This window comes from Stenella coeruleoalba (assembly GCF_951394435.1).
Source record: "Stenella coeruleoalba genome assembly, chromosome: 14".
NCBI classification, from domain to species: Eukaryota; Metazoa; Chordata; class Mammalia; order Artiodactyla; family Delphinidae; genus Stenella; species Stenella coeruleoalba.
This window is the reverse complement of record NC_137160.1, coordinates 66,653,164-66,776,265: the sequence shown is the minus strand read 5'-3', so window position 1 is coordinate 66,776,265 and position 123,102 is coordinate 66,653,164. Positions and strand designations below refer to the sequence as shown.

Here is a 123,102-nt window from a genome sequence, read left to right as displayed (position 1 = left end):
CCGCCTCCCAGAGGAATCTCAAGCCCTGGGCACTACCTCCCAAGACTAGAACTGTTACCCAATATGCCTCCTAAATCTCTGGGTTCCAGCAGTCTTCTTTCAGCTGTCCACATGCCATGCCCGGCAGGGTATACTCAGAACAGCACACCCATCACAGAGCTGGCAGGTGGCAGGGCCTGGATCTCGCCTCTGGCCTGCCTGATCTGTGAGGCTGGGCTCTTTCTCCTGGGTCAGGCCGTTGCCTGACAGTCACCACTACAACACAAAGCAGTCAGTGTCAAGGCCAAGACAGAGGGGCTACTGGTTGGCAGAGGTCATGCTGGGTTGGGTGGATCAGGGAGAAGTTCCTGGAAACATCCCTGGATCAGGCTTTGAAGGCCAGGGAGGATCTGGCAGGAGGAAACAGGAGAGGGAAGCAGCTCTGAAGAGGCAGGAGGGCAGAAGTACATCTGAGGAGCAGCTTGGAGCTTCTGTGACTGAAATTAAAGTGTGCAGTGGGGAGAAGTGGCAGTCAAGGCCACAAGGGATGCTGGGATGAGCTCGGGGTGGGCCTTGAATGCAAGTCAGTAAGGTTGGGCTGACTCCTGAAGGAACTAGGGAGTCATTGCAGATTCTTGAGTAGGGGAGCAACATACCTAACAGGGAGGGAGAATTGCCAGACCAGGATTGGGGGGATAGAGAAAAGGTGGGGATGTGGAGGGGGGAGTTCTCTTAGTAACCAGCCTGGAGGAGTTTAATTATAGATAATAAATATATAATAAATAAATAAATATATAATCCAGATTTTGATTCTAGGATTTATTTGATCAGATTAGCCGCTCCATAGTGGGCTGGAGATAGGTAAGTTTCAGTGGCCAAAGGAGAAGCAGGCAGCCCCAGGGCCTGGGAAGGGCAGACTGGAGGAAGGGTACTTCATTTAGGCCTTTATAGTGGGTAAATCCAGATTTCTTGGGAGAGGGGGCTTGTTTGGGGCTGGGGACTGTTTCCTGTTGGGTGAATGTTTTCCTTGTGCTTTCCTGGGAAGCCTCTTTAGGCAGTTCCCAGGCTAGTCCAAACCCCAGCCCGTGGGCACCTGGGAGCATTTGGCCTAGAAGCCCGAGACTTGGGTTCAAGTCACAACTGCAGGCACTCTCACATGACTGCCTCCCTCCCTCAGATTCCTCAAGAAGTCACCTGACCTACCTACCTTAGGGGGTCACCGTGGTCTTAAATGACAAGCTAGGTCTGAAAGTGTCTTGTAGACTGTAAAGTGCTGAACCAACCTAAGCAGTTGTTCTATTTTCCTTTGAGTAGGTCCTTCACTGAAAAGAACATCTTGCCCCTGGAAGGGTCTAAAAGAAAGATCTCAGCCAGGCATGCAAGGAAGTTGGCTGTGCCCTGCCCTGAGCCAAAGCTGATGAGTCTGTAACCAGGGCAGGACTGCTAGGACTGCCTGAAAATGCTTCACAGGGGTGGAGCGGGGGCCTCTCAGGCACCAGGCTGGACCCAAGACCCTCACTCTGTGCCTGGCTGCAGACCTCCATGGTGGAGGCCTCGCCAGGTGCAGAGCGAAGTCCTCCCAAGTGTCTTTAATGGGCCTGCTGTAGCCTGCCTCTGCCTTCTAACCCAGAGAGCCAGGGGCGGTCTGCTTTCCACTCTCCTAGAGTGCAGAGTACAGAGGTGGCAGGGGTTTTGCTCTGGGAGGTGTGATGCTCACAGGCTCCTAGGCCTCGCTCTGCATGAATTCCAGGCAGTAAGAGGAGGGCGCGACTCAGCACCTTCCATGGGCCAGGCACCCCGCGAAGCTCTCCACATCTGTCACGCCACTAACAACTTTAGGCAGGCCATGGCCTCTTTGGGCCTGTTTCCACGGCTGTTAAGTGAGGTGAGCTGCTTGATCCCTGAATGATCTATGTTTGAGTCTCTTTCCCAGGGCTCCCCCAGGACCTAGCTCTGTGCCTATGGGAGTGTTTCTTACATTCATTCATTCATTCGGCATTCATTTATTGAACAGCCCCTGAGTGCAGGATGCTGTGGTGGGGGGAGGGGCTTGTGGGGATTCAGGGGTGAGTAAACAGGGTCCTGTGCCCAAGGACCTCATGGTCTAGCCGGGCAGATGCTCCTAAGCAGGGCCACATCAAGGTCCTGCTGGTCCTCCTGGCGCAATCCTTCTCTCCCCTCCTCTCTGGTTGTAGCCATGCTTCCTACCTACCACCAGAACTTTGCTCGTGCCTTTGTGCCAGCATGGAATGAATGAATCTCCTTTCCATTTCCTTCCCATCCCAGATTTTTAGGGCCCAGTCCAATTTTGTTCCCTCCATGAAGCCTTCTAGGATTATTCCAACCCAAAGCAAATTTTCCCCCCTTAAGCTCCCAGGTACTTGCCGGCTCTCTTTGGGACATTTATCTCGTCCTTGTATTCTAGTCGATGGTGCCTGTGTCTTACCTTTGGGAGTGCAGGATGGCATCCGACTCATTTCGGGATCCCCAGAACAGCACCTAGGGCCTGGCACGCAGTAGGAGGAAAGAATGGCCAAGGCATGTGACCAGCTGCTACCCTGGAGGTAGGATTAGAGTAGGGGAGGGGGGAACCCAGACAGAGAGGGAGGGCTGGTGAGCTCAGAAAGTAGGAAATGGCTTCATTGTATGGGGAAGGGGCATGGCAGGACAGTCAGATGGCATCTGTCCCGCAAATCAGACTTGCAGCTAGCTACGTGGGAACCCACAGCTCTGGCCCCTGGCTGTGAGTTGGGGGGGGAAGCAGATAAGCTGATAGAAGGCCCGCTTTAATTGGGCCATCGCTTTCACTGTGGCTTCCTCCACGTCCACCCTGCATCTCCACCCCGAGGCTGAAGCCTGGCCAGGCAGGCAGCAAAGGGAAGCTCTGCAGAGCGGACAAAGGAGTGGTCACATAGGGGAACCCTGTGCTAGGCACTGCCCTGAGTGCAGGGCAAGCTATGTACATTAGCTTGCTTTATCCTCTCATGCTGACTCAGGGTCCAGATCATCCAAATCCATTTAGGGAATGAAGAAGCTTGGATTCAGAGAGGTGAAGTTGCTCCCTGAAGTCTCATATAAACAAGGGGAAGATTAGGATTCAAACCCAGGTCTTCTGATTCCCAGAGAGGAAGCAACCCTCCATGCCAGCTGAGGGTGCCAGCACCTTATGAGCCTCTCAGAGAGCTGCGAAGGTCAGAAGCGGAGGACAGGGCTCTGGGTGGGGAGATGGGGTCTGGGCTTCCTTACCCCCCCTCAGCCTGCCTGCCCCGAAGGGGGAGGGGAAAGGCTGTTAACACTGAAAGGCCCCAAGCTGGGTTTGCAGCAGTGGTCCAAAATCCATGGCAGGACAGGAGGAGGGCAGAAGCCCCAGAGAGAAAAGGCCAAGGCCACTGTCCTGGAGGCAGGGCGATGGCTAGACTTAGGGGTCCCCTGGTCCCCTATAGAGGCATCAGTCAAGCTTCCTCTCGTATTGGAGGGAGAGGTCCTGCACCGTGGGGACCTGATCTTAGAAGAGCTCAATAGATAGCAGCTAGTTGGGGACAGTAAGGCCTAGAGAGTTCAGGTGTCTCCTCCAAGGTCACAGTGTAAGCTAAGGGTAAATTGGGGACTGGAACACAGACTTCCTGTCCTTCTCATGTCTACGGGCCTCGGACCGGGTGGGCACTCCTGCTCGCCTCCTGCTCAGGTCTCCGCTTCAGGAGGGCGGAGGGTACCCGCGTCAGACGCTCCTGCGCCCAGAGCATCTCTCCCTACTCCGCCCCTTGGGATCCTTTAAGAGGCGGGGCTTGGCTGCCAACCGCGGCCCCGGCAAAAGGCTGGGACTTTACTCCCGCGGCGGAGAACGAGTCCGTGCTCTGTCTGCTGCCGCAACCGCCGCGCCCAGAGCCTGGGCCACGATGAGCGGCAGAGTCGGCGATCTGAGCCCCAGGCAGAAGGAGGCACTGGCCAAGGTGAGCCCTCACCCCGTCCCGGCCCGGCCCCGCCCCGGGCGATGGCCCCCATCCTCTGGCGGCAGCGGGCTGGGAAGGGGCTGGATGGGGGGCGAGCGCGGGTCCGCGGCGAGCGGCGGAAGGAGCGGCAGCCACCGCACCGAGCGGTCCGCGGTCGCCCCCTCCCTCGCTCCCCTCCGTCCGCCGAGGGGACCCCGGGGAAGTTTGGTCGTCCCAGCCCCAGCCGCGAGCGAGCCCTTGGCGCTGCCACCTGGGAAGAAGTGGTTGCTTGGAAGCCCACGGAGGCAGCTGAGGGCACAAAGGCAAAGTTCATTCTCGGGACTGGCAGCCGGGCCCTGGGGGCAGGGGCAGGGGCAGGGCCCTAGGTTTCCTCCCATTTCCGGGAGGTTTTCCTCTTGCAGGGGCAGTGGCACGATGGAAAGGGCCGGAGGGCTTCTTAGGAGACTTGGATGGCTCCTGCTCTGGCACCAAGTCTCTCTGCGACCTTGGGCAAAACCGGTCCTTCTCTGTTCGCTCCTTGAGGAAAGGAATTGAGGAGGTTGGACCAGATGATGTGGAAAGGAGCAGCTTCAAGTGCGAAGCCTAGGATCCTACCGGTGACTGACTGGGTTGGGGCTAGTTTGAGTTGAGACCAGCTCCCCACCCCGTCCTGCAACCCAGGCCCCTCCCTCAACCCAGGCCCCTCCCGGGCTGGGGACTTGGGGCTGATGCTCTTCAAAAGGCAAGGAGGTAAGCCTAGCTTTGCCTTGGCGCCTGGGCAGAGGAGGGGGCAACAGTTCCAGAGCCGGACCCTCTCCCACCAGCTGGATCTCCCCTGCTGCCCTTGGGGAGAGAGGGAAGGTTGGCTGTGCTTGGAGCTGGAGCTGGTTGCGTCCAGTCTTAGGTCTGGAGCCTCCACAGCAGTTTTCCATTGCTGAGAAAGTGGTGGAGGGGGCGGGTGGCAGGTGTCTTCTGCCGTGGTAGTGGGGCAGAGGCTCCAGTCCCATGGAGGCCTTGCCCCAGGCTGGGCCTCCCCATCCCAGGGAGGCCGGGTAGGGAGGTTTCAGATTTTACTGCTGACCTGCAGGGGAAGTCAGGCAGAGAAGGGATTAGGTGGTGATTAAACTAGATATCAGGGGCTGGGTAGTGTCCTTGGTAAGGGGTGGCTTCATGCCAGTCTCCCTGCGGGTCTGGGAGCTGTTTGGGGGATGGGATGGTTTGAGTCCCTGGCTGACCTAGGCAAGGGGCAGAGGTGGCGGGTCCTCATTGATCCTCTCTGTGGCTGCCCTGTAGGTCACTGACTAGGGAAAGGTGAGTGGCTGGGAGCAGGAGGCTTGGGGACAGCACAGCACGTGGGGGCATGCTCACCTGCAGGGTAATGAGCAGTTGGAGGGGGCGTGGCCATCCTTGGGGTCACTGTCCAGCTCTCTTGTTTGGCACTCCCTACACTTTCCCCCTTCATGACTTCTGGCTGGAACTCTTCCCTCCACCTGGATTGCCCTCCTTCCTCCTCCTGCTGCCTTTGGAGTCCTTCAAGCCCAGCTCAAATGTCATTTTTTATATGAAGTAGTGTGAGACCACCCTCTTCCTGGCCCCAGTCAGCATCAAACTCTTCCTTCCCTCTGCTCCCTGGACACATTGCTCACCATTCCATTACTAAGGGGACAGGCCATGGTGGAAAGAGTGCAGGCTCTGGCCTGGGACAGACCGGGGTTTGCATCCCAGCTCTGCTGATTACTAGCTGTCGATCTTGGGCATGTTACTTGGCCTCTCTGAGCTCTAATTACTTCATCTGTAAAACGGGAGCAGTAATATCTCTAGAAGAATGAATAAGCACCGAGGTCGGTGCTGGGCACACGAGGAATGCTTGGTAAACTTACGCTTTTGCTGTGGCACACCCCAGAGTGTCTACTGTGGCGGTTAGCTGGGGGCTGTTCTGCCCAGCCATCACACTGGAGCGTGTAAGTGCGCACAGCCAGGCAGGGGCAGTGTCTTACTCCCTTCTCACCTCCTCCTGCTACTCAGCTCCCACCAGCATGACCGACAGAGTGTCCCACGCTGCTCAGGTGCTCAGCCAGTGTCTGCAGAGTTGACCCGTGTTGAGCAGGGGTCCAGCAAAAACCTCTATGGAGAGTCCCGGGCAGAGGGCGGTCAGGGTGGGACCTGCTACTCACCCAGCTGCCTCTCCCTACAGTTTCGGGAGAATGTCCAGGATGTGCTGCCCAGTCTGCCGAATCCAGATGACTATTTTCTCCTGCGCTGGCTCCGAGGTGAGGAAAAAGGGGCTGCGGGAGGCTGGGGCAGGGGCTTGGGCTAGGGAACAGAATAGCACCCTCTGGAAACCCTGCCCCAGGCAATCTCAGAATCTGGAGTATTCAACCTTCAGAACTAAAAGCGTTCTTGGCAATGATATAACCTCAACCCTCCTGTTGGATAGATAACGACACTGAGGCTCAGAGAGGTGAGGTAACTTGCCCCAAGTCGCACAGTGCTGAACTGCAGGCAGGGAGAGGACTAGAGCCAGGTCAGCTGACTCCCAGCCCGGTGCCCTTTCCATCCACTCGATGAATCTACTCTGCCGATGGATGTGGGGAAACAGGTTGAGGAAAAGCCAAGAAAGGCCCCAAGCTTGTGGGAAGTTGGAGGCAGAGCCAAGCTTAGAACCAGAGTCTTGGCCCGTGGGAGAGACTGGCCCTCTCTGTGGCAGCTTGAAGGAGGGGCAGAATGCACGGGGAACACGGTGGGTGGGGTTCAGCCTGACCTAGGTTAACAAAACTCCCCTCAAGCCATCATCTGGCTCCATGGCCCTGAGATCCATTCCAGCTCTGCCCTGGCCTGGCTCTGGTACCTGGTCCAGGGGTGAACATCTGTCTGAGGCTCCTCTCTGGGAGAGCTGGATGAGACAGGGTGCCCTGCCTATGGCAAGATGGGACATGACAGTGCTATGCCCGTGATGATGCAGTGTACACGTTTCTACTAGCATCAGGGTCAGACTCAACCCCATGTTGCAACTCCTGAAATCCTTCCGTTCTTTTCTTTCTCCTCCTCTCCTGTGATTCAAGTCATGTGCCACCCTCTCTGGTTCTTGTGACACACTTTTTTTTTGGCTTTGTAGAAACTTTATTGCCAGACATAGAAATAATAGAGAAAATTCCTCTGTGTTAGATTAGCAGAGATTAAATCGTGATAACAGAATCAGAGCCCAAAATATTAAAGTATAAGTCATGGCCAATTACTTATTTATAGACACAGACACACACATGTATACCCTGCGAGTCTTGGGACAGGGGAAGAGATGTATTTTCCTTTTCTGTCCAGAAACTGAATAGAGCTGGCACACTCTTGAGAGGCTGATAGCTAGCAGGCCCCCCAGAGCAGACCCTGTGTGCCTCTGAAAGTGCCACTTGCCCTTTTCCCCCTAAAAAGCTGTGAACTCCCCCCACCCCACCCACTCAGAGAGGGTGGAGAGGCAGCAAAGAGGCGGCGGTGGAGTCAGTCCAGAGCTGGAGGACATTTTGGCCCAGCCTTTGCTGAAGGGCTGTAGCTGGAAGGGGGCGGGTGGGGAGAGTGGGCAGACAGCGCTGCATTAAAGGGCCAGCTGCAAGATGATCAAACAAACTACCCAGCTACTGTGAGGTGGGGGAAGTGTGGTTTCAGAGAGCTGTTGAATTGAACAGCTTCGCAGCTCTTTTTTTATCTGAGAGAAGGCTGGCCTGGGGCCCTGGTTTCCCAGGCACCCCAACTCCCCAGTCCTGGGATAACCCCTCTCTTTGCAGGAATATAGAAGAGTGCAGTTATCCTCATTTGCCAGATGAGAAAACTGAGGCTCAGAGAGGAGAGGGCACTTAGCTGAGGGCACACAGCTAATGCAAAGCAGAATCAGGGCAGAAACCTAGGGCCCCTGATTCCCAGGCCATCGTCCTCTCCAGTAAGCCACAGCTGCCTCCTGAAACCAAGCTCTGCCTCTTCAAACCAAGAAAATATCTCCTCTGCACTTTATTTGTGCCTCACATTTCCCTGGGCAGGAGCTCAGGCCTGGTCAGACTCTACTGTGAATTTCAATTAGGGTTTTTGTCGCCTTGCTTTTCTTTTCTTTTCTGTTTTTGCCACGCTGCACAGCTTGCGGGATTTTAGTTCCCTGACCAGAGATTGAACCTGGGCCTTCAGCAGTGGAAGCTCGAAAGCTCGGTGTCCTAACCACTGGACCACCAGGGAATCCCCCCCCCCTTTTTTTTTTTTTAGAGAAACATTTTCTTTTTCTCCCTTTCATCTAAAGGAAACATTTGCAAGGCACATGCCAGCCGAATGTCTTTGTCTAATCTAGGTGTGAGTGAGCACTGGGTTCTTCCCTTTCTCGAGTGAGCACTGGGTTCCTCCCTTCCCCCGACATGGGCTTGGCTTTCTGCTGGGCCCCAGGCCCGAGAGCAGGCACACAGATCACTGCCTCCCCCCGAGTGGGCCTGAGCTCTGGGCACCCCAGCGAGGGGGCTCAGATGGCAAGATAAAACGAGGAGGTGGAGGAAACCTGTGAGCCTGGCAGAGCAGGTCTGAGTCTCTTTGTTTTCCAGGACAGGAAGAGATCAAATAAGAACCCAGGACAGCTTGCTCCCAGGCCGGCCTCTCTGGCAGTGCCCTAAGCCATGCTTTGAGCTGCCCCTGACCAGGGTGGCAGGAGCCCTGGAGAGGCATCAGGCCGGTACTGCCAGGGGCAATGGAAACTCCGAGAGGGCCCTAAAAGACCCTGGATTTTGGACCCCAGCAGCTAAAGGTTAACTGGAGAGCCTCCCTGAGATAAGGGGGCCCGAAGTTCACCACCACTCCTGTTCCCAAGGAAGATGACTCTCCTCACAGTTGGGCGTGTCCCTCCCATGGAGGAGTCCCACTTTCAGGTCCAGCTGGGCTACCCCAACATGATAGCATGGTGCCTTGCATCTTCCAAGTGTTTCTAGCTCACTGGATGATTTGGCCAGAGATGTGCAGTATCTTGTCCAAGGTCAAACAGGAAGAAGGTGGAAGGGCTGAGATGCAAACCCAGATTATATTCCTCTGAAAGCTGCCCCCTGCTGCTACAATGGCATGTGAAGGGTGACCATGAGAAGGAACTTCCCAAGAGGGAAGGCTGCTCATTTCTGCAAACGTGTGTCTAGCACACATGACAGGGTATGGCATTGGTCAAATCTCTTGTCGTATCCTTGAGTGCAGGTGAGTGGACTGCATTTCAGGGCAGCAGAGTCAGGGAATGTGCTCGGCCACTCCCGAAGAGCAGTGATTAAGGGGCTGGTGACAGTCCAGAGGGCAGCCTGTCTGGCCCAGGTTCCAGGGCTGTCAGCAGATCTGGATGTCAATCAGACCCATAGAGGACATACAGCTGGGAGGGACAGTTCATAGGTCAAATGGCAAAATTGGTCAGAATCTGGATCTCAGAAACTCTTTAAAAGATGAAATGCAGGGGCTTCCCTTGTGGCGCAGTGGTTAAGAATCCGCCTGCCAATGCAGGGGACATGGGTTCGAGCCCTAGTCTGGGAAGATCCCGCATGCCGTGGAGCAACTAAGCCCATGCGCCACAACTACTCAGCCTGCGCTCTAGAGCCCATGAGCCACAACTACTGAGCCCGTGTCCCACAACTACTGAAGCCCGTGTGCCTAGAGCCCATGCTCCACAACAAGAGAAGCCACCACAATGAGAAGCCTGCGCACCACAATGAAGAGTAGCCCCTGCTCACTGCAACCAGAGAAAAGCCTGCCTGCAGCAACGAAGACCCAACACAGCCAAAAATTAAAAAATTTAAAAAAAAAAGATGAAATGCAGCTGGCCATAACAAGATGAAATCTGAAAGGGATAGATCCAGAAAACCACCTCTCAACCTATGGGGTAGAGGATTCATAAGCAGCACAGGTGAAAAGGATTTGGGGGTTTCAGTTGACTGTAAGCTTCGCCTGAGTTAAGGGCCTGGCCTGTTGCCGAGAAAGTTCTTAGGCTTAATTGGAGAAGCGTAGGCAACACCTGTGCTCTGGACCACACACTTCAAGAGGGGCACTGGCAAACTGGAAAACATCCAAAGGGAAGTTGATGGACTTGAAACCAAGCTTTGAAGGATGGTTAAAGGATCCATGGACGGGCAGCATGATAGCAGGGAGCACTCAGGGTGGCAGCACAGAATTTGCGAGTATTGGAAAGGTGGTCACGTGGCTGAGGAAGCACCCCCGCCCCTCCTCTCTGAATGTCTCTGTAGAGGGTCCCTGCTCAGTACAATAGTGAGGGCTGTGTGCAAATGGCAGCTTGGATTGTTTGGGAGCAGATGGCCTTGGCGGGCAGGGAGGTCTTTGTGTTCAAGTTTGAGCAGGACAGCATGTCAGGGTTTGTACATGAAATTGAGTTGAGCCAGGTGAACTCTAATTCTGAAACTTTCTGGGAACCCTGGGAGGACGAGGGTCCTCTGTGTCCCCCTGGGGTATGCATGGGTCCTCTGAGGATATGGCAAGGTTGACTGGAGGCTCATCTCCCCTCCATCCTACTGGAATGTTCTGCCAGTCCTGCCCCAGATTATGCGGCAGCTGTATTCATCTTTGAACCGCAGGTCAAGCTCTCAGGACTGGATGTTAGACCGTGGAGGAGATTAACTTTGTGGAAGGAGAAGGGTAAATGATAAGGGGGCCCAGGGTTTGCTTTCCCTGACAGGAGATAAGACCCTTCACCTGATTGCATCCACTAGGGTAAAACTCTTTTGACCCTGAACTTGCAATGCTGCCCCCACCTGCCCTGAACCTTGACCTGCTTTCCCCACAAGCCCAGGGGCTGTGGTGCTCTAGAAGCAGTGAATGTCCTCACATTAGCTTCTATATGTGGGGTGATCTGAGAGTCAGCAGGCGTTTCCGCACAGGAGCAGGGAAATCTTCCCATCCTTGGCGCCCAGGCTGCTATCCTAACCCTGACCATGTTTCCCTGTTATAGCAAGAAGCTTTGACCTGCAGAAGTCTGAGGCCATGCTCCGGAAGGTGAGACCCATTTGGCTCCGAAGCCCACTGTTGCCTCCATTTCTGCCCATCAGAATCACGCCGTGCTTGGACTTCTGTCCACCCCCTCCCACCCCAATCACCGCCTGTGGCTTATGTGACATATCTGAGTATTAGCCGACCCGTACTGCCTTATCCTCCAGGACAAAGTGCATTCCCTTCCCTGGAAACAGAGCTTTCATAGTTCTGGGCCAGCCAAGAATTATAATCTGTTCTGCTGAGATCTCTGAAACAGGCACTTCCTTCTTTTCCATTCCTGCTGGTTGCCTTCTCGTGACTTACCTGTGGTCCGGTGGTCTGTTCGTGCTGTCACCCATTGCTAGATGCCTGTTAAGGACCACCCCCTCCCCGCCCTGCTTTTTTAAAGCCCTCGTGTGTTTGCAGCATGTGGAGGTCCGAAAGCAAAAGGACATTGACAACATCATGAGCTGGCAGCCTCCAGAGGTGAGAACAGATTATCCCGCCCCACACCACGTGAGGTCTGTTAGACCCATGATCTGTATCCTGGGTCTATGGGACTGGGACCCTCAGAGGAAAGGTCTGACAATGCCAAGTCATTGAATGAGTATCCATTGGCACCCAGGGGCGGATGAACCCAGAGGAAGGCCCTGGACACCGGGAAGGTATGGCTGCCCGGGGCCTGCTGACCAGGCACCCCCATCTCTGTCTGGGCCCAGGTGGTCCAACAGTATCTCTCAGGGGGCATGTGCGGCTACGACCTGGATGGCTGCCCCATCTGGTACGACATCATTGGACCTCTGGATGCCAAGGGTCTGCTCCTCTCAGCCACCAAACAGGACTTGGTCAAGACCAAGATGCGGGACTGCGAGCTGCTTTTGCGGGAGTGCGCCTGCCAGACCGAAAAGGTGAGGGGACCAGCACGGCTGAAGAGGAGTTACGCCCGGTGGAGGTGGTCACGCAGAAGTGTGGGTGTCACACGTGGCTTTAAGGGCAGCTTTAGGCCCTGACGTTTAGGTTTCATAGACCAGTGAAATTGCAAAGTTTTAGGGACTGATCTATGTCCCTAATTGTCATAATTAACCCACCAAACTATAGGGACGGCATTGTCTCAGAATAAAGGGCCGTCCTTTAATTGGGTAAAGTTTAGCTTCATAGAAAACATGCTACGTTATCATTACTTTTCTTCCTTTATCTGGGCACCAGAGGAATCCTTGTCAGGGACCACCCTATCCCTGGACAAGTATTTGGGTGCCGCTGGTGTCAGTGAGCTCAGATTCTGTGCTTCCCTAACTCTGAATTCAGACAAAGCTAAGGACAGCTAATTCTCTTACTGGAAAAAGACTGAAGAGCGAGGCGGAGCTGCCATGGTCCTTTCCCCTGCCCTCCTCCTCAGCAGTCGTAAAGATCCAGTGAGACCATGTGATACGTTTGGGGACATTTCAACAGTGTCATCCACATTCACTGAGAACCTAGTGTGCGCAGAGGCCCTGTGGGGCTGGGCACGCAGAGAAGCGTTAGAGATGCACCTTAAGGGCTTAGGTTGGATAGAGAGCATCTGTGCCTGCGAGATGAGTGGCTGCACGGGGTGCAGAGGACGAGGGGGGCCACCGGGTCAAACTGCAGAACAGGAGCGACTTCAGATGTAATCTAAGTTCACCCAGCTGTTTACGGGATGAGAACACGGAGATCTAAACGGGAAGGGTGACTTGTCTAGGCCGCAGTTCCGGCCTGGGGTAATTATCTCGATTCAGAAAACCCTAGGTACGGCCCTGCCGGATCTGGTTGCAGTATGGGTGCAGGGTACAATCAGCACTTTCCCTGAACCGGGGTGGGCTTCCGTGTGTGTGTTGTGTGGGGGGCAGCCTGATGTGACTTTCTGTTCCTCTGTCCCCTGCAGACGGGGAACAAGATAGAGACCATCACCCTGATTTATGACTGTGAGGGGCTTGGTCTCAAACATCTCTGGAAGCCAGCTGTGGAGGCCTATGGAGAGGTGAAGGCCAGGGCTCGGGGGTGGTGGAGGGTGAGAGGTGAGGGTCGGGGGGTGGGTTGGGGGGGTGGGTCCCTCTGCTAGGAGGCCCTGTGGGGTGGGGGAAGCCAGAGGAAGAAGGGCCTCCCTCCCTGGCACAGAGTTCTGAGCCCACTGGATTCTTTCCACAGTTTCTCTGCATGTTTGAGGAAAATTACCCTGAAACACTGAAGCGTCTTTTTGTCATTAAAGGTAAGTTGGCAACTACCTGTGATGAAGCCCAATGGGAAAGAGGGGCCAAAAATATTACTGGGACAGATTAAGGAGAGTGAAATAGAGTGAGCCGAAGTCAGGGGTGGAGGGTGGGGTCTTAGGACCTGTTCAGAAGACCGACCCATGATGTACGCAGACCACTTTGTAATTCACAAAGCTTTTAGTATTCGTTACCTCCTTCGAGCCACCGAGCCCCGTGAGAAAGGAAGACCATCCCCCCTGTACAGACAGGAAAGCCGAGCCTCACATAGGGCTGCCTGTGTGGGCTCCACAGCACCAGGGAGTGCATGGCCAGACACTGGGGGCTATGGTGGACACTGTTAGGGACAGAGTGGGGACTGCTCCTGGCCTCACATGGCCTGGTCTCTGTTCCAGCCCCCAAGCTGTTTCCTGTGGCCTATAACCTCATCAAACCCTTCCTGAGTGAGGACACTCGTAAGAAGATCATGGTCCTGGGGGGTGAGTAGCCCAGACCCTCCTCCACTCCACGGCATGGCTGCAGCCCCGCTGGGGATGGCATTAGAGAGCCAGAGCTGCCGGGGCGAAGGCTCCCTCTGCTGGTTTGGGAGCAGTGGGACCCAGGAGCAGGCTGGGCCCTAGCAAGGGGCTTCCTGTCTGTTTTCCTAAGAACTCTTTCTCTCAGACACTCCGGGGAAATTCAAAGATGAATGGAATGCAAGTCCTTGTCCTCAATAAGCTTGCAGTGAAACAGGAGACTTTTAAGAGAAAGCTAGGACACAAACTAGAAAAGGCATAGATGGACTTCCCTGGTGGCACAGTGGTTAAGAATCCACCTGCCAATGCAGGGGACACGGGTTCGAGCCCTGGTCCAGGAAGATCCCACATGCCATGGAGCAACTAAGCCCGTGCGCCACAACTACTGAGCCTGCGCTCTAGAGCCTGCGAGCCACAACTACTGAGCCCGCGTTCCACAACTACTGAAGCCCGCGTGCCTAGAGCCCATGCTCCGCAACAAGAGAAGCCACCGCAATGAGAAGCCCGCGCACTGCAATGAAGAGTAGCCTCTGCTCACCGCAACTAGAGAAAGCCCACGTGCAGCAAGAAAGACCCAATGCAGCCAAAAAATAAATAAAATTCCTTTAAAAAAAAAAAAAAGAAAAAAGAAAAGGCATAGATGCGGCAGAGAAGGGAGGTCACAGGAGCAGAGGTTGCTTTCAGTTGAGGGCAAGTACGCATGGATTCATTGGATGGGCACCTGCTGTGTGCCTGGCCCTGGACTAGGTAGGTGTCAAGGCCACAGAGGTAAGACAGAGTCCCTTGAAGAGCTTGTGGCCTCTCGGAGAAGGGAGACACAAACAGATGTATATCAGCGCAAGATGTTACGTGTAAAAGAGAGGAGGTGAAAAGCCCATGGGAACACTGAGCAGGGGCACTCATCCCGCCCAGCCTGGGGAGGGGGCGATGCCTCCCTCACCTGCGAGCTATGGAATGAGTAGGGTAGCCAGGTGAAGCAAGGCAGGAAGCTGTTGGGCAGAAATAAGAACAATGAGCAAAGACCTTACACACCATGGCACGGGCAGCTGAAGAGGGCACACGGCAGGGTGTGCGAGAGATGACGTGGAGAGGGAGCCAGGTGCCAGGAGCTGGGTCACAGAGAATCCAGGGCACTGTGTCGGGAAGCTGGGACACAACTCCACCGGCCACTGGGCACCAGAGAGGAGTTCCTGAGCCGGGGCAGGGGGTGGGGTACAGGACCTGATTCTCAGGACAGATACCAGTTTGTATACCGTGGCCACAGCCCACGTACCAGGTGTTGCAAGCCTGAGCCACGGCGGGGGCTGTAGGGACGGAGAGGAGAGGATGGATTTCAGACTTTCGTAGGAAGTGGAACAGCAGAACTCAATTGACTGGATGTAGGAAGGGAGGAAGAGAAATCTAGAATGGCTCCCTGGTATCTGGCATGAGTGACAGCATTGCAGTCATTCTGATGCAGTTAGTTCCACTGGGGAATAATACAGTCAGAAGGAAAGGCTTGAAGTTGAGTTCTAGGAGTCTGTGAGGTGTACACATGTTGGGGATGCCTGGGCCTGAAGCTTAGCAGCAAACTCCAGTCTGGAGATTTGGAGTTTTAGATAGAGACAGCAGCTAAAACCTTGAGAGGAGGTAAGACTGCCCACAGAACAGAGGCTGAAGCCTGGGGAATATCCAGGCTCAAGGGCATCAAGAGAAAGAGGAGCCCACCAGGGAGTGAAGAAGCGATTGCGAGGTTGGCGGGGAAGAGAGCAGACGGACACTGGATAGGCACGGCAGCAGGAGAACATCAGGGGACGAGGGGAAGCCAGCAAGGAAGACCCATGGGAATCAAGCCAGCCAGGGACAGGCAGGAGTCGAGTTTGGCTGGAGTGTGATGTGGGGTGGTGGGAGAAAAGCCTAGAAAGGGAGATTGGGACTGGCTCGTGGACGGCTTAATGCCACCTGTGGAGTTGAACTGGGGGTAGGGAATTCTGAAGGTTTCTGAATGTTCACCTTCAGGCACCACATTGAAAGTGGAGGTTTTCCAAATGTGTGCTGAGCCTGGGTGTGGTGCAAAGCAGTCTGGAAAGCACAGGACTTCTGGGTGCTGGTCCTGGCTCTAGTGCAACAAATTCTGTCCTTGTAGCCTCAGTTCCTCTCTGTGAGATGGGAAGAATCCTCCTGGCCTTATTCCAACCCTCCAGCTGAACTGGGTGAAGAAACAACGTCTGAGGAAAAGGCTCTAATGATTTTTGGCTTTTCTGTGGCTGCCACCCACCATGAGCATGAGCCAGTTCGGTTTCCTGGCAGCGGGGCTGCAGAGGAGGTTCAGTCAGTTCCCCCACCCACACCTGAAACCCTTTCAACCAAACCCGCCTCGGGCTGGGAAGGTACCGGATCTTCAATAGAGGAGGGGAGAAATTCACCCTGGGCTGGTCACTGGTACTCAGCACAGATTAAAGCACCCCTGGAGTTGCATGGTCTCAAGTCCCTAGAAATCTGAAGGCTGGGAGACCCTGGACCATCCCTGTGGGTTTACGGGCAGCACCAGCCACAGAGGATGCTCGGTGGTACCCTGTGACCTGGAGCTGCTCTCTGTATCTGGTCTCTGTCGTCAGCAGGGAAAGGTTTCCATCCAGTATCAAAATATTGTCTTTGGCTGATACTTGTTTAGGAATCTGGCACAGAAATGGATCTCAGCCTTGGTTGGACTTGAGGCAAACTCTCCTAGTCAGGAAAGGGCTTGGTTATTTAAAGAAAAAAAAAAAAAAACCAAATCACTGGTAGCCAAACAGCCTACAAAACAAGAGAATGAAACTGTGGCTGGGGTAAAGCCAAGGGAGCCCATTTAAGGGGTCGGTCTACAGTGATGCATTCATTCAATAAATCACGAGTGAGCACAGTAGGTGACAGTGGTCATGACCTCACGCTCAGTCTAACTAGGGCAGATCATGTTGACTGCCCTCCTGCCTGCCACATGCGCTGTTCCCTCTGCGTGGAATGCCCTCCCCTCCTTTCTTTGTTCCCTCCTGCTTGCACTTCAAATATTTGTATCCCCTCTTCCTGGGAGTGATAATACACTCTCATACAGGTACGGCATTTTACAGTTTACAACGAACACCCTCTCAAGTACTTAGTTCACTTCACTCCCACCATAACCTTGCAGGGCAGGAGGAACTAGGCTCAGAATGAAGTGATTTATTTGCCTCAGGTTGCTTCGCTGGCCAGAGGCAGTGGGGACAGGACCTCTGTCTCCTGCTTCCTGGTCCAGAACAGGGCAGTCATCTGGGTGACAGCTCCTCTTGAACCCCCTGAAGAGCTGTGCGCACGTCCTGTGCTTCCAATGCCCATGTTTTGTGTGCGGGGGCAGACAGGTTTTTTCTGCCTCTTTTGTGTAGACTGCCAGGGCTGTGATGAACTCCTGCCCTGGTGGTGATCCTTTTCTCTCCTTCCTTCCCTCTCCTGCCAGCAAACTGGAAGGAGGTTTTACTGAAATATGTCAGCCCTGACCAGCTGCCTGTGGAGTATGGGGGCACCATGACTGACCCTGATGGAGACCCCAAGTGTAAATCCAAGGTATGGGCTGCCAGGGGCCGGAGGTGACCAGAGACACCTGGCTCAAATGCACATTCCAGCTCACTCCGTGCTCTGCTTCTAGATCAACTATGGGGGTGACATCCCCAAGAAGTATTACGTGCGAGACCAGCTGAAACAGCAGTACGAACACAGTGTGCAGATTTCCCGGGGCTCCTCCCACCAAGTGGAGTATGAAATTCTCTTTCCAGGCTGCGTCCTCAGGTAGGGTTCTGGACCCTTCCAGGAGACCTGAGCCTTCTGGCCATAGGTGCTGGCGGTGGGCTGGGGTGGGAGAAGCCCTGGTGGCGGGACCCCAGAGAGGGAACATGCAGACGGAATCACGTCTAAGTGGGTGGGTGTCCCCTGCAGGTGGCAGTTCATGTCGGATGGTTCGGACATCGGTTTTGGGATTTTCCTGAAGACCAAAGTGGGGGAGCGGCAGAGGGCAGGGGAGATGACAGAGGTGCTTTCCAACCAGAGGTACAATGCCCACCTGGTCCCTGAGGATGGGACCCTCACCTGCAGCGATCCTGGCATCTGTAAGTCTCTCTGTCTTGGCTCGAAGCCCCTGCTCTAGCTGTTTGCCCGGGAGGTCCCTCTTTCTCCATGGATTTAAGTTCTCACACTGTTAGAACTAGAAGTGGAGCTCCATCAGTTTCAACCTCTCTTGCATAGGTGAGGAAACCTAGGCCTGGAGAGGTGAGATGACAGGCTCAAGGTGACCTGGTCCAGGTGTAACTGGGGCTGTGACTGCCATTAGACATTTCCTGGGGATGCGCCCTCCCCAGACATCAGAGAGGCAGAACACGTTACGTAGGTGTAGGGATCACAGGGTGAGCAGAGTGCTGACAAACCTAGCCTTGACTCTGCTGAACTTCACTCATCTCCAAGTTGATCAAAAAATGGCCACAGAACATGAACAGGAAGTTTACCCAAGAGGAATAAGAATGGCAAATAGACATTTGAAAAGGTGTTTAACCTCACTTAGCTTTGCAATATCGATTAAATTCCCTTTGACTCAGCAATTCTACCTCTGGAAATTTACTGTACAGAAATATTTACACAAAAACACAAAGATATAGGTACATGGATGTTCCTAGCAGTTTGGGAAACTGATAATAAACTAAATGGCCTTAAGAAGGTCTTGTTAAGTAAATTATGGTCCATCCATATAATGGAATACAGTATACGCATTAAAGAGAATAAACTGACATATAAGATGTCTGATACATGTTAAAAAAAAATAAAGCATGAGACTTAGCATATATGATGTATACTCACTTTGGCTAAAAAAGGTCAAAAGAATTCTGGGGTTGGCCGCTTTTACCTTCTGAGATGGCCCACACTCTGTCTGTGGAGTGTGTTTCTCTAAATAAATTCACTTCTTACCTACCAAAAAAAAAAAAAAAAGAATTCTGGGGACTCTGCTAATGCTAATGGTGGTAGGAAGCTTATAGAGGGCTTTCGTTTCTTTATACTGGCCCTGCAAATACAGTTTATGTTACAAAGAACATGTACTACATTTATAAGCAGAAAAATCACATACACACACACACAAAACCCCCATCAAATCTCCAGTTTCCTCTCTGTCTGAGCCAAGGGGCCAGGCATGGAAAATCAGTGACAGCAAGGGCTTTGTCATCAAGCTGAGATGGACTTGACCACTGACTAGTCCTTAGGCAAGTGACTTGGCCTCCTTGAGCTTCAGTTTCCTGATTGCTACAATGGGGATCAAATTCTCTACCTCATAGGGACACCTGATGATGAAATGCGATCAGGTCTGTGCAGCACTTAGCGTAATGCCTGCCACGCAGCACTCAGCGCACTGTGGCCACCATTATTATCATTAGGGGAAAACCTGGGGGAGAAGGGCCACTGGGGAGATAGTGCCAGAGATGGGAGAAGCCCTGCGCCCTGTTTTCATGGCAGCACTGCCAGAAGTCTGAACTAGCCCCACAGATGTCTTGGCCTCTGTACTTGTCCACACCATTGCCCCAACCTCAGATCCTGTGTCCTCCCCCACAGCCCAAGCAACCTCAGTCTCCACCGCCCCCTCCTCACATATACTCTGTGGTCTGGCTCCCCAGGGAGGAGAAGTATTCTTGTTAGTGAGCTGTCGGGTCCTGAGGGAGAAGGCGGTATACTGTGTGCTTCATCAAGAACAAGGCTTAGCACCAGCCCAGACACTGTCATCCTCAGAGCATAAAGCATTTTGTACATATAAGCTTGAATTTCTCTTTTAAAGGACAGGGAAGCTGAGGTATAGAGAGGGGATGTTATCTCTCCCACAGCGTAGCCTGCATAGACACCAAGAAACGGAGACAGGAGAGAATCCTAGGGTCCCGGTACAGGATCTCGTCGTGACCACAGACTACCCTAGAGATGATCATGTGACAGAGGAGAGAGTGGGGTCCCAGACCTGGGAAGTAATTTACCCAAACTCAGCAGAGCCCAAACCATTTTCCAGCGCTGCCCACTATCTGTCTGTAGTACCATGAACCCTTTAACATAATCAGGCTTAGGTTTGCAAATCCCAAATTATAGTTCCCCTTGGATACATTCCCAGATGGAATGTTTATCTGCTTGTGGGGCCTTGACTGGGAGATTCCACTTTTTTTTCTCCCAACTAATATTTCCTGAGGTCCTGAGTGTAGAGTACTCTTCTAGGAAAGAAAAAGATTCAGAAAAAAAGATCTGGAGCGTGCATTGTGGTCTAGAAGAGCTGAAGCACTGTAGGAAGGTTAAACAGCCCCTCTAGGCACCAGAAGACCCGGTTTCTGAGTCCAGCTTTGCCAGTAACTCTCCGAGTGTCTCTAATTAGATTTTGCTCTCTTTTTCCTTAAAATGAGGGGAGTAGGCTAGAGCAGATCTTAATCTGGGGTCTATGATTCTAAATCTTTAGTGATATAGATCTTTAAAGACAGTGATTCTAAATCTTTAAAGACCAAACACCTCCCTTTTATAATAAGTGGTGTCTAATGTCCCCTTTACTACTCTGAAATGAAATTCATAGATATTATAACCACCTACACACATAATTAAAAAGTCAATATACTCTCCTATCTGGAATATAAAAGAAATAAAAGGACACTAAGAATATATATGTTTTCTCAATACATAAATGAGAGGGCACAGTTACCCCCAGCTCCTCCTCTCTTCAGAATGGTGACTTTCCCATTGGGAACCACTGCCCCAGAGGGTCCATGATGGGCTCCATGGGATCTGAAATTGTATGCTTTCATCAGATTCTCAGGGGGGTCAGTTCCCCAACAAAAGTGAAGGAGCCCCAGCCTGGAGGATCTCTGGGGCCTCTACAAGTCTGTGAGTACATGATTAGTGTCAAAATGAACCACTTCCCTCGGGCCTGGGCGTCACAACAGCCCCTTCCTTGTTTCTGAGGGCAGAACATCATGCTAGGCAGAGTCATCTCAATCCTGATGCTTGGTCCAAGGAGCTCAAAGACCTCTTCTCTAGCATGACTGACTCTGGTTGCTAAGGCTCTGTCATCCAGGTCAGAGAGGAAGCTTCCCTCTTTCCAGAGGCACTACTGGTCCTGAAAGACCTCTGGCTCAGAGAGAAAATCAATGACTATTACTCACTTCACACCATGAAGAAAAGGGTGAATGGTGTGTCTGCCCTCAGTCTAAAACTATGCATTTTATCCAGGGGCAGAAAAGGGGAAAGGTTAAATCTCAGGATTAAATGTACAGGGTTTTTTTGGCTGGGAAAAGTTAGAGACCAGGATAGGGAAGGGGCAGAGCTAGTGTTTTTGTTTTCCCACTCTGTTCTTTGGAAGGGGTGTTTGACTGGAATGGAAAAACTTCTCAAAAAAAGAAGGGTTAGATTAAAAGCAGTCTGTTCCTTGGCCAAGGGTTGGAAGCCTTTTCTGCCAACTGCATGCCCATTTTCTCTCCCCAGAGGAAACCACTAACAGATCTTGTGTATTATCCTACCAAATATTTTCCATCCCTTTAGAAGCATTATGTGTTTCCATAATATACAGGACATGTGCCCACCCATATACATTCATAGGAATTATATATGTTATTCAGTGTATATGTGAAGGAATTTTGAAATTGTAAAACTTGTCAATGTAGGTAGACCAAGTAACAAAGCCAAAAAAAATTTTTTTACATATATTAACAAAAATGTTAGAAATGGTTTACAAATTGTTCTGCAACTTGCTTTTTTTAGCCTAAGGATATATTGTCACTAGTTTCCCCAGTCACTTCTATGAAGCTCACCTCTTTCTTTTTATACAGAATAGTATTTCAATAAAAACTTTTAAAGCAATTCTTCTTTGAACATTTTAGTTTTCCTCATCTTTTATTACTACAAATAGGGGTGTATTGAGCATCTTTGTCCATTTATCTTTCTGTGGGGTAAGTTTCTGGTTCAAAAGTTTGCATATTTTGGGCTTCCCTGGTGGCGCAGTGGTTGAGAATCTGCCTGCTAATGCAGGGGACACGGGTTCAAGCCCTGGTCTGGGAGGATCCCACATGCCGCGGAGCAACTAGGCCCGTGAGCCACAACTACTGAGCCTGCGCATCTGGAGCCTGTGCTCCGCAACAAGAGAGGCCACGATAGTGAGAGGCCCGCGCACCACGGATGAAGAGTGGCCCCCACTTGCCGCTAGCGAAAGCCCTCGCACAGAAACAAAGACCCAACACAGCAAAAATAAATAAATAAATTACAAAACTCCTACCCCCAACATCTTCTTTAAAAAAAAAAAAAAGTTTGCATATTTTACCTTTTGTCAGAAACTGAACAGGATTAGGCTTTCTAGGGCCCAAGTCAGGCAGCAATGCAGGCCAGAGGGAAATTCCAGCTCCATCCCTTCCTCACTGTGTGACACAGTGACTTTCTTTTTATATAACACAGTACTAATGCTGAACTCAAGAGTTATTGTGAATAATATATATAGATTGCCATACCAGTATTGAGTCACATAAATAGCTGTTGTTACCATTACTATTATTATTATTATAATAACTACTGCTGCAACTAATTCTACTCCCTCCTTTCAAGACCCAGTTCAAGCTCTAACTCCTTTAAAAAGCCTTTCACATGATTTCAGTCTACAGGGCCCCCTCGTTCCAAGCTGTTACAGACGTGACTGTCTCTGCCACTCATCTGGCACTTGGCATGTTCTTATATATTTTTCTCTTCATGAACATATTGTATCCCAGCTAGACTAGGTTTCAGAAGGTGAAGGACCATTGCTTATGCTACCTTCAGCCTCATTACCTACCACACTGCCTTGCTCAGTCAACCAAAATCAGTGTCCAAGCTCTTTGTCAGAATTGCCTGAATGTCTGTTTTTTCCCCTCCCCTCAGATGTCCTGCGGTTTGACAACACCTACAGCTTCATTCATGCAAAGAAGGTCAGTTTTACCGTGGAGGTCCTGCTTCCAGACAAAGCCTCAGAAGAGAAGATGAAACAGCTGGGGGCAGTCACCCCAAAGTAACGCCTCCTCCCACAGCAGGCCTGGCTCCCTCAGCATCTCCCTGTCAGTTTCTATCCCTTGTAGCAGTCATTTTCCCAGCACTCTGACGCCCAAAGAAACTGGGCTAGAAGAAAGACCTCGGGGCTGGATCTGGGGAGCCTTCATTTCAGAATTAGGAAGAGGGAGACTAGCTGAAGTGGGCCTCCTTGCCTCTCAAATTACTAAGGAGTCCCCAGGGGCTGGGCACCGTGACAGCATCTGTCTTATAAGCTGTGCCAACTTCACCTGTCCAGTGACAGATGAGACAGGGAGGGGGGAACCATGGGGTGGCAGGGAGGAAATTAGGAAAAAGGGGAGAAATTGAGACCTAACACTTCAGGGAAGCCAGCTGCAGGGGAGGAACTTGCTCCCAAATGAACATGTAAGTCTAGATCATAATGAGGAATAACAAGGTAGCCGGTTGCTAGAGTTATGGTGGGGGTCTGAGGCTCTTCTGAACTTTCTACCCAGGCTAGGATCTTTTAGCTTTTCCCAAGTCTTGGGAGAGGGCCCGAGTCAGCATAGGTCTTCCCTTTCAAGGGTAGACAGGCAGGCCTCTCCCTCGCCTCGAGGAATCCAGCAGTTCCTGGGTCCCACTGGCTGCCTCTTAAATTACTAATGATTGTCAGTGACTCAGCTTCCTGGGACAGTGAGCTTTGGTACCCAGCCACTGTCCTTCAGTGCAAACAAAGCACAGGGAAGTTACCTCCAGGGATCCCAGCTCCGTGAAGGGCCAGGGAGGCTGGCGGTGGGTGTGAGTCCTGAAGCTTCCACCCCTCAGAAACCCAGGCCCTGACCCATCCTGGGGAGATGGTCCGGCCAAGCTGAGGGAGCAGGAGTCAGGGGCAAGGCTGGAACTGACAGGAGGCCCCGAGGCCGCATGGCTCCCAGCCAGACCCCTCAGGAGGATATCCTGACCTTGGTTTACAGCGCTCTGTTAGGAAAAGTAACCAATGAATAAAGAACGTTCAGCGCGCAGGGCGTAGAAGTCAGCGCCTTCCGCCTCGCTCCTCACAGTTACTCACACACGCAAACTTCCGCCGTGGGGTGCCTGCTTCTCCCCTTCAATAAGCGGGGCGCATGCGCAGAAGCCATCTGCTAGTCTCCTTCCGTGCGCTGAAGGCGTCCTGACGGCCTGCTCGCCCCCTGATTGGCCCAGCCGGTGGGCCGTCTTCCGCCATTTTTGCTAAGGGCACTAAGGGTGCACCTGACCATCTTAACGGTCAGGACGGAGACCCCGCCCAACTCGGGCTTCTCAGAGCGCGCCAAATAGTGCGGGTCTGGCAAGCGCGCGCAGCGCCTGCGGTGGACCTGGATTGGGAGGGTCACGGAGAAGCGACGATCACGTGACTTTAGGGACCGTCTCCTAATTCCGCGCAGGCACTGCCAGTGTTTCTGGGGTTGAGGATCACTGAGTCGCGATCCCAGCTTCCTGCGAGATCACAGTTGACCTGGCTGCCCTACATGATCCTACAGTGATGAAGACTCCCAGGGCTGAAACCAGGGACCTCAACAGGGAGGCTGTGACCTTTATTTGATGATAATAAAGCTAATTCTTTAATGAGCGCCTCCTGGGTACCAGGCAACAGCCCTGTGTTTATCGCCTTATTGCAAGGATTCAAGGAATTAATACATTCAGAGCGCTTAGAAAGCCTGGTACAAGTGTACGCTCAGTAAATTTTGGCTACTCTTGTTTCTTACAGGCGTGGCTGACAGTTCATAGGCGGCACAACTAGCATTTGAACCCAGGACTGCCTGTCTTTAAAGGCTGGGCCTTTGCTCGCTGGTACCCCCAAAGGATTCACAGAGCTTTAGTGAAGTGCACTTATTCCTCACATGGGTAAACTGAGGTGCAGCAGGGGAAGAGTTTACTCTTTAGTAATCAATAACCCCACGTCCTCTCATTCTGTTCTCATTTCCCTGAAGTCTTGTACCCCAACCCCGTTTCCCTGGCCTCATTCGTTCATTCGTGGTCCTGCCCCGAAGAGGCTCGGTCCAGTTAGACTCCAGTGCTTGATAGATGAGCATGGGGTAGGGACTCCTAAGAGTCCAAGCATCCACATCACCAGGGTTCTCACCATTCGCTCCCCCAGCCTCATTTACTCAGCTCACCTTAGGAGCATGGGAACTGGAGCTGCACTGCCTGGAGTCAAATGCCAGCCTCACTACTCAGCAGTTATATGTCCTGGGAAAGTGATCTATTAATATTTTTCCTGTGTCTCTATTACTCATCGGTAAAATGGGGGGGGGGGCGGTGTCCCAGGCTGGTGGGAGGGTTTAAAGAAGTAATCCATTTAGAGTCTTTAGCCAATGGTCTGGCCGGTAGTAAACTCAATAAATGACGACTGTATAATTAATCTTCGAAACCGTCCCAGGACTGAACCAGTCCTGTTGCCCAATTAACAAATGAATAAAGTGAGGCACAGAGAAGTTACAGGCTCTTGCCCGAGGTCACAGAGCCAAGAAGTGTAGCATCCCGTATTTGAACCTCCGTCTCTTTGGTTCCAACACTACAGCTAGTGCTGGAAGAGGATCGCGCCAACCGCTCGACTCTAGAGAAAACGTGAAGAAAATTAAGCTGTAAAACTCAAACCTGGGAGAGGGGCTCCGGTGCGCGGGGGGAATTTGCAGACGCTCCCTGCTGGCGGGGACTACATGACCTATGCTTCAGTTGGGGACCTTCGGCTCAGCTCGTCCCGCCGCTAAGAACGGGAGTGCTGGTGGAAGCCGAGGCGGTAGTACACGCTGCAGCGACTGAGGCCAAGGAGGAAGCACCATGTCCGAGCCGCCCCCGCGGGGGGCCGAGCGCGACCTTTTCCGGGACACGTGGGTGCGGTACCTGGGTGAGCGCGGGGCAGGGGGACAGCGACCCCTACACCACGTGTCTGGGGTTGCCAGACGCCGGTCAGGGACCTGGAGAAGGTGGGAGGATCTTAGTTCTCATTCAGCCAGGGAAGAGACTGGGCTCAGAGAGGGTTCTGAACTTGCTCAAGGTCACACAGCTCTGGTATTCCCAGCCCTGCCCTCGGGGTTTCTGCTGGTCAGACTCCCAGGTGGAAGCCGCAGCTCAGGTAGGAGGATGGAACCAGGTGATCGGATCGCCTTCTGTGGCATGCCTGGCACAGGCCTGTGAAGTCAGGGCATCTGGACTCTCATCTTGGCTCCTCCCTGGCTCTGAGCCTGTTTCCTCCTCAGCAAAAAGGGATGAACGCAGGGTCTCGCTCATTGGGTGGTAATATTAAGGGTAGAATGAGATAAAGTACATAAAGGCCTGGCATATGGTGAGCCCCTGGTCAGTGGGGCTGCCTTTAGTCTCTCTGCCTGTTCGGCCATCAGCTCAGATGCTTCTAGAACCCAGGCTGTGAAGGCAAGTGAGTGATGAGAATGGTGTCTGCGCTCAGCTCTTCCACGAGGGGAGAGTTGGGGTGGGCATCATGAGTGCCATTTTATAGGCTGGGAAACTGAGGCTCAAAGGGGTAAAATTACTTGTCTAAGGTCACCCAGCTACTGCTCAGCAGAATGACATAAGAACCAGCTCACTAAAGTGCTCCCTTGTGGAACAACCCAAAGGCTCAGGAATTAAATATCCCCTCCCCACCAGGCTACGCCAATGAGGTGGGGGAGGCCTTCCGCTCCCTGGTGCCTGTATCTGTCGTGTGGCTGAGCTACGGTGTGTCCAGCTCCTACGTGCTGGCTGATGCCATTGACAAGGGCAAGAAAGCGAGAGACGTGAGTGTTAACCTGCCCCTCAACCCCCCACCCCCGTCCACTCCCCTTGTGGTCAGTCCACAGCCTTGCATGTGGTTAAGTCCCTCTGGGACAGTCCGGTCCCCACAACCTGGCCTGGTGGACTCCATACCCCGGTACCGTTTGTAGCATAGTGCACCCTGTCCCCGGCGCAGGTGACGTAATCTATATCCTAGTGCTGGATATGAGTGAGTCCACCCTCAGCCCTGAATTGGTGGAGTCCAGAACCCAACACTAGCGTGGCTCTGTCCCCAACCCCCTTCACTTCCCTCTCCCTGGTCCAGCCTCATGCCCCTTGTCCACAGGGTTTCCCGCCTCTGCCTCTGCTGGATTAAATGTCTCTTGTGCCTGCCAGGTGCCAAGCCCTGAGGCAGGCCGCAGCACCAGGGTGACCGTGGCCATGGTGGACACCTTCGTGTGGCAGGCTTTGGCCTCTGTGGCCATCCCAGGCTTCACTATCAACCGTGTGTGTGCTGCCTCTCTCTATATCCTGGGCACTGCTACCCGCTGGCCTCTGGCTGTCCGCAGGTGGACCACCACCGCACTGGGACTACTGGCCATCCCCATCATCATCCACCCCATCGACAGGTGGGTGCTTCTCCCAGCCCCAGGGATCATCCACCCTACAGGCGGGGATAACCTTTGAGAGGTATGGGGGTGTATCCACTTTTCACAGAACAGTTGTAGCGGAGGCAGGGCTGGCACTTGGGGCTCCTGAGGTAGAAAGGACAGTCTAGGCCCTTGTCATATGATCTGGCAGGTACTCTGGCCATAAAGGTAGGAGGTGCTATGAGAGTATGGGACGCAGGACAAGTAAATTCCCAGAAAAAAAACTCAGTGTTAGAAAACCACCAGAGGTAGGCAGGAACAGGTGCACCCTGGAAGGGTTGGGTTTTGAGAACTTTTGGTGACAGAAGCCCAACTGAAACTGGGTTAAGTAAAATAGGAATTGATTGTTTCACATAACCGAAAAGTCCAAAGCTATGCTACCTGGAGGCATGGCTGGATCCAAGCACTCAACTGATGTTATTAGGGGTCTGGGTCTCTCTGCTGGCCTTCTCCCCGCCCCACCCCGTGTTGGCTTCAGTCACTTTTCCTTCATGGGAACAGAGATGGCTCCCAGCAGCTCCCAGCTCCCCTCCCCCCAGCTTAGCAAGCCCCATAGGAAGCTTCTTTTTTTTAATTTTTTTTTTTTTTTTTTTTTTTTTTTTTTTGCGGTACGCGGGCCTCTCACTGTTGTGGCCTCTCCCATTGCGGAGCACAGGCTCCGGATGCGCAGGCTCAGCGGCCATGGCTCACAGGCCCAGCCACTCCGCGGCATGTGGGATCTTCCCGGACCGGGGCACGAACCCATGTCCCCTGCATCGGCAGGCGGACTCTTAGCCACTGCGCCACCAGGGAAGCCCTTTTAATTTTTTTTGATGTGGACCATTTTTAAAGTCTTTATTGAATTTGTTACAATATTGCTTCTGTTTTATGTTTTTTATGTTTTAGTCTTTGGCCGCGAGGCATGTGGGATCTTAGCTCCCCCACCAGGGATCAAACCTTCATCCCCTGCGTTGGAAGGTGAAGTCTTAATCATTGGACTGCTGGGGAAGTCCCCCCATAGGAAGCTTCTTAATAGTGACAGCAAAACTCCCAAGGAAGGCTGTCATTGGTCCATACTGGACTGGGTGCCCATCCCTGAGCCAGCTTCCCTTTTCCGACCGGCCCGGCTTGGGTCACGTGCCTTCCCTTAGAACCAGAGATGGGGCCAACCCAACTAGATGAACATAGAGTGGGAGAAGGAGTCTTTCTCCTCAGGAACATAGCTGACCTTGAGGTCCTGTGTGAGTCTTTTACCCTCTCTGTGCCTCAGTTTTCCCAACTGAATAAAGAGAGGGTGATGGCTGACACCAGGATGGCACTTGTGTCCTGCATCCAGGAGTCCCTTTCTTAGCCCTGACCTCCTACCTCCCATTCCCCCATTAGCACCCCTTGGTTGCCTGCTCATGACCCTCCATTGCCCCACAGGTCAGTGGACTTCCTCCTGGACTCCAGCCTGCGCAAGCTCTACCCCTCTGTGGAGAAGCCCAGTTCCTCCTGACCCCACCCCAGTACCTGGCCTGTGGGTTGGCCCACTCCCTGCTCTGTTCCAACTCCCTCCTCCTGCCAGGGGTTGCGGATGCCTGGCTCTCTGGGACCCGAGGCCCTGGCACCTGAATGGGTTTAAGCTGGACGGAAACTGAGAGACAAAGACCTCAGAGCAGCAGCTACGGTGACTCACAGACAGGATCTGAACCCCATCTGCTTCCATGGAATCTGTGATACTGAGTTGGACTGGACTGTGAGTGGGCCCAGCCCTGTCTTTTGGCAGGACAATAACATACTCCCATGGAGCGTAAGGAGACTAAGGCCCAGACAAGGCAAGGAATATGGCCAAGATCACTTGGCAAGCTGGGGACTTACAGGATTCCCAACGGCTCAGCCAGGTCACCCCATGGCAGTGTGGCTGACGGAGGAGCAGCAGGCACTTGGAGAAATGCAGAACACTAGTGGGGACCCTGAGGACTGATTCTCTGGCAGCCCCTTCCTGATGCAGGGGCTACTGGGGTCTAGCTGGAAGGCAGCACAGCCCCCGGTCCAATAAATCCTCAAGAAGTTGAGTTTTCTCCTTTTCTGTTGGGGATGAGCAGGGATGTGGTGATGGGGAGCAGGGCTGGGGGCCCTCAGAGCCAGAGGCCGATGTCTCTGGCAATGCATCACTCACAGTGGCTAGCACTGGGCCTGTCTGGTACCTCCCCACCCATCAATGCCCCCCTGCAGATGCCTGGGGTTCCACCGTGGTGCTGCCAGTCTCCTTTGGGGTAGGCATTGCCCTCTTTCTGCAAGCCTCCTAAAATAACACTGCTGGGAGGGGAGCCTGCTGGGCAGATACCACCTGAGCCTGACTACAGCTCACTCTTCCCTTAGTTCACCCCCTCAAGGTAGCCTCTGTCTCCCTAGAGCTGGCTTGGGAGCCTCCTCTGGGCTTCCTCCATGACTGTGCTGATAGCCTGTAGCGATCTTGGCCTCCCCCTCTGTGAGCTCCTATGGCCAGGGCCTGCATCTATCCTGGAAGCTGCAGCCCCAACTCTCCCCTAGGTCCCTGCGCATATCAGCCATGTGGCTTTGAGCCAGCGGGAATTTCAGTGGCCTCTTGGTGAAGTAGGGCTAAGATAGACTCCCCCATCCAGCTTGTGAGAGCTGAAGTGGGAGGTCCAAAGCAGCTGGCACAGAATGGGTAGTTGCCTCCCCCAGGCAGCACAATCCTGCTTCTGCACTGAACCCTCCAGGGTAGGGTTGCCAGACATAGCAAATAAAATAACAGGGTGAGCGATTAAATTTTGTTTGATTTAAACAACAAGCAATACTTGAGTATAAGTATGTCCCTAATATTGCATGGAACATATATGCACTGAAAAGTTCTTCATTGTTTATCTGAAATTGAAATTGAACTGGGCATCCTGTATTTTATCTGCAACTCTACTCTGGGGGGCCATGCATGGAGCTGGAATGCCTCCCCCAAACACCCCAGCCCTGTAGAGGTGGGAAACACTCTCTCCAGCCTGTCTCTTTCCTGGGCAGGGGATGAGGGACAGTTTTTAGTGACTAGGCTAACTCGTATTATCCCATTTGATGGGTGGGAAACAGGTGCAGAGAGGTGAATGGACTGGAGGTGGCAGAGCCGGGTGTAATAGGAAATTGCTTTCCTGGGGCCTGAGAGGATGAGGCAGACCGCTGCTGGGATTGGGTGGGGGGAGATGTCTTTTCCCACACCGGGGGCCTGGTGGCCTTTGACTTGGGGCATGCTGGGAGTTGGGTCCCCCAGTGGCCAGCTTCATGCAATGCTCAGGACCACCACAAGGAGGCAGCACCTCCAAACGTGCCCACCTTGGCAGGTTCAAACCACCTCCAGGTCATTGAGAAGAATATGTGTTATTGAACCGCTCCTAGTGGGCCAGGTTCCATGCTAAGCGCTTCCTGTTTTGAGGCTCATTTACTCTTCTTTTTTTCTTTTTTTAACACATTTATTTCTTTTTGGCTGTGTTGGGTCTTCGTTGCAGCGCGCAGGCTTTTTTCTAGTTGTGGCAAGCAGGGGCTACTCTTCGTTGTGGTGGCTTTTCTTTGTTGCAGAGCACGGACTCTAGGTGCGTGCGCTTCAGTAGCTGTGGCACATGGGCTCAGTAGTTGTGGCTCGCGGGCTCTAGACCACAGGCTCAGTTGTTGTGGTGCACGGGCTTAGTTGCTCTGCGGCAATGTGGGATCTTCCCAGACCAGGGCTTGAACCCGTGTCCCCTCCACTGGCAGGTGGATTCTTAACCACTGCGCCACCAGGGAAGTCCTCATTTACTCTTTACAACCGCACTGTGGTTGGGTCCCTGTTTCCTGGAGTTGGAGTCACTCCAACCCCCACCTCCCCTGTCCCCCCCGCAGCCCAGTACTGCTTCCTTGCCTACTGCCTTCCAGCCTATGGCTCTCTACAGGGTCAGAGGCAGAGCTGATTCACAGGCTGTGTGACCTTGGGCAAGTTACCCGACCTCTCTGAGCCTTGCTTCCTCACTGTACAGTTGTCCGTAATAACCCTCTGAAGCTGCTGTGAGGGTTACAGGAGAAATGCTTGCAAAGCAGTTGGCCATAGTGGGGCTCACAGTTATTTAACCACTGTTATGACTGTGGCAAGAGACATCCATTTCAAGGGCAAATAACTGGTAATTGTGCCATCAGATGACTAATCTAGAGAGAAAGTATGCCAATTTTATGGTTCAGGCATTCCAATCCTAAGAATTTATTCAGAGGAAATAATTGGATGATGATTCGAAGACGTGCATCTGAGGGTGATCATGGTTTTATTTTTATAAGCGAGAAAGTCTTGGGCACTCCTTAAAGGTCCAGTGAGTAAAGGAACATGCTTCTGATCTGATTCTGCTGCTGGCTGAATCTCCCCAAGTCCCTCCTCTGTTCTGATACCTTCCTTGACTCCTGACAGCCCCCAGGATCCAGTTTGAACACCTCAGCCTGGCTTTCAGAGCCTCTGGGCCTACGCAGTCTCATCCCTCACCGTGACGCATCCTGCACCTCTGTTTTGCCTCCCCTGACTCCTGCACATCCAGCCTCTCCACCTTTGCTCAGGCCATGCCACCTGCCAGGAATGCCCTCCCCGCCCCCATTTCCCTCTGTTCTCAGCCTTCAAGGTCCATCTCTAACGGTACCTGCTCCTTGAACCCTCCCTGGCTCCTGCCCCCCAGACAGAATCATCATCATGCTCCTCCCTCCTCTTGAACAAGAATCATCAGATGACACCCACAGAGAACGTGGATGGAGCTCTTACTATGTGCCAGACACTGTGCGAAGCACTGCGTTACAGAAACTCCATAACGGCCTGTGCGGTAGGTGCCACCATTATCATCCTACAGATGAGAAAGTCAAGTCCACTGTGCGGTGAGCCTTCTGCCAGCCTTATTAAATCCCACGTGAGTGAGGAGGGCTTCAGAACCTTTTCTAAAATCAGAAGGCATTGCAGGTGGGTGGGGGGCCCTGGTGGGGGAACGTGGAAGTGCTGGGCTTGGCCTAGCTCAGCCGTGCCCTAGGCTCACGTGTGGGCTCCAGGTGAGGCTTGTTCCTTCTCCAGCCTTCTGTGGGCCAATTTAAGGAGGCTTGTGGGGAGTAGGCAATGTTTCTTCTCATTATGGCTGTCCCCAGGGCGCTTCTGCGTGTTGCTCGGGTCTTGCTTCTCGGTAAGGTCTGGGCAATGGGTCTACCTTGGGAGCTGGAGTGGCGGGTGGCGGGTGGGGGCCCTCCCCCTGCCCTTCCCGTCCCTGAGCTGAGCTGAGCCTCCCTCTGCCAGCTGTGTACCTGGGGAGCCCCTGCGAGGACAACTCATCCCCCCATGCCTGCTCTGCGCCACCACAGGAGCTGGACTTGGCATCCTGGAGATACTGGGAGGAGGGGACTTCCCTCCTGATGGCCTCTCTGTCAGGTGCCCTCCAACACTCAGCCCTACCTCCCAATGGCCCCTGACCTGGGACTCCCTTGCTGCCTCCCCCACTGAGAGCCCAGGACACCAGAGCCCCGTGTTACCTCCTCCTCCTCCCTGACCTTCACCCTGTGTCTGGGGAGCCAGGCTGAGCAGGAACCTCCAGAGTCCAGGGTCCTCCTTAAGGGTTGAGCTGTCCAGCCAGGCCAAAATCAGGGGTAAGGGCCCATCCCCACCCTGCACCCCTGGCCTCTAGGACAGAGCTGGCATGCAGTAGATACTCAACAAACACTACACAACTGCCTTAAATTCTTCTCCTTTCTAAAAAACCTTTCAACTCCTTTCTGGTCCTTGGTCTGCTCTAGGCCCTCTGGGACAAGATAATCCTTCTTCGAAGCAGCATGGCAAGGTGGTCAGGAGCCCAAATGGTAAAAAGAATTAACTGGGGACAATTCAGGGATGAGTCTGCTTACACACAGGCCAGCTGCTCACACTGACACAAAGCAAGCAGTTACTGGTAGGGACGGGGTAAAGATAAACTCAGCTTTTATTTTAGTACCATTGGTATCATCCAAATCTTGCCATATAACTTCAATCTTTAAATAGTTCTGGAAGAGCCCTTCGTTGGGAGTTTGAATCTAAGTTCTGCAGCTGATAGCTGCATGTAACTATGGGCAGATGGTAGCAGGACTTCCCAGCCTGTTTCCACATCTGTAAAACAGGGGCAGTTGTGCGGTTCATATGGGGGTATGTGGAATAGCCCCTAATGGCAGCTAGAAGGATGCTCAGTGCTGGTCAAGCTTATTTGAGTAGCTTCCCTTCAGTCCTCCCATTCCCATTCCCTCCCCCTAGGGGAACTTGCTCAGGGCTTGCCCTCCAGTCTGACTGTGGGGACCCACTGAACCCCCTTGACCTGTGGTGCCTCTTCATTAGCAACTCCCCAGCGCAGGCTGCTCCTTGGGCAGTAGGCAAACAGCTCGGCTGCAGCTGGCCCATCGTGAACCCTGCCTGGCCCCCTGAAGGACGCCTCCCTCAGCCTTCAACACACAGCTCCTGCAGGTGGCCCTCCAGGTACTGCATGGTGAGTCTTGTCCTGGTGCCTACGGAGCGGATGGAGAGTGAACCCCTGAGGGCTGCCCAAGGAGGGCAGAATGTGGGCCATGTGTACCATTCCTGTACCTGGCCTCAGTCTTCCACCCCTGATGGGACAGATGTGCACCCATTTGGTAGATGAGGCTGGGGTAAGAACCAAAGTTCTCTCTGAGCTTCCATCACCCCATCTGTAAAATGGGCATAACACTTCTAGGACCATTCAGGAAAGAATGAAATAATGGCTGTGATTTACCAGGTATGCGGTAGGTGCTTGTTAGGGGGTAGCTGGCTAGGTACCAGCAATACCTCTTCCCTCAGGTGCCTCGCCACTTCCCTTATGTGGAAGGCTTGTGGTTGACCCTAGAAGCCTGCATCCAGCTGGTGCTAAACTGGGCCATGAAGTTCTACATGGACAAGTGTGTGAACCTGAACCACTCTCAGAGGACATACACCTTCGTCTTCAACCGGGGGTCTGTGGGGTTTTGAGGGGTGGGGAGGGAGATAGGGTCAGATAGCTCATCCCTATCCTGTGGTCTTGCTTAGCTGGGCCACTGGTGTAATCATGTGTAGAAGTCTGTTTTTTGCACTTGGTCGTTAGTAACCAACCATTTATGGTGCCTGGCCTGAACTTGCTGGGGCCTGAAGCTGCCCACCTGGGCTGTGAGTAGCTTGGCAGAGGACGGACTGTCCTTCCCAGCCGGGGAGCAGGCCGTTGAGTGGTTGCAGGGGCCTTAAGAGTCTTGTCACTCGTGGCTGACTTTGTAACTTCTGCCCTTTGCTCAGGCTAAATACATCTGTTCCCAGACTCCAGTAATGGGGTGGACATTCTTTAATGAGGCTTTAGGGAGCAAGAAGGTCCCACAGAGTAAGCCTCTCCATGGCTTCCCGGGAAATTTGTTACGGCCAGTCTCCGAGGTGATGGTCCCTTGGGATCCCTTGTCTGTCCCCCAGGTGCCTCTCAGTAGGCCCCGGTTCTGGCCCTCGGTCCCGGTAGAATAATGAGACATTGCAGTTCAGCGTGGAGGCCTTCATGCTCAACGATGACGTGGAAAAGGATGAGGTGAGCGTGATGCCCCAGGTCGAGGTGGATCTGGGGATTCTCTTCCTGTTACTCTGCTTCCCCTCCCAGGGCTATCTTGGGCAGAGTTGGGGGTCAGCCCAGGAAAGGAGTGCTGGATCCCCTGATAGGTTTTCCAGATTTAGCAAATCAAAATTTAGGCCTTGCAGTTAAACATGAATTTCAGATAAATAATGAATTTCTTAGTTTAAATATGTCCCAAATATTACATGAGATATATTTATACTAAATTTTTAAAGAATTAACCAAGCATCCTGTATTATCTGGCAACCCTCACCCTGAGAATGGCAGTGGGATAGGCATCCAGGGCTGGGACTTGGAGCCCACAGCCCTGGATTCAGCTGAGCTCTGACCAAAAGGCGAGGCCCTGGGAGTCTCGCATTTCCACGTGCAGGAGCAAGTCTGGGATCAAGCCTGGCCCAAGGATTGCACGGGGGGCTGGGAAGGCCCGCTCACCCGAGAGATTTTGATAGATGTGATTAGGACGGAGGAACCTGGGCACTGTCGCCTCTGTCCCAAAGGATGCTGGCAGCCTGGGGCAACTTGAAGCTTCCTTTCTTTACAGTAAGATACTTCCATCACGGGAGATACAGATGCACAAAAGACAATTACCGCTGCTTGGAGATTATCCCAAAATGACACTATAATTTCCTGTCTGTACGTCTCTTTATAAGAGTCATACACTACACTTTTTCGCTTCCTTTTAAGAGCTGTTCTCAATGTTACCTGTTAAATCATATATAGAACAGAAAATGAAAATCCTGAAGCCCTGAGAATCACCAATCCTTGGGCATATACTAAGTTAGTGTTTTATAAAATAGGTCTGCATATGCCATGATAGAATTTGTTTTCCTCCCACTGAATATCCCATTTCTCTGCATGGGAGAATACTTTTTTGACTAGTGGGTCAAAAATATCCTGGAGCTAGTGGGATCTTAGTTCTCTGACCAGGGATTGAACCCGTGTCCCCTGCAATGGAAATGCAGTCCTATCCACTGGACTGCCAGGGAATTCCCAGGAGAATACAGTTTTGTATTCTCCCATGAATGTTAACAGCTATGTAGAATTCCAGTCTGGTCGAGTTGTAACTTAACCAGTGCCCTATGGCAGAAACTACCCATGGGTTCCAATCTGCCCCTGTTCTAAGCCAGGGTTGCAATGAGGAAATGCCCATGGGTAAGGGAAAATCAGGAGAATTTTCTCCCCCTCTAAGGACCTATTATGGGCTGGGGCTGTGACAGTCACAGGCTGACCTGGCTTCTCCCTGCAGTGCCCAGTTGGATAAATGAGGCATAACGTAGTTCAACACAGGTGGTTGTGCTGGGGGGCATGGGAGCCCAAGAGGAGCCCTCTCACCTGGGGCTGGGGGCCTGGGTTCTTCCTTAAGTATATATCATCTGCTGGATGAGCATCTGGAGTTGGAAGAGACCCTTTGAGCCTGGCCAGAAATCCTGTTTTTACACCTCCTCCTCCTCCAGGTGAGTACTTCCTGTTTCAAGCTGTGGGAACCTGGGCAAACTCCTTTCCCATTTCTCTGAAATGGAAGTGTTGACCGCCATAATGCACAGGCCTTGGGTTCTGGAATCTGGGTAACTGGGAGAGATGAAAGACCTCAGCTAGCTCCGTACCTGGATGCTTCTCCCTCACCATGGGAAATCCTTATCCTGGAAATGTAGGTGGCCTCTACTTGACACAGGAAAACCAGGACAAGGACTGAGAGGACTGGTCCCACCACCATCCAGGTTCACAGATACTCGTTTGTGGTCCTGTCCCCTCTGCCCTGTCCCATCTCCAGCTTCCCTGCCTGCTCCTGGCTTTTCTTTTTTTACCTTGATGAGTAACTGTGGGCTCAGGGTCACTTCCAGCTGCCCCGCACGGCCTGCCCCACACCACTGGGCAGCCCTGAGGTGCTTCCCGGCCCCGTCCTTCCCAGCCTCCTGTAAGACGCTGAAGGACTTGCTGGCAGTGGTTCTGGCCGTCAGCTGCGTCACTCTGCTGTTGATGCCGATCCTGCTGTCCCTGAGGAAGGTGTTGGAGGCTTTCCAGCTGAGCTGCCCACTAGGCTGGCTGGGGAACACACTGAGGCGGGCCTGGACCAGGCCAGACACCGAGGAGAGGCAGCCGGTGGCCAGGGCAATGGAGAGACTGTCTTTGGAGGAGGAGACTGATGGAGTGTCCCAGACAACTGCTGAGGAAATCAGGGAGTCAGGGGGGCCCTTCAGAAGACCACTAAATCACCCTTTATATACACACAATAAAGATTTCTACTTCTCTAGTGCTCTGGTCTTAACTCCCTCTGGTACTTGTTTGTGTTTGTACCATGTGCCGGGGGGCAAAGCTGACCTTAACTGTGTGGATGTGAAAGTGGATTCTCTGGAGAGGCTGCGGCAGTGCTGGGTTCCAGGGGAAGAGGATGGGGTCTGGTGCCTAATTAGCATCAGGACAGAAGGTTGCCCTGGCCTGAGGTCTACAAGGTTAACTGGCCCAGACTTTCGGCCTCAGCTGCCTAATTTGAACCCCATCTTTTAAGGAAAACAGGCTGTGGTCACCATCTTTGCCTCCCAAGGGCAGCTGAGGTCTTTCCTTCCCTGTCTCTTCCCTGGCATTTCTGGGCTTTGGGAACTGGGACTTTACTTCCCTTCGTACACAGTGGGGAGCCTGCAGGCCTTGGTCTTCCTGCCACTATACTGGTTGCTGGCTGCTGCTGGAATGAGGGGGCCCATTAGCCAAGGCTAAGTGGGGTCTCTTTCCCTCCCCAGCCACCCCCTGGACACTCAAAACTGGAGCAAAGCATCCTGCCCCTGGGTGAGACTGGAGACCTGGAGGTTGGGAGCTGGAGGGCTGCTTCCCACTGACTGTGGCTACGGAGTAGGAGTGGGTTTGCTGTGGCTGGGCATCCACAGATACCAAGGGGCACTTTTTGATTCTTGGCTCCAGCCCTAGCCTAAGCTCTCTGCGCTGCCCCTGCCTCCTGGTAGCAAGTTCTCCCTCTGTTCAAAATGGGGTCTATAAACTGCAGTAGAGGAGCTTAGACAAATGCAGATAATCCAACACCACTGCTCACAGCTGCCTCAGCCTCAAGGGTGCAAAGGGTCCACCCCTTCATCCTCTGCCCCTGCTGCAGCCTGGGGGTGGGGTCTTTACCTCAGAGGGCAAGGGTGAGACCCCCTGTCCCTCCACGCTGTATCCCCGATGCTGAGCCATCCTCCCCCCATGACATCCTTGCCCCAACTGCAGGTGCTGCCACCATCTTCCAAGAGTATGAACCCATCCTCCTCTTCTCTGCCTCCCCACGTCCCTCTCCTCTCTCTCATTCCTTATTTCTAGGGTGGCCAGATAAAATATAGGACACTCAGTTAAATTTTAGTTTCAGATAAACAATACATTTTAAGTATGTCCCAAGTATTGCCTTTTTTCTTCTTCTAAATCTGACCTTTCTTCTTTTCCTCCTTCCTATCCACACCCCCACCCCAGCCCCCAGCTCAGAGTCGGCAGTCTTGTCCTGTTCTGGCAAGTTGCTGCAGTAACGAGAATTAGTGGTGGGAGGAGGGTGCCTTTAGCTCCAGTCCTATTTCTGCCACCCATGGGCTGAAGGAAACAAGGCCAGTGCATTTTGCGAGCTGTTTTTCATCTATAAAATGTGTCCATAAGTGCAGATGGAAAGTACTACCTGCTGTTGAACATGAGCTTGATTAGTCTAAGAGTCAGGCCTCCTGTTCTGCCCATGGGTAAGCTCACCGCAGTGGGCTCGGCCCTCAGCTCATTCCCAAGGAACTTCAAGTCCTTTGGTTCCCAACCATCCACAGTCTCTGTGTAATTCGACTCCTCCTGTCAAGAGATGTGTCAGGACCTGGGGCTCAAGCCAGCAGCTCCATGTCCCTGAGGCCATGTCCCTGGAGCGAGAACGTCCTGGGGCCCTGGTATCTCCTCTAGTCACCCAGGGTCTTGGTGGATGACAAGAGGCCATGCTTCTCAGAGACCATATGAACAGTGGACCAGATGCTGGGCTTTGAAGCACAAGCCCTGCCCCCTCTGCTGTGAGTTTCCTTGGAGGAGCTGCTTAATTAGCATTGTGGGTCTCCATTGTTCCAGCTGCCCAATGGGCATAACACCTCCTCTGCCCACAAACTGAGATTGGAGAGGGTGACATCCAAGACACTTCCACTGGACAATCTAGGACAAACAAGTCATTCCTTCTCTCCTTCTCTGTAAAAGTAGGGTCTTAGGAAGCAGTATTATAGGGCAATTAAGAGCAATGTCTTTGGAGTGAAAAAAAAAAACAGGTCTTGGATCTGCCACTTAAGAGGGCATGGGTTCGATCCCTGGTCAGGAAACTAAGATCCCGCAAGCTGTGTGGCACAGCCAAAAAAAAAGAAAAAGAAAAAAAAAGAGTTGTATGATGTTGGGTGAGTGACTTCACCTCTCTGAGCCTTGGTTTCCTTATGCATAGGTGACCATGATACGTGGCCTCAGGGTAGGCGTGTGAAATGGGCTAAACTCATAAAGCACTTGGCACTGTGTTTGGTACATAGAGAGCACTCAACGAATGACAGCTGTTTTTTTTTATTATCGCCAGGCAGCAGCTAGAGCCAGATGTGACTTCCTTTGCTTCTAGGAAAGTGCCTTTAATTGCTTAAAATATAAGCTGTGAGTTGCAAGGGAAGGCAGTGAGGGTGGTAGAGATGGGCTGGGGAAGCTGTGTGCTGAGTCAGACAAAGCCTTCTCTAGGCAGCTCCTACCTACCCAAGGGGGCAGCCACTGCCATAGGTCTGGGGGCTGGGTCACCTGGGTCTCCAAGAGAGTCCATCCCCTCCAGGGCGCTGTCCCTGTCCGAGGTGCTGAAATCTCCCCTAGTACTTCTTATTTGCACACCCATGAATCACTTGCTCCCTACCTCCATTCAACTTCACAAGTATATATTGAGCATATACTATATAAGGAGTAGCAGCAAAAAGAATTTAGATACACATCCAACCCAGGTTGCTGATAACTCATGGAGAAAAAATTCATGCACACAAATGCCTCAGAAGTGAGGACAAAGGCTAGGAGACTCGTTTTCCTATTTTTTGGGTTTCAGGGACATACACTTGTTCTTACCCTTGTTTCTTCCTTTTCTGCAACCTCGGCATTCTCCAAAGCTGTGCCTCTCGTACCTTTCCTGATCTGACCACAGCATATGCGTTTTCCCCAAGGCAGCTGTTTCTTTACTTACTAATGTCACAGAGTCAAGAGGACTACTGAGCAATTTCTGGGGGAAGAGTAGGATATATAGGCCGAAAGCAGTCAGGGGTCTCTTGGAAGTGAGGGAACTGCCCAGACAGGGGTGAGCTCCTTGTCTTATTTCTGCATGCCCTCATCCAGAAGCAGCACCTACACTGTGAAGCTGACCTTCTTGGTGTGGACAAAGCTATAGGTATTGTCAAAGCGCAGGACATCTAGGGGGATAGATGGACAGACAGGTAGTTTGGCCTGGCTTCACACACTCCCTGCGCCCTGGCCATGGGGGAGAACAGGCTGTGTTCCCACCTGTTGTGTTTGCCAAGCTGGACCAAGTTCCCCCAACTGCTGTTCCCTTCCCCACGGGAACTGCCATTCCTGAGCAGGGCCTGTAAACAGAAATTGACCTCCTCCTGGCATGTGCCCAGCCTGGCTTTAGTTGCACCAACTGGCAATGAGAACAACAGCCACTGCCTCCCATTGTGTCCACACCTGGACAGTCACATGATAGGTATGCGAGGGGGGCATTTCAGAACATCAGAGGCCTCCCAGGCCCCTTGATGAAGTGGGGTGCAGGGCGAGGCCTGTGCATGCCTTCTGCCTCATTACAGGCACCCGAGAGGTAGGAGTTGTAGCCTCTGCTTCACAGGTGAGCAAACCTGCGCTCAGTAAGACTTTTGCTCAGGGTTATGCAGCTACCACGAGGCTGAAGTGGGACCCTGGTACCACACTCAGCTGTGTGCCTCTGGACAAGCTGATTTACCTCTCAGAGGCCCAGCTTCCTCCTGGGGAATGTCACTGCCCTATTGTCCCTTGCCTGTGTCCTGCGGCCTGAGTGCTCTCAGCCCCTTCTGGCACACGATCGGTGCTCTCAAGTGTGAACCGAAAGAGTGACTGTATGGATGAATGGCACTGACCTAGGGTGTATGTTCCTTGGTGGAGGAGTGGTCACTACCCCTCTATTTCTTCCTATAAACCATGGCACAGGTGGCTCCAACCTTCCAGGGCTGGGGCCCAGCCAGGGCAGACTTACAGACGCCAGCTTCCGTGCAGGTGAGTCTCCCATCCTCAGGCACCAGGTGGGCGTTGTAGCGCTGGTTGAGCTGCACCTCCGTCATCAACCCAGCCCACTGCCACTCCCCCATCGTGGTCTTCAGGAAAACCCCGAAGCCAATGTCTTCACTGTCAGATGAGAACTGCCACCTGTGTTAGGGGAAGGAGGGGAACAGGTCACTGCTCAGGCTGAAGGGTCCCTGAGGGGCTAGGGCCCAGCCAGGGGTGGGTTGGTGGCCTGTTCCTTACCTGAGGACACAGCCTGGGAACAGGATCTCGTACTCCACCTGGTGCGAGGAGCCGCGGCTGATCTGCACCAAGTGCTCGTACTGAGTCTTCACCTGGTCCTGCACGTACATGGACTTGGGGATCTCCCCACCACATTTGATTTGCAGACACAGAGCAAGATGGGCTTGCTCCCCACCTCTTGCATTGTTCATGCTCTTTCTCCTGCCTGAGATATTTCCCCATCTCCTGGAAGTATCCTGCTCATCCTGTCCTCCCCTACCCATCCCCCCCATCCTGGGAAGCCTCCTGTGTCCCTCCATACTCAATCAGGGCCTCTTCTGGGAACTTCCCCTCCCAGCTCATCCCTCTGGGTCAAAATTTCCCCATTTCTTGTTTGCCTGCACAGTTGCTGAGGGCTCTGTCAGGGCAGGGCTGGGACTAACTCAATACTTGGCTCACAGGGGTTTCTCCATAGACATTTGTGGAATGAATGAGAGGGTGAGAAAGGAACCGAGCTCTACTCCTCTACCCTCCCCTGTTCTGGGGCTCTTCATACCTTAGTTAAATATTTGGGGTTCCCATCTGGGTTGGTCAGGGTCCCCCCAAACTGGGCAGGCAGTTCTTCAGGACTGATGAGTTTTAGCAAACCTTCCTTCCAGCTGTCTGTGGGGAGAGGGGTTGAAGGGGGACTATTGAGCATGGAGGGGACCCATCAGCCCCCCTCTTACCAGGAGGACCTGACCTTGGGGAGAAGCCCTACAGGAGCTAGGCTGCCAGGGCCCATTCCCTGGGCCCCCAGGCCTTAGGCTGCAGAAATGTCTTCCAGCATTGTGTTGCTATGGAAACATGTTTTCCCTGGCTGATGGGTTTGCACATTTTTGAGGGTCTCCCAGTCATAAGCAGTCACAATTAGAGTTGTCTAATTGTTTCAAGGAGCCTAATGAGGTCAAGGACCATGTCAGGGGCCACACTGTGTGCAAGTGGCATACACAAGTCAGACCTCTGGGTGGAGAGGGATAGCCCTGGGTCTTTGAAAGGACCTCCCCCTCTCTGCTGCTTAATCACCACAATCATAATGCCCATTATTGTTCTTCATGCCCTATGCAAAGCTCTAAGTGTTCTGGATCCTGGGGTGTCACCATGGCCCCAGACCTATAACCAATTCAAGTTATCCCCTGCTGTGGCCATGGGAGATACCAGTGGGATGAGAAGGAAGACCATAATGCCTGGCATCTCACAGCCAAATGCACAGAACCCTGTGCGCCACCAAATGGGGCAGAGGCCTGGATGTGGGTCTGGAGTGTGGCAGTTACCCACACTGCTCCAGGATTTGGGGGCTACCTTGTGATCCACCCAGCTCCCTACCCCAGTGGATCTAGGCAGAGGCAGAGACTCAGGTATCAGAAAGGGAGAGAAAACAGGCATTTGTTAGCTTCATCCCCATCCCCCTGGATCCTCAGATCTCCTGATTTGATGATCTGACCATTCTGATTATGAGATGTTATCCTCCAAGCTCAGGGTCACCGGCTGAGTTTAAGAACTATTTCTCTTCTCTATTTCTTTTTTTTTTTAATCATTAAAACATTTTTTTTGCCCACTTATAAAGGTAATACATGTAATTCTGAAAGTTTAGAAATATATTAAAAAAATTATAAACCACCTGATTTCTTGCTAACCACAAATTATTTTGTTGTATTTCCTTCTAGAAATATAGTTTTTATAAAAATAAGACCATACTATCCACACCACTTTATAATCTATTTTTCTTTTAACTTAATGACATTTCCCATGACATCAAATCACTTTTCATGGCTGCCCAATCATTCATCAAATGGATGCATTGTTACTTACTTATCCAGTCCGTCCTTATTGAGCATTCCTTCTCTGAATCACTTCTCCTCTTCCTGCTCTTCTTCCTCATCCTCTTCAGCCCAAATTGCCTTTAGAAGCACTGAGGCGATGAGTGTTGAAAAGAAACTGATGCCCATAGCCCAGAGGTTGACTAGCAACCAAACTGAAACTGAAAAGGAGAAAGATGTGGAGGTTTTAGTCACCAAAGAGGTATGGCAGGGAGTAAGACAGAAGTAACAGGATAGACTCTATAGTGTAAGACCCATTTCATCTTTGAGAAGGAGGAGCCTCTGACTTTAGGTGCTGTGTGGATCTCTGGAGGGGGTGATGGACCAAACTTACTCCAAAGTTCATACGTAGAGCTTAGGGGATGGAGCTGGAATTACTTATTTCCCAACATGATAATTTTCCTGTGAGTGTCCTCACTCAAGAAGGGCTTCATGAGGTTGTATCCCACAGGGAACAGTTTGGTGGCTGGAGAGATATAAGCAAGTATAATGGGGAAAAGATAATTCCACTGGGCCACTCTCTCCGTAACAGTCATAGCCAACAATGTGGAGGAATAATGAGTTACCTCGGCAAGTTCCAATGCCCTGCACCTGACAAACCATCCAACCAATCGGTCAACTAAAACAACAAGCAGCCAACTAACCAACCACCCAATCAATCATCCAATGAATCAAACAGCCAGCAAACCAGCCAAAAAATAGCCAATCAATTCACCTTCTCACCAACCCATCAGTCAGCCTACCAATCAAACAGCCAACCTACCAAATAGTCAAACAACCAATCAACATGTCAGCCAATCAGTAAACCAATCAGCTAATTAAACCACCAGCTAACTGCCCAACCAACCGCCTCTTCCAGTCAGTCAACCATTCAAACCAGCAATCAACCATCCAAGATACAGCCAAGCAACAAATCAGCCAACCAACTAACCAATCTGCCAACTAGCCACTCACCCACATAGGCAATCAAAATGCTAACTAGTCACTCAGTCTACCAAGCTAACAACTACCCAACCAGACAACCAGATATCCAACTAACCACCAGTCAACCAGCCAGCTAAACAACTGGCCAAATAGACAAAAACTAAGCAATGAATCAACCAGTCACCCATCAAACGTATATCCATCTTTCTATCCACCCACCCACCCACCCAACCACCACCCAAATACCTATTGAGTTTCCACCTGGCCCCAGGCCTGTGAGGGATACAACAGAAGTGGAGAATCAGAGGCCCTGCCTTCAACGAGCAGACAACCCAAGGAAAACAGGATGAATACACACAAGACAACTGGAGGCCCCAGAAAGCAGCTGACAGGAAAGGCCAGACTGGGCTGCACCAGCTGCCAGTGCCAGAGGCAGTTTGAGGAGGGAGAGATCAACATGGGTGGGAAAGGTGACGGGGGATTCCTGGAAGAACTGAGGTGGGAGCTGCCTCTTCTTGCAGTAAAGCCAACCACAGAAGTTACCATTTATGGAGAAGTTACTCTGTTTCAGGCACTCTGATCTGCATGCAGCCAAACAACCAATCTGCCTCACTGCTATCCAGGGAAAAAGGCACTAGTATTGTCCCCCGGGTGCAGATAAGGAATTGGAGGCACAGGGGAGTGAAGTCACCTGCCACACACCTTTCACAATGAGCATGAACTTCAGGGTCTCTGGGTAATTCTCTTCAAGGAGGCCAAAGAACTGTGGAACCAAGAGAGACCCCATGAGAGCCCACACCTCTTCTTCTCCTACCCCCATTCCCTTTGCAACCTCCCCTCTGGAGGATTCAGAGGGCTGTGGAGGATTTCCCTTCTTTCCATCACCTCCATGGCCCCTGGAGGAAATCTCACCCCAGACTATTGCAACCATAACCTGTTATTACATAACAATAATCATTTTTAGAGCAAATGTTATAACAATGGTAGTATATAATAATAATTTATATAATAGTAAATAAAACATTTACTGTTTATTAAACGCTATTTGCAAAGCACTTGTGTATACACTTTACATAACAACTCACTGAAATATCCCTACATCCCTTTGAAGTGCCATCAGTATCCCCATTTTGTAAGTGAGGAAAATAAAGCTTGGAGGGATAAAGCGACTCGCCTGAGTCACAGAGCTAGGGATGACAGGGCTGGGCGGGGTTTGTCTGAAGCTGGCCCCTATGGACTCAGTACAGTGTTGTCCCTGAGGCCTGTTCTGTGGGATCTTCCAGCCAACATATCTTTGGGTCCTGAGCTGCAGTGATGGGGCCCAGGAAGGCCACCACCTTTTACCAGATCCTGGCTCTGAGTTAGCAGCAAGGTCACAGCAGGCCAAGCTGGTCGTTAAAGCAAGCAGGGGTGCCCAGGGGCCTTTCCCCACCTCCTGGTACACTTCCACCAGGGGTTTCCAGAAGTGCTTCAGCCCCAGGCCTTCACAGTCAAATATCATCACGATGGTCTCAATCTTCCTCCCCAGCTGTGAGGATGAGAGCAAGGATCAGGGTGCAGGCTCAGGACTTGGGAGATGGTGACCCCAGCACATGACCCTTCAGGGCTTCTCCCACATTCCTACTTTGCCCTCAGATGAATGAGTGGACAAAACAGTGAATGCATTTACTACCCATCCATCCACCATCCACCCATCCACCCATCATGTCTATCCATCCACCCATTAATTGACCCACCCACTCATCAGTTCACCCATCCATCCCTTCATACTGCTGTTTATTCAGCCATTCATTCCTCCATTTGTCCAACTAATATTTATTAAGCAGCTATTTTGAGCCAGACACTGTAAGTATAGCATGTAGCTCAATAATCCAGAGTTCTTGTCCTTAAAGAGTTCACAGGCTGGTTGGGGAGACTGACAAGCAACCAGATCCCCATGGTCCTGAAGTGAGAGCTGGACAACATGGGAGCTGTGGGAACACATGTTAACCCAGATGGGGGCCTCAGAGAAAGTGACAGTTTGAGACCTGAAAGATAGACAGGAGAGAGCCAAGGGAAGTGTGGGAGGGAAGTGTGTGTGCTGGAGGTCGGGCTATCCAGACAGAGGAACAACAGGGGCAAAGACTCTGAGGGAATAACAGTAGGTAATAGCATTCTGAGAAATATGAATCAGGCCCTGTATGCCAGCCATATACTTGCATTATCTAATTTAATCTTTGCAAACATTATTATTGTCCCTGTTCTATAGGTGAGGAAACAGGCTCAGGGAGGTGAGGTAACTTTCCAAGGTGGCAAAGTTACCACCACCAAAGTTACCACTTTCCAAGGTGGAAAACCAGTACACCCATCTGGGAAGTGGCAGAGCTGGTGTTTGACCACAGAGCCCTCTGTGACAGCGCAGAGCACAGGTGTGTTCCTGGGACCAAGTCCCCTGGCAGCCTCACCCACTCTGTCTGCAGGTCACACTTGTGCAGGATGCCCTCACAGTCCCTCATCTTGGTGTTGAGCAGGTCCTGCTTGGTGACAGAGAAAAGCAGGCCCTTGGGGTCAAGCAGCCCGACGATGTCATACCACACAGGGCAGCCAACATGGTCACAGCCACACAGGGCCCCAGGCATGTACTTCTGGATCACCTGGGCATGGACAAACACACGAAACTTGGCATCATGCACCTCCCAGAGATACCCAGACCAGGCTGCCATGGCCTGAGCCAACACACACCGTGGTACAAGCACTGTCCCTCTACTAGAGGGTGGCTCTACTGTCCAGTTAAGAAAACTGAGGGGCTTGCAGGAGGAGGTCTTGCTCACAGCAGGTACATGGCCAAGGCAGGTCTCAGCTGCGCCTGCTTGAGGCCTCTGGGCTCCTTAGTTCTGCCCCCAATGTCTCCTGTGTCCCTTTCCATGGAAAGGAGTTGGGCTTAGTGATGAAGAATATGGATTCTGAAGGTCACAGACCTGGTTCAAAAACAGATGCTACTGCTTCCCTCGTGTGCATCCTTGAGCAAGTGATGCCACCTATCTGAGCCCCATTCCCTCTCCTCTGTTAGGGAAAGTCCCCAAGATCACACAGTGCCTGACTCAGAGCTTGTGCTCCACAAATGAAACTAGGACCACTGCTTTACTAAGATGTCGGTGGTGGGACTCTTCTCCCCAACTTCTTGGTGAGCTAAGTTTCTTTCCCACCTAGACAGGATGCTTTAACCAAGACCCTAGGGGTGAGGGCTCAGAGCCACGAGCTAACTCTGGTGTTGAAGAGCCTGGATTTGGAGGACAGACAAGCTTGAGCTCAAATCCCAGCTCCACCTTGGGGCTGTGGGACTTTGGGTGGGCTGCTTAACCATTGCTGGGCTTCAGTGTCCTCATGTGTACAATGGGGACAACAGTACCCATTTCATGGGGTTGTGAGGATTAAATGAGATCATGCAGATAAAGTCTTAACTTACGCTTGGACCTCATAAGCCCCCAGGAAATAGTCATAATTGTTATAGGAGAGGTGCCTGCACACTCATGGTCTTTGCTACCCTCCACTCACGGTCCCGATGATCCAGAGACTGCTTGGGTGGTAAGTCTATAAGAGACTGGGGGCTGTGCAGGTGTTGGCTCACCTCGGGGGGCTGCCAATCAGTATGTGGTCAATGTCCATGGTCTTCCGGAACTCCATGTACTGAAAGGGAGTTGAGTGGTAAGGTCTCACTGGGCTCCCAGCACCCCTGAGGAGGGGCTGGAGGTAGGGGCTGGAGGCAGGGATTGCCCCCACAAAGCCCCTCGCCAAATTTCCAGGGAGGGGATGGGTCTCACCTTGTGGAACATGGCCTCTGATTTCTGCAGGTCGAAATTCTGAGCTGTGAGACGATGGAAAGAAGGCATGGGGTGGGAAAGAGGTTGCCTTGCAGTCATCTTGCCCTGGTCCTGGGCAGTGAGGGGCTATGGAGGGCAGTGGGGGGCTATGGAGGGCACTGGGGGCCTGGGTGGGACCTCCCTTTCCTGTCCCCTCCCCTCTCCTGCACCTGAACATGTGAAGCAAGGTGGTATGGTAGGATCCTGAGAGCCCTGGGTCCTTCTGGAGCAGCTGGGACAAGGGCCCTCTCACTGCCCCCTCACCGTGACCTCCCCCACCTCTGCCCTCACCTCAGAGCCAGCGCAGAAGGAAATAGTCATCTGGGTTGGGCAGGGCAGGCAACACATCCTGGACATTTTCTCAGAACTGGGAAGAGACGTTGATTGAAGAGGTTTTCACACTGAGCCTTTGCCCCAGACTCAGTGATTGTTTTCATCTTGCCTCCTTCTCTTCCAGTGCAGTCTGGCCTACAGTGATGGAGGATGGGTGGGTGGATGGATGGGTAGGTGAATGGGAGGAAGGATACATGGGTGAGTAAATAGAAAGAAGAAAGAATGGATGGATGGATGGGAAAAAAGGAAGGACAAATCAATGAATAGTGGATGGACAGAAGGAGAGATGGGTGTGTGAGTAGACAGACAGGTGGGTGGGAGTAGAAGGATGGATGGAAGAAAAGATAAATGGGTGGATGGGTGGGTAAGTAGATCGGAGTATGAATGTATTCTTAGTTCTTTTCATGTGTTAGCCCACCAAGGCTTCTGTCTTTTTTTCCATCCCATTTTCTACAAAAACATTGTTAGTGATTATGCGTCCTCTTCCCCATTGACCGTGGGGATAACATACTCTGCTCCGTCTCTCAGCTCTTACAGACAGGTCATCTGTCAGGGTCCTGGGGAGGGAAAGGGAACAGAGTCAGAGAGCAGACCATCTTCAGCTCCCACCTAAGGGGAGGTGGGGAGGGGCACGTCAGGTAAAGGTCTCTGGGTCTGGCTCCTGGATGAGAAGTCAGGCTTGATCTGGCACCCACACTATTGCCCGGAAGTGGTGCTGTTCCCTCAACCTCTGCCCTGGACAGGGCTGATGTCACCAGGCACTGGGAGACCTGACCCTGAGTGAGGTGATGACAAAGAGACAATGTCAAGGACATGCTGAATCAAAAGAGTGGGGCAGTGTTCCGGCCACCACCCTCCCTCCTCCTCTCAGCCCTTTTCCCCTGGCTCTCACCTTGGCCAGGGTCTCTGCCTGCTTGGGGCTCAGGTCTCCGACTCGGCCACTCATGGTGCTGGGTGAGGCTGGACGAGTGGAGGCCACTGCAGGCAGAGGCCAAGTCTGGTCTGTGGTCCTGACCAAGCGGAGCCTTTTGCCCCCACTCCTGGGCGTGGCTCCAGGAGCCTCCTTCTTGGCCAGCTGTTGGGTTGCACATTACATAATTGGGATTAAGTGAGGTCCCGTGCTTGGCTCTGGGATAGTTTGGGGTGGGGGAGGCAGATGTACACGGGAGGGCGTGTCAGAGGTCCCCTGCCAGGTGGAAGAGGCTGGGAGGAAAAGAGGCTGGCTTCCCATGGCATGGGAGTCCAGGCTAGGTACCTGTAGAACCCCCCTCAGTGCTCCCCAGGCCTCCAGGGAAGGCAGGATTTCAGGGGGAGTGAGGACTGCTCCCTGCAGGCACCCCTTCTCTCCAACCCTCAGTCTCCCCATCTCACTAAGGAAGAGACCCCGCACCTACGGTTCTGCAAACGTCACCCTCGCCCAGCTGTGATGGCTAGGAGTCAGGGACTTAGTCTAGTAAACAGTTCATTCACTTTGTCGGGGTGGGAGGCTCATGTCTTTTTGCAACAAATGTCCATATTCAAGAGGAGACAGACTGGGGCAGAAAAATGGAACTCGAAAGGTGTCCTTGCTAAAGGTTTTTTTCCCCACAGGGCTGATGCTGCTTTTCCTGTCTTTCAAATTCTATCCTGTGGTGCTGGTCCCTCACCTTCAATACGGGGAAGGGTTGAGTTCCCCCAACCCTGCTGCCCTCCCTTCTCATCGCAGAGGTCATGGGGACACAAGGGTCCTTGTCCAGGACCTCGCATCCCCTGGGTCCTAAGGGAGAGGTGGGGCATGTTGATGCCCTTGGGGCGGTAAGGGTGCTTCTTGGGATTTTAAACATCTGATCAGTGAGGGGCGTCCACCACTTGTGCCAGGTGATGAGGGAAGCCCAGAAGGTTTCCCTGTCCTTTGAGATATATAGGCTGTCAAGGGTCATGCACGTCTAAGGGATTCTCCAGCTGTCAGAAGCTCCGAGAGGGCAGAGGCCACATTGTCAATGACTGTTTATAAGGAAACCAGGAGTGCATCTGCTTGAGATCACAGTACAGCCACATGGCCGCATCTTCCAGGCCTCGAGGGGGTCCACATGGGCTGAAAGTTTCCCCTGGTCTAGCCTCGAACCCAACAGCTGGGCTAACTCAAGCCCCTCTTCCCAGTGCTGTCCCAGGTCCCCTACCCCCAGGGCATTCCTGGTCCTCACCCCTGGGCTGTCTTGGGACCTCTTTACGCTGATGTGGGTTAGCGCTGACACCTCCTTGCTCTGGGCCTTGATAGAATTGGGTCCAGAAGGAGAAGGGGGGCTGTCTTTGCCGATCTCCCTCCATCCAGGGTGCCCGCCACGTGCACTCAGGAGCAGTTAGGTACCTCTCCACACCCCGGTCCCACCTCACTTCACATTCCAGCCTCTTTCTGCAAAGCCTGCAGCTGCCACCTACACCCACTTCCTGCCAGGTGGGCAGCATGCAGAGATTGGGCTCCTCCACTGCCCTCTCATTAGCCCCTAATCCTGCCTGTTTCTCACCAGTCACCTTTCTCGCCCTAATCCCTCTAACGTGAGGGGCCCCAGTTACCTCTGGGGATATCAGAGGCTGGGAAGGCAGGGCCAGGAATAGGAGTTGAGGTCCTCGCAGGAGTTCTGAGCCTTCAGAGATACCCCTAAGTGCTTCTCCTGACCCAGACCACAAACAGACACAGAGCACATACTGTGTGCCCACAGCATCATTATCGTTATCTTCATTATCATCAACATCATCATCATCATCAATAGTGCTATCTAATGGAACTTTCATTTATTTATTTATTTATTTTTGGCTGCATTGGGTCTTCATTGCTGCACAGGGGCTTTCTCTAGTTGTGGTGAGCAGGGGCTACTCTGTTGCGGTGCGTGGGCTTCTCATTGCGGTGGCTTCTCTCGTGGAGCACAGGCTCTAGGCACGCAAGCTTCAGTAGTTGTGGCATGCGGGCTCTAGAGCATAAGCTCAGTAGTTGTAGGGCATGGGCTTAGTTGCTCCGCGGCATGTGGGATCTTCCCAGACCAGGGCTCGAACCCATGTCCCCTGAATTGGCAGGTGAATTCTTAACCACTGCACCACCAGGGAAGCCCCTTTAATGGAACTTTCTGCAGTGATGGAAATGTTCTGTATCTGGGCTGTGTCCTATTGGACATCACTGGTAGCCAGTTGTCACATGTGAAATGTGGTTAGTGAGACTGAGGAACTCAAGTTTTAAATAAATTAAATTTTGATTAATTTTATAATAGATTGCCCCATGTGGCTTGTGGCTACCATATTAGCACAGATCTACTGCATTTATTGGAGGCTTACTACATGCCAGGCTCCACTCTAAGTGCATCACCTTGTGGGATTTCCTTGGTGGTTCAATGCTTAAGACTCCCCACTCCCAATGCAGGGGGCACGGGTTTGATCCCTGGTTGGGGAACTAAGATCCTGCATGCCACACAGCATAGCCAAAAAGAAAAGAAAACAATGGGATTTCCCTGGTGGTCCAGTGGTTAAGACTCTGCACTTCCACTGCAGGGGATGCAGGTTCAATCCCTAGTTGGGGAACTAAGATCCCACATGCCTCATGGTGAGGCCAAAAAAAAAAAAAGCATCACCTCATTTAAACCTCAGAGCCCCCCTGGGATTAGCTATCATTATTAAGCCCATTTTACAGACAAGCAAACTGAGGTAGAGAGAAGTTAAGTATCTTATCCAGAGCTAAGCCCATGCAATTAACCACTCTGCTGTCACACTGGAGGCCATCTCAGCTCTGGGGGCCTCCACCTTAATCAGGGAGAGGACCCAGGCACAGAAGTCACCCCAATAGGATGTAGGTGGCATTGAGCCAGACCTTGAAGAAAAGGAGGATGTCGATTAGTGGAGATTGGGGTAGAGGAAAAGGCATCCCAAGTGGAGGGGACGGCATGGGCCAAGGTGTGGAGGTGGGCAAGTGGAAAGCACAAGGAGGGCAGAGCTGAGGATGTTACAGTAAACAAGATGGATTGGGTCCCTGCCTGCACAGAACTCACAGTCTCCCATTTGTTGAGCATTTCCTCTGTGCTGAGAACATTACATTGGTATCAAACCATTTGGAAACAGGTAGGGGTATCTCCATTTTACAGTCAAAGATATGAAAGATCAGAGAGATAAAGAAACTTTTCTGAAGTCACACAGCCAGGAAATGGGAAGCCAGGATTTGAACCCAAGCCTGTCTGACTCTGGAACCTGTAGTGGAGCCACTGCCCAGATGTGCCTTCCCCCGGAGGGCTTAACACTGTGCCTAGAAGACAGTAAGTGCTCGATAAAAGGTCTAAGATCCATTGTGTGTTAGGAAGCCTGGATCCACCCACCTCCGACTGCAGGGTATTTTGAGGCCAGGACAATTCATTTCCCTCTCTTGAAACAAAGGCCTCGGCAGAGGAGAACCACCCCCGCCCCCACCCACCGTTTCGGTCTTCTCCAAGTCCTAGTTTGTCAGGCTCTCAGGGGACCATGTCTACAACCAGGACACCAGCAAACAACCTCAGGGGGATAGACGGGGCCACCCAGTCCACACCCAGGAACCCCTCCTTTCTGGGGGTTGGTTACTAGGAAATGTGAAATGCCGTCCTACCAGAACCAGCTGGGTGAGTACAGAGGGGGCCCCAGGGGTGAGGGAGCCTCACCATGGGGCAAACGTGGCTGGGACGAGGCAAGTGGGAGTGGGGTTCAGGGCACAGTGAGATGAGGTGGGGTGGCTGACAGGAGAGGGGAATTGCGGGGATGGGAGGCGGGGAGGGGTGCCTTGTCGGAGCCCCAGTGATGATCTCAGCTGCGCCCTGGGACCGTCTGCCTTCCCTCTTTTACCCTTGGGCAGTTTCATCTCCTTTTTAAATTAAAATATGGTATAATTCACATATCATAAGTTCACCATTCTTAAAGTGTACAATTCAGTGATTTTTAGTATATTTACAAAGTTGTGCAACCAACTCCACTGCTTAATTGCAGGACATTTTCATTACCCCCCGAAAACAGCTGTACCCTTTAGCAGTCATTCCCCATTTCCTGCACCCCTGCTCTTGCCTCTGGCAACTACTAAGCTATTTTCCATCTCTATAGATTTTCTTATTCTGGATATTTCATAGAAAGCGAATCACATGCGGTATGTGATCTTTTGTGACTGGCTTCTTTAACTTAGCATCATGTATACAAGGTTCATCCAGGTTGTAGCAGGTACCAGTTATGTCATTCCTTTTTATGGCTGAATAATATTCTTTTGCATAAATATACCACATTTTGTTTACCCATTCATCAGTGGATGGACATTTAGGTTATTTCCACTTTTTTGGCTATTATGAATAATGCTGCTATGAAAAGATTTTGTACAAGTTTTTTTTTTTTTTTTTTTTTTGCGGTACGCGGGCCTCTCACTGTTCCCGTCGCAGAGCACAGGCTCCGGATGTGCAGGCTCAGCAGCCATGGCTCACGGGCCCAGCCGCTCCGCGGCATGTGGGATCTTCCCGGACCAGGGCACGAACCCGTGTCCCCTGCAACGGCAGGCGGACTCTCAACCACTGCGCCACCAGGGAAGCCCTGTACAAGTTTTTGTAAAAACATGTTTTCACTTCTCTTGGGTGTATCTTTAGGAGTGGAATTACTGGCTCATATAGTAACTCTATGTTCAACCTTTTGAGAAACTGGCAAACTGTCTTCCAAAGTGGCTGCATCATTTCATATACTCCCTAACAATGTGTGAGGGCTCCTTTTCTGTTTTCTTATTTTGCTATTATAGCCTTCCTAGTGGGTGTCACGTGGTATCTCATTGTGGTTTTGAACTGCATTTCTCTAATGACTAAAGCTCTTGAGTATCTCTTCATGAGCTTATTGGCCATCTGTATATCTTCTGGGAGAAACATCTATTCAAAATTTTAAAATGTCTTTACCTAATTTTAAATTGGGTTGTCTTTTTATTGTTGACATGTAAGAATTCTCTATATATTCTGGATTTTAATCCCTTATCAGATATATAATTTGAAAATATCTTCTTCCATTCTGTGGGTTGTCTTTTCACTTTCTTCAGTGTCCTGTGACACACAAAAGTTCTAAATTTTGATGAAGGCTGACTTATCTACTTTTTCTTTTATTGCTTATGCTTTTGGTGTCATATCTAAAAAAGCACTGCCAAATCCAAGGTCACGTAGACTTGAAACCTCACACCTGGTCTCAGATTGGCTGAAACAGCACAACTCAGATCAGACTGGGACTTGAACTCAATCACACCTCAGATGGTATTCAAACCCAGCTAAAACTAAGATTGGGACTTGAACCCATGGGCTGGGACTCAAACCCACTTGTCTTTTAACTGAAATCACATGCCTGGTCTTAGGACTTAATGAAGCTCAGGTTCTCTTTGCCTCAGCGCATAAGGAATTCAGTGAGAGGCAACGCGATAGGTAAGAAGTAGGTTAATTGAGAGAGACACATGGAGAAAAAGGAACCCTCCTGCACTGTTGGTAGGAATATAAATTGATACAGCCACTATGGAGAACAGTACGGAGGTTCCTTAAAAAACTAAACATAGAATTACCATATGACCCAGCAATCCCACTACTGGGCATATACCCAGAGAAAACCGTAATTCAAAAAGAGACACACAGGTACTTCCCTGGTGGCACAGTGGTTAAGAATCTGCCTGCCAATGCAAGGGACACGGGTTCGAGCCCTGGTCCGGGAATATCCCACATGCCGTGGAGCAACTAAGCCCGTGAGCCACAACTACTGAGCCCATGTGCCACAACTACTGAAGCCCGTGAGCCTAAAGACCGTGCTCTACAACAAGAAAAGCCACTGCAATGAGAAGCCTGCGCATCACAACGAAGAGTAAACCCCGCTCGCCGCAACTAGAGAAAGCCTGCGTGCAGCAACAAAGACCCAACGCAGCCAAAATAAATAAATAAATTAGAAAAAAAAGAGACACACAGAGTGTGGACCATCTCAGAAGGTGAGACGCCCTGGGAGATACACATTCCATAGACAGAAAGGATTGAAAGTGGCCCCAATATATGCAGTGGTTAGTTTTTATGGTCTGGGAAATTTCATAGGCTAATGAGTGGGAGGATTTTTCCAATGATTTTGGAGAACGGCGGAGATTTCCAGGAATTGGGCCACCACCCACTTTTTGGCCTTGGAACTGTCATGGCGCCTGTGAGCATGTTGTTTGGCGTATGCTAATATTTACAATGAGCACATAATGAGGCTCAAGGTCAACTGGAAGTCGAATCTTCTGCCAGCTTGGGCCTAGTCAGTTCTAACCAGTTTACGTCGTATCCACAATGGCTAAATCATTCTTTTAAAGGTTGTGCCCTGATCCCTTCTTTCCTGTTTCAGATTTACCTCCATGTTTTCTTCTGAGAGTTTTACGTTTTAGCTCTTACATTTAGGTCTTTGGTTTTTTTTAACTTTTTTTAAAAATTGTGGTAAAATACTCCTAACATAAAATTTGACATTTTTAGGGGCTTCCCTGGTGGCGCGGTGGTTGGGAGTACGCCTGCTGATGCAGGGGACACGGGTTCGTGCCCCGGCCCGGGAGAATCTCACATGCCGCGGAGTGGCTGGGCCCGTGAGCCCTGGCCGCTGAGCCTCCGCGTCCGGAGCCTGTGCTCCGCAACGGGAGAGGCCACAACAGTGAGAGGCCCGCGGACCGCAAAAAACAAAAACAAAAAATTGACATTTTTAAAAGTACAGTTCAGTGCCATTAAGTAGATTCACATTGTTGTGCAACCATCACCACCATCCAGCTCCAGAACTTTTTCATCTTCCCAAACGGAAACTCTGTATCCATTAAACAGTAACTTCCCATTTCTCCCTCCCCACAAGCCCCTGGTGTCACCGGCAAAGCCCGTGAACAATTCTCGGGAAATAAAAATAGAATCTGGGTAATAAAATAAAGTCTAACCTTTCTTCTTCTTTTCCTCTGCTCTTACTCTCGTTTCACTCGCTCACAGGGGGCCGCCTGCAGAGGCCGTGCAGCCGGCACTTCAGACCAGAGTTCCTGGTGCAAAATGGCTGCACGGACACCTCAGCTCGGTGGGCCACGTGCAGAAGTGCTGAGAGAACACTCAATTCAAGATGGCGGCAGGGGGCCGTGCGCAGAGATGCTACGCCCAGCACGGCGGTCTGGAGCCGTGAGCAACACGCCTGCGCCAGACCCGTGAAAACCCCGCCCCCTTCCCACTGACGAGAGCCCTATACAGCAGCCCCGCTGAGGGCCTATTGGGGAGGGCCTGATGGAGAGTACTCTAGACCAAGCTCACACCTCTCCATTCTTTGATCAAAGAACGAAGCTTTCCTTTGCTTCACAACCAAACTCGGTCTCAATCTTTTGGCTCAAATGACACCAGGTAGAGGGACCCCTGTTGGGACCCGACTAGAAAGGGCCAGTAACACTGGCAACCACCATCCTACTTTCTGTCTCTATGAATTTGACTACTCTAGGTACTTCTTGTAAGTACAATCATGCAACATTTGTCCATTTGCATGTGGCTTATTTTGATTAGTCCATATCCATTCATTTGTTAATGGATACTTCGGTTGTTTCCATCTTTTAACTATTATGAATAAAACTGTTATGAACATTGGTATACAAATATCTGTTCAAGTCCCTGCTTTCAGTTCTTTTGGGTATATAGCCAAAAGTAGAATTTCTGGATCATAAGGTAATTCTATGTTCAATTTTTTTGTGGAACTATCATATTGTTTTACATAGTGGATGCACCATTTTACACTCCCTGTAGCCATGCACAAGGGTTCCAGTTTCTTCATGTCCTCACCAATGCTTACTATTTTCTGTTGTTTGATAATAGCCCTCCTCAGGGGTGTGAGGTGGTGTCTCATTGTGGGTTTGATTTGATTTCCCTGATAATTAGTAATGTTCAGCATCTTTTCATGTGCTGTTGCCCATTTGTATATCTTCTTTGGAGAAACATCTATTTAAGTCCTTTACCCATTTTTATTGTTTTTTTTTTATTTTTAAATTTATTTTTGGCTGCATTTGGTTTTCATCGCTGCCCGTGGGCTTTCTCTAGTTGCGGTGAGCGGGGGCTGCTCTTCCTTGCGGGCGCATGGGCTTCTTACTGAGGTGGCTTCTCTTGTTGCAGAGCACAAGCTCTAGGCACACGGGCTTCGGTAGTTGTGGCGTGGGCTCTAAGAGTGCAGGCTCAGTAGTTGTGGCGCACGGGCTTAGTTGCTCTGCAGCATGTGGGCTCTTCCCAGACCAGGGCTTGAACCCATGTCCCCTGCATTGGCAGGTGGATTCTTAACCACTGCACCACCAGGGAAGCCCTTTTTTTTTTTTTGGCCACACAGCACAGCACACAGGATCTCAGTTCCCTGACCAGGGATGGAACCTGTGCCCCCTGCAGTGGAAACGTGTAGTCTTAACCACTGGACTGTCAGGGAAGTCCCCTTTACTCATTTTTAAATGAGTTTTTGTTGCTGTTGTTGTTGTTATTATTGACTTGTAGGAGTCCTTTATATATTCTGGATTTTAATCTCATCAGATATACGATTTACAAATATTTTCTCTCATTTTGTGGGTTGCCTTTTCACTCTGTTGATAGGTCCTTTAAATCACAAAAGTCTTAAATTTTGATGAAGTCCAATTCATCTATTGCTTATTTTGTTATTGTTTCTTGTGTTTGGTGTCATTTTCAAGAAATCATTGCCAAATCCATTGTTATGAAGCTTTCCCCTTATGTTTTCTGCCAAGATGCCCTTGTTGCTTACCACAGGAATGGGTTGCTATGTTGATAGGAGCATGGGGGAGGATTATTAAGGAGGCTGCAAAGTGGAGAAGCTTGTACACTGTCCAGGGCTGGAGCTAGCACACCCTTTCTCACAATACCAGGGTGTACCCTAAGGGCATGCAGTGTTCCAAGTTCTTCATGCCAAACTGGTCTCTGATTTCATTGCCATTCTTGGGCAACATGGAGTGCCCAAGACTACTGTGGGGGAGGCTGAGTCTGGGGGTGATTGCAAACAAACTGCCAAGCAGCTGTAATTCCTCTCCCAACATTGAGAAAATAATTCTCTAATAGTTAAAAAATGTATGGTGCTGAAACACCGGCTTGTGTAACTGGGTTTGAATCTTGGCTTCCTCTCAAATGTGCTATGTGAGCTTGAGTCTCAGATTTCTCATCTGTAAATTGGGGCTAATAACATTCCCTTCTTATAAGGTTAATGGGATGGTTAGAAGAGGCCAATAAGGTACATCACCCACCACCTGGCACATGGTAAGCAATCAGTAGTGTTGACTTTTATGGTTATTATTGGGCTGCTCACCCAGCCTGCCTTCAACTCCAGGACAAGAGCACGACTAGGCGAGCCCATCCTTTCTGGTTACTGGACCTGTAAAATGGGGCTATAATTCCCATCTCCTTCAGGGTTGCATGTAAAGGGGCTGTGCAAACTGTGGAATGCTGTGCCATGGAACTCTGGTGAAGCCGTGACTGTCCCACAGTGGTGTCCTCTCCAACCTGGACTCTTGGAAGGTGAGCTGGACTGGGGTGGAAATTTGGGGGGCAGGAGAGCCTTTCCAACTGCATTGAAAAAACCCTTATAGGTCCCTCACCTGCATCCCCCCCCTCTCCCACCACCAGAAGATTGTGGGGCTTTCCATCCCAGAAGATGTGCTGGGACCGGGAGGCCCCGCCTCCGTTCCTCTGGACAGGTGAGGCCTGGGTATTTCCAACCACCTCATTCTGAGTAAGTTTTGATCTGTGGCCTCCTGCCAAGATTCTGCCATTCTTTCCTGACAAACAACACGGCTGTTTTGTATTGTGCCTTATAAAATGGTTTTATTAATAATTATCAAATGTGTACACACAGTTGTTCGCAAAGAAATCGTAAACATCAGAGAGCGCCACCCAAGAGCCCTTCCGGCACCCCTCCGGCCTCAAATACCCCACAGCCACCCTCACCCCATTCCTCAGTCTGGAAGACTCGTCCACACCTGGTCACCCTCCCACATCTCTCAGTTCTCCCTTCAAGGGTCCCTTCCTTGGACAAAGTACATCTGATTCCCCATCAGGCTTCTTTGCTGAGAGCTCCCCTAGAATTTGGCTTCTGCCCCTCCAAGCACATGTGGTGATGACACGTCCACTTGATAATCATTGGAGTCACTTCTGCCTCCCTCAATATAGGTGAGCTTCCTATTAGCGTCAGCCCAGTCTCCCCGAGGTCCCCAGGGCCTGCAGTACCTGGCGCTGGGCAGACACTCAATAACCGTTGATGAATGAATGGATAAACAAAGAAACAAGCTTCAGGTAAACAGCCCCTTTCTGGCTACTTCCTTTTTTTTAAATTTATTATTTTTTAAATTAAAAAAATTCTTTTTGGCCTTGCTGCGCAGCATGCAGGGTCATGTAGGGTCGTGGTTCCCCGACCAGGGATCGAACCCGGGCCCTTGGCAGTGAAAGCATGGTGTCCTAATCACTGGACGGCCAGGGAATTCCCCCCCACACACCTTTTTTTTTCTTAAAGTGTTAAGACACAGGGATGGAGGTTGCTGAAGACATGCTCCCTTTCTATCTCCCAAAGTGCCCCTCCCCCCTTGCCAGGTAGGAGATTCTGCTCTCACCTCTGCAGGTGACTGCTGCCCTGCCGGCTTAACAGAAGTGTGCTCTGCCAGCTCTGGGATTCAGTGTCGCTGGTGCCCACACCTGACCCCCTTATCACAGCCATATTTGTATAAATTCTCTGTGGTCAGAGCCTTGGGAAACCCCTGTGCAGAGGAGTCTTTGCTGCCTGCAAGAAAACCACATGAGGCAGTGCTGATGGTGGGAAGTTGGCTATGAGTGGTTAGAAAGGCAAGGGTCATTGTTCACATCTATGAACCCCTTGTCTTTACGTGGGGGGCATGAAGGTGGGAGTAAGGCACTGTGAGCCCCCATCATGACAACAGCTGGGAGCAGTGAAACCTGGCACAGGGTCCTCCCAGCCCCAGTTGGCCGTGCCCTCCATAGCCTGCCATGGGCAGTGGGAAGATGGCCCTGGGAAGCCAGGACCTCTGGGGGCTCTGGATATCCCTGCATCTGGGAGGCTGCACAGAGGGTGGCTGTGCAGTGCAACTGGGGTGACGGGAAAGCCTGCCACATCTGGGATGCAGGAGAGGACCTTGGACACAGAAATGTCATGTGATTTTTGCCTGACAGCCTCAGGCCATCTCTTTGGTGCTGGTATGCAGTTTTTTTCTTGCCAAACTATTCAAACACTGTTGGGCCAGGAGTGCCTCGTGGCGCTGGCTTATGGCATTTGGTTTTATTTAGTTTGCTTTTTATAGCAGCAGAACCTCTGCTCAGACTCTGTGCTCCATCACTCGTGGTGGATGGAGGGCTGGGGACCCAAGGACCTCACCTGGCTCACCGGAAGATCCCACCTTCCCAAGCCTCATCATGCTCTTGTCTAAAACAGGCTTTGGGAGATCGAGAAACCTCTTATTAACTGGAGAAGATGAGAGCACAGAATCTGAGAGTGGGAAAGGGACCAGAGCTGGGCTTCTTGCTGGTAAAGCACCTGGATAGTGGGGCTTGCGGAGGCTTCCGGTCCCTGGGAAGGGCCTGGGCAGCCAGGATGCTAATGCTTTGCAGCAAGGACCCCTTTTACACGTACGTCTGACCACTCACTCCCGGGGACATCACCTGGGTGGCCAGCACTCCACCCCGTGGGACAGTAGTACAGGTGCAGGGATCCAGAGCCGAGGGCCGAGCCACCCTGGGGTTGGGTCTTCAGAGGTGCTGGGGGCCAGTGGCCTGGCCCAGCCAGAGGGCAGGGAGCAGGATGAAGGGGGCAGGGCAGCAAAGCCTGGGCTCCCAGGCCCAGGCTGAGGGCTTCATTGCCACCTAGAGTCAACCACAGAGGCACAGACATCTCAGCGGCTTCCTCGGCTCACTTCCAGGCATGGGCTGCCCTGCTGGGTGCAGTGCGGCCAGCAGCGGTCCTGACTGTGGGCTGTGGTGTCCAGGAGGGCCAGCCATTGAGAAATGAAGCCTTCACTGGCCAGCTACTGAGTTGCATTTGGGGTGGGGGAGGAGGGGGGTTGGCAGCCAGCCTTCAGCTGTCCCCTTGGTGAGACACAAAGATGGAGGAAAAACCTGATGGTTCTCCAAGAAGCAAGTCAGAGTCCAGGATGAGCACCCTGGGAGGGCAGCTCCACCCTGCACCCCAGTATGTTCATTCCACCTCCCTCCAGCTTTGCTTCGGTCCCAGCCCCCATCAGAGCCGGAAAGAACCCAAGTTGAAGGTGGGCTGGATCACAGCAGGCTGGGGGTGGGGAGACACTGGGAATTCCCCGGAGACTCAGTCACACCCACTCAGCTCTGCGTAAGGCTGAGCGCGGCTCTTCCTCCTGATGGTTGTTCCTGCCGGCTCTCGCTCTCCGTTTCTGATTTTCCCTCCAAATGCAGTAGAACAGCCCTGGAGGGTTGATGCTCTGTCAGAACCGAGACTCTCAGCCCTGCCCGTCCTTCCACCCAGCTGTTTACAGCTGGCCCTGCCCATCCCTGCTGACCCCCTGCATGTGGAGAATGGGGCTTCCCTGCTCTTCAGGCCTGAGGCTGTGCTCCCTGCAGGCCCTGGCGCTCATGCGCATGTCCTCCAACCACGATGCCAGGTGTGGGTGACCCTGGGATGGGGGGGACCTTGTCAGGAGGGACACAAGGGCAGCTTCTGCAGGTAGGACCCTTCCTCAGTGGACACAAGCTTATCCTCAGGGTTCTCATCCTCATTTTCTGCGAACAGGGGATGGGGTGTCCGTCTGACTCCTCAGCGTGGCCTATGCACCAGGGTTCCCCTTCCTGCTCGGCCACAGAGCCAGGTTGGCCCACAAGGAGCTGAGATGGTGATGGCTGAGGTGGGTGGCTCTCTGCAGTCACCTCCAGCACCGCCCTTCCTGGGGGCGGCAGGCAGGGTCAGGGGACAGGGAGGGGTGCTAAGGGGTTGGAGAGCACAGGCACAGGGGCGCCCAGGGTCTTCATTGCAGTGGGGACTGTCTTGTTGCCTCGAGACTCTGAATCTTCTCCTCGGAGGCTTTGTCGGGGAGCAGCACCTCCACAGTGTAGCTGACCTTCCTGGCATGCATCAGGCTGTAGGTGTTGTCAAAGCGCAGGACGTCTGCAAGGACGGAGAAGTAAGCAAGCAAAGCGAGCCTGGCACATCTGCACGCCCAGTGCCCTTGGGAGTGGGCCGCCCAGAACTGTGGGTGGGGCTGGAGGGTCTGCCCCAGCCCATCACTCCCGGATATCTCCTTGGCCGATGCTTCTGCCAACCAAAGGAATAATGGTAACCACCAGCAGCGTGCATCAGCCCCGTCTACGGGCACTGCATCGGTGCTCACAGCTCCCTGAATCCTCAAAGCAATCCCACAGAAGGCACTACCACCCCCATTTTATGGATAAGGAAATGGGCTTAGAGGTTGGTAAGACTTATGATTCCAGAGCAAGGGAGGGGAGGGACTGGGATTCCCTTATCCTGATGTTCCCACCCAGAGGGGAGCCCTGCTTTCGCCAGAAGAGAGGGCTGAGTTCCATCAGCCTCATTCTCATCATGCCTTTTTTAGAGGCGTTTTGTTTGACACCAAGGTCCAACATGAATGCTGGGACGTAGTGACTCATCCAGATTTCTCTGTCTCCACCCTTCTAATTCTCCCTTTGCCACGAAGATGAACTAGATGTGGATGAACTAAAGCATTAGCAGAACTCACTCTCTTCTCCAGGGGAGATCAGCTTTGGGTTTCCCTTCTCCTAGCTCTGTTCCCCACAGAGGTGGGAGGTCAGCAGTGGTCCTGGGCAACGTCGCTTCTGCTAAAGCGGACCAAACTGCATCTGGCCTGGGAGGCCTGGGAATGGGGGAACAAAAACCTGGAAGAGTCATCTCCTCAGGATTCCCAAAGTGGGGTGGTCCACACATGTGGACAGGCTGGGAGCCCTGATGCTGAGCCCATGGCTGTTTTCCAGCTGTCTCTTACTTAGCCTGTTGAGTGCAGTGAGGAGACTTTCCAGGAGCTGAGTCCACGGCTGTGAACCGTGCTCTCCACCATGTGTCTCTGCCCTTGTATCCACACCTGGGGGCCACTCATAAGATCCAACACCTGAAACCAATGTCCCTGGTGCCTGTGGGATCTAGGAGCTAGCACAGACTCCCACACCCTCCCTGAGATCTGGAAATAGGAGCAAACAGAGAGGTCAGACTCGCAAGAGATGTCAGATCATTTCTCCGCCATGAGGAGGAAAATGACTCCAGCGAACCCTATAGATCTTACTGACGCCGGCCTGGAGGCAGGTGAGGCTCCCGTCCTCGGGCACCAGGTGGGTGTTGTAGCGCTGGCTGGGCAGAACCTCCATCATCTCCCCGGCCCGCTGCCGCTCCCCCATCTTGGTCTTCAGGAAAACCCCGAAGCCTATGTCCACCTCGTCCGATGCGAACTGCCACCTGTAGGGGACAGGGCCCCACTGACAACCACCTGCCTGGGCTCTGGGCCCCTCCCAACCATGCCCAGGTGTGGAGTGGCCGCCATCCCTACCTGAGCACACAGCCTGGGAACAGGATCTCGTTCTCCACCTGCAGGGAGGAGCCTCGGCCCACGGTCACCTGGTGCTTGTACTGCACCCTCACCTGGTCGCGCAGGTAGTAGCTCCTGGGCACCTCGCCCCCGTAGTTGATCTGTGGGCGAGGGTGAGTGAGAGGGCACTAGACCATGGCTGTCTCCCCTCCCTCCCCATCCTCTGGGCACCTGTACCTTGGTCAGGCACTTGGGGTTGCCATCGGTGTCAGTCATGTTCCCCCCAAACTCCACAGGCAGCTGGTCAGGGCTGGTGAACTTAGGCAGCTCTTGCTTCCAGCTGTCTGTGGGGGCGAAAGTGGGGTCCCATGTGGGATCGGGGAGGCTCGACTGAGGGCAGTTGGGCCAAGCCCAGGGCTGTCCGGTGCCATATGGCTCCCTCCCCCTATTTCCCACATCCTCCTGGTGCCCCCGGGGACGGACCCCTCCTGGCCCCTCTGCCCTCTGGCAGGTGGACTCATTGGCCTCAACGTTGATGCCATAATGGAGTGGGTCCTCCAGAGCAGTGGGTCTGGAGGAGTGGGTCCCCGAGCCTGGTGCCCTCGGATGCAGGAGCTGTCAGGTCTGCAGAGGGGCAGCCCCCAGCTCAGGCTCTGGGCTGCAGAGGAGGCCAGAGCTGCTCACTCATCTCCAGGAATCACCACCTTCCTGCGCATCTCCTCAGTTATGTACGGCTTGATCAGGTTGAAGGCCACTGGGAACAGCTTGGAAGCTGAGAAAGGCACTGTTTCAGGGTCTCCTGGGGTCTCAGTTCCCTGCCTTGTTGCCTCCACATCCCCTGCCCCCCACTCAGCATATCCCGGGCTGGTTCACTCACCTCTCACAACAATTATATTCCTCAAAATCTCAGGGTAATTTGCCTCGAGTGCTGTGAGAAACTGTGAGGCCAAACTCAGGTCAGTGCACAAGCTACAGGTGCCTAAATGCTGCCCCCTTAAGGCTCCCAAGGCCCCCCAGACACCCAGAACCCACCCAGACAAGAGAAGCCGCTGCTTTCCAGTTTGTTGGGTCCCAGTCACAGACCCTCCTGAAGCCACTAGTGCAAAATTCTTGACAGATTTCAAGGGGGTGACCCCACCTACTGCAGAGTAAGAAAATCCCCCTCAGGACTCTGGAAGGTTCCCCTCCATGTGGTTTAGACAATAGTTCAGCTTCAGAAACAAAAACTTTTAGCATAAGAAAGATTCAAAGTTGTAAGACATACCTTTTTTTTCTTAATTGGGATAGAATTTACATACCATAAAGTTTACCCTTTCAAAGTGTACAATTCAGTAGTTTTCAGTATATGCACAGAGGTGTGCAGCCATCACCGCTGTCTAGTTTCAGAATATTCTCATCACCCCAAAAGGAAGCCTGTACCTGTTAGCAGTCACCACCCCCACCCTTTCCCTCTCCCTGCAGCCCTGGTTAACCACCAGTCTGCTTTCTGTCTCTATGGATTTATCTATTCCGGGTATTTCCTATCAATGGAATCACACCATATGTGGCCTTTTGTGTCTGGCTTCCTCAATTTAGTATGTTTTGATGATTGTTAAACTTTTTTAAAGTTTAGGTTCTCTGCTATTCTGGGTTGAGCAGAAAGAAAAGAAAAGGCAGGCTGGCTGCCCCGGGGGGCCCAGGTCTTGTCAGGGCCTCCCGTCCCTCCTTAGGGCTCTCAGAGCAGACTTGCTTCCAGCCGCCTCCCAGACAAAGCAGCAAATGGGATGGGGGGAGGGGCTCAAGCCAAGGGCAGGGGGTGGGGCCGGTAGGGAGGAGCGGGGAGGGAGTATGAGAGGGAAGGGCATCGACAGGGACCCTGGCAGGTCTGGTGACCATGTCCAGCAGGTCACCTGTTGTTGTGACCTGCTGGACTTGAAATGGTGACATTGGGGTGATGAGTATGATTTAGCACAGCCCCAAGAGATTGTGGGTTTGAAAATATCCCTGCAAACAGCAAGTAAGGAGCTGCAAACCTGTGGGCGGAGCGAGGACCCCCCCATACACACTCCACATCAGCAAGCGAGGGACAGAGGCCCAGGAGGGCGGACACCCTGCCCGCCTTGGTGGGGTTCCCTCACCTCCTGGGCAAACTCCACTCCTGGCTTCCACAGATGCCTCTGGCTCAGCCCCTCAAAATCGAAAACAGCTATGATTTTCTCCACTTTCTTCCCCAGGTGCAAGGGAATGATGGGAAGTGAGACCCCCATGAGGGTCAGTGCCCCCCACACCCCACCAGAGGTGGGGCCGGGCTTGAGCCCAGGGCACTGGCCTGGCTTATCCCGGCTCCGCCTGGCGTGGAGGTTTCACGCCAGGAAGCCAGGTGCAGGGGGATGGGGCCGTCCCAAGGGGCGCCCTTCCCACATCTGTCCATGGGAAGGCAGGTCGCCATGCCTCAGTTTCCTCCTCTGTCCAGTGCGGCTGAAATACCTGTCTTTCTCCATCAAATGAGGCCACAGAGAGCAGCGTGGCCTGGTGCGTGGAGCTGGGCTTTGGGGCAGTGAGCCCCAGTGTGGACCACTTAGCGGGTTACTGGCCTCTGAACCCTGTGTACGCTCAGAGGTGCTGGGAGGAGCCGAGGAGACCAGGGAGGTAGGTTCTGGGTGCCCAGCGCTGGGGGCTGCCTTGGAGGCTGCCAGGCTGTGGCTGCCCCGGGGGCTGGGAGGGCCGCGTGGGACCCTTGCCTCCTTGCTCCGCTGCTCGCACACTCCCTCAGGGACAGCCCACAGCTCTGGGACTTGGCCCTGAGCAGCTCTTGTCTGGAGATGGAGAGGAGGAGGCCCTTGAGGTCCAGGCCTCTGATGATGTGGTACCACATGGGGCTGCCCTCGTTGTTGTGGCCACAGGTGCCGTTGGCGTTGTATAGCCTGACAACCTGGATGCACGAGAGAGAGGGCTGGGGAGGGGGTGTGGGTTTGAGGGAGACCTGGGTTCCGAGGCAGCTGGGGGGCCGGGGATCTCACCTCTGGAGGCTGCCATGCAAGGATGTTGTGCAGATCCTGTTGCTTCCGGAACTTCACCTGCTACAGAGACACGGGAGGAGCCGAAGACCCCCCCGAGCCAAAGGCCTCTGCAGGGACCCAGGGACACTTGGCCAGGCCCCTCTGCCTGCAACCACTGAGGGCCTGCCAGGGCATCTGGGGCTCCACGGGCACAGAACTGGGGATGTGGACAGGAGTGGGACAGAGGAGACGTGGGTCTGACATGGATGAGGAGGGAAAAAAATCTCAGAAAGGAACAGGTGAAGCCAACAGGTGCAGCTGCCTCTCCCTGCATCCTTCCACCTGCTTGCCACCCTCCATTCCCCACATGGTCTCCCAGGGAGTTCTGGGAGTCAGACTTCACCCCCTAGCTTCCAGTCCTCCTTAGTCAAAAACCTAGACTCCGATGGTGGCCTGCAGCCCCACCCCACTGCCACCACCATGGGCCTGCGCCACCCACGCAGCTGCATCTCTCCCCTTTCTCTCTACAACACAACCTCCTGTGCTCCTGGATTGCTCCAGCTTGCCTCCACCTCAGGGCTTTTGCACGGCTGTGCCCTCAGCCTCCGATCATCACCTGCCTGCCTCCTTTCAGGCATTCGTGACACAGCCAAAATGTCACCCTTCAGCAAGGAAGACCTCCCTGACCTCCCTCACTTCCTTCCATCCCACTGTCTTTGTTAAACTTTCCACTCTCAGGAAGCGTCTTGTTTACTTATTTATCTGGTTTCTTTTCTCTCTCTTTCTACCACTGCACTCTCCCCAGTGCCAGCACCAGCTAGACTCACCTTTGGGGCTCAATAAACAGTCATTGCATGAAAGAAAGAAAGAAAAAGAAAGGAAGGAAGGAAGGGAGGGAGAGAGAGAGGGAGGGAGCGAGGAAGGAGGGAAGACAGGAAGAAAGGAAGATCTCAGAAGACTTGGGGTAGGAAACAGGGCCGGTCAGGGAGGCGTTGCCCTCACCTTCCGCAGCATGTCATCGGATTTCTCCAGGTCAAAGCTCCGAGCTGCAACAAGGGGACAGGCTGTTGTTGTAGAATCCTGGGGGCCTGTTCCAGGTGTCTGAAGAAAGAGGCCCCACTCCACCCTCCCACCCGCTTTGCTCAGAGTGTTCCTTTCCTGACATGGGGAACCACAGTGTGGCTTGGGTAAGAGCTGAGGTACCCAGAGCCCCAGGAAGACTTGGGTATAGGCCCCCTGAGTTCCTGGGCTGATGGCAGTGGGTGTGCCCCTGGGCGGGCCTTGGTGATGGTGGTAAGCAGAGAAAGAAGCCACCACCCAGGAGGGAGATAGGAAGAGAAGGTGTCCAGAGAAACAGCACATTGAGTCCCTGTCACACCCACGGCCACTACCAAGGCCTTGGGGACCCCAGCTGTGCCCGCGGCCCTTTTTCTGATGCTCCGAAAAAGTTGTTAAGAGATCAGACCCTGGGACTTCCCTGGTGGCGCAGTCGTTAAGAATCTGCCTACCAATGCAGGGGACACGGGTTCGAGCCCTGGTCAGGGAAGATCCCACATGCCGTGGAACAACTAAGCCCGTGTGCCACAACTACTGAGCCTGTGCTCTAGAGCCTGCGAGCCACAACTACTGAGTCCGCATGCTACAACTACTGAAGCCCGCGCACCTAGAGCCCGTGCTCCGCAACAAGCGAAACCACTGCAATGAGAAGCCTGCGCGCCACAACAAATAGTAGCCCCTGCTCGCCACAACTAGAGAAAGCCCGCACGCAGCAATGAAGACCCAACGCAGCCAAAAATAAATAAATAAATAAATTTATTTAAAAAAATAATAAAAGTGCAAAAAAATCTCAGTGATCATTTTTATATTGATTACATGTTGCAGTGATACCAATTTGGCTCTGTCAGGTTAAATAAAATATATTATTGGGAATTCCCTGGTGGTCCGTTGGTTGGTACTCGGCACTTTCACTGCTATGGCCAGGATTCAATCTCTGGTTGGGGAACTAAGATCCCGCAAGCCGTGCTGCATGGCCAAAAACTAAATAAATAAAATATATGATCAAAATTGATTTTACTTGTTTCTTTTCCCTGTTCTCACGTGGCTACTAGAATATTTGAAATGACACATGTAGCTTGCATTTGTGGTTTGTGTTATGTTTCTATTGGACAGCGCCAGTGTGGACTCTGGCCACCAAGACCCTCAGAGTTGAGAAGCGACCCGGGAGTGCGGAGCTCAGAGGAACCTCAGGGGCCTTGGGGGCTACCTCTTCTGGGGCAGAAGGAGAAATTGAGGCAGGTGTAGGGCTCTCTCCCCCACCTCACCTGGGCTAGCATCCTCTCCTGCGATGGGCTCAGCTCACGCTCTTGCCCGCTCATTCTCCCTACAGTGGTGGGTATGGGGTCCAGCTGGCTGGTCCCGAGTGCAGGCCCCACTCTGTGGCTCCCTGCAGACCACCTGTCTTCTGCCTAGCTGGCAGCCCCGCCCATGCCTACCACTGCCCAGAAGCCCAGCCTCTTCCTGCCAGGCTTCTTGTCCCTACATGGCAAGGTCCATTCCTTGCTGGGTGCCTAAGGCACCAAACCTTGACCTGACTGGCCCAGATTCAAATCCTCATGTGTGAAATGAAGACAGCGATCTTTGCCCCACAGCATGTTGAAAGTGACACCGCCTGTTGTCACGCACACAGGGGCTGCTCTCTACCCTGCCTCTCAGTCCCCACCCTCTACTCCTGCAGTCCCATCAGATGCTTCCTTGAGCCAGGAAGGCCACCACTCACACCCAACAGAGGTCTGAAACCACTGTCATTGTGCCCCGACATGTCCCAGGCTCCAATTACCACCCCACGTGTCTGGAGCAACTGCCCATGATTCATCACAGCCTTTAGGGCATGTGGCATCGGGGGTGAGGAGAGACTTCCCAGACCCAGACCCAGCAGGTGGATGGATGTGCAACCCTGAGCTGGGCCACACCCAGCCTTCAGGTGAGGGGTGACAGGAGACTCCTGGCTACAGTCAGCTCCCCCACCCCTGGACAAGCAGAAAGCCAGAGCCCAAGACGAGGACACGTGGGATCATGCTGCATGAACGGGACCTGCACACAACAGGCACTTGTCTGAGATAAGCACTCCAGTGCAAGGAGCTTATTCGGGAGGTGATCCGGGGAAACACAAATAGGAGAGTGAGGAAGTGAGACAGAGGTGGGGAGGTGGCTGTACGGGGAAGTAATGAAGAAAATAAGGACAAGTCGATCCCAATGGGGATAATGGGAGACAGTGTGGAACGCTCACCTCAGAGTCCCGCCCAGGGTCTGAGGGTCTTTAGACACCTTTGCTTGAGGGCTGCTCCAGGGGCTGACGATCCTGCTGGCACCTGTGGCCCTGGAGGCTGGAGAAAGGCCTCGGGGGGTGGTGAGGTTGAGGGGATAAGGGCAGGGGACACGGGCAGGGCACCAGCAGCTTTGTGCCTGGGCTTTGTGCCTGCTTCTCGGACAAAGGCATCCCTGCTCTGTGAACCCCTTACTGTTCCTCCCGGAGCCTGGAAGATGGAAGTGGAGTGCCCGAGCCGTGCAGCAGTTGGGTGACAATCAGGACCGTCTGAACTTGGAGCTTACTCAGGACTCTGTCTCTCACATGCCGGCGCCAGGCAGAGCACACACCTGGGGCGCCTCGCTGAGCCCGAGATGCTCCCTCCTTAGCCTTGCACGGGAGTAACTGGAGTGGATCTGCCTCTCTTGTAGGGCGAGGTCTCCCTAGAACCCCACAGACCCATAGGCTAGAGCTTTAGCCACAAGGGGTAAGTGTGGGCCACCCTCCCCTGCTCCTTCCCTGGCTCAGGCCCCCATTCCTCTCCCTGGTTCCCCACCCCAGCACCTCCGAAGCCCACCTTTGAGTAGTCCTGCGCCTCCTCCAAAGCCTCCCTTGGCTCCTTGTCACTCTCAGGAGAAACTGCAAACTCCGTAGCCTAGAGCGCAAGATCATTTGCTGTCCTTGCTGAGCAGATTTCTCCTGCTCTCCTCCTTATTCCAGCCCCCTTGCCTCTCCACTATTACCTGTCCAGTTTTTCTTATGCTGTTCCCTCTCCCTGGAATGCCCTTCCTTGCAACACCCTGCATCCAATCCCTGCCTCCCTCAAGGCCTATAATCAAAGCCCTCCTCTTCTGCAAGGTCTTTTCTAATTGGTTTTATTTGCTGGGAAGTGAGTCCCAGTCCAGTGAATGCGGCGGGCACGGGGCTTGCACACAGTAGGCACTTGTCTGAGAAAAGCACTCCCACTGTGGCACGCTGTACACAGTAGGTACTCAATAAGAGTTTGCCAAAGATGTGATGTCCAGGGAAGCTGGGAGTGGCCACCTCTCCTTTTTCAGTTCTTATATGGCTCTCTGTGCTCGTGGGTGCCCAGGGCCACCCACTCTCCAGACTCCCTGCCTCTACCTGCCCGTGTCAAGACTTACCTGACCTGTGTCCCGCCCCAGTGTCATGTGAGCCTTCAGCTAATGAACTCATTCCAGCACTTGTGTGCCTTGGCTAATCTATTATCTTTCCCAGGGACACAGGCCCCAGTCAGTTAGGACAAGTATGAAGAAGGCCCTCAAGGGCGAAATAGCTCCCTTTCTCCCCTCTGCCCTATTTTCACTCTCTCTTTTTTACCTGTTCCCTCCCTCCCTCCTTTCTTCTTTTCTCTCTTCCTTCCTTTTTTCCTTTCTCCCTATTTCCTTTTTTTCTGTCCTCTTTTTTTTTTGGCCACACCACATGGCATGAGGGATCTTAGTTCCCCAACCAGGAGTGAGACCAGAGACCCCTACAGTGGAAGCACAGAGTCCTAATCACCGGACCACCAGGGAAGTCCCTTTCCTCTGTCTTTCAACATTTATTAAGAACTGACTGTGTGCCAGGCACTGGTCTGGGCACTGGAGGCCTATTGTTTCCATAAGACCCGGGCCGCATCCTGGAGGGCCTCTCAGACAAGCAAATCCACGGCTCTGGCCCTGGGCAAGCAGAGCTGAGATGGGGAGCCTGGTGGCCCTAAGCTAGCTTGGGGGCTGGGCTGTCAGGGAAGGACACCCAGAGGAAGAGGCAGAACTTGCTTTGAAAACACGTAGCAGTATTAGGCCTGCAAAAGTAAGGGGGCCTTATAGTAGAGGGAACAGCATGTGCGAAGCCCCAGAGGCATGCAGCTGCCTGGCTTTTCCTCAATGGAAAGGAGGATAGTGGAGGGCTTGGAGCAGAGGACAGCCTCTGGCTACAGGTGGAGGGTGGCTCCTAGGGGCGAGCCTGGGGGAGAGAGGAAAGGAGGGGTTCAGGTGAGGGGGAGATGCCTCACCCAGGAGAGTGTGTTAGTGTCCTGGGGCTGCTGTAACAAAGTACCACAAACTGGGTGGCTTAAAACAACAGTTTATTCTTTCACAGATCTGGAGGCTAGAAGTCTGAAATCAAGGTGTTGACAGTGTCATATTCCCTCAAACTCTGGATAGACTCCTTCATTGCCTCTTAGCTTCCGGAGGTGGCCATCACCCTTGGCGTTCCTTGGCTTGTTGCTATATCATGCCAACCTCTGCCTGTCTTCACATGGTGTTGTCCCTGTGTGTCTGTGCCTTCACATGGCATTTCCATCTCTTATCAGGACACCAGCCATATTGGATTAGGGCCCACTCCAATGACCTTGTCTTCACTTGATTATATGTACAAAGACCCTATATCCAGATAATGTCAGTCATAGGGGACTGAGGGTTAGGACGTCAATGCATCTTTTTAAGGGATACAGTTCAACCCATAACGGAGAGGGACATGTGGTTTCACTTAATTTCTCCCAGGGGGCAGCCTTGATCCCTGCCCTGGCTCTCACGTGTCCGGTCTACAGATGCCTGGTCACCATGGGCGCCCCCAGCTCCCACTGGCCAGGAAGGTCAGAACTAGGCAAGACCGAACTTGGTACCATGGCGCCTTCTGCTCAGGTGTAGCAAGAGCAGTCTGGTTCCTGAAGGCTACCCCTGCAGAGCCCCTTGGAGACCTCATACTTTTTCAGCCATGGGACAGCCCTCAGTCCTGAGGCTGAGGTGGCCAACTGGAATGGCGCTGAAGGTCTGGAGGCCGCAAGCACAAGCCTCGGCATCTGACTGACCTAGGTTTGCATCCTGCCTCTATGGCTGCTGGCTGGGTGACCCTGGGCTGGTTGCTCTGCCTCTCTGCATGTCAGTCACCTCCTTGGGGGAGCAAAGGGAATTGTGCATGTTCCCACATGGCACAGGGCTGAGCACAGAGTGGTTGCTCAGTACCTGGCAACTACTCATTATCAAAGTATTAATTACATTAATAAAGGAGTTAATAACTATAATGCTTTTAAAACAAACCAGGCAGATAGTAAATGCTGATGAAGTAATTTATGTTCTTAGCATCTACTAACTGCCAGAACTGTTCTCCTTGGATCTTGAAAGGACCTAAAAGGGCCAGTATTAATAATAATAAATAATGTAGTTATATATAATATTATTATGGGCATTTCTAGGCCCTTAGGGGTCCAAGGAAATAGAATTATGGGGTTCCACAAACTCAGGAAGCTATCATATTGCACTGAGTCACGTCTCTCTTTGATTAATAAAAGGAGGGAGAATTCTCTAATAAATGTGGGGTCAGTTACATCTTTTCCTGCAAATAGTCTTAGATGTTGTCAGTTTTATTTATTTATTTTTGCTTATTTTTCTCCCTATGAATTAAATAAAGACTCCAAGGCTGTGCTAATTTCTTGCCACAAGGAATATTATGAGGGTGTAGGCAGTGGTCCCAGAGGGTTGGTGGGGTCAAACCTGTCCCATACTGACCAACTGTCTTAGTTGCCCAGGACTGAGGCACTTCCTTCAATGTGGGAACTTTCAGTGCTAAAACCGGGACAGTTCTAGAAAAGTGAAACAGTTGGTCACCCTAACTCCTTCCTACCCTCCTTGGACCAGAAGCTTCCTCCCAGGAGGAAGATTGACTCAAGCCCAGGGAGGTTGAGTGATCTGGCTGACTGATCTGACTTTGAATTCTGACCCTGGCCCTAATTAGCTGTGTGACCTTGGGTAGGTCACTCAACCTCTCTGAGCTTTGATCTATAAAGCTAGGATGTTGTAGGTATTCAGATAAGTTATGTAAGCACTTGGCTTGGAACCTGGCACAAACAGGTCTCCAGTAACGAATCTCCTGGCTGTGGTTTCTGCCTTTCATATCTGGCTGCTGGCTACTGGTTAGAGACTTGAGGAAGGGCCTCTGTTCCCCGGGGAGGCTGACGGAAGCAGATGGTTAGAGCTGACACACCCCTGCCATGGTTGATCATACCCGACATGCCTTGGTTGCTCTCTGGACATGAGCTCCAGGAGGGTCTAAGCCAACTTGCTGACTGCTGTCTGCTCAGGGCCAGCTCAAGGCTGGGGCGCACTACAGACATCTAATGAATATAAAATGTTTTTTGGATTAATTAAACTGAACTCCAGGGTGGAAGGGGAAAACCCAGGACTTAGGTAGGGTTAGAGCACAAGCAGATGGTGAGGCAGCCTGGAGTGGTCAGTAGGGGAAAGGGGGCAGGCAGGGATGGGTGAACAGACATTGGCTATGGAAAGGGTTTGGGTTCCCAGAGAGATGGCTTAGTACTGGGTCTGGTACATCTTGCAACATGACCTCAAGCATTTCCTTCCTGCTCTCAGAATGTCAAATCCCACATGTGTAATATGGGATGGTAATTGTGCCTACCTCAAAGGATTATTGTGAGGACTAATGAGATTGCACGAGGAACCATTAGCCTGGGCCCTGGGCCTGCTGTTCACGGCTCCACCAAGTTCTCCCCACCTCCCTGTTACACACACACACACACACACACACACACACACACACACACACAATCTTCCAGGTCTTGGTAGCTCATGGGACCCCTTCAACCACACAGGGCTTCAGCATGTGACAGATACACACCAAACCCTGCCATACCACTGGGCTCTGCCCCACAGACACGCTCAGGTGCCCATCATGCTCCCTTGGGTTCCCCCAATCCCGACCAGTCATCCCACACACACCAGGGCCCCGCCAGTCAGCACCACTGAGGCTGATTAACAAAAACACATCAAATTCTTTTACTTCTGAAGTCTCCCCTTTAAGGGGAGCCAGAAAATAGAACATTCTTTTTTGGAGGGAAGGGGATTTAATTTAAAAAACGAAAAACGAAAAACCAAAAACTATAATTAGTCAAATACTGATCTCAGGCCCTGTGTGCAGTGGGCCCAGTCCTTGGCTGGTCGCACCCCTGCAGTAGCCCCGCCTCACCCCAGGGGCTGGGGTGGCACCAGGAGGGCCGTGGGGGGAGGCCAGCGGGCCCCTGCTCAGCCCTCCTCCACGGGCGGGCGTCACCACTGCAGGAAGTCCCGGATGAGCTTCCAGAGCTTGGTGACCCACAGGTTGACGCCCAGGTCCATCAGGTACTGGATCTCGGGTGTGAGCATGCGCCGACAGAGCTGCGCGTGCCGCCGCCCAATGCTCTTCTTGAGGTTGTAGCCCAGGATGGATTTGGTGCCCAGCGGCTGCCAGGGCTGCATGGCCGAGTCCTGGATGGCGGTCGCATCCACCGCGTGGCCGCCGTCTATGCAGATGCGGCGCATGCGCTCGTTGGCGCGCCTCAGGGCGGCCACCTCGCGGGCCATGCGCTCGCGCCCAAAGGCCTCCACCTTGCGCCAGAAGCTGGCGTTGAAGTGGCGGTAGAGGCGGGCGTCCAGCACGTTCCAGGCTGTGGCGCGCCGGTACAGCTCGCCGGAGAGGCGCGGCACTGCCGAGGCGCGGCGGGCATTGAGCTTGAAGTAGAGCACGTCCTCCAGCTCCCAGCACAGCAGGTCCTTGAGCAGCACTAGCGACTCGTCGAAATACTCCTGCAGGAGCACGAGGTGGAAGCGGCGCTCCACCTCCAGGATGTGCTCCTGCACCTGCGGGCTGCCGGGGTCCAGGTCGCTGTCGTAGCCCAGGTCGAAGAAGAGCAGGTTGTGGAGGTAGTGGGCGTTGTAGCCGTGGGGGTCGTAGTAGCGGTCTGGGTCCTGCAGGAACTTGGCCAGCTTGTCGCGGCCCGAGAGTTTCCACGTGAAGGGCACCACGGAGCCAAAGTAGTGGAAGGAGGACTCGAAGAGGCGGGCGGGGTCGCGGAGCACAGTGATGAAGGTGGCATTGGGCGGCACCAGGCCCCGGACCTCGTCGTAGTGGAAGCGCATGTGGTTGCAGATGATGTTGAAGCAGGCCCCGGGCCGGTAGTCCTGCACCAGGCTGCGTGCGAAAAAGGCCGGGTAGTCGAAGTCGTTCCGGCCGTTGGGGAAGGCGAACTTGAGCCCGTGCTTCTGGCCGAAGCGGAACAGGATGTTGAGCAGCGTGCTGCTGGCCGTCTTGTGCGTCTTCATGAACACGATGTCGCGCCTCGGCTGGCAGCCTGCCACCGAGCCGTTGGCCGGGGTCAGTGCCTCTGGCTCGCTCAGGGCCGGGGAGCAGGGTGCTGCGCCCTCGGGGGTCCTGCTTGGGATGGAGTGGTGGCAGAGCCTCAGGACTTAGCACCCTGGGCTCCGCTACCCCAGGTCTAGAGAGCGGGCTGCTGGGGGTGGGGTGTGTGGCAGGGGAGCCCAGGGACCAGATGGGCCTGCATTCAGGCTGCAAGGCCTAGGTCAGTTGTTTGGCTTCTCTGGCCTTAACTTTCCTCATCTGTGAAACGGGGACAATAAGCCTGTTCATGGTGTTGCTGTGAGGACAATAACACGTCTCATTCATGGCCACTGTTAAGTACATTTATCATGAATTAGCATTAGGTGGGACCACATGAAACTTTGCAGGCCGAAAATGGTCAGTTATTAGCAGTTTCCTCTAGTTCAACTTAATACCTCCAATTAAGGGCACAGGCTGTGCTGCGTCCTGGGCAGAACAGCCCTGTGGGGAGGTGGGGTGGACTCATGCTTAGGAGCCAGGCTTGGAGGCAGACAGACCCCAGTTTGAATCCAGGCCTGTGCCAGCTGTGTGCTCTTGGACAGGTCCTCCCCACCTCCTGGCCCCATTGGAGCCCACCGTGCAGATGGTGTTATTTGATTCTTATGCTCCATGTCAGGCTCTGTTACTATACCCACTTCACAGATGAGGACACTGAGGCCTAGGGTTCCACAGGGTGTTCTGCTCTCAGTGGGATTTCTGCCTGGCACAGCATGATGAAGGGCACAGGGTGGCCACCCAGGAGGTAACCGTGGTCACGGGGGCAGGAGCCAACCCTCCCCCACCCCCAGCCCTCAGCTGCCCAGCAGGGCCACTCACGTGGAGGCCAGGCCAGTGTGCAGCGGGGGGACGGCGTAGGAGTACAGCAGTAGCAGGAAGCTGGTGAAGAGTGCTCCCAGCACCAGCCCCTTGGCCATGGACTCCCAGCGCTTCTTCTGTGGCAGCGGCATCTCAGACACCTGTGGGGAGTACAGAGCAGGGAAAGCGTTAGGGGGCTGGCCGCAGGGAGCCCCCACCACCATCTCAGGCCTGGCTGGCTTGAGAGGCAGCCTTCAACATTGGGACCTGCCTTTGCCAGCTCTGTGGCCCCCCAGCAGGTCCAGACAGGGACAGGAAGACTCTGGGCTGCAGATGGACCCTCTGGGCAAAGCCAATGCAAAGAGAGGCTAGGGAGTGTGGCAGGGAGAAGGTTCTGCTGCCTGGTTCTGTTTTAACTTTTAAGCTGAGTGGTGGGTACGTGGGTGTTCATTAGTTTATTTTTTACACCTTTTGGGGCTTCATGATGAAATCATGTTGTAAGTAAAAAGGAAAAGACCCTTTCCCAGTGCTCTGTCCCCCCAGGCCTGGGGCCAGGTTTGTCTACAGGGAGGGACCTGGGCCCGAATCCCTCACCTTTCAGAAGGCCCAGCCAGCCCACCTGTCCCCCGTGCCACCCTTCCCAGCTTCCCAGTGAGGGGCCAAGGCTCCTCATCTCTCCTTACTGGCCCCCGTGCCCATGGGATCTGTAGGGGAGCCAGATGGAGAAACTGAGGCTCAGAGCGAGGAAGGAGAGGGCTCAGATCACACAGCCAGCCCGGCCTCTGCCCACATGCCCATCTTTTCTCCAACTGCCGGCAGGCAGGGTTAACCGGGTAAGTATGAATTTCAGATAAACAACGAATAGGGACTTCCCTGGTGGCGCAGTGGTTAACAATCCACCTGCCAATGCAGGGGACACGGGTTTGAGCCCTAGTCTGAGAAGATCCCACATGCCATGGAGCAACTAAGCCCGTGCACCACAACTACTGAGCCTGCGCTCTAGAGCCTGCAAGCCACAACTACTGAGCCCGTGTGCCACAACTACTGAAGCCTGCGTGCCTGGAGCCCGTGCTCCACAGCAAGAGAAGCCACCGCAATGAGAAGCCTGCACACCGCAATGAAGAGTAGCCCCTGCTCATGCGACTAGAGAAAGTCCATGTGCAGCAACAAAGACCCAAAGCAGCCAAAGATAAATAAAATTTAAAAAAAACCCCACAACAAATAAAACTTTTTTTAGTATACACGTGTCCCAAATATTGCCAGGGATATAGTTATACTAAAAATTATTCAATATGTCTCTGAATATCAAATTTAACTAGATGTCCTGGTTTTTTTGTTTGTTTTCAGTTTGGGGGGTAGTAGGTTTTAGGTCTAACTGTGGCAACCCTGTCGGCAGGGGGCTGAGGCCTGAGCTGTAATGGGGGCAGTTCAGGCTAAGCCATGGGGGGTCCAGGAGAGAGCTGGGACTTGGGAGCCTTCCCACTGCCCCTTAGCTACAAAGCCAAGGTCCAAAACTTTCCACTGCTGCTGTGGCGCATGCTGCACTAGGCCCTGGGCCCCAGAGGCCAAGAGAGATCACGCGTGCTGCCCCGTGATCACACGCATGGCACGTCACCACTGACCCTGCAGCCAGAGGTCAGCCAGTCAGCCTGGAGGAGGACCCTATGTAATTCCCCCTGGAAAAGTGACCGGAGGCACCCACAAACCTTTCCCAGAGAATGGGTACTCCAGGTCTGCCTGACTAGCCCCTGAGTTTTCCGCTTCTCATCTAGAAAGTTGTCCTCACAGGAAAGGACATGAAGAAGAAATTTGCAGAGGGAGGAACTATATAAGAGGGAATTTGGCTTCCCTGGTGACAATGACATATCTCTGTTCACTCTTAGGTGGGCAAGGTGGACAGGGTCAAGGGTGGATGAGAGTGTGAGAGAGTCTCCGGTACTCCTATCAAAGGAGGAAGGTACAAGCTCTTCCAATTCCAACTATTCTGCAAAAACACTTGGGCAAAGTCACCCATGCAAGGGTGTTCATGGCGGTTTGGTCAGAAAAAAGTTAGAAACAACCTCAGTGTCCATCAGCAGGGCACCTGTTCCACAAACCAAGGCCCCTTCCCAGATGGAGGCATCTGTACCCGCGTAACAAAAAAAAAAAAAAAAAAAAAAAAGGAAAAGAAAAGGAAACAAGGTGGAGCTGAGTGGACTTGCTTGAAAACACACCATGATCTACTAATGTGGAAAAAGAAAGTTCTGGAACACTATGCCCCCAAATCCATATAGGCAATAGGTAAATATACATAGGCCCAGAAAGAAACCACTGTAGGGGCATATTCTAAGTTTTAACAGTGGTATTCTCTGCGTAGCTGGGGGAGGGGTATAAAAGGTAATCGTTTTCTATATTATGCATTTCTGTAAGGGTTGCATTTTTTTTAAGGAGCATGTATTACTTTTAATCAGAAAAAGGCAATAACACGTATTTACTATATTTAAATAGTAGATAAAGCTTGCGAGGTGGGTAAAGTCAGCTGGCGAAGGTCTGGTCACGAAGAGGCCTCAGGAGAGGGGAGGAGCCAACCTGGAAGCCCCGGGCCTGTGTTTCAATCACAGGAACCCCTTGGAGCCTCAGTTTCTCATCTGTTAAGTGGGGAAGCTGGTAGTGCTGGCTTTTCCTGCTGGCAAAACGACTAGCGCATAGTTACCGCTCAAAGAGCGTGGGGACCTGCTCTGGGTTCCTGTCTTTGTCGCCCTCAGGGTAGTCTCCCCCTGAACAAAGAGTGGCTGCCCCCAACCCGACCAAGCACAGACCTGCCCCCTGCCTCAAGTGACCCCACCAGCCTCCTGTTCCTCAGGGGTCCCAGCAAATATCAGGACAGAGCCCTGGGCCAGGCCAGAGCCTCAGATGTGAGCCCCAACCCTGAGTGGGGCCCTGGGCTTCGGTTTCTCTGACTTTAAAATGGGGAGGGATTCGGATTGTTGCCCTCTAAAAAAACCCGGGGCCCACCCCTGCCCCAGGAGCCCCACTCACCAGGGCACTTTCTGGAACTCTGGGAGGCGGCTGGCAAGGCTCTGGGTGCAGGTCAGGCAGCAGGGGGCAGACCTGCCTCCCAGGACCACCAATCAGGCTCTGCCTGGCCCCGCCCAGGACCGCCCCCTCAACCCCCATCCCTGCTTCCCTCATTCATTTGTTCATTCCCCAACTTTGGCTTCCTCAAAACCAGCCGGGCCCTGCCCTGATAGGTGCTGGGCCCTGGGCCCTTTCCACCCTCTGATTTCACTTTTGAGCCCTGCTATGAGCCAGGCCCTGGGATGGGGTCTCCTCCAGAGCATCTCACTGACTCCATCCAGCTATCCTGGGAGGCAGATCCCACTGTCACATCTATTTTGCAGATGGGGAAACCGAGGCTCTGGGAGGTGATGTGACTTGCCCAGGGTAGCAAGGCAGCGGGCAGGGCTGGGATTCGAGTTCAGATCTGTTGGCCTGAAATGTGCATGTTCCTGTTTGTCCATGGCGGCCTCTGCCTGGCATGTCCCAGGCCCAGCCCAAGCCCGTGGGAAGGAGGGTGTGCACAGCTGGATGTTCCATCACAGAAGGCTGAGGCTTGCAGGCAGCTGACGGTCCCAGGTCTAAGTCCATGGGGTACCAAGGACAATCTCAGCCTGGCCCAAGCCTCACGGCCTGTAGCCTGGAAGACAGTGCAGCAAGGAGGCTGAGGCTCAGAAACGGCAGAGCCACCATCAAGGTCACACAGTGCAGCAGTAGCAAAGACAGGGCCAGAACCTGAGTCTCTTTCCTCTGCTATGGTGGTGACAGTCCCAGGCACTCAGGGCAGACCATCCCCCCTCCCTAGCTCACCCTATCTATTCCTCTCTTTCTGGGCTACCCTAGCCACATCACCCTCCGTCTGTGCCAATGGCTGGCTCCTGGCCAGGGCCAGCAATCCTCCTGTTTGGCTGGACCAGCACACTCCAGGGAACAAAGGAGAAACAGGACTCATCCCCCACAGCATGCACACGGGGAAACCGAGCCCGGGATGGTGAACCTTCTTGCCTAGAGCATCACCACCAGGCAGGCCTCAGTCCCAGGGTGTCCTGCTCCCCCCAGGGGCCTGTGCGCGAGACAGAGGAAGACACACTCACCTCCGGCCGTGTCTGGATGCCCCTTTCCTCTCCCTGACTGAGCCACATCTGACTCCCAGGCTGCCTCTGTGGTCACTGGGAAACAGGAACGCTCCAATGACACCCAGGAGTGTGCTGGCTGGCTCCCTCATGCTCTAGTGGGTGTGAATATTCATGAGTTCCCTCCCTGGGGAGAGCAGGTGGCATGTCCCTGTACCCTGCAGGTGCTGCCCTGGCCCTCTGCCCCCTGGGTGGTCCCCAAACCTCTCTGGACCTCAGCAGCCAGGCAGCTCCTTTATCCAATGGCTCAGCAAGGCCCCTGGCGTCCTTGGGCCAAGGACAAGCAGCCGCAGAGCCCGGCAGAGAGCCTGGGACCGGCTTGAAGGCCATGGGAGGGACAGGGAGGCAGGTGAGTTTGGGGAAGCTAATTTCTCCTCCAATCACATCTCATTTAAGTCTCACAGCTACCCTATGAGTCAAGTACCATTGTTAGCCACTCCCCAGGTAAAGATACCAAAGCTCAGAGAGGTGAAATCACCTGTCCAAGGTCACACAGTTAGCAAAGAGCAGACAGAACCAGAGTCAAAACAGGGACTTCCCAAACTCTAGCGCTTAAAGATGCCAAGACACAACCTGAGACCAAGATTTGCCTAAAATCTGTGAGAGCCCAGAGAGCAAGCAACTCAACCTGGAAGGCCTGCTGGAGGAAGAGTACCTGACCAGGGCTGGGAGGTACTGAGTCTGATGAGATTCCACCTCTCTGACCTCCAAATCCTTTATCAAAGAAGTACGGTACGGAATCCTGCCTGTCCTGCCTCCACCCTGTGTGAGGGATGGTGGCACAGGACACCCTGGACCAGCCTTGAGGAATCTGGGCTGATCAGAGATGCTGATCCTTCCCAAGGTCTCCCTAGGAAGAGGCAGTTCTTGGGGCCAGAGGCCCTCGGGCTCAGCCCAGGCACTGGAATCTCTCGCATCCTGTTCTTTGCTGGGTTCAGGTCTGTTCTCGCTCAGCCTTGCCCATGGACAGAGGGTGCCCAGAAAAGCCCCCCACATCCTTCCGTCAGCACTGATGCCCAGAGCTCCCACCATGGCCCATGCGTGGGGCTCTAGGAACCCAGGTATCACCATCAGTTTTTTAATTAATTAATTAATTAAATTTTTAACATCTTTATTGGAATGTAATTGCTTTAAAATGTTGTGATAGTTTCTGCTGTATAACAAGGTGAATCAGCTATACATATACATACATCCCCATATCTCCTCCCTCTTACATCTACCTCCCACCCTCCTTTTTTTTTTTAACATCTTTATTGGAGTATAATTGCTCCAATTGTATAAAAGTATAATTGCTTTACGATGGTTAGTTTCTGCTTTATAACAAAGTGAATCAGTTATACATATACATATGTTCCCATATCTCTTCCCACTTGCGTCTCCCTCCCTCCCACCCTCCCTACTGTGACGGTCATTTATCCCACATCGAGCACTTTCATAGGACGAGCAGCTGCCAGTCCCTCCCAAGGAGCAGCAGGCATCTGACAGTGTGCTCTGAATGCTCTTTCCCCCAAAGCCCCACCCAGCCGGGGAGCAGCCCAGCAAGCACCCACGAAACAGGGGAGGCCCAGAGTCCTGATCTCCCTGAGTGCTGAACCAGGTCCAGGGCATGGGATAGAGATGTTTTATCTTTTCTGGGCTGAGCTAGCTTGAAGACGGATGCATGGGAGAAAGTTGGGGCAGAGCTGGCATCAAATAGCAGACATGCTGGTTTATGAGCGTGGACTCTGGACCACAGCCCAGTTCTGTGCTCAGGACTTCCCATGCATCACGCACCCTCATAATCTTTGCAGAGAGCCCTTTAGATCCCCCACTTTGTTGTATATAAGGAAGCTGAGGCACAGGGAGGGGACGTGACAAGCCCAGTGTCACAGAGGGGTAAGAACCTCGTCCATGTAGGAGTGGAGTGAAAGCTTTTGAGCAAGAGGTGAGATCGTGGGAAGAGTGGGAAGCTAGTAAAGAAGAGCCATATAAATATTTTATTGACACACATATATATCTGTAACAGTAATATATAGTTTTGAAAAAATTAAACATTGAAAGTTTCATATTTCTAAATATTGTTTTTGTCATAGTAGATCAAGGCCAACAATAAGGAAAAATCTATTTGTTGCTTCTGCTCTTAATATTTCTATTTGGAATTTGATCACTTCCTTTCCTCTTTGATAACAACCCTACTCTAGTAGCCAATGCATGCATTGCATTGTATACATTTTATTCAATTAATTTGATTCAACTGATTTTCATACAGTTCTTTATTAGCTGACCTTTGGGGTTAGACTTACACAAGCACTAATGCTACAAAAACTTCATTTTAGAATGGCAAATGATCATCTAATAAGAGTTTTGCTAGGAAAATTATTTGAGGAATGCCAGAGGATGCCTAAGGAACATTCTGATCCAGTGACACTCAAAGTAAGAAGCGGAATATAAAATAAACTGGCAAAGATAGAGGGAAATTTCAGTGTAGCATAACATAGGCTTTTACTTTTTTATTATATATTCATTAACATCCAGAAAAACGAAGATGAAATTCTAAAGATGCAAATGCATACTAATGCTCTAATCCTATGTCAACACCAATTAATTTTGTATGCAATTTTTCTTCCAGAAATTTACATTTCCTCTCCCATAAAATTAGTCTAGAGGCTGGACAAGTTACTAGTAACTAGTTTTTCGATTATGATAAGTGACCATAGCCTAAAACTGGCTATAATACAGACATAACACTCTGAACAGCTTCCTATACACTACCAGTTGTAAGGCTTTGTACAGATATGCCTTACCATCTTACAGACATTCAGTTTTAAAATGTAAATGGTACAGGATATTGATAAACCAATTAGTGCTGATGCAAAGCAAATTCCTCTTTTATCTCAATTACAACATGATAATAGTTCAAGATAGTTTAAGTCTGAGACAAGGGCAACTCAATAAAACAACAGCATCTTGATACGGTAAAGAGGAAAATGTGACTCAATTACTGTTTTAAAAATATCTCAAGGGCTTCCCTGGCGGCGCAGTGGTTGAGAGTCCACCTGCCGATGCAGGGGACACGGGTTCGTGCCCCGGTCCGGGAATAACCCACATGCCGCGGAGCGGCTGGGCCCGTGAGCCATGGCCGCTGAGCCTGCGTGTCCGGAGCCTGTGCTCTGCAGCGGGAGAGGCCACAACAGTGAGAGGCCCGCGTAGCGCAAAAAAAAAATAATAAAAAAAAAATCTCAAGAACTTTGGCTCTTTTCATTGCTTTTATCAAAAGCTATGATATAAAACACTACTCTGATTTTTTACATATTTAGTAAGCAGTTTGGGGAAGTGTGAAGAAAACACCTCAATAAAAGCATTTTCTAAAGTAAGAAATGTTTGGGATTAGAAGATGCAAACTATTATATATAGAATGGATAAACAACAAGGTCCTACTGTATAGCACAGGGAACTATATTCAATATCCTGTAATAAACCATAATGGAAAAAGAATATGAAAGGAATATATATATATATATAACTGAATCACTTTGCTGTACACCAGAAACTCACACGACATTGTAAATCAACTATACTTCAATAAAATAAATTTAAAAAAGGAAAAGAAGAGCCACGTGAAGCCAAGCTTTCCAGAGTGGGAGCGTTGATTGCAGAACCTGCGCCTCCAGCCCTGCCAGAGGGGTCTCTTCCCCCAGTGTCAGTGACGTCGGCTCCGGCTGGTTCTGCCCCCACCGGAAAAAAATTGTTGTAATTATAAAAGCAGCACATGCTCAATGAAAAAAAGTTCAGACAATTACAGAAAAATATAAAGAGCTCCATCCCCAGAGGGCAGCACCCTTAAAGCTTCGGCAAAAGCCTCCTCACATTTTTTCTATCAATAGAGGCAATAGGAGGTGTCTCTGTTGGGGAGCACATTTTGTTTTTTTCACATGTCAATAGATTATGGACATCGTTTTGTGATCACAATGAGTTTTAAATTGATCTGTTCTGCAGGTATTTACTGAGCACCTGCACTGTGCCCAGCACTGGGGTGCCTGATGCCCGGTGCACGGAGCTCGGGCTCTCAGTGCTGGACGTGAGAGAGGAGCAAGCTGACAGCTGCAGATGCTGTGATAGAGGACACACTGGCAGGGCTTCCTGGAGCACAGAGAAAACACCTGATCCAGCCTGGAGGCGGGAGGAGCGTGGCCAGGGAGACTTGCTGGGGTAGGGGGCCCCAGCGGCAGAAGCTACAGTGTGTTTTCCAATTTCCAAAGGCAGTTAGTTCCCTTTCTCCCTGGGTACATGGCTAAACTACATTTCCCATTCTCCCTTGCAGTTCAGTGTCCTCACGTGACTGAATTCTGGCCAGTGGAATATGAGCAGAATGAGCAGATAAAGGGCCTCCAAAGACATCGGCTACAGAATATTCTGTGGAACCACTGCTCCTGTGAACCATTCCCTGACTGATGGGCATCCATGCTGTTTGTTCAGTGCGCACACATAGGAACAGGGCTCTGGCAGAGATGGTGGTGGAGTGAGGGTGTCTTAGGGCTGTTTCCTGTGGCTGGAAGGGAATCTTACGGGGACAATGGAGGAGACTTTAAGAATAGAGCAGAAAGACTCTCCCTACAGTGCTTAGAATGCATATTTGACAGCAACTGTTATAGCTCTAAAAGTGTCCGTCCTCAGACCCAGCACTTCTACCTGTGGAAATTTGTTCAAAGAAGAAAATCTAACAAGAGATCTGAGACGGAGCACAAAGATGTTCATTGTAGTATTATTTAGCGAAGGGGAAAAATAGAAACAACTTAAGTGTCCAACAAGAGGGGATGGTTAAAAATATGTGACATTCATTCAAATGGTCTAATATGTCCTCATTAAAATGATGCCCATAATATATAATGAAGTAAAAAAACACATATATACACACATATATGTACACACATACACGCATATAAATATATACTTACACACATATAATTTTGTTTTACAGAGAGTCTGTATTACTTTGGAAAAAATTAAAATAACGACGTTTCCATTTTGAAAAACTGCAGTCTGGCTGGAGGAGGAGGGAAACGTGGCTAGTCTGAACCATGCCCCACCTTGTTGTGTGACCATGGCAGGCATGCTGCCCTCTCTGAACCTCAGTGTCCTAAAATGGGGAAGAGACAGCAAGGGTCTGGGACCAAGAAGAAGCTGGAAAGTGTGAGCTGCACAGTTGAAGGTGCAGATGGAGAGGTTGGCCCTCCATCCAGGAGCGCTGGGGGACTGACTTGCAAGAATCTGGAAGCTTCCCCCCTCTGAGACCCTCTGGAGGGGGTGCTGGAGTAGAGATGGGGAGGATCTCCCGAGGGGCACTTCAGCTTTCAGGACCACCTCCAAACTTGTCAAGGAGCCCTGACAGCTTGCTCCTACTGCCCCCTTGGCTGGGGGAATGGCTGCAGCTGGGTACCAGGCCTGGCAGCTGATTAAGAAGGCAGTGTTCTTTGATGACTAGAAAACTTTTTGATCTTGCAGGGTCAATCACCTATTTCCACGGTTCCAAATGGCAACCACACAGACACGCTTAGTGTCACCTGCTAGCTCATGTGACGGCGGGGACACCGAGGCTCAGAACTACGAGCAAGCCCACAGGTCCTGCCTCGCTGCTTTGTCCAGGCAAAATCACCACCCCTCCTGATGGCAGATTTGAGTCGCCCCAAAGTAGCTCTAACTGAAGAGTGGCAAAACACATGTTAAGCAAGTAGTCAGTCCCTTCTTTATTAGCTTCAAAATCACTGAGAAGCCCTCAGGTGAGTATGTGAGAGTTGGTAGTATCATTCTCCTTACCTTCTAGCATGACTGAAATGTTTTTTAAAGGGATATCATGCACTTGTTTGCATAAAAATATGTAAAATATAAAGGTTTTTTAAAAGGTGCTGAGCACTTGCTATGCACAATGCCCTGGATCTTCCCGCCCGCCTCACTAATCCTGGAGAGGTCTGCCTATAAATCCCAGCTCCCCAGCTGGGCGACCTTGGGCAGGTGACCTCCCCTCTCTGAGCCTTGGTTTCCTAACAAATGGGGATACTTCAACCTTCTCACGGGTTTGCTGTGAGGATCAAACGGGGTGAGGCATAAGGAGCCCTCTGCACACACCTCGGGTTATTATCATGACCCTTCTAGATCCACCTGGCAGGAGAGGCAGGACCCGCCAGTACCATCTCCTGGAGGGCCACCCTCCCCATCCAAGCACCCATACTTCCCATGCTCCAGACCCAAGGTCCCTGACTCCCAGATTTCACATCTGAGAAAATCAAGGCACAGAGAGAGAAGGACTTGCCTAGGGTCCCATGGCAAGTCTGGGCACCACTGGGATCAGATCTGGGGGTGCCCAAGCTACACCCCATCTCTGCCCTGGGGCTGGCAGGTAGGAAAGCATGTTTCCTCTGGAACCCCACTTCCTCTGAACCATCACTCCTCATCTGGCTATTCCCCTGACCCCAGCCTGCTGACCCCCATGGGCGCTCTGCTCCATCCTGCCCTCCCTGTCTGGAGTAGGACAGGGTTCCTAAACAGGGATGGTCCATATTCCTTGCTCAGTCTGAGGGAAGCAAGAAGCCCTTCACAAGCCTGTTGCCATGCCTGGAATTCCAACATCTGTGTATCGTTCTCCCAGGTTAATCATTGCCTCTTTCACCAGGGTGACACAATTAGTCCCTTAAAGCCTAGAGGGAAGGACACACTCCTCCCTTGCTGGATTGGATCCATGCCCTCAAATATCAGACCCATGCGCATCAGACAAGGGGATGCACAGGAGGCAGGCGTGCTTCTTTGTCCACAGGGATTCCTTCAGGCAGGGCTCTGCCCAAGTGAGAAGCAGGGAGGAAGCAGTCCGAGGTGGCAGCTGGGAACAGGGCTCTGTTGTCTCTGCTCCCAGGGTAGCAGCCTGCCCACCCCCCGAGTGTCAGGCAGAGCTGGGAGCTAGGGAGGCAAGGGGGGAGGGGTCCTGAGCTGGGGGCTGGGGGCAGCCATGGAAGGTCTAAGAGGCTAGGACCCCAGAAGGGCAGACAGATCTTGAGCAACGCTGGGGTCCTGAAATGGGGACTCAGGCAAGCCACTGAATTTGGAGTCAGTTTAGCCACATTTGAACTATGTGACCTTGGGCAAGTCACCGAATCCCCCTGAAACTCAGTTTCCCCCCTTGGATAATAGGGTTAGTAACAATGCCTCCTCTGAGGGGCAAGGGACAATGCAGCAGCACATGGTCTGCTCCAGCTCAGGCCTGCCCATGGCCTTACCGTCTCTGGGCCTTATGTCACCCTCTTTGTAAAGGCAGAGGTTGGATTCTGGAACTGGACTGTCCTCCTGAGGATTTCCATGGCACCTGTCACCGGGGCAACCCAGGTGATCAGGTGTCAGGTCTGCCACCCTCTCTCCCTCCCTCCCACTGGTGTGGGTTACTGCAGCCAGATGTGTGCCCATCACCTCTCCTGCTCTAGGCAGGTGGGAGGGGGTCCCTGCTGGGAAGGAACCACAGCCTTGTTCTGTAATGTTACCAAAGCACCTTGGCTTGGCACCAACGGGGGCAGACCAAGATGGACCCCCTTTCTGAGCACTGGTCCAGGGAACAAGGGAACTGTTGGGTTACCTACGGGGCCATTCCTGGATACCAGAGTTTATCCCACTCCCACAAGCCTTTCCTTGGTGGCCTTGCCCCCTAAGCGGTAGAGGACAGGGCCTTCCCCAGGCAGAGGGGATCCATTATTTACGCTGATGCCCAGCCCCTGCTCTGACGGCCCCTCTTCTGGGGAGGGCTGGTGGGAAGAGGGAAGATCCCTGCCCCTCCTCCCCCAGGGCTCTGGCACCATGTCCAAGATTAATGATTAATGAACTCCCAGTTCCAGCCCAGCTCCAGCCCCACCCGCCCCAAGACCAAGGACTGGGTAAACCCTGGAAATGGGACCGTGGGGAAGAAACCAAGGGCCGGGCGAGCACCAACCTGCGCCACCCCCCTCCCCGCCCCCCCGCAGGCCCCAGCCTTCCCACCCTCTGTCAGCTAGGACAGGTGCGTGAGCCCCAAAGCGGTAGTGTAGCACTCCCTCACCACTCAGGTCTAGAGTCTGGCGTGCGCAGCCCCAGTTCGGGGCGTGGGCAGCGCGGGCTTGGACCCCAGGGGGTAGACTGAGGCAGGGCGCAATCTGGTGATGGGTGCTGGGCCCCCAGGACGTACCTTGTCCCCGTCCTTCTCGGCCTTGGCGTGCAGGCTCGGCCCCGGGCCGCGCCGCCCGGGCGCTTACTAAGGCGGCGGGGCGTACCCGCCGGATCCCCCTGCTCGGCCGGGCCTGGACCATGTTCCCGCCCCCGCCGCCGCCGCAACCTCTCCGGCCAGGTGCTGCCGCCAGCCTGGCCCGGCCCCCCCGGCGCCGCGGCCAATGGGCGCCCCGGGGCCCGGCCCCCTCCCCTCCCCTCTGCGCCTGCCCGGGTCGCACAGAAGCCGCATTCAGCGCGCCGGGGCGCAGCGTCGCGCCCCCGCCGCTGGCCCAACAAGGCGCGTTTGTCTCGGATGTGCCAACGGGGCCATTGTCCTGCCGCCGGACCCTGAGGCTCGGCTGAGCTCCCAGCTCCGTAGAGGATTCGAGGGTGCCTGGGAAACGGAGTGGCGTGGTGATGGTGAGGGCAGCCCCGCTCTGGGAAAAGGGAGGAGGCTACACTAGCTGCTTAACTTTATTCACTGGAAGATATGGCCTGTGGCTCTAAAGTCAGTGCAAACTGGGGACACATTTTTAGCATCTGAAATGTGGATGAGAGGAGTAGGGGTGGTCATACCACCGGGAGGTCTCAGCTGACGCCCCCCCTCCAAGGTGCCCATCACTGAGCACAGTGCCATCAGGATGCAGGTGCCGCATTCAGGATCTGACTCTTTCCAGTCCCAGGCTTCCCTCCTTCACCCCAGAGGAGCAGGCCCAAGGATGGGGATTAGTGCCTGCCTGGAGCTGAGAATGCTCAGCTCCAGCTGTGGGCAGTGCAAAACCAGCTGGCCACCCAGTGGGGCATAAGCCACGTCAGAGCCCCACTGCCCCTGCCATTACTGGGTGACTCCGGAATGGGGAAAATTCCACGTTAGCATGACTGCCACGGATTTTTCCGTATCTTTTTTTTTACCTATTTATTTTTGGCTGCGTTGGGTTTTCATTGCTGCGCGCAGGCTTTCTCTAGTTGCGGTGAGCAGGGGCTACTCTTCATTGCAGTGGGCGGACTTCTCACTGCGGTGGCTTCTAACGGAGCATGGCCTCTAGGCACGCGGGCTTCAGTAGTTGTGGTATGAGGGCTCAGTAGTTGTGGCTCGTGGGCTCTAGAGCGCAGGCTCAGTAGTTGTGGCGCACAGGCTCAGTTGCTCCACAGCATGTGGGATCTTACCGGACCAGGGCTCGAACCCGTGTCTCCTGCATTGGCAGGCAGATCCTTAACCACTGTGCCACCAGGGAAGTCCAGGATTTTTCCATATCTGATGGGCCCGCTCTCTGGCCTTGCCCTGGCACCCCTGCCGTGGCCCTGGGATGTACATGCACCCAGGCAGGACCAAGTTATCCCCTAGGGCTGCAGACTTTGGCTCCAGAGACCCTGACCCTGTCCCTGACTCTAGAAGACCACCCCCCCACACACACCATGAAGCATGTCAGAGTGGAACATAATCTCTCTCTGATACCCACAGCACACCCACGGTGAGGCCCAGTGAGACAGGAGCCCTAGGTTCTCCACTCCCTCAGCCAGAGAGCCTGCCCAAGCTCTTGCCTTCCCCCTGCACAGGGTGGGTCTGAAGACACTGCCCAAAAGAGTTCTATAGAGCCTGGGCACTTCTACAGAGTGAGGGGCAGAGGGCCAAGGCCCTCAAATGCCTAGATTTGGCAAAGGAGGAGCCCAGTTCCAAACCCATACTTCCCCATCCTGTGCCCTGCTCCTGAGAGCACTCAGCCCACAGGAGCACCCTGGGGGGGCATTCAGAATCTCCCTGCCTGACCTGGGAGGGGTTGAGTGGCCCTGGCTCTGCCATGAGGCACCGGCAGTCCAGGCAAGGGCATGTCCCCTTGGGCCTCTGCAAGGGCACTGCCAGGGTCAAGTGGGAAGCTATAAGGATGGCCCAGCCAGGGTTACAAGTCCAGCTGCTGGCAAAGCCACATTGGGGGTCATTGGCAGCTCTGCCCATAAGCCCACAAGGTAAAGCTAGGTACCCTCAACTCAGGCCCCATAGATCCTTCAGACACTGGCTTTTACCTCCCACGCTGACTCCAGCAGGAAGTGATGACAATCACGGTTGGTGTTTGCTGAGTACTTTACCTACCAGACACCTGACACTAGTGACTCTCTGAAACATTATCAGTGAACCCTTCACACATGCCTGGGAGGAAGGCTCCAGAATTTCTACGCTTAGCTTACACGTGAGGAAGCATGTTCACAGAGGAGAAGTCTCTGGGCTGGAATGTGCACCTACCTTCTGGCACCCTTGGACCCCAAGGGATCCACAGGCAGCCAGAAAGCTCTGAGCAGTGACCGGCTCCTCTCAGTGAATACTGAGGGCTGGCCAACCTGGAGCACTAGGTGGCCCTTCTCCAACCCCAGAAAGGCTCACGAACACAGAATTCAACTGGCTGCAGAACTCCAGCCATTTAATAACAAATGCTTCCCCACCCTACCCCCCATCAGAGCACTGGGAAAATCGTGGGTCCAACCGTACGTGTGGGGGAGGGGATGCAGAAAGCCAGGGTGAATGGGAACAGTCAGTGAGGGGCTGGTCGGGTCCCGCCCCCTGTGTCGCTTGACCCCCGGGAGCATTGCGGGGTCAAGGAGAGGCAGAGGCCTCTCTGCCCAGCCACCAGCAGGGAGCTCCATCCGAGCGAGGCTGGGGCTGTCCATGGGCCCAGCCAGAGATCTTGAGAGGAGGCCAGGGCCGGCAGAGGGAGGAGAAGGATGAAAACAGAAAAGACCCTGGTCTGTCACCAAGCCCAGGCCCTCTGGGTCCCTGTGCCAAGTCCAGCCTCCGGGAGCTGGCCTCACCCATGGCGAGGCTGCCGCCACTCACTCCGGCCTTGCCTTCTTGGCCTTCTTCTCAGACCTTACAGCCTTATCGTGGGCCTTCCGCTTTTCCACCAGTTTGTTGGCCTGTGAGGAAGAAGGGGAGGATTAAGCTGTGATGGGGGGAGGTCGGGGAAGGGGACTCCCCCTTCTGCCACTCAAGGCCACCCCTTAAAAGCAGAGCTTCCAGGAAAGCTAACAGGCAAATTACCAAGGGGAAAAAGCAAACCCCTCTGAAGAGCCTCAGGTGAGGAACCGTGCCTTCACCCCTGCCTTTATGACTCTGTGAAGTTATGGGCCCACAGCAAGTCAGGAGGATTGCAGGCTCCCAGAGCTGGAGGCAACTGCCCCACTGACCCCCTTCACCTGGGAAAGCTGGGGGCCATTCAAACCTTCACCAGGAGCTGCTAGGGTGGGGTCGACCTGGAACAGTCCTTCCCCGGGGCCATGTGGCACTATCTATTCCAAAACAGGTGGCCTTTCAACCTGGCAATTACACTCCTAAGATTTTACCCTGCAGAGACACTTGGAGGTAGGAAGAGAGGTGCTCAGGACTGTTCTCTGAGAACGACTATAAAAGGGAGACAACCTAATCCTGTCAGCAGGGAACAGGCCATGCACTGTATGATGCCACGGACAGTTCATGCTGTGGTTAAATAACAAACACACAGCAGAACAACCTACAGGCAGACCTCGGAGATATTGTGGGTTGGATTCCACCCACCACCCCAATAAAGCAAATACTGCAATAAAGGGAGTCACGTGAATTTTTTGGTTTCCCAGGGCATATAAAAGTTCTGTTTATGCTATGCTGTTGTCTGTTAAGTGGCAATAGCATTATGTCTAAAAACACCGTGCATATACGTTAATAAAAAATACGATACTGCTAAAAAAACCTAACCATCGTCTGAGCCTTCAGTGAATTATAGTCTTTTTGCAACAGTAACATCAAAGAACATTGATCACAAATCACCATGACAAATATAATAATAATGAAAAAGTCAGAAATATTGTGAGAATTACCATCACTGGTGACACAGAGACATGAAATGAGCAAATACTGGAAAAATGGTGCTAAACAGATGTGCTCAACACAGAGTTGCCACAAACCTTCCATCTGTAACAAACTCGTTATCTGTGAAGTGCAATAAAGCTAAGTGCCATAAAACCAGCTCTGCCTGTATGTGTAGCACAATGCCCCCCAAGTAACATCTGTGTTATCACATGCACAAAGAAACCTGGGGGGCTGTTACTACAGATCACCCCAAGGGCAAGACTGTGAGCCACTTCTGCGTCCATTACAAAGTTCTGGCATGCACAGAACTCTCTTAAAAATTTTTTTTCTTTTATATTGAGCATATGTGGCTCTGTGAATGAGAGGAAACAAAACAGAAGCTGAACCAAAACCTCCCACAGTCCCTCCAGCTTCACGCACTTCTGTGAAGTGCAGGCCCCGAGTCTGCTGCAGCAGCTCTGGCCCCCAATCCCAGCAGACTCAGAAACCACCGGGTGCAGGAAGGAGACTGACACCAAGATGCCCAAGGCAGGCAGACAACGTCAGAAAAATGCTAGAAAAGGGCCCAGAGACTGCCCGGGAGAGCCAGCCGGCCTCGAAGCTCAGCTATGCGGCCCCAGCTGGAGCCTCAGGAGGCGGGGAGACTCACCTCGCGGATTTTTCGCCTCTTGCCAAACATGATCTTGTTGTAAAGGTACTTCTCCCGCTTCTTCATCATCATGATGGCCAGGCGCTTGGCCTCACTGTCCTCCTCCTGGGCCAGCCGCTGCTTATCCTCCAGCTTCACTGTGCCCACCATCACCTTGGGCTTCTGGGGACACAGGGGGGACACTTGTGCTTGCAGGTTGACCCCCACCCTCTATCTCCAGCCCCCTGGCTCCCACCCTTCTGGCACCAAGGTGGCCAGTGGGGCTGCTTCCCAGGCCGAGAACCCAATCAACTCCCTGGTACCTTCCCCTCCAGCCTCGGCTCCTCCGGGGCCATCAGTCGGGCCTCTTCCTCCCTTTCCGAACCAGCCTCCTTGTCTTCTTCCTCCTCCTCTTCTTTTCCTCCCTCTTCATCACCATCACCTTCATCATCTTCCTCCTCATCCTCCTCTTCAGATTCATTCAAATTTCCTACAAACAGCCAAGGATTACGAACACCCGGGAGCCTGCTCTTCCCCTTGTGGCGTGAGAACTGGCGCCAGGCACCACCCTCTTTGGCACAGACGTTCCAAAGGCAGAGCAGGGCCATCCTGACCACAGGCCCTCTGGCACCTCCACCACAGGCCCAGCTGCCTTCAGAGCAAACTCCAGGCCCCCAACCCCTCAGCTCTGCTGCCTCGCGTGGAACTTCCAGACCATTCTGCTCAGTCACTCTGGACATCAAGGAACACTGGATTATAAGACACAAACGTTTCCTCCTCCTAAGCCACGTTACTCCGATGAGAGTTTAAAGGGCTTTGTACCCCTGCTGCCCTGTTCTCTGGAGCTTGCCACCTTTGTAGCCAAGAAGGGAAACAGCCAGGTGAAGCCCCTGGAGCCGAGGCCAGCCTGGAGGAGCCTGCCCACCCCGCCCTGCCCAGCTCCCTTTCACTCACCTGGGTGCTCTCCCCGCTGCAGGGCCAGCAACTTCTGCTTCTCAGGGGGCACATAATCGCCTTCCTTCTCTGACACGAAGGGCGAGAGGTGTGGAGGCAGCTGCACCCCGGGAAAGTAGTCTGCCACAGGGAGGAGGAGCCGGGCGTTCACGGAGTCAAACACCCACTGGGGCTGCACGTAGTACCTGCGCAGGGTGAGGGCAGAGAAAGCCGTGTTGCCACCCGAGACCCCACTGCATCTGCAGGGGCCTGGAGACAGACCTCCGCCCCCAGAAACCCAAACAGGCGGAGGAAGACGAGGGCCTTGGGGGCCTACCTGCCGATGACGGGGGTCTGTTGCCCAGGCCGGTCGACAATCTGGTGGGTGATGCCAGAGTCTGTGACGTCGTATGTGGCCCCAATGCACAGAGATTTGTCCCAGGACACGTTCCCTCCAAAACTCCTACAGGCACAGGGGGAGCCCATGAGGGTACTGAGGCATGAGGTGCCCACCCTGGAACCCACTGGCCCACAAGCTCACGCTCCTAGGACACACCTGTCCCCTCCCCACCCCAGGAACCCCCCCTTCAATTGGCCGACGCCTCCAGTGCTGGCCCAGGGGAGACCTTCTGCCCTAAGCTGGTGAGGAAGTGATGCCAGCTGCCCTCTAATGGGTGCTTTCCACGTGCTTGGGGTGTGCTGAGTTTTCCACACCCATTTTGTTGAATCCTCACAACAGCCCTAAGCAGCGGATACTGACGCCAGCCCATTGTTACCGATGGGCGTCCAGGGCTGCGCTGTCTACGGCAGGACCCAGCCCAGTATGGCAGAGCCAGTGCCGTCAGGCTCCCCACCTGATGACAAAGGCCAGGGCCTCCCGGGGCACCTCACGGTTCAGGAAGAACTTCAGGCCCTCAAAGAGCTTCTTGTGCTTTTCCTGAGCCTCCAGCTCCTTCCTGCAGTCCTCCTGCGCCACCATCTCCTGCCGAGAAAAGGGGCTGCTCACACTATCAGGCCTGCTTGCACCCCACTGGAGGCAGAGTCTGGAGACGAGCCCCTCCCCAGCTTCCTTCTAAACCCCTCAGTCCGCCCGCCTCCCCAACCCCCGCTTCCAGAAGGCAGCGCAGTCCTCACCCCGTCAGCAGGAAACTCATCCACCTCGGCTTCCTCCTCCTCCGCAGGCACCACCACACGGGCCAGACTGGCACTGAGAGAGGCCAGTTTCTGTGGGAAAGCAGCAGGGTTTCAGGGATGCTGCTTGCGGGTGGGGAGGGGTAGCGCTGGCAGTTCTTGGCCGGGTATCAGTGGGTTTGGGTTCTGAGGGTAAGCCCTGAGACCACCTGTCTAGCCATGACCGCCTCCACCCCCAGGCCAGGAACCACCCTTCTCGGGGATGCAGGGCCAACGCTGGAAGCCTCTCTCACCTCCATAGAGCTCTCGGAGTCCAAAGCATAGGTGTCCTCGCTGGCCTTCGCTTCTGCATGAGCCTGACCCTCGAGCTGGGAGGCAAGGGGAAGGTCAGAGGAAGAGGATGCCCCTAGCCCCCACCTCCACGTGGGGAGAGAGGCCGTGGCCTCTGCCCGGTGAGGAGAAGGTGCTGGGCTGGGCCGGGGCCTACCTTGGGAGGGTAGTGCAGGTTAAGCGACTGGTAGAGGCGGAAGTTGACGAACCCCAGCAGGGTAGTGTAGAACTCGGTGAAGGTGGCCATGACCCTGTAGTCCACGTCTGTTGGGTGCTGGGGACACAGAGACGCATCAGCAGTGTCAGTGCAAAGATGGCACTGACAACCCATGTGGGGTGGGGGCTCCAGGTGCCCAAGGACCAGGAGCTCCTCCAGGGTGGCCCCGCCTTCGGAGCTCTGCCCCAGGAGAAGAGGCTGTGTGGCATGGCCCTACCCAGGAGCATTCTGGGCACCAGTGAGGCTCTGGACAAGGGTCCCAAGGCTTATCCTGGAGGCCAGTGCCAGATCCCCGTGCCATAAAGGGGATGCTAGGAGTGAGAAGAGGGAAGCCTTTGTCACGAGGTTCCCGGGACAGGCTGGTGCCCCCGCTCCCTGCCCCAGCTCTCCCCTTCACCCTGCAAGGCAGACTTCTGTTCTTGCAGAGGCTGCTCACGCCTGCTCCCTTAGCCATCCCGTAATTTCCATTTACTGTCTTTTCTGGGGCCAGCCCATGAGCACCTGGGGGCCTGGCTGGGAAAGGTGGCCCTGGATCAGCCCATCTGCCTGGGTGGGGGTAGTGGGCGGGCGGCACTCAGCACCTACGAGCCCTGGCAGGAGCCTTCGGACAGATACTCAGAATTCAGCAACCCTGCCTTGGGCCCGAGCCGGAGACAAAGGCACAACCCGAGGACCCAGGACAGGCTGGGCAGCTGCCTGGCGCAGCCCCAGGGAGCTCCTGAGAAATGCTGCCTGCTTGGGGCAAAAACACAGAGCAAGCGGGGGACACGGGAGGGCTCGTCTTAAACCTTGAGGAGTTGATAAAACAAAACAGGGCAAGGACCTGAGACCCAAACCAAAGTGCCTCGACCCTTGAGCAGCACTGCCTGGCATACCAGAGAGGCCAGGCCAGCCTGGCCAACTTCTGAGACTTGGACAGGGGGATACGCCAAGCGATGATGAAATCAGTAATGATCACAGCATCCCTTCTGTGCCTGTGCGCCTGTGACGCTGAGCTGTTTCTACATCCTGCCAACAGGCAGTGACTGGGCTGTGGGGGTAAAGGGGCCAAGAGGTGCCCCACCTGTCCCCCACCGTTACCTCAGTCCTTCCATGAGCATCCAGCAGGGCCTTCGACGGGCCTGCGAACACATGAGCGGTGACTGCCCCACAGCACAGCAGCCCCCTGGGCCCCGCTACCTGCCTGGGTCCTGCTGCCAGGAGCCCAGCACTGGCTGCACAGGGGCCCCAACTATGACCCAGGGCTGGTCCCCCATCCTCTTGCTGAGAGGAAGCAGTGGCAGTGAGCTGGCCAGAGAGGAAGGAGGAAGGGGTGGCCTGTGCCCTCCCCCGTTCCTCCAGGGCCAGCTGTGTGGAGGCCGGCCTCCACAGGGCCCTATTCACCACTGGCAGTACAGACAAAGACCAGTCTGAGCAGTGAGGGGGTGGAACATCAGAGAGAAGGAAGGAGAGGGAGGGGCAGAGAGGAAGGAGGGAAGGCAGGGCAGAGAAGGCAGGAAGGACAGAGGAGAGGAGGGACAGAGAGGGGAAGAAGGAAGAGCACAGACTTGCACACACGCCTGCCCCCAGGGAGTGGGCACAGGGACTGCTGAGGGCCGAGCACCTCTCACCCACAAAGACCACAGGCTGCCACCAATTGTCACTGCTGCTCTGCACTCAGCGGGGGTTCCAGCCTGTGGCCCCCAGCCCAGAGTAATCAGCAGTGGCCCAGGGGACCCAGACCACCAGCCCCCGCTGCCTGGCCAGCAAACCTGCCATCCAGCTGAGTCTCCACTGAAGGCACCAGTTCTCACTCAAGGCACAAGCAGGAAGCAAGGCCAAATGCAGGCCCACAGCAGGATAAGTCAGGCGCCAAGCCTGAGACCCTGTGGGAGACTAGAGGCTAACAACCCCCATACGGAGGCCAAACCAAGATTTCTCTCGACGGATCCTGCCAAAAATTCTCACAGTCTTAAAAAGAAAGATGAGTAAGAAATAGTGCCAGTAATAAGTAGTACTCCTCTTGTGCTCATCCTCCCCAATCTCACACAGTCCCCAGTTCTGGGTGGGGCACAGGAGTGGGGGTGGCAGAGCGGGGTGAGCACCCAGCAGGTTGGAGGGCAGGGCCGTGTATACAGGCAGTGCTCGGCCCCGGTGGCCGCTCACTGTTGGTTCTGCAACCCCCGAGGGCCAAGCACCAGGCACTTTTAAAGCTTTTTTCCCTCAAATCCTCACAACAAGGCTTAGAAGGTGGAAGCACATTATTAACTGGGCACAGAGAGGTAAGGGAACACGTCCAAGGTCAACCAGCTAGAAGGTACTGGAGTCAGGCTGGCTCGGGCTCTTGTTACAATTCTGTACCACACCCCCCCACCCCCGCCACTGCCCTGTCTGGCACTCAGGAACCCAGCTGGTTCTGCAGGACAGGAAGAGCCCCCCCTTCACCCACACCATTATCTCTGTCTAGGAAGCAGAGAGGGAGCAACGGTCCCTGCACAACCCTTCCCTGTGGGCACACTCACATCGTGGGAGAAGGTGTAGGGCGTGATCCACACGATGGGCTGGCCCAGCACCTCGGCCTGGTAGTAAATGCCTTTGATGGACAGGAAGACCTGCGGTGGAGGGGGGACAGCGTGGTGAGGACATGGGGGTGCGGGGCGGGGGGCTGGGCCCCACTGGGTGGCCCCGGGCTCACCTTGCGCAGGGCACGGGCGGCGATGATGTAGTGCATGAACTCCACGGCCAGCCGGTGGCACAGCTGGATGGTGTGCACGTGGCACTTGCCGGTCCGTGGGAAGGTGGAGAAGAGGAAGCACATGGAGAGGGCGTCGTCCAGGTCCCGCAGGGCATCTATGAACGTGGGGTACCTGCGTGGCCAGGAGGGTGGCGCTCGTAGGGTCGCACAGCCTGGGCTCTGAGGGGCCCCTGAACTCGTTGCCCCACCCCAGGCCCTGCCACCGCCATCTCCTGAACAGGGAGCTGGGCAACGCCCTGGGGCCTGGCAGCGCCAATCTCCCCACAGCTTCCGGAGGAACACGGAACCAGGATGTGCCCACTTGGCTCTGAGGTCAGAAAAATATGAGTCAGGAGGGGCCAGCCAGGTCTTCAGACACAGAGCAAAACAGAAGAAAGGTCCGCAGGGACCTCTCAGAACAAGAGAGGCACTTGGTTTCCTGGTTCAGAGGCCAAAGACTCAATCAGCCCCCTCTTGTGCCTTGAAGTTTCCTCGCTCTGCACCTCACAGACAAACCCAACAACCCGGGCCTTTCCTAGAAACAGCACTGGCCATTTTTCTTAAGCAAGGGCTGAGGAGAAGGAGGTGACGCAGAATGGGACTGCCACCATACTGCCATCTGGTGTGCACATGAATCCAGACACTTGCTTTTTTCTTGAGCATTTTTTTTTTTCATTTGTTCCACAGGACAGCTGTGTCACACGCGTCATCTCTCTGTTAGAGGAGGACCTGCTCGGAGCAGGAGCAGTTCGCGGACTGCCCAGCTCGTGGCCACGGGCTGGGGTGAGAACACCTGCTGTCGAGCTCCCAGGCCAAGGCTGTTGCCCTGCTAGCCCATGGCTGGCCCGACTCAACGAAGCCAAGTCCACCCAGCCTGGAGCTAAGTGTTCCCAGGGCCAACAGCCACCAAGAGAAGGCAGACATTCAGTTAGCCCAGAGTTTCTGCACCTTACCACCACTGACATTGTGGGCCAGGTTGTCCCATGTCGTGGGGGCTGTCCTGTGCACTACAGGGTGCTGAGCAGCATTCCTGGCCTCTGCTAATTAAATACTAGTAGACCCCCTGCCATCCAAGTCAGGAGAAGCGGAAGTGCCTCCAGACATTGCCAAGTGTCCCCACTGATTTAGTCAACGAATGACGGGGACTGCTGAGAAGGATGGGCAAGAAACAGTTGAGATCAGAGGTGTCCAGTCACATCTTCCAGGACTGACCATGCACCCCACGCATACCCCCAGGACTCCGGCTCTCTCTCACCACAGGGCGTTTGCACTTGCTGTTTGCTCTGCCCGAACCATGCCTCTCCTGGCTGGCTCAACTGTCTCCCCCCAGAGACCTCCTTTGACAAGCCTGTAACTAACGTGCGTCCTCCAGCTCCCTTCCTGGAGAGCATCCCTCGTGGCAGTCGTGTGGACTTGCAACCATTAGAACAACTTGGCAGTTTGTTTTCTGGTCTGCCTCCTCCAACAGGACGCCAGCTCTGTGAGCAGGGTCTCGGCCCTGTTCCCCACTGTACCTCCAGCACCAGGTCAGAACCCCCGGCTCACCGCTCCTTGACGATGTGGTCGAGCTTGTAGTTGGGCTTGTTGTCCTTCAGCCGCTCCACCGTGTTCCACTCACTCTTCCCATAGGCCTTCCGCAGCTTCCGGACGAACACCTGGGAGAGAGGAGGAGACCGCTGATGTGGGGCCAACGGCTCCCGTACACCCCTTCCATGGAGGAGGGATGCTCGGGGCAGGAGGGCTCTCCGACCACAGCTGTCTGCCGGCATGATCTGCCCCCTCAGCCCGGGGTTTGCACAACAGCCACCTCCACGGAGCAGCGAACCTGACCCAGACTGACAACAGAGCCACCCCACTGCATCCCGCTGACAGATGAACAGGGATAAGCATTCAGACGGGCTGACTCCGCATGTTTACGTGAAAGTATAACGTTTTCAGCCCTATTTTCCAACTGAGAAGTGAGACAGACCAGGGCCAGGAGGCTGGGCCAGAAACACCAGGCCGCATGTGTGTGAAACGAGCCTCGGGCCCACATGTGGGGCTGGGCCACACGAGAAAATGCAGTTGAGGCCAATGGTGGCCCCAGAAAGTCCTCTAAACTGACCAACTGCCTCCCCCGAGCACTTCTTCAGAGGCTCAGAGGCCACCTGCGCTGAGACTGTAAACAGCAGCTCTGAGACAGCCAGTCCCACAAGGGGCCCAGTTCCAATGCAATGAGCTGGGGTGTCTGGAAAACCCAGCAGCAGGACAGGTCCAGCCGCCCACCTCGGCCAGCTCTGGCGAGAGGGCTACCAGCAGCTGTACCCCACAGCCTGGCCCTGCTGCTCGGCAAAGGCTACAGTAACAGCAGTCTACTTTCAATTATTTGCATTTGGTATAATTAAGTTTCTTCTTTCCCTGCAGTATTTAAGCATTTAATCGTTTCTATTTGAGGAATGAAAAGCTTGGTCTCCTGGGAACAATTCCAGAAAGAACCTGAATAGGAGTGGTTTATTTGGGCAGAAAACACACCAGAGAGCCCCTGAAAGACCACAATCTTTGCCTCAGAGGCAATACATTTACCCTTCTCCAAAAGAACCAGGGGAAAAGCATGACAGGTAATGCATTAATCATTGGTCAGGTTCTATGTAAATGATTTCCACACCTAAGATCTCAGTCAATCCCCCTGACACCCTTTTGAGGTAGAATTGCCTCACCCTATGTACAGGCTTGCTCAGAGAGATCAAACAATTTGCCCAAGGTCAGTGTTAGTGGGTCTGCATAGACCTGGGAAGGGCCCCATCCAGACCCTAGAGCCCAGGCCTCACCTTGTACTCCCGGAACTTGTTGACAATGGGTTCATGGAGGAGGAATCTGATGTCTTTGATAAGGTAAAAGGTTCGGGCTGCCGTGGAGCCCTTGTTGACCTTCTTCTTGTGTTTGGGTTCATGGGGATAAATGCCCTTCAGGATGCACAGCCGCCTGGAAGACAAAGGCCACTCCTTCTATCAGCAAACGTGCTGAGCACTGGGCACGCTGGGCCTGGAAAACTGCAGTGAACAGAGAACACAGGAGCCCTGCCCTTTGGAAAACTCACTTTCTAGTGCAGGAGTCCGACAGTGACAAGTTCCTGACAAACATAGTGCAGACAGTCCCAAGCACCAGAAAGGAAACAATCAGGATATTGACAGGGGCCAACTGGTAGGTACCTCTTTTAGCAAGGAGAGTCAGGAAAGGCCTTGCTGACAAATCAACATTTCAGCCACATGGAGGTATACCTCATTTTATTGAATTTCACTTTATTGCACTTTGCAGGTAATTGCATTTTCTTTTTTTTTTTTTAAACAAATTGAAGGTTTGTGAAACCCTGCATTGAGCAAGTCTATCGGCGCCATTTTTCCAACATTTGCTCACCTTCATGTCTCTGTGTCACATTTTTGGAATTCTCACAATATTTCCAAACTATTTCATCATTATTATATTTGTTATAGTGATCTGTGATCAGTGATCTTTGATGTTGCTATTGTAATCATTTTGGGGGCACCACGAATAGCACCCATACAAGATGGTGAACTTCTTCAATAAATGTCGTGTGTGTTCTGACTGCTCCACCCGACCTGCCATTCCCCAGTCTCTCTCCCTCTACTCAGGCCTCTCTACTCCCTGGGACACAATATTGATATGAGGTCAACAAATAACCCTACAGTGGCCTCTAAGTGTTCAAGTGAAAGGAAGAGTCCCACATCTCTCACTTTAAATCAAAAGCTAGAAATGATTAAGCTTAGTGAGGAAGGCATGGTGAAAGCCAAGACAGGTCGAAAGCTAGGTTTCTTGCACCGCAGCCAGCCAAGTTGTGAATGCAAAGGAAAAGCCCTTGAAGGAAATTAAAAGAGCTACTCCCGGGAACACATAAACGATAAGAAAGCAAAACAGCCTTATTGCTGATATAAAGTTTTAGTGGTCTGGACAGAAGATCAAACCAGCCACAACATTCCCTTAAGCCAAAGCTTAATCCAGAGCAAGACTCTAACTCTCTTCAATTCTATGAAGGCTGACAGAAGTAAGGAAGCTGCAGAATGAACTCTGAAGCTAGCAGAGGATGGTTCATGAGCTTTAAGGAAAGAAGCAATCTCCAGGACATGAAAGTACAAGGTGAGGCAGCAAGTGCTGATGTAGAAGCTGAAGCAAGTTATCCAGATCTAGCTAAGATAATGAACTAAACAACAGATTTTCGATGTTGATGAAACAGCCTTATATTAGAAGAAGATGCCTTCTAGCACTTTCCTAGCTAGAGAGAAGTCAATGCCTAGCTTCAAAATTTCAAAGGACAGGCTGACTCTCTTGTTATGGGATAACACAACTGGTGACTTTAAGGTGAAGCCAATGCTCATTCACCATTCTGAAAATCCTGGGACCCTTAAGAATTATGCTAAAATCTACTCTGCCTGTGCTCTATAAATGGAACAACAAAGCCTGGATAACAGCACATCTGTTTACAAAAAACAACGTCAGGGGCTTCCCTGGTGGTGCAGTGGTTAAGAATCCACCTGCCAATGCAGGGGACACGGGTTCGAGCCCTGGTCCAGGAAGATCCCACGTGCCGTGGAGCAACTAAGTCCATGCGCCATCAACTACTGAGCCTGCGCTCTAGAGCCCGTGAGCCACAACTACTGAAGCCCATGCACCTAGAGTCCGTGCTCCGCAACAAGAGAAGCCACCGCAATGAGACGCCCACACACTGCAATAAAGAGTAGCCCCTGCTCGCCGCAACTAGAGAAAGCATGAGCAGCAATGAAGACCCAAAGCAGCCAAAAATAAATAATAAATTTAAAAAAACAAAACAAAAAACATGGTCAATGACTATTTTAAGCCCACCCTGGAGACCTACTGCTCAGAAAAGTTTTTTGTTTTCTCAAAATATTACTGCTCATTGACAATGCACCTGGTCACCCAAGAGCTCTGATGGAGCTGTACAATGAGATTAATGTTGTTTTCATGCCTGCTAACAAAACATCCATTATGCAGCCAATGGATCAAGGACTAATTCTGACTTTCAGGTCTTATTAAGAAATACATTTCATAAGGCTATAGCCACCATAGACAATGATTCCTCTGATGGATCTGGGCAAAGTAAATTGAAAACCTCTGGAAAGGATTTACCCTTCTAGATGCCGTTAAGAATTTTCGTGATTCAGGAGAGATAAAAATATCAACATTAACAGGAGTTTGGAAGAAGTTGCTTCCAACCCTCATGGATGACTTTGAGGGGTTCAAGACTTCAGTGGAGGAAGTAACTGCAGATGTGGTGGAAACAGCAAGAGAACTAGAATTAGAAGTGGACCCTGAAGGTGTGACTGGATTGCTGCCATCTCATGATAAAACTTTAACAGATGAGGAGTGCTTCTTATAAATGAGTGAAGACAGCGGTTTCTTGAGATGGAATCTACTGTGGAAATTGCTGAAATGACAACAAAGGATTTAGAATATTATATAAATTTAGTTGACAAAACAGCAGCAGAGTCTGACAGGATCGACTCCAATTCTGACAGAAGTTCTACTGTGGGTAAAATGCTGTCAAACAGCACTGTGTGCTACAGAGAAATGATTCACGAAAGGAAGTCAATCAACGTGGCAAACCTCACTGTGGTCTTATTTTAAGAAACTGTCACAGGGCTTCCCTGGTGGTGCACTGGTTGAGAGTCCGCCTGCCGATGCAGGGGACACGGGTTCGTGCCCGGGTCCGGGAAGATCCCACATGCCGTGGAGCGGTTGGCCCGTGAGCCATGGCTGCTGAGCCTGTGCGTCCGGAGCCTGTGCTCCGCAACGGGAGGGGTCACAACAGCGAGAGGCCCGCGTACCGCAAAAAAAAAAAAAAAAAAAAAAAAGAAACTGTCACAGCCAGCCCAGCCTTCAGCAACCACCTCCTTGATCAGTCGGCAGCCGTCAACATCGAGGCAAGACCCTCCACCAGCAAAAAGCTTACCACTCACTGAATGCTCAGATAATGATTAGCATTTTTTAGCAATGAAGTATTTTAAATTAATGCATGTTCATTTCTTTTAGACATAAAACTACTGTACACTTAACAGACTACAGTAGAGTGTAAATGTAACTTTTATATGCACTGGGAAACCGCTTCATTGTGATATTCATTTTATTGCAATGGTGTGAAACTGAATCCACAATATCTCCAAGGTCTGCCTATAAAGGGCAGAGGGAAGAGAATCTTAAGAAGGACAGCGGCTGTAAGAGTGGGAAGTGCTGGGTGCGTTTGGAAGATGAAAAGTGAGCCAGGCAGCAGGACGCAGGCTGTGGAAGAGTCTGGACTGGACTCTCCAAGGAGCTGAGAACCACAAGCTGCAGGATCAGGGGTCACTACTGCCAGAAGGGAGAGGATGGGTGACAAAGACCCAGATAAGAGAGCAGCAGTGCATTGCACCATGGGCCCATTTTGATGACTCAGGGTGACACGACCCAGTTCTCCAGCCTCCCCGTGGACCACACCTGGCAAAGCACAGCTCACTAAAGCAAAGCCAGGCAAGAAAGAGAAGGAATAGCAGAATCCCAGACAGAGTTTGCAGCAGTGCAGTTAAGAGAGGGATGTGGCTGAGTTTTCACTGGCCAGGCACCCGAAGTCCCCCTCTCCTCTCCAACCTCACCTGAAGTCGGCCAGGCTCAGCTGCAGCTTCTTCCGGGCTTTGTTTCGGGTGATGTAGTTGGTAGCAGAGCCTCGTTCATACTTGGGGAGGATAAAATCAATTCTCCATTAGCAATGATTACAATGACGGAGAGCAACCTCTGGACATTGCTCATGCAAGAGGCGACTATTACTCTGGATAAATGGCCAAGAGGCTGTGGGGACGGAGCGCTCCTGCACTGTCCCTGCACTTGTCAGCACAGAGGAGGACACACACATCTGCACGATGCAGGACCACGAGGTTGCTGTGGATCAGGTGCTATGCCAAGCACTTAGTAGTGGCTGTAAGTACTGACCATTATGATTACTGATTTGCACACATTATTCATTTAATCCCCACAACACTGTGAGGTGGGTGCCATTAAAATTCTCATTTCACAAGGGAGGAAAACAGGCTCAGTAAAATAACCTGCCCAGGTCACATAGCTTTTTAAGAGCTGGGGCTGGATTCAGACCTAGGTCCAAGTCCAGAACCTGAGTGCCTCATCCACTAAGCCAGTGTTCTCAACTTCTTTTTCATTATAACCACCCCTCCACCACCAGAGGCCTTTTTAGACCTTTTCTCCCCTTTAATCACCCTCTCTCACAGCCCCATAAAATGTTAATACCACAGGTACACTGTAGATGTTTCTGTAATGTGGTCCTTCTGAGGGCTACACATCATTGTAATGTCTAAGATGTCCCCCAACCAATTTCTGTTCCCTTCGGCATGACACCATCCAGTTGAAAATGCACACTCTAAGCCACACAGCCTCTCTCCTTCCTCATTCATTCAACAGACAATCACAAGACCTCTACTATCTTCCAAGTGTTTAGCTAGATGCTAGGAGGTAATAAAGACAAAAGGCCTGGTCTCTACCTGCACCCAAAGAGCATGTTGTGTTGTGCAACCATCTGGACATCTGTGGTGCTAAGATGCTGCCTCACACTCACACGTCTGTATCCCTGATAGAGCAGCAGTGCACTGTACCAGCTCCCTGCAATGCTAACCAAGCACGTCCTTCCCAAACGAGGTCTTCCTCTGGATTAAGACAGCATAGGCCTCAATGGCCAGGTCCAGCTCTAAAGGGACAAACCTGTAGCCTTCTGAGGGGTATGTTTATGAATAATCCCACAGTCACGAAACATGCCCTTCATTCATTCTTCCCTTTAGAAATTGTCTACTGGGGATCAGGCCCGCGCCAAGTTCTGAGGGTACAAAGATGACTTTCAGACTGTCTTAGGGAAGTTGCTTTCATTCTTTCATTAAAATTGTTTTCTATTGCCCTACACTGTCACCATTCTTATTCTTTCAAACATTAAGGGGATAATTAAAGTCAACTGGGGTGACTTTACTCCCTGGATGTATGGCGGTGTATTCAGCATTTTGGGCTGTTAGATGCTATTGGCACCTAGGGAGTAAGAGGCCAGGAATGCTGCTAAACATCCCACAACTCACAGGACAACCCTCCCCACAACAGTTATCTGGCTCAAAATGTCAAAACGGTTGTGAAACCCTGCTTTGAAAACTGTCATGATTTGTTGGGACTTCCCTGGTGGTCCAGTAGTTAGGACTCCGAGCTTCCATTGAACGGGGCCCGGGTTCCATCCCGCAAGACGCTGGGCGTGGCCAAAACAAAACAAACAAACAACAACGACATAAACTGTCATGATTTGTTTACATATCTGCACCTGTACCTCAAAGTCAGGTTTTCAATGTTACATCTTTGTAGTTCCAATCACTAGCACTTAGCTCAATAGCTGGATTAAAAACAGATTGGTAGCAGGAACTTTCCAGCTGACAGAAACAATCGAGGCAACTACATCTTCCTCATCCTCATCCCCATCCCCTCTCTAATCTCTTCATGCCATCAAGATGATTCTCCATACGGCAACAAGAACAACTCCTTGAAAAACAGATATCACTCCCCCTTCAGTTGATTCTTACTGCTTTTTGAATAAAATCAGTCTCCTCACTGTGCCTGACAGGCCTTGCGTGACCTGGTCCCTGTCCAACCGCAACTTCACCAGATGCCACTCTCCTCTTGGTTTACTATACCCCAGCCAAGCTGATATCCTTTAATTCCTTGCACACAGCAAGCGTTTTCCACCCGAAGGCCTTGGCACTTAGTTTCCGCTGCCAGGCTTGTTTGTGATCGTTTTATTTGGTTATTTACTTTAGTGTCCAGCTTCCCCACTAGAAAGTGAGCTCCACGAATGCAGGGACCACAACTAGTTGATTATATCTCCCATCCCCAATGTCCAGGACAAAGCCTGATTCAGCAGAAAAGGGAGTCACAAGTTTTAGAGATGATGAGCTCGAAATAATGGTGAGCTCTACGTAATGTTCATCACTTTCAGTAAAGTTATCCTCCGGCTCGGCCTGTTTTGGGGTGCAGCTCTGCTTGGTAACCTCAACGCTCTTTCACAGCTCTACTCCAGGGTTCTTTCCCCTATTTTACAGAACAAGTACTGCCGTCCTCGCCCATCCTCGAACCCCTTCTGCCTGCTGTCTCCTGTCGCGTTGATCCCAGCCGCTTCTGCACCCACGAGGATCCAAGGCCGGAGAAAGGCGCAGTCCCCGGGCTCCATCGCTCCCGTCTCCTACCTCCTGAGGCACCCCCGTCCCCCCTGCCCCAGACCCGCCCCGGCCTCTCGCCCATCACCTTCTTCTTCTCCAGGCCTCCCATGGCTCCACGCAGAAGAATCTACAAGCACCGCGTAGACACCACCAGTTCCTCTCGCACTTGCTCTGCCTAGGGCCCCGAGGCCCCCGAGCCGCCGGCCTGCGCGTGCTGTCCAAGGAGGTGCCTGAGCGAGTCTACTGAAAGATGGAATTTTTCTCCTGGAGATTAAAACTAAATCCTCTGAAAAAAAATCACTAAGACATATCTTTTGGGCTCTTTCTCATCGGTGGCCTGTTACAGACATTTTTAATGTTTAAGCATGGGCGTATATTCAGGCATTTCTATAATCATCCTGATGACGAGCGTTTGACGTTATAAGCCCCGTTGCCTGTTGGGATGGAAGGGGGCGGAAGGCTTAGAGGCGACGCAGCGCCTTCTGGGATGCAGAGGGGAGAAGCACTCAGAGGTGTGGGAGTACGAGTTTCCCTTGTCTGAGAGGCCGCCTCGGCGGTAAGTGAAGCTGGGCGCGCTTCGCCGGTGGCTATTGGCTTTTACTTTTGTCCATTCGCTGTTACCGGAATAAACAGAGCAAAAGCAGACTTTTTTCTTCATAGGGGTGGAGAGACTCGAGAGGCCACTTATATTTTCTGAGCCTTAGCGGAGGGTTGAAAAATGACGAAAGACCAAGCAGAATTACAGAACTCGTGGTATATTTAAAATGCACATTTAAGACGTTTTGAGCTTTTAATATGTATACACAAATTTCGTAGTGTGTTCCTCAAAGAATAATTACAAATTTATACAAATATTCACACCAAGTGGTGTGGTCTGGGAAGCAGGTAAAATTTGTAAAATTTGATGTTTTCTTCTTTCAGGCCTCTAAACTCCATTTGGAGATTGCCTCAAATTTTTATTTATTTATTAATTATTTAAGTTATTTTTGACTGCTGCGGCACATGGGATCTTCACTGAGGCATGGGGGATCTTTCGTTGTAACTCACAGGCTCCCCGGTCGTGGTGCGTGGGCTTCTCGCTAGTTCCGGCATGAGGGTTTTTCTCTCTCTAGTTGTGGCGCTCTGGTTCCAGAGCGTGTAGGCTCTGTAGTTTGCGGTACATGGGCTCTAGATGAGGCGCGAGAGCTCCATAGTTGTGGCGCACCGGCTTAGTTGCCCCTCAGCGTGTGGGATCTTAGTTCCCCGACCAGGGATTGAACCTGTGTCCCCTGCATTGTAAGGTGGACTTTTTACCACTGGACCACCAGGGAAGTCACAAGATTGCCTCATTTTTTTTTTTTTTTTTTTTTTGGTACGCGGGCCTCTCACAGCTGTGGCCTCTCCCGTTGCTGAGCACAGGCTCCGGACGCGCAGGCTTAGCAGCCATGGCTCACGGGCCTAGCTGCTCCGTGGCACGTGGGATCTTCCCTGACCGGGGCACGAACCCGTGTCCCCTGCATTGGCAGGCGGACTCTCAACCACTGCGCCACCAGGGAAGACCCTGCCTCAAAATTTTGAATTTGAGGCCCTGTGAATGTGACCTGACCCAAAGTTGTAGTGATAGAACTCACCCTTTAAAGGTAAATACAGACATTAAACACTGGCTAGTGCTTGTTTTGAACAATGTGCATTTTATTATGTACTTTCAATTAAAGCTAAAGTAAAGTAAAAACCTAGTGATTCTACAAACAGCGAAAAATGATGAAATGAAAACCAGCTAGGGGAAGGTGAGCTGGCAGAACTTTGAATGAACTTGCCAGAGAGGTGTGAGGAAAACCAGGGTCATGTGGTGCTCCCAGCAGAAGACCAAGGAGTGTTCCAGAAGTGGGGCAGGAGAGAAGGAAGGATGGCAAAGATTGGTGCCACCATGAAAGTTATAAAAGGTGCAGAGGTGGTGGTCTCTATCACATCTCTGTTTAATTCATCAGTCTGGTGCCTGCAGAAACTGGATTGATTCTGGAGAATGACTATAGATTACTGTGCACTCAAGCAAGTAATAGCCCTGATCACAATTGATGCGCTTGAAATTGTTTCATTGCTAGAGCAGATTAATAAGGCTTGAGGTATATGGTTTGTTGCCATTGATTTAGCAAGTTCATTCTTTTACATTCCACTTAGAAAAGAGGATCAGGACTTCCCTGGCAGTCCAGTGGTTAAGACTCCACGCTTCCAATGCAGGGGGCCCGGGTTCGATCCCTGGTCTGGTAACTAAGATCCTGCATGCTGCGTGGTGCGGCCAAAAAATAAAGAGGATCAGAAACACTTCTCATTCTCATGGAACTGACAATAATATTCATTTAGTTTTACGTTGGGGCTATGTTAACTCTCCTGCCCTCTGTTATAATACTAGTCTGAAGAGATCTGGATCATCGGAACAGCCCACAGATGTGACACTGATCTGTTACACTGATATCATGCTGATCAGACAGGACATGTAGAGAGGGCTCTGAAGCAGGTCCTGGCTGCAGAGCAAACCGTGCCTCACTTGGACCATCGGATCCAGCAGACCCTATGGTGTTGGTGGAGTCAGCGGAGGGAAAGATTCAGTATAGAGCTTATGGCAAGCCCCAGTGGGAGAATCACAATGCAGAACTCTGGAATTCTTGGGCAAGGTCATGCCACCTACTGCAGAGAAGTGTACACCATTGAAGAAATACCTGCAGGCTTGTTACTGAGCCCTGGTATAAAACAGTTGGCCATTTGTCATCAAGTGACCAAGTTCAGAACTTCCAATTATGAGTTGGGTTATTTTGGACCCAGTGAGGAATAAAAGTAAATGGGCCCAGCAGAGGTCATTGTAAATATAATCAAGCCCTCCTGGGACCAGAGGGCACAAGTAAGCTGCATGAGCGAGTAGCCTAGGACCCCTATTGCACACAACAGTTGCTCCAAAATCCCTTCCCTGTTTGCCCCTAAGCCTGTATGGAGGTCCCACATGACTAGCTGAAAACGAGGAGGAAAAGACTCAAGCTTGGTTTATGGACAGGTTGGCTCAGTGCACAGGTGCAAAGCAAAAATAGACCACAGCTACATAGCAGCCACTTTCAGAGTTGGTCTTGAAAGACAGTGGAGATGGAAAATCTTCCCAATAGGTGGAGCTGCAAGCAGTCATCCGCTTTTTATGGAAGGAAAAGTGACCTAAGTTGAAAATACAGATAGGTTCCTGAGCAGTGGTCAGTGGTCTGGCTGTCTGGAAGGGGATCTGGAAGGAAAAGGACTAGAATGTAGAGATAAGATCTGAGGTAGAGGCATATGGCTGGATGAGAGAAAACACTGAGCCCCCAGTATGCCACTATTCCTTGAGGAGACCAACTGGCCACTTGACAATTCAGCTACAGTGGGCCTTTCTGTCCTGGAAATGTCACCAGTTTGTCCTGAGAGAGAGAGATACCTAACCTGGGCAAGGGTCTGCCTTGTCTGCCTGCAGACTCAGCCAGAGCCACTATTCAGCAGCCCATGGAATGCCTGACCTACAAGCATGGAATCCCACGTATCATAGCCTTCAACCAGGGACCTGTTTTACATGCAGGGAGGTGTAGGAGTAGGCCCATGGCCTTGGGATCCCATGGATCTGCACCATCCAGAGACATCCAGCATCACAGAATGCTGGAACAGCCTTCTACAAGCATAGCTGAGGTACCAGCTTGGAGGAAATACTCTGTGATAAGCCAACCCACTTACTCCCAATGACTCACTGGGAGAATATTGTGCTTCCCATTCCTGTAACTCTGAGCTCTGCAATGTTGGAGACCCTGGTCCTCAAAGAGGACATGCTTTTCCCAGGGGACACAGAAAGGGTTCCATTGAATTATAAGTTGTGGCTACCACATGGGTACTTTGACCTTCTTGTGCACAGGGACCAGCAGGTTTGAAGAATTTTTCGCACGGTTTGCTCTGCAGCCAGGACCTGTTTCAGAGCCCTCTCTACATGTCCTGTCTGATCAGCATGATATCAGTGTAACAGATCAGTGTCACATCTGTGGGCTGTTCCGATGATCCAGATCTCTTCAGACTAGTATTATAACAGAGGGCAGGAGAGTTAACATAGCCCCAACGTAAAACTAAATGAATATTATTGTCAGTTCCATGAGAATGAGAAGTGTTTCTGATCCTCTTTATTTTTTGGCCGCACCACGCAGCATGCGGGATCTTAGTTACCAACACTGAGAGGCCCGCGTACCACAACAACAACAAAAAGACACATGCACCCCAATGTTCACAATGGGGATGGGACAACATGTGCAGAACCCAGGTGAGCTGCTTGGGAGCCTCCTGGCACTCCATTGCCCACTGCAACTGAGAATGGACACATGAATTACCCCTGGCATGAAAAGAGTTAACATACCAAGGGTTCACGACCCTCAGCAATAAGGTTTGGGTTATGCTATCAAGACCTGCTGAGGTAAGAGCTGAGACTCAGGTGAGTTTAGGATGGATGGTGGAAGAAGATGAATACCAACTGCAGCCCTGAGTCACGGATCAACCAAAGCAATGGAGGTTATGGTTTATTCTAGTAGCATCCCTTTTCTTAGGTTCCACTCAGGAAGCGAGGCCCATGGAACTATCTCTGAACCTGTGTGGAGAAGTAAATGTATGTGGTGCAAGGGGTAGACTGTAGTGGCTTCAAAACATGTCTCTCAGGCCTCCTACTGTGGGGAGCACAATTGCCCAATCGCCCCAGCTGTGCTCTGAAACCCATCGAGTGCTAGTGCAAAGGCTGTGCTTCCCATGGGCTCCCAGCCAATGACTGAGCACAGCAAGGATACTGAGGGAGGCCTGGTCCTTGGAGTCACAGGACTCCTCTGTTGGGTGACTGTTTTGTGTCAGTCTCAGCCTATCATCGATAGTGATGCTATTGGCTAGGAGTGCCTGGGGGACCTGTACTACCAGTGGGAGCCCCCCACACCCCAGACGTTTCCCCAACTGGAGCCAGTGTCGTGGATGGACTAGTCCTTGTGATTGCAAGATACACCTCAGCAACAACCATTAGGGAACTTTGGGGGGAAAAGAAAAGGTTTATTACAAGTCCTGGAGGGTACCTGGCACGTCTGGGGCCACACAGCAAGGTCACAGGTAGAGAGAGAGAGAGCATGCACCTGGGGTTTTGCCTTTATTGGGGTTGAGGATGAGGTGCCTAGGGTTTCACAGGTTCACTCTTTATTGGCAAATTTAAAACAGAAGAGCCAGAATTAGGACACAGGAAGGGAAAAGTGGGGTCACTCAAGCAGTCAGTTATATAGGTTACCCAGGACTTTCTAAAAGGGGAATTTTGGGGAATTCCCTGGGGGTCTAGCAGTTAGGACTCTGCACTTTCACTGCCGAAGAGGCAGGTTCAATCCCTGGTCAGGGAACTAAGATCTCACAAGCCGCTGGGCTAAAAGAAAAAAGTGGGGGAGGGACTTCTTGGGTGGGGGCAGCCTGTCTCCTTATCTATTTGTTTAACTAGTAACTGTGTTCCACAAAATGTTTGAGGTGCGTGTCTTTGAAATGAATGCCTCAGCAATCGAAAGCTTAATGTCAGGCACTTAAAATTAAAAAAAAAAAAGCTTACTGTCAGGCACTTACACTACAGTAACTTTTTTTTTTTTAATTTATTTTTATTTTTGGCTGCATTGGGTCTTTGTTGCTGCGCTCGGGCTTTTCTGTAGTTGCGGTGAGCAGGCTTCTCATTGGGTGGCTTCTCTTGTTGCAGCCCACGGGCTCTAGGCACGTGGGCTTCAGTAGTTGTGGCTCGCAGGCTCTAGACCGCAGGCTCAGTAGTTGTGGCGCACAGGCTTAGTTGCTCCGCGGCACGTGGAATCTTCCCAGACCAGGGCTCGAACACATGTCCTCTGCATTGGCAGGCGGATTCTTAACCACTGAGCTGCCAGGGAAGCCCCACTACAGTAACTTTGATCCCAGGGCTTGCCGTAGGCCTTGCTGAAAGTTTCTTAAATTTCTACAGCATTAATTATTAGAGAAATGCAAATCAAAACTACAATGAGGTATCACCTTACACCGTTCAGAATGGCCATTATCAAAAAACCTAGAAACATAACTAATAAGAACCTGCTATATAAAAAATAAATAAAATAAAATTCAAAAACAAAAAAAATCTAGAAACAATAAATGCCGGAAAGGGTGTGGTGAAAAGGGAACCCTCCTGCACTGTTGGTGGGAATGTAAATTGATACAGCCGCTGTGGAGAACAGTATGGAGTTTCCTTAAAAAACTAAAAATAGAACTACCATATGACCCAGCAATCCCACTACTGGGCATATACCCAGAGAAAACCATAATTCAAAAAGACACATGTGGGCTTCCCTGGTGGTGCAGTGGTTGAGAGTCCACCTGCCGATGCAGGGGACAGGGGTTTGTGCCCCAGACCGGGAAGATCCCACATGCCGCGGAGCGGCTGGGCCTGTGAGCCATGGCCGCTGAGCCTGCGCGTCTGGAGCCTGTGCTCCACAGCGGGAGAGGCCACAACACTGAGAGGCCCGCTTACCACAACAACAACAACAAAAAGACACATGCACCCCAATGTTCATTTCAGCACTATTTACAATAGCCAGGACATGGAAGCAACCTAAATGCCCATCAACAGACAAATGATTAAAGAAGATGTGGTACATATATACAATGGAATATTAGCCATAAAAAGGAACGAAATTGGGTCATTTGTAGAGATGTGGATGGATCTAGAGACTGTCATACAGTGAAGTAAGCCAGAAATAGAAAAACAAATATCGTATATTAACGCATATATGTGGAACCTAGAAAAATGGTACAGATGAACCTGTTTGCAGGGCAGAAATAGAGACACAGATGTCGAGAACAAACGTATGGACACCAAGGGGGGAAGTGGCAGGGGTGGTGGTGGTGGTGTGATGAATTGGGAGATTGACATATATACACTAATATGTATAAAATAGATAATTAATAAGAACCTGCTGTATAAAAAATAAATTCAAAAATTCAAAAAACAAAAACAAAAAGACATGTACCACAATGTTCATTGCAGCACTATTTACAATAACCAGGACATGGAACCAACCTAAATGTCCATCAACAGATGAATGGATAAAGAAGATGTGGCACATATATACAGTGGAATATTACTCGCCATAAAAAGAAACAAAATTGAGTTATTTGTAGTGAGGTGGATGGACCTAGAGTCTGTCATACAGAGTGAAGTAAGTCAGAAAGAGAAAAACAAACACCGTATGCTAACGCATATATGTGGAATCTAAAAACAAAAACAAAAAAAATGGTACTGATGAACCTATTTGCAGGGCAGGAATAAAGAGGTAGACATAGAGAATGAACTTGAGGACATGGGGTGGGAGGGCGAAGCTGGGGTGAAGGGAGAGTAGCATTGACATATATACACTACCGAATGTAAAATAGCTAGTGGGAAGCAGCAACATAGCACAGGGAGATCGGCTTGGTGATTTGCGATGACCTAGAGAGCTGGGATAGGGAGGGTGTGAGGGAGGCTCAAGAGGGAGGGGATGTGGGGATATATGTATGCATATGGATGATTCACTTTGTTGTACAACAGAAAGTAACACAGTATTGTGAAGCAATTATACTCCAGTAAAGATCTATTAAAAAAAAAAATCTCTACAGCAGTCTCAGACCTCCCTTACCTATTTCCTTCCTTCCCTCTCTCCTTCACAGGGGTCAGACCTGCACCATAGTCTGACAGGTCCACTGGCTTCCTCTGGTTCCCTTTCCCTTTATACTCATAGAATTTTCCCCGATCAATCCTATGCACATCTAATACCATCTTGGCATCTGCTCTTGGAGGACCAGGACTAACACAACCAGTCATAGATTTATAGCTTGATTTTTCACAAACCAAATACACCCATATAAGCAGTACCCAGCTCAGGAAACAGAACGTGACCAGCGCCCATGAGCCCTCCCTGCAGTGCCCCCTTCCAGTTCCTATCCCTCAAAGAGAATCACTAATCAAATTCCCACATCATACCTTAGTTTTGCCTATTTTTCAACACTCTGTGGACAAAAAAATGTCACCTGCTGTATCAGTAAAAAAAAAAAAAAGGATGTTCCTGCCATCAGGCCATCAGCCACTGCAGCAGCCTCACTGGGCATCCTTGCTACGAAGTCCAAGCTCATACTACTCACTGCACGACAGGCCAATAAATTGAGAGATGAGTTGTTGGGGCAAGGAATAGCGACTTTATTCAGAAAGCCAGCAGACCGAGAAGATGGTGGACTCATGTCCCAAAGAACCATCTTGCCTGAGTTAGAATTCAGGCTTCATTTATACTAAAAGGGGAGGAAGTAAAGTCAAACATTTCCTGGTTCTGGTCAGCCTCAGGAGGGGATGTGTTAGTTCCCTCCTTCCTGTAGTCATTCACAGGTGGGCCTGGTCTGGATGTGAGCCAAACAAAGGGATTTTAGCTTAGTGCTCATCACCTGGGAGGCAGGGGTCCCAGAGGAGGGTCATTATAATTCAAGCTTATAGGCAACATCCCTTTAGTGATTAACTTGTAATAGAATTCCCTATTACACCCTGAAGGGATTCAGATGGAGAAAAACAGGATACTAGCCCTAGATAGCTAAAGTGCATATCAAAGGAATGATTTCAATGAGCCCAGACTCTTGCATCTTCCCATACATAGAAAAGCACTAAATTCATTAACTTGAGATGTCTGTTTTCTCTTTAATTAACAGTAATCTTTTGATGTTCCAACTACCTGGGCTTTTTGTTGTTTTTCATTTGTTTGTTGTTTCTTTGTGTGTTTTTTGTTTATTTTTTTGCAAAAACTCCTCTCTGTATCCTGGCTCCTCCCTTACCTCTTCAGAACAGTCCCTTAGAGTTATCTGAGAGGCTGTATCCTGGGCTTAAGTCCTCAGAAAGTCTGCTGAATAAAACATAATTTTAGGGCTTCCCTGGTGGCGCAGTGGTTGAGAGTCCGCCTGCCGATGCAGGGGACACGGGTTCGTGCCCTGGTCTGGGAAGATCCCACATGGCGCAGAGCGCCTGGGCCCGTGAACCATGGCCGCTGAGCCTGCGCGTCCAGAGCCTGTGCTATGCAACGGGAGAGGCCACAACGGTGAGAGGCCCGCGTACCGCAAAAAAAAAAAAAAAAAAAAAAAAATTCGGCATGGGGGAATTCCCTGGCAGTCCAATGGTTAAGACTCTGTGCTTCCACTGCAGGGGGCACAGGTTCAATCCCTGGTCAGGGAACTAAGATCCCTGTGTGGCACAGCCATAAAAAAAAAAAAAAAGAAATTGGGGATGGGGTCAGTTGACTGTTTCTGTCTATAAGTCTTATGCAGTTGAAATCATGAAAGCTGGAATAGTCTGAGGGCTGGAGAAGCTGGGGGCTGGCTGGACATGCTTCTGTTTCTTCAGGTAATCACAGGGCTTCTTCAGGTAATCATGTGGATTACTTTCCTGGGCCAATTTAGGCTTCCACCCAGGATAGCAGCCTCAGGGTGGTTGGACTGTTTACACAACAGCTCTCAAGTGTTGCCAAGAGCAAGGTGGCAGTGCATTATCTTTTCTGACTTGAAGTCATATATTATCACTTCTTGTATATTCTGCAACTTACAAGCAAGTCACAAATCTGCCCAGATTCAAAGGGAGAGGACTTAGACTTTGTGAATGAATGACAAAATTATAGAAGACCACAGTGGGATGGGGTATTGTTGCAGCCATCATTGCAAAATACAATCTGATATATGCTCTTTGTCTCTATTAATGCTTTTTGCCTAAGACTATTTGATCTGATAATAATATAGCTAAGCCAGCTTTATTTTGGTTGGTATTTTTCTGGTATATCTTTTTCTAACCTTTCACTTTTAATCTTTTTGCATTTTTATGTTATAGGAATTTCTCTTGAAAACAGAATATAGCTGGGTATTTTAAAAACCAACCTGATAGTCTTCGCCCTTGAACTGGATAGTTTAATCCATTTACATGGATTGTGATGGCTGATATATTTGGGTTTCTGTCTTCTGTCTTATTTTTGTTCTACCTATTCAGTTTTTCTGGGTTTCTTTTTCTCCCCCTCCTTTTTGTTTTCTTTTAGATTAAATTCTCCCCACAATAATTCTGTTTGTCCTTCTACTAGTTTACATACTGTTTCTGTTCTTTAAATGATTATCCAAAATTTTTAACTTACACTTAAAATCAATAGACCCTCCAGAACATAGGATTATTTATTTAAGGACACCAGCAAAATACCTTTAAAGTCCACAGAAATGATGAGATGATGATTTTAAGGACTCCTCCTTTTTTTTTAAAAGAAGTAGACTTTATTTTGGGGACTTCACTGGTGGTCCAGTGCTTAAGAATCTGCCTTCCAATGCAGGGGACGTGGCTTCGATCCCTGGTTGGGGAACTAAGATCCCACATGCCACGGGGCAACTAAGCCCACGTGCCACAATTACTGAGCCCACGTGCCACAACTAGAGAGAAGCCTGCGAGCCGCAACTAAGACCCAGTGCAGCCAAATAAATAAATAGATAGATAGATAGATTTTATTTTTAATTTTCCCCCCCCGCCACACCACACAGCATGTGGGATCTTATTTCCCCGACAAGGAATTGAACCCACACCCCCTGCATTGGAAGCGTGGAGTCTTAACCACTGAACTGCCAGGAAAGTCGCCAGGACTTTATTTTTTAGAACAGCTTTAGCTTTACATAAAAATTGCATAGGTAGTGCAGAGAATTCCCATATATCCCACAGTCAGTTTTTCTTATTATTAACATCTAACATTAGTATGGTACATTTGTTACAATTAATGAACCAGTATTGATACTTTATTATTAATATACATTATTCAGATTTCCTTAGTTTTAAACCTAATATCTTTTTTTTTTTTTCTGTTCCAGGACACCACGTTACATTTGTCATGTCTCCTTAGGCTCCTCTTGGTTGTGACAGTTTCTCAGACCTTCCTTATTTGTGATGACCTTGACAGTTTTGAGGAGTCCTGGTCAGGTATTTTGCAGGATGTTTGGAATTTGTTTTTTTACTCATGGTTAAACTGGGGGTTGGAGGGACTTCCCTGGTGGTCCAGTGGGTAAGACTCCGCATTCCCAATACAGGGGGCCCAGGTTGGGTCCCTTGTTGGAGAACTAGATCCCAGATGCATGCTGCAACTAAGACCCAGCATAGCCAAAATAAATAAATAAAATAAATAATAAATAAATTTTTTAAAAACTGTGAGTTGGAGGAAGAAGACCACAGAGGCGAAGTGCCATTTTCATCACATCCTATCAAGGGTGTATGCTGTCAACATGATTGTTCACCTTGGCTTTGGTCATTTGGTTGATGAATTGCTTGTTGGGCTTCTCGATTGTAAGGATGCTCTTCCTCCCACCCACTTTCCGTACTGTATTTTTTGGAAGGAAGTCACTCTGCACAGCCCACACTTAGGGAGTGGGGAGTTATGCTCCCCCTCCTTGAAGGCAGAGTATCTGCATATATTATTGGGAATTTTTCTGCATGAGAGATTTGTCTCTTATCCATTTGTCTTAGTCTGTCTGGGCTGCTATAACAAAATACCATAGACTTGCTATAACAAAATACCATACCATTAGTAGCTTGCAAAGAACAGAAATTTGTTTCTCACAGTTCTGGAGGCTGGAAAGTCCACTACCAAGGTGCCGACAGATTGGGTGTCTGGTGAGGGCTTGCTTTCTGGTTCATAGACAGCCAAATTTTCACTGTGTCTTCACATGGCTGAAGGAGTGAGGGCTCTCTCCGGGGTCTCTCTTTTTTAAAAAATTTTATTGAAATATGGTTGTTTTATAGTGTGTTAGTTTCAGGTGTATAATAAAGTGATTCAGTTATTTTATTTATATAGATATATTTATAGATATATTTTTATATATATATTCTTTTTTTTAACATTCTCTTCCATTATAGGTTATTACAAGATATTAAGTATAGTTCCCTGTGCTATACAGTAGGTCCTTGTTAGTTATCTACTGGGGTATCTTTTATAAGGAGTCTAATCCCATGCATGACGGCTCCTAATTACCTCCCAAAGGCCCCACCTCCAGAAAACATGGCATGGGGATTAGGTTTCAACACATGAATTTGGGGGGACACAAACATTCAGTGTATGTCAGTGTTTATTTATTTGTTGAATCATTTATTTATATCAGTATGTAAGCATGGATATTTATTTTTTACTTTGGGTTATAGTCTAATATCACTTTTGTTGCTCAAATTATTCCAGCTTTGGCCACTAGGGGCCCCCCTTCAGTTTGCTCCTGTATCCCTTTGACATGATCAGTGTGGGTGCACGTGTGCATGTGTGTACTTCCTTACCTTCTGGACCTATAAGATGCTCCAGGCTCATCTTGCATATTTCTTGTCCCAGTCCTAGTATCAGTCATGTTAGGGGAACCTGGTTCCTTTTATTGGAGAATGGTTATTATAAATCAAAATCTGGGCACTCAGTAATCTTATTGCTACTGTGCTGTCTTTGCTTCTAGACCCTCTCAGCTGACAGCAAAAAGTATGTTTGTGTATACTGTTCTGTTGTGTACACACATACCTATAACTATTTCTGGATGTAACCATCTTTGTCTGTATTTAGCTAAACATGAATTCATGCTGATGTCTCCACCACACCGTCACCACACAGATCATTCTAGCCTCCTCCCCTTGCTTGTCTGTAAACCCCGACTCCAACAGTGAGAAGCCTGACTTCTGTAACCTGCCATCCATTTGCTTAATTGTTCAATTCCAATACTCATGTCTGCTAGCATCAGAATTATTAACTCTCACCCTCATGATATAGTGCTTATGTGCAGATCTTCTTGCCTTTATTCTACAGACCCGACTCATCATCACAGTTTCTTAGGCCAGCACTCTTTCCCCCACTCTTTTTTTTTTTTTTTAACAAATTTATTTATTTTTGGCTGTGCTGGGTCTTCTTTGCTGTGTGCGGGCTTTTCTCTAGTTGCGGTGAGTGGGGGCTACTCTGTTGCGGTGTGCGGGCTTCTCATCGCGGTGGCTTCTCTTGTTGCAGAGCACGGGCTCTAGGTGCGTGGCCTTCAGTAGTTGTGGCTCGTGGGCTCTAGAGCACAGGCTCAGTAGTTGTAGCACACGGGCTTAGTTGTTCCACAGCATGTGGGATCTTCCCGGACCAAGGCTCGAACCCGTGTCCCCTGCATTGGCAGGCGGATTCTTAACCACTGTGCCACTGGGGAAGTCCTCCCCCACTCTTTTGGTGAGGTTGCTTCATACATTTGTAATACAATTAGATTGTTTGTCACATTCTGCATTCTATCCTGGGATCCCGTCATCTCCTGAATAATATTTTTTTAATTTGCATGCGTTAAGTTCACTGTGTGTGCTGTAAAGTTCTATAGGTTTTGACAAATATGTAGTATTATATATCCACCATTATACTCTCATACAGTTTTGCCATACTTGCTTCACCTATTCAACCCTCCCTTCCCCTACTCTTTCCCCCCAGCCTCTGGCAACTACTGATCTTCTTACTATTTACCATAGTTTTGCCTTTTCCACAATGCTGTGTAATAGGAATAATCGGAGACCTTTCAGTCTTGCCCCTTTCTTCCCTCGGCAATATGAATTTAAGTTTCACCCCTGTCTTTTTGTGGCTTAATAGCTCATTTATTTTACTTTTAAATTTTTTTTGGCTGTGCCACTCAGCATGTGGGATCTTAGTTCCCTGACCAGGGATCAAACCCATGCGTCCCCTGCATTGGAAGTGTGGAGTCTTAACCACTGGACAGCCAAGGAAGTCCAATAGCTCATTTCTTTTAATTGCTATTTTCAGTTATATAATATTTCATAGTATATATGTACCAGAATGTGTTTATCCATTCACCTATGGAAAGACACCTTGGTTGCTTCCAGTTTTTGGCAATTATGTATGAAGTTGTTATAAACTCTCACATGCAGATTTTTGTGTGGATATAAGTATTCATATCTGTTGGGTAAACAGCTAGGAGCACTATTGTGGAATTTGATAGGGAAACTATGTTTTGCTTTGTAAGTAACTGCCAACTGTCTTCCAAAGTGGCTGTACCATGCTGCATTCCCACCAGCAGTGAGTGACAATTCCTGTTGTTCCACATCCTTGCCAACATTTGGTGATGTCAGTGTTTTGGATTTGAGCTATTCTAATAGGTATATAGTGGTATCATTGTTGTTTTAATTTGCAGTTACCTGGTGACATATGAAATGGAGCATCTTTTTATATGCTTATTTGCCATCTATATATCATCTCTGGTGAGATGTCTGTTCAGGTCCTTGGTCTATTTTTAAATTGGGTTGTTTGTTTTCTTATTGTTGAGTTTCAAGGGTTCTTTGGATAACCATCCTTTTTTTTTTGCGGTACGCGGGCCTCTCACTGTCGTGGCCTCTCCCGTTGGGAGCACAGGCACCGGACGCGCAGGCTCAGCGGCCATGGCTCACGGGCCTAGCCGCTCCGCGGCATGTGGGATCTTCCCGGACTGGGGCACGAACCCGTGTCCCCTGCATCGGCAGGCAGACTCTCAACCACTGCGCCACCAGGGAAGCCCCTGGATAACCATCTTTTATCAGATATATCATTTGCAAATATCTTCTCCCACACTGTGGCTTGTCTTCTCATTCTCTTGACAGTGTCCTTAGCAGAGCAGAAGTGTTTTTTTTTTTTTAAATGAAGTCCAGCTTAGCAATCATTTCTTTTATAGACCATGCCTTTGATGTTATATCTTTTTTTTTTTTTTTTGTGGTACGCGGGCCTCTCACTGTTGTGGCCTCTCCCGTTGCAGAGCACAGGCTCCGGACGCACAGGCTCAGTGGCCATGGCTCACGGGCCTAGCCGCTCTGCGGCACGTGGGATCTTCCCGGACCAGGGCACGAACCCGTGTCCCCTGCATCGGCACGCGG

At 51.8% G+C, this 123,102-nt stretch overlaps 7 protein-coding genes across 22 annotated transcripts in view; 3 read left to right on the top strand and 4 right to left on the bottom strand.

Annotated features, from left to right (window-relative positions):
• The first annotated feature begins 3,682 nt into the window (after positions 1-3,682).
• On the top strand, positions 3,683-23,899 carry SEC14L2 (SEC14 like lipid binding 2). The gene is made up of 12 exons (XM_079942297.1): positions 3,683-3,929; positions 6,103-6,178; positions 10,861-10,904; positions 11,307-11,366; positions 11,600-11,788; positions 12,781-12,876; positions 13,044-13,104; positions 13,501-13,584; positions 17,069-17,175; positions 17,258-17,397; positions 17,545-17,714; positions 22,513-23,899. The coding sequence occupies exons 1-12, from the start codon at positions 3,876-3,878 to the stop codon at positions 22,641-22,643; spliced, it is 1,212 nt and encodes a 403-aa protein (XP_079798423.1). The 5' UTR covers positions 3,683-3,875; the 3' UTR covers positions 22,644-23,899.
• Positions 23,900-25,259: 1,360 nt separating this feature from the next.
• Positions 25,260-28,624, top strand: MTFP1 (mitochondrial fission process 1). The gene is made up of 4 exons (XM_079943013.1): positions 25,260-25,504; positions 26,263-26,390; positions 26,764-26,996; positions 28,422-28,624. The coding sequence occupies exons 1-4, from the start codon at positions 25,438-25,440 to the stop codon at positions 28,492-28,494; spliced, it is 501 nt and encodes a 166-aa protein (XP_079799139.1). The 5' UTR covers positions 25,260-25,437; the 3' UTR covers positions 28,495-28,624.
• Positions 28,625-32,151: 3,527 nt separating this feature from the next.
• On the bottom strand, positions 32,152-56,071 carry LOC307197515 (SEC14-like protein 3). 10 transcript variants are annotated; one of them, XM_079943471.1, is made up of 8 exons: positions 55,945-56,071; positions 47,985-48,161; positions 46,299-46,367; positions 42,923-43,091; positions 41,628-41,734; positions 41,093-41,214; positions 40,824-40,993; positions 32,152-36,761 (listed from the first exon to the last, which is right to left on the bottom strand). In XM_079943471.1, the coding sequence occupies exons 4-8, from the start codon at positions 42,990-42,992 to the stop codon at positions 36,217-36,219; spliced, it is 1,014 nt and encodes a 337-aa protein (XP_079799597.1). In that variant the 5' UTR covers positions 42,993-43,091; positions 46,299-46,367; positions 47,985-48,161; positions 55,945-56,071; the 3' UTR covers positions 32,152-36,216. The 10 variants fall into 10 exon arrangements, with proteins under 10 accessions (XP_079799597.1, XP_079799595.1, XP_079799593.1 ...); XM_079943469.1 differs by lacking the exon at positions 46,299-46,367; XM_079943467.1 differs by lacking the exons at positions 46,299-46,367; positions 47,985-48,161; positions 55,945-56,071 and adding exons at positions 44,557-44,617; positions 47,655-47,974.
• Positions 47,080-68,896, bottom strand: LOC307197289 (putative SEC14-like protein 6; the record flags this gene model as incomplete). Its single annotated transcript, XM_079943050.1, has 15 exons — positions 47,080-47,113; positions 47,462-47,520; positions 47,655-47,780; positions 48,919-49,101; positions 62,044-62,156; positions 63,304-63,473; positions 63,565-63,704; positions 63,781-63,883; positions 64,228-64,315; positions 64,421-64,481; positions 65,661-65,776; positions 66,286-66,454; positions 66,543-66,602; positions 67,524-67,622; positions 68,843-68,896. 15 exons carry the CDS (start codon positions 68,894-68,896, stop codon positions 47,080-47,082), a joined length of 1,575 nt encoding a protein of 524 aa, XP_079799176.1.
• Positions 68,897-74,753: 5,857 nt separating this feature from the next.
• GAL3ST1 (galactose-3-O-sulfotransferase 1) lies at positions 74,754-76,952 on the bottom strand (the record flags this gene model as incomplete). Of its 2 annotated transcripts, none has more annotated exons than XM_079942703.1 (2): positions 74,754-76,029; positions 76,813-76,952. In XM_079942703.1, the coding sequence occupies 2 exons, from the start codon at positions 76,941-76,943 to the stop codon at positions 74,889-74,891; spliced, it is 1,272 nt and encodes a 423-aa protein (XP_079798829.1). In that variant the 3' UTR covers positions 74,754-74,888. The 2 variants fall into 2 exon arrangements, with proteins under 2 accessions (XP_079798829.1, XP_079798830.1); XM_079942704.1 differs by having other exon boundaries at positions 74,754-76,032; positions 76,813-76,943.
• Positions 76,953-91,559: 14,607 nt separating this feature from the next.
• On the bottom strand, positions 91,560-108,365 carry PES1 (pescadillo ribosomal biogenesis factor 1). The gene is made up of 15 exons (XM_079941893.1): positions 108,265-108,365; positions 105,582-105,661; positions 101,751-101,904; positions 100,489-100,598; positions 98,905-99,076; positions 98,732-98,821; positions 96,171-96,287; positions 95,977-96,051; positions 95,687-95,776; positions 95,407-95,534; positions 94,890-95,015; positions 94,574-94,758; positions 93,943-94,109; positions 93,641-93,802; positions 91,560-92,063 (listed from the first exon to the last, which is right to left on the bottom strand). Exons 1-15 carry the CDS (start codon positions 108,286-108,288, stop codon positions 91,980-91,982), a joined length of 1,764 nt encoding a protein of 587 aa, XP_079798019.1. The 5' UTR covers positions 108,289-108,365; the 3' UTR covers positions 91,560-91,979.
• A 206-nt stretch (positions 108,366-108,571) lies between these two features.
• Positions 108,572-123,102, top strand: part of TCN2 (transcobalamin 2) — a 33,364-nt gene continuing 18,833 nt past the window's right edge. For 5 of the 6 annotated variants that reach the window (XM_079941898.1, XM_079941895.1, XM_079941897.1 and 2 more), the window contains exons 1-2: positions 108,572-108,735; positions 119,073-119,181. The gene's annotated coding sequence lies outside the window, so the exon portion shown is untranslated. The remainder of the gene's footprint in view (positions 108,736-119,072; positions 119,182-123,102) is intronic. The other variant, XM_079941896.1, reaches the window with a different exon arrangement.

Bases quoted from the DNA above. Each gene is read 5' to 3' on its own strand.
- SEC14L2 (XM_079942297.1), top strand. From the start codon at position 3,876: ATGAGCGGCAGAGTCGGCGATCTGAGCCCCAGGCAGAAGGAGGCACTG. The intron at 11,367-11,599 runs GTGAGAACAGAT...GTCTGGGCCCAG, and splicing joins TGAGCTGGCAGCCTCCAGAG to GTGGTCCAACAGTATCTCTC. The intron at 13,585-17,068 runs GTGAGTAGCCCA...CTCTCCTGCCAG, and splicing joins GAAGATCATGGTCCTGGGGG to CAAACTGGAAGGAGGTTTTA.
- MTFP1 (XM_079943013.1), top strand. From the start codon at position 25,438: ATGTCCGAGCCGCCCCCGCGGGGGGCCGAGCGCGACCTTTTCCGGGAC. The intron at 25,505-26,262 runs GTGAGCGCGGGG...CCTCCCCACCAG, and splicing joins CACGTGGGTGCGGTACCTGG to GCTACGCCAATGAGGTGGGG. The intron at 26,391-26,763 runs GTGAGTGTTAAC...TGTGCCTGCCAG, and splicing joins AGGGCAAGAAAGCGAGAGAC to GTGCCAAGCCCTGAGGCAGG.
- LOC307197515 (XM_079943471.1), bottom strand. From the start codon at position 42,992: ATGAGGAAGAAGAGCAGGAAGAGGAGAAGTGATTCAGAGAAGGAATGC. The intron at 40,994-41,092 runs GTAAGGAACAGG...CCCCTAACACAG, and splicing joins TTCCCAGGCTGTGTCCTCAG to GTGGCAGTTCTCATCTGACA. The intron at 36,762-40,823 runs GTAAGTCTGCCC...TGATTTCCTCAG, and splicing joins CTGCACGGAAGCTGGCGTCT to CAGTTGTCTGGGACACTCCA.
- PES1 (XM_079941893.1), bottom strand. From the start codon at position 108,288: ATGGGAGGCCTGGAGAAGAAGAAG. The intron at 96,288-98,731 runs GTGAGTGTGCCC...CTGTGTCCCCAG, and splicing joins CCTACACCTTCTCCCACGAT to CACCCAACAGACGTGGACTA. The intron at 92,064-93,640 runs GTGAGTCTCCCC...TCTTCCTCACAG, and splicing joins AGAGGCGAAAAATCCGCGAG to GCCAACAAACTGGTGGAAAA.